This window comes from Triturus cristatus, chromosome 1_2 (genome assembly GCF_964204655.1).
Source record: "Triturus cristatus chromosome 1_2, aTriCri1.1, whole genome shotgun sequence".
Classification (NCBI taxonomy): Eukaryota; Metazoa; Chordata; class Amphibia; order Caudata; family Salamandridae; genus Triturus; species Triturus cristatus.
In genome coordinates, this window is record NC_140580.1 from 531,495,046 (window position 1) to 531,639,224 (window position 144,179).

Genomic DNA, 144,179 nt, shown 5'->3' on the forward strand with positions numbered 1-144,179 from the left:
AACCCCGCCCCCTTTTCTTCATTCTGTACCCTCCCCGCTCCCGCCTCCCAGCTGCTCCGCCCCCCCTCGCACTTGGCCATAAATGGCGACCGTGCGACGCAGGTGAGTGTGACCTAGTTTAGGACACCCCCTGCGCCGCACGGCCACCAGCTGCTGCGTGTGCCCCCCAACCACCTGCCTCTGTACTCCGGTTGCCGCCGCGAGACCACGCCCCCTGCCTCGAGCAGCGTGGTCTGTGCTCTCCTTCCTGCCTTGCGCCACTGTTTCTACTGAATTGTGTCTCCAATTGTACTTGCTGTATTTTGTAATTGTTTCCTTGTCCCCCTTTTGCCTGCTTGCCTGTTGTCCTTGTTCGCCCCGTCTCCTCCCTCCCCGCTCCCGCTTCCCACCACCGCCGCTAAACCCCGCCCCCTTTTCTTCATTCTGTACCCTCCCCGCTCCCGCCTCCCAGCTGCTCCGCCCCCCCTCGCACTTCGCCATAAATGGCGACCGTGCGACGCAGGTGAGTGTGACCTAGTTTAGGACACCCCCTGCGCCGCACGGCCACCAGCTGCTGCATGTGCCCCCCAACCACCTGCCTCAGTGCTCCGGTTGCCGCCGCGAGACCACGCCCCCTGCCTCGAGCAGCGTGGTCTGTGCTCTCCTTCCTGCCTTGCGCCACTGTTTCTACTGAATTGTGTCTCCAATTGTACTTGCTGTATTTTGTAATTGTTTCCCTGTCCCCCTTTTGCCTGCTTGCCTGTTGTCCTTGTTCGCCCCGTCTCCTCCCTCCCCGCTCCCGCTTCCTGCCACCGCCGCTAAACCCCGCCCCCTTTTCTTCATTCTGTACCCTCCCCGCTCCCGCCTCCCAGCTGCTCCGCCCCCCCTCGCACTTGGCCATAAATGGCGACCGTGCGACGCAGGTGAGTGTGACCTAGTTTAGGACACCCCCTGCGCCGCACGGCCACCAGCTGCTGCGTGTGCCCCCCAACCACCTGCCTCTGTGCTCCGGTTGCCGCCGCGAGACCACGCCCCCTGCCTCGAGCAGCGTGGTCTGTGCTCTCCTTCCTGCCTTGCGCCACTGTTTCTACTGAATTGTGTCTCCAATTGTACTTGCTGTATTTTGTAATTGTTTCCTTGTCCCCCTTTTGCCTGCTTGCCTGTTGTCCTTGTTCGCCCCGTCTCCTCCCTCCCCGCTCCCGCTTCCCGCCACCGCCGCTAAACCCCGCCCCCTTTTCTTCATTCTGTACCCTCCCCGCTCCCGCCTCCCAGCTGCTCCGCCCCCCCTCGCACTTCGCCATAAATGGCGACCGTGCGAACGCGCAGCGGTCACGCGCAGCGGGCGCGCCGATTGTGCGCCAAAGGCAAGCCCGTCTGCGCCCGTCCGCGCCTGGACCGCGCCCAGTGCCAGGACCCCTGGCCCTCGAGGACTCCTGCCCACCCGCTTGACGTACACCACCGCCACCCTCATCGCTCTCAACTCCGGCCGAATCCCAGGTTGCCACCGAGCCACCCCACGATGCACCCACGGAACCTTCAGCTGCCACGCCTGCAGGTTCACCTGCACTCAGACCTGCCCTACCCCAGCACCCGCCGAGCCGAACACCAGCAGCAATCACCTCAAGTGCATCCTGCTCAACACCCGCTCAGTCCACAGACACGCCATCGAACTCTGGAACCTCCTCGACACCACAGCTCCTGACTTCGCCTTCCTCACGGAAACATGGATGAACGCCTCTTCTGCGCCCGACATCGCCATCGCCATCCCAGAGGGATACAAGATCACCCGGAGGGACCGCTCCGCCAACCAGATGGGAGGAGGCATCGCCGTCATCCACAGGAACACCATCCGCATCACGACTGACACCGACGACACCCTGACAAGCGCCGAACACCTGCACTTCCAGATCCACACCGACCCGAAGACCACCCTCAGAGGCACCTTGATCTACCGACCCCCGGGACCACGCACCCAATTCAGCGAGGACATCGCCGACTTCATCAGCCCGCATGCCCTCCGCTCCGCCGACTACATCCTCCTGGGGGACCTCAACTTCCACCTGGAGAACAACAACGACCGCAACACCTCCACCCTGCTCGACAACCTCGCCAACCTCGGACTCAAGCAGCTGGTGAACACCCCCACCCACCTCGCCGGACACACACTCGACGCCATCTTCTCATCCAGCAAAGACATCACCTTCAGCCACGCCACAGGACTCCACTGGACGGACCACAGCTGCGTCCACTTCACCTTCAAAAGAACGACGATCCACCACCACCAGCAACAGGCTGCCCGAAGAAGCTGGAACAAGATCACAGCCGACCAGCTCGCCGCTTCCCTGAGCCAGCACCCTCCTGCCAGCTCAGCGAACCCCAGCCAGGCCGCCGACAACCTCACGAAGTGGATCAGCAACTGCGCGGACGAACTCGCCCCACTGAGGACCCCGCCCAGCAGACCCGGCAGCAAGAAGGCCCCATGGTTCACCGACGAACTCAAGAGCTCCAAGACGAATTGCCGAGCCCTCGAGAAAGCCTGGAGAAAGGAACCAACACTGGACAACATGACCACTCTCAAGCTTGCCACCCGGAAGCACCACCAACTGATCCGCGCCGCCAAGAAAACTGCATTCAAGGACCGGCTGGACAACAACGCACACAACTGCAAGGAACTCTTCAACATCGTGAAAGAGCTTTCCAACCCCAACGCCGGAAACAACGACATCACCCCATCGCAAGACCTCTGCAACTCCCTTGCCTCCTACTTCCACAACAAGATCGCGGACATACACAACAGCTTCAACATTCAACCGACGCACGCCACGACCACAGCAACGCCGCCCACCACCACCCTCCGCGCCTGGACTCCAACCACCACCAAAGACACCATCCGCATGATGAACTCCGTCCACTCCGGATCTCCGAGCGACCCCTGCCCTCACCACGTCTTCAACAAGGCCGACGCTGTCATCGCACCCCACCTGCGGGACATTATCAACACCTCCTTCAACACCGCCACCTTCCCTGAGAGCTGGAAGCACGCCGAACTCAGCGCTCTACTCAAGAAACCTACAGCGGACCCCACCGAACTCAAGAACTACCGCCCCATCTCACTCCTCCCGTTTCCTGCAAAAGTCATCGAGAAGACCGTCAACAGACAGCTTGCCGCCTTCCTCGAGACGAATGGATCCCTCGACCCCTCACAGTCGGGCTTCCGAGCCAACCACAGCACCGAGACCGCCCTCATCGCCGCCACCGACGACATCCGGGCCCTGATGGACAACGGAGAAACAGCGGCCCTCATCCTCCTAGACCTCTCCGCGGCATTCGACACTGTCTGCCACCGCACCCTTGTGCAGCGCCTCAGCATTGTCGGAATCCAGGAGAAGGCACTGGAATGGATCGTCTCCTTCCTCGACGGAAGAACACAGAGAGTCCGCCTACCACCGTACAAGTCAGAGGCCACCGAAGTCATCTGCGGCGTCCCTCAAGGATCCTCGCTGAGCCCCACCCTCTTCAACGTCTACATGAGCCCCCTCGCGGCCATCGCACGCCAGCACAACCTCAACATCATCTCCTACGCTGACGACACCCAGTTGATTCTCTCCCTGACCAACGACCCCGCCGCCGCCAGAGCCAACCTGCACGAAGGGATGAGAGATGTAGCCGAGTGGATGACGACCAGCCGCCTGAAACTGAACTCAGACAAGACGGAGGTCCTCATCTTGGGCCCCTCGCCCTCCGCCTGGGACGACTCTTGGTGGCCCCCCGCCCTGGGCACCGCACCCAAACCGACGGACCATGCACGCAACCTGGGCTTCATCCTGGACTCCTCCCTCTCCATGACCAGACAAGTCAACGCCGTCTCCTCGTCATGCTTCAACATCCTGCGCATGCTACGGAAGATCTTCTGGTGGATCCCCACGGAGACCAGGAAGACAGTCACCCAGGCCCTCGTCACCAGCCGACTGGACTACGGCAACGCCCTCTACGCCGGAACCACCGCCAAGCTCCAGAAGAGACTCCAGCGGATCCAGAACGCCTCAGCCAGACTCATCCTCGACATCCCACGAAACAGCCACATCTCTGGACACCTGAGGAACCTGCACTGGCTCCCCGTCAACAAAAGAATCACCTTCCGGCTCCTCACCCACGCACACAAAGCCCTACACGATCAAGGCCCGAGCTTCCTCAACAACCGAATCAACTTCTACGCTCCCAAACGCCACCTCCGATCAGCCAGCCACGCCCTCGCCGCCGTCCCCCGCATCCGAAGAGCGACTACAGGAGGAAGGTCCTTCTCCTACCTGGCCGCCAAGACCTGGAACTCCCTCCCGACTGACCTGCGCTTGACCCAAGACCATCTCTCCTTCAGGAAGAAGCTCAAGACCTGGCTGTTCGAGCAGTAGCGGCACCCCCCCCCCCCCCCAAGCGCCTTGAGACCCTACGGGTGAGTAGTGCGCTCTATAAATGTCACTGATTGATTGATTGATTGATTGTGTCATGCACCCACATTTCTGGTAGCCCAGGACAAAGATGTGGGATGAACACAGGACAACTCAGCAAGCATCACCAACAGAAACATATTAAGGGAACACAGTCTGTGTAGAAAAAGGGATGGACACACACAAACACACACACGCACACACACACATGCTCACACAACACACACCATGGGCCCAGGCAATGTCACGGAACAACAAACTTACTTGAGGGGACTCCACTCCTGTGGAAGCTCAGCTGTGCCAAACATAGTTCCAGCAGGTCTCAGTCATGTCAGCAGAACACTTGGTCAGTCAGCCATCAGTTACCACCCAATGAAGGCTCCGGTCACATCAGCCTGGGTACAGGAGTGTCCCTTAAGTCATCTGCACATACTCAATACATATGTCTAGTAAGTTGCACAGAGGACACAGTTGAGTCCTACACTAATGATGCCCACACCTGCATGTCCAGTGGAGATGGGCCCACAGTCAGGGAAATAGACAAATTGGACAATGGGAAGCACATCATATGTGCATGGGTGCAAGCCACAGATGTGACCATGCAAATGAAATATTAACATCCATGTGCAAAATTTGCTAATCATGACACACCAAGTTTGCTGTAAAGGATGACCTGGATACCGACCAGAATAGGATACATATCTCATGGACCACATGGAGTACATCACATCAACACCTCAGTATTCAACATTGAAAATCCAGCATTATAACAGCAAGGTCATGGTAAACATCATCAACATAATGTGCAGCTAAATCAAATTCACATGGATAACAACAAATGCTTTATTCAGCAAATTGGAAAATCAAATGTAAAGTCCATAAAAACAATGGCAATGGCCAGTCCATAGCAAAGTCCAAATAGGGTGTGAGTGACAACTGTCACACGTTGCTTGCCTGCACTGCTAAGGACAGGGGACATCCACTCGGAGGGGCATACATGGGAGTAGGCCAGGCACAGCAGGGACAGCATCGGGGCACAGCAGAAAGAGACAGTGAAGGGGTGGTGGGTGCAGGAGAGTCACTGGGAACTGCAATGGAGGTGTCTGACATAGTGGATTGTGTCACAACTGTGGGGCACAAGTCAGATGGGGTAGGTGCTGGCACAACTGCAGTGGGCAGGTAAGATGGAGTGGACTGGGTCCCCACTGCAGTGCCCAAGTCAGACGGGGTGGTCGTGAACTCCACTGCAGTGCCTAACTCCATGGGAGCGGAATGGGGTTCAGGTGAGGTCGGCAGGACAGAGGGGGGGGGCCACGGTCCCCACACCAGTGGCACAAACATGCTGACGGGGGGGGTGGGGGTGGAAGAGCAAGTGTTAGGGGGGAGGGCCTGAGCATTTTGGGGATGGTGTATCTGTGGGTGGGGGAACCTGGGGCAGGGTGTGGTGGGGGAACCTGTGGAGTGGTGGGATGGAGGATGGAGACTGTCGTGGAGCTGCGGGCAGGGGTGGGGTCTTGCTCTTCCGGGTCCGGGGGGACTTGCGGGTGGGGACCTCAGTCTGCCTGCACCTGGGGGAGGGTGTCTGGGTGTGAGGGGCACTCCCCTTTGTGTGTGGGGACTTCTTCTTCCCCTTGTATGCTGGATCTGCTGTATCGGGAGATGGGGTTGCAGGTGAGGCAAGGGAAGGGGTCTTGGAGGGAAAGGTATCGGAGGACTGTGCAGTGGTTGTGGATGCCTGTATGTGTGTTTGCAAACCATCCCCTGTGAGTGTGGTATCAGTCCCCTGAGGTTGCTTGCGTGCATGTTTAGACATTTGTTTGGGTGTTTGTCTACTGATCGTGTCTGTGGGTTTGGTGAATGTGCTGGTGTGTGTGTGCTTGGGACAGGTAGGGTGCTAGAAATTGTGGATGGGGCAGAGGTAGTTGGGGTGAGGGACTGTTGGAGGAGGGACACTGCTGCCATCAGGGAGGAGGCCATGGACTGATTGGTCCTCTGTAGGGCAGACTTGCCCGATGACCTGCCCTCCATGAACGACACCAGTTGTGTCAACAGACTGGTGTGTGCATGGAGGACACTCAGCATTGATGTCTGCCCTACATGGATCTGTCCAAGCAAGTCCACAGACTCCACACTCAGGGCAGCAGGGGACACAGGGGCAGGGGGTGCGGTGCCTGGCACAAAGGAGACATGCTCCCAAACACGGGAGCCTCCACGGACCTCTGGGATGGTAGCCGATGGGAGGGTGGTGATGGTGGTGTTGGTGGTGGCAGGGACAGCCTCACTAGCTGGGGTTTGGTGGCTGCTGACACCCGCCTCCACAAGGGAGTCATCCTCACAGCTGCTGTGGTCCTCAGCTGAGGTGGATGGTGCTGACTACTCCTCGGTGTGGCTCCACTCACCCTCTGTGCCACTGGGTCCCTCCAACTCCTCGCTTGCTGTCCCAGTCTGGCTCTGCGGCTCCTCCTGGTCCATGGCGCTGTGCCCTCCTGTGGCCGTGGATGTATCTGGATAGAATTATGAAAACCAGACCAACATTAGTCACCTGCACTGACCGCACGCACCACAGTGAGTACAGCACATCACAGGGCAAGCCCTGGCATCATCAGATGAACACTGCTCAAAGATGCTCACACTGTTTTGAATAAGCCAATTGTCAGTCTGATCATCAACCATGGCACTCATATCCCTCCAGGACTTGCACCCATATGTCTGTTGCATGTTGGATGTCAATACCCCAATGTGCAGACAAGCACCACCTACACAGTTGTTGGATATGCAAGTGAACATGTAGAGGTTTGTTACTATACACACTTCCCATTTCTTGCCACTGACTCAGTACAGGTGTCAAAAAGAAGGGATGGCCAGAGTTTCATTTCACATGCTTGTGATGCATACCAGCACCACACACAATTATGTCCTCATGTCCTGATAGTCAATGCCACAATGGCATGGAGCACATTTGACTCCACTGTAGGATCCCTCATAGCAAGTTCAATGCCATGGCACAGGCATGCCTGGAAAGTCAGTCATCACTGTCTCCTGTCACAGGGGCAGGGCATCCAGACAACAACAGTCTGCACTGTGTCACAATCATAGGTCATGGGTAAAGCAAACTCTGCAGCTGACAAGTGCACTTGTCCATCCCATGCAAACAACATATTCCGGACTCTGATGACCCAAGATCATAAAAATCAGACATGTGAGTGACTGCGAACACAACTCCCTGTACATGAGCACCTCACAGTCTGCTGTGAATGAAACACAGCTGCCTGAACTTCACAGTTGCATACACCATTGTGCACTGTCAAGTGATCACATACCTCTATATCACATAGGTCTCGTCTCCTATAGTCCCATCGCAGATGTCCTGCTGACCCTCAAACTCATGAACACCCAGTTGTCCTAAAAAGGAAGCCACACCACAATGACACAGAGGCAGACACCCGAGGGCACATTTCACTAAGCACAATCTGTAAGTTGATACACGGGAGTGGGAGTACAGAGTGTTTTAATGCCCTGGAGTAGGCATGACTGCCCAGGTCTACGTGAAAGTGTATAGCCCTGGACAGTAGACAGGTGGCTAAGCAAGTGTGACACACTTCATATACATACTCCTAAGGCCCCAAAATTGGAGTCACCTGCTGCATGGGTGTGTTTTAAATACCCCAGGTACATGTGACGAGGCAGACCAGCAATTGGAACACATATCAAAGGCACACACAGATCACATGTCAGATCTCAGGCATTGTGTAAATAATTGACCCACCCACGAAGCACACAACAGAGTCCCGGTAACAGATGCTGTCCGGAACCATAAGAATAGCTGACTGCAGGGACACAGGGCCCAAGTGAAACAAGTCAGACCGTAGGGGCCACACCTGTGGATCAGAAGAGGAGGGGGCATTACACAATTGAGGGACATGAGTCCTGGACTACAAGACCGACGTAATTTGGAAGTGTAACCAGGCCAAAAGACTGCAAATAGCATGTCAGACATAGTTCACAAATTAGGCATGGACTTACCCCCTCCTTGCTGCTGTCTGGCCTTCAGCTGCCCATTCAGGTCTGGGAAGACCACCGCCAGAATCCTGAGCATGTTGGGGGTCAGGGTCCAGTGTCTGCCCCTCCTGCGAGGAGGCGACAGCTTCAGCCAGAACGTTGCGATCCTTCGGATCCAGCCCCGAAAGTCCTGCCACCTCTTCTGGCAGTTGCTGATCCGGCGCTTGTAGACCCCCACTCATCTAACTGCCCGGGCGATGGTCAGCCTGATCTCCTGCTTCTGTTGGGCATCAACCTGTGAGGATGACAAAGTGAAAAGGCCATTACCACACATGCCACATATTTGTGCTGCACACAGTTGGATATACATGTAGTCATCACAAAGGTAAATGAGGTACACAGGTAGTGCACCCATAGAAATTGACAATTGTCCTGCATGTCTGACATGGTAAAATTGCCTGGGAAGTTAAAGCTTGCACAAATGCACTTTTGCTGCAGAACACCTGTTCATCACATGTACCTACACACTTTGGGGGTTGAAAGTACTCCATGAGTATGCACGCCATTGGTGTACACACTGCTAGTACTGCTAGTCAGACAACATGCACAATTAGGAAGGCAGTGGACTGCACACTCACCTGCTCCCCTGGTTTCCCATACAGCTTGCAGTACTGTGGAAGGAGCCCGTCCAGCAGGGCCTGGTTCTCCTCCTCTGTGAAGGCTGGGGCTCTCTCCAGAGTACGTGCCATAGCAGTAGCCAGAGGATGCAGAGACAGCAGCAGTGGTAGCAGAGATGTGGTCCTGTAGCATGTAGTGCAGGCAAGTGAGCTCTCTGGGGGCCAGCCTTATATCTGTGCTGCAGAGGCAGAATCTGTGCCATGTGTCCTAAGTGATAGGTTCAACACGGTTGCATCCTATGAATCAGGCCAATCCATGGAATTGTACGACTCGTACATGTCTTCCGCATCGTTCAAAATTTCACCTTCATGACACCCTAGGAATTGCAACATTGTTGTAGGCAGCCAACTGAATTTCCAGCGGACGACTCGTACAAGTTTTGAATCCGCGTCCGTCTCCATGTCAGTCCATAGCCAAGGAGTGCGGTCAACTAACTGTACGACGCGTAGTTTGAAAATCCACACGCACCCGTCTCCATACGATTCAATGGGCTATGCGTGTGCACGGCTCGGTCCATGCCTGCACGATACGTATGCATAAAAGTCACCCGCGTCGGGTAACATTGCAGTCAATGGCTAAGGCGTGCGCACGGCTCGGTCCATGCCTGCATGACGCGTATGCATGATAGTCACCCGCGTCGGTTAACATTGCAGTCAATGGCCAAGGTGTGCGCCCGGCTCGGTCCATAACTGTGCGATGCGTCTCTGTAGAAGTCACCCACGTCGGTTGACATTGGTGTGACTTGTTAACGGATTCCACACACAATTACTTGCCAGGGACTCAGGTGCACACCTACCACAGCATGTGCCACACTGTATCCCATGGCATGTAAGGCTGCATTACCTGTGTGTGTAGGGGGGGGCAACATTTGGTTTGTTGTGTGGCACTTTGGTGCAGCCACTCCCAGGCTATGCACGGGTTAATGGGGACAGAATCCTTTTGGTGTTGTGCACATTACCACTGTGATGTGCAACTGTGCAGTTATGAGCTTGAGTCATGGACACAGTTGCAGGTTGGATATGTGTATGACATGTCACATACACCCTGAGTCCTGGGTGGGATGGTATGTATGTCACAGCGAGATCCATAGCCACAATTCTGATGTACAACCACAGTCTGTGTGCATGTTGTCTCAGATGTGTCTGATTCCATGTGCCCAATGGGAGACAGTCTCCACATCCATGTGGTTTGTGCATCAACATCAACATTGATGTTGTGTGTGTGTCTCAGAGATATCCATGTATGGCCTGCAAAGACAACAGGGGCCACTACCTGTGGGACTCATGGTTGTGCCAGTGTCCATGTGGCAATACAGGGACCCTGGGTATCTGCCTGTCAAAGAGCTGTGATGCCTGGGAGACATCAGTCCTCACTTGTCACTGTGGTGTGTGTTTGGAACTTGACAGCAGTACATAGGTACTGCGAGACAGGTTAACGATTTGCCATTGCACTACATAGAACTTATGTAGACATGTTGACTTGAGATGTGAGATGATGGGCATGTATGTGACATGTGTCCATACCCAACAGCACACACCTCAGTTCATTGTGTATTGTCATGATGTATCATGTGATATTTTGCTTGGTCATAGCCACATGGATGGATGAATGGACAATCTTCCTTTGTTCATCTCTGTACTGCAGAGCACCAGCTGTCCATAGACCGTTCCCAGACCTTGAAACCATGGTGGAACGCAACTGCATCCGACGGTATCGCTTCACCAGGCCAGTGATTGAGGAGTTGGCGGAGTAGTTGGCACCACGTCTGCTACCTTGCCGGACATACCCTACAGCACTGACCCCAAAGGTGAAGGTGATGGCAGCCCTGCACTACTTTGCTACTGGTACCTTCCAGTACACTGTGGCTACTGCTGGTGGTATGTCGCAAACTATGTTCAGTTGTGTGCTTTGCGATGTCTTGGTGGGGATGTTGCATTTCCTTGACCTGTACATCAAGTTTCCTAGCCCAGGTCAACTCACTGACATAAAGGCTGCTTTTTATACACTGAGGAGGATGCAGAACGTCATCGGATCTATTGATGGTACACATGTGGCCCTGGAACCACCATGGGCACATGAGCAGACATACCGGAACAGGAAACATTTCCACTCCATCAATGCTATGGTGGTATGTCTAGCGGACATGTGTCTCACACATGTGTGTGCACGTTTCCCTGGTTCTGCGCACGATGCCTACATCATGAGGAGTAGTCGCATTGCGATGATGATGTCACAGATGCCAAACCAGCGTGCCTGGCTTGTCGGTGTGTACTGACAGTTTACCATTGTGTGTGTTTGGCAATGTTGTATTTCACCCTCTTTCAAAACTCAGCTAATGTGCAATTGTTTGTATGTAGGTGACTCCGGATACCCCAACATGCCGTAGTTGCTGACTCCCCTCAGGAACCCTGTGACACTAGCCGAGATGCGCTACAATGAGACACATGGTCGGACCAGGAGAGTGATCAAGCGGACATTTGGTCTCCTGAAAAGCAGCTTCCGCTGCCTTGGCAAGACAGGATGGGCCCTTCCATATGACCCTGCAAAGGTGTGCAAAATTTTCATTGTATGCTGCATGCTACACAACATGGCAGTGCGGAAGAAGTTGCCTCTCATCTAGGATGACGATGACCTACATCCGCCTCCTGTGGAGGATCATGGCCTGGGCCATGATGCCAGTGATGATGATGATGAGGGTGACGTCCGCACACAGCTCATCAACAACTTCTTCACCTGCATGTGAGTTTACAGGGTTATGTCAATGTATTGAGTTAGCCTGAATTATGTTGGTGCTGCTCTGTTGCTGTTTGAGTGTGTCTGTGTGCTACTTGACTGAATGCGTGCAGTGATGTGTCCTTTCAGGTAGTCTGTACTCCACAATAGTGTCGACATGCTAACTTGTTTCTGTGTAGGTTTCTTGTGACATGTATGGTGCATGTGTATTACATTTCTATCCTGTTCTGCTGTGCTTTTGACTGTGTCTTATGTCTGTCCTTCCCAGGGTACTTTGCCTGTTGTTTGGTCAACTCTGACCCCCAACACCCAGAATCCAATCCCAGGGTGGAAGTTGTCGATTCCCATCAAGTGATGTACCACACACCCCTGGACTTCAATTCTTTGACACTTGGTGACCGTGTGTCCACTGTCACGTAGAATTACCTTGCAACTGTTGTGGAATAAACATGTTGCTGATGTGTAATGAACCTGTGCTTCACTTTTTTATGTGCGTTATCTGTCTTCACACATCTGACTGACATTTGCTTACCTCACCTGTGGGCTTGTTACCACTGACTGTGGTTAGGTGTGGTGTCTGTGCATTCCACTGTATTTCTGGTCAACAACATTGTAGGCGATGAGTTACATGGCCAGTTGTGGTGCCCTAGTGGTGTGTCTCCCTCATATGTGTCACATCACCATGATTCACATAACGGTGATCACATTGCTGTAGTAGTTAGCATGCACTTTGTTCTTTAGCAGATCATCATCTCCATGACACATACCAAGTTGGAATCACAACAGAGGCAAGTAAAGTGTAATAGTGAGTTTATTTACAAATGTGTGAGGATAGTGCACAGGATGGTGGTTGCTGTTCATTGGGTTTGGAATCCAAAGTTCACAGATAAGTTGGAAGTGTTGGTAGTTGAAATGCCCTGAGTAACGTCCAGTCATCTGCTACATTAGACCAACATAAACCCTCCATGTCATGTTGGCGAGTTGGGTTATATACAACAAGGTGAACGGTTTGCACACAAAGAACATTTTCCAGAACCGGATTTGTGTCCCTGGGGGATGTGCATGGCCATCTGCGTCTCACTTGTCCTTCTTCGGACGACCCCTCATCTTCTTCTGGGGGGGATCCTCAGGTGCAGGCATCTGCGGTGCAGAGGACTCTCCACCAGAGTAATCCTCCCTCCCTATGGCATTTGCAGAACTCTCGGCAACAGATGTAGTGGGCACACAGGGAGGTTTGGACATATTGGTGCTTATCTGGCGGAGGCATGTCAGTATGTCCCTATGCACGGCAGTAAGTTCATCCCACCTTGCCTCCATGCGAGCATGATGGGCAGCCTGCTCCTGTTGAATGTCCTTGAGGATCCCCACTACCTGGCTGAATCCTCCGGTGCTATCCTGGTACGCATCTATGATGCGTGCCAGTTTGGGGTCATCATGCAGTCTAGACCCCTCTGCAAGCTGTGACCTCTGCCTACCACCTCTCCCACCACCCCTAGCCACACGGGCAGGACCTGCGGTGGCACGCACAAGTGACCCTGGGCCCCCTTGGGTGTTGTTACTGGTGGTGTTGTCCGTAGCTTCCTGGGTGGCCTGTGTCCCTGTGCTGTCGGAATTCTGTGTCCTTGGTCTGTCCATGTTGGCGAGGGTGCTCTGTCTGTTGCCAGATGTTGGAGGCGTGGGTGCAGGGGGTGCAGATGTTTGTACTGCTGGTGCTGCATGATGACTGACACCGGAGGTGCCAGGTTGTTCTTCGTCATCCGAAGAGGACAGAGACTGATCCACACCAGAGAGCTCAGGGTCCACCAGAGTCTGGGACAGGGACTCCTCTTCATTTGGTGCTGTGTCCCCAGCACCACCTGTGTTTGGAAGAGACATACAATGTAAGTTATGTTTCTACAGGCATCAATGGTTCACATACATGACATTTGCAACTGTACGTCAGGATGCATGCCTGTACATTGCATTGTCCAAAGTTGTCACGGACGGAGATTGATATTGTTGTAGTACATTGTCCAGCCAACATGAAGCATTTCAATGTGCATGTCGAAGTGTGTGCATGACCAGCTCATGTATAGATTTGACTGTACATGGCCATTGCTACTCAAGGGCCATCAAGTGGCTGACACAGGTGTCATCCCTGTCCACATTTGACCTTTAGCGAGGACATACGTGCAATTCCACTTAGGATATATTGCAAGATTGGGATATGTGTGGTAGCAGTTTTTGCTAGTCTTTGTGCGTCACATTGGTGTGTTGGTACAACATGGTCACAGTCCGGTATGCCTGAGATATCTTGGGAGAATCTGTTTTTTTTTGTGTTCCTAGTTCCCATCTCATTTCATACAAGTGCTGATGTCACCGTAGCTAATGATGCTGGTGCTTAGTTTTGTACGTGCAGACGTAATTTATCTTGTCAATGTTCTCCATGGTGATATGGATTGAGTACGCAGCTCTCTGGATTTTCCATGCTCATGACAGTGATAGCCAGTGTTGTGTGTGTTGGGGTTTTGCTGCTGTGAGTAGCATGTCTCCTCCAATGCAGTCCAGGTTGGACCTTGTGCCTACAGTGTCTGACAGTGAGTGGTGTGTTGTGTGAAGGATGCATATGTTGCAGAACGATGTAGGAGTGGAATGCAGCTCACAACAGCACCTAGTGTGAATGAGACCATGTTACAGTGTCAGCTATATTGGTGTGTCCATTCCATTCACTGTCAGGTGTCCCCTGTCAATGATGTGTATGTGAGTTCCTGTGTGTTTTGTGCTATGTACTATATATGGATCTCCACACTTGTCATCTGCAAGACACACCTTCACAGCCATGCCAGGGGGCACCCCTGGACACTGCTTGCCCAGACAGTGAGTTTAAACATACAGTTGCAATGGCTGTGAGTGCGAACGTGTTTGGGTTGGCCAGTGCATATGTGTGATTTGCAGCCACATCATTTATCAGGCCCATGTGTCAGCCATCTTGCCCGGGCATTTACTTGGTGAGTGACTGGTACCATGTGTGCAATGTGTTTTAGCAGAGAAGGTGTGTGTATGGCCAGCATCGGTGGTATTTGTCAGGACCTCCTTCTCCCCCAGGCCAGTTATCCCACCATGAAGCGTGCCACCATTGCAGTGGGGGCAGGTTAACTTTCAGGATGTAAGTCAGTGTTGTCCTGTTTGTTGGTGCCCAGTTCCCAGCAGGGCCTTGTGCTCCCCACAGCAGAGCCCAGTGTCAGACATCTTGTCAGTCCATTTCCACTCCCTGTGAGGGGAGCATGGTTCAGTGTGAGCTTGCTGGGCCATGTAGGTGGGTGAGGATTGTCTGTGACTGCAACGCCCATCATGCTCTTGGCTACACCCCCCTTCCCAGCATGCCCATACTGCCTTCCTTTTGACTCTGCTTCCCTGTGAGGGAGTGTGGCAGCAATGACAAGATGGCTGACAGTGCAGTCCTGGTGTTTGTTTGGCTACAAGTCCAAAAAGAGCCCCTGTGCTTCACACAGCAGAACCCAGTGTGGTGTATCTTTGGGTGATATTTCAATAGAGTGTGAGGCAATGCATTATCCCAGGTGAGTTGTGTGGAGTTTGAGTTGAGGGGTGTGTGTGACGAAACATGCTGGTAAGTATGGTCAGAGCTGTCAGTCCTCCTTCCCACCTAGCTAGACATCACACCATGAAACGTGCTTCCGTTGCAGGGTGTGCAAGTTGGCTTGCAGGATGTCAGGCAGTGGTGTCCTGCTTCTGATTGGAGCACAACCCCTACCAGGGCCTTGAGCTCCCAACAGAAGAACCCAGTGTCAGCCACCTTGTCAGTTATTTTCCACTCCCTGTGATGTGAGCATGGTTCAGAGAGGTCTTGATGGGCCAATTGGGAGGGGGAGCATTATCTGTGACTACAAACCCCATCATCCTTTTGGATACACTCATTTCACCAGCATACCCACTATTCCTTCCCGTCAGTAAGCTTCACTGTGAGGTAGTGTGTTTGTGGTGGCAAAATGTCTGACAGTGTTTGTTTAGATGTGTGCCACTGCCTTGCTCTATTTGTTGGTAGGTTTGTACATGTCATGACACAGTTACAAATCACTATGAGATGGCAGGTATTGTGTTTGTCTGACTAGCATACACATCTTGGGATGATTATCTATTGGTTACTGCAGCTTTGCTAACGGTGCATGGTTTCACTGTCCCCTTGACAGTGATGTGTGTGTATTGCCACACAATATTGAGTATATTGGTTGTGTACTCACCAGGATCTGGTATGTCTGATACACCATGGACGCTCTCTTGTGGTAGGATGTCCCGCACCTTCTCCTCCCAGGACCTGAAGTATACTGGTTTGGCAGGAGGGCCACCACTAGGTGCGCTGACTCAAGGCGTTATCCTTCTCTAGGAGCTTCTTGACCCTCCTGCGCACATCATACCACCTGTTCTGGATATCATCCTTTGTGCGCAACATTGGTGCTTGTGCGTTGACCTTGTCCACAATCCTCGCCCACATCTTTGTTTTCTGTGACATGGGGGTCCTTTGGACAAATGTACCAAACAAATGTGGCTCTACTCTGAGGATTTCATCTACCAGGACTTCTAACTCACTATCTGTGAACTTTGGATTCTTCTTTGGGGGCATGGTGATGGGTGGTGGTGGGAAGTGATGTGTGTGCGAGGGTGCAGGTAAGGGTGGGTGAGTGTCAGTTTTGCTGGATGTATGTGAGAGTGCTTTTGGAGAGGTGCTAATGGTGTGAAGGTTGTGTGATGGGTGAGTTGTGAGTGTGTCTGTGGTTGCTGTCTGATGGTGTTCTTTGCTGGCTGATCTCTTGAATTTGCAAAGGATCATGGTAATGATTTTTGGCCTTTATATAGGTGGAGTTGTGGGTGTGTCTGTGTTCCAAGTTAAAAAAAATATATATTTATTGACTTTGTCATTGCTTGTTTGGTCCTTTTTTTATTATTTCCTTTGTGCTTTTTAGGCATGAAGGAGACGTTCTTCTGACCAAGACGGACGCTGATGTTGGCTCGTACGGGCTTCTCTGAGTCTTTCACGCTGACTTTCTTCTGTGTTTCATACGCGTCGGTCACGGAGATCTCTATTGCTTCAGGTACCTGTCTTCTGTGCGCGTCGGTCATGCGGCTTGAACACCATGCGAGTCGGTCTGGTTTTACACGCATTGCATCGTACTGCGTGGGTCGGACATCGCAGGTACGCCTATGTCGGGTTCATTCCTGCCGCGTGTCGGTCGGTGCGAATCGCGTCCCGTTTCCGGGCGAATCACTGGTTTCCATACGGCACGGTCGTACGGCTGGTATTCCGTACGAGTCGGTTGTACATCACAGGCGTTGCATCGTACTACACGGGTCGTACGGCGCCTGTACGTGTCGGACGGACTCGGTTCCCGGTCCGTGTCGGTCGGTTCGATTTCCAATCGGAATCGACCCCAAAGTAGCGTAATAATAAAGTAGCATACAATGCATTCCACATGGAAAATCATGCAATGGTTTAAAAAAAAAATTGCAGCAAGTCAATATTAAGCCTACTGTGTCACGCCGCCAGTAAGAGATCCAATCCCGCTGGGCGTGGCCTAAAAAGTACAGGGTGGCAACCAGGAGGGGCTAGAAACGGTCCGGAACAATCAGCAAAGTCGGATCGGAATAATAAGTGACGACAACTTATACCAATCTAATTTGCAGGCGGAGCTGAGACACGGCTTCGGAATCCGTATTGATTCCAAGAAGCCATCGCATGGCGATGGCGGCGCATGTGCACTGCTAATGCCAGACGAGACCTAAAAAAAGTGAGGGGCTCTTTCCCATTGTTTGCAGCACAGATATAAATGATTAATACTGACAGAAGAAATGGTTGTCGCCTTATCAATATAAGCCGATATTTTGGGAGCCTGTTCAACAATACACATGGTAAGTATCCTTCACATTTCATTAGCTATACAATCGGTTATCTGTGCTGAAGTATAATCACTGTGAAGAATTGAGCACATACCTGCATCGTTTTCAACCTGCAAGCCTATTAGACCTGGAGAGTCTGAAAAGGAGTGATTATTTTTGGCACAAAATTTAAAGTGTGAAAAATCTTAACTGTTGAGGCATGGCAATGCCTCTGTTGAACAGTGATACTTGACCGCAGTACCTGCTTTTGAATGCAGCTTGAATGTCACATGCTTTAGTGTGTGCTTCGGAAAGTTTGCGCTTAAGAATTTTTCTTCGCAGTGAGGTTAATTGGGTAGCTTTTCTTGAACGAGGTGCAATACTCCCGGTGATCTATTCTTTAAACATACACACAGCCTGATCTACTGACGCTCCAAGTAACTTAACCTCATTGCATATTTGGCACTCAAGGAGGCCATTGTCTGTGATTATCCATGGATACTTTACTTTAAATAGAGCCCACTGATTGTGGTCCCAACACTCTGGCAAACTGGCATCCCTTTCAAAACTGGCGCAGGCATCTTGGTCTTTGGCTGTACCGTCTTTCAGTGGGGAAGGTGGGAATCGATTATTGGCTTGACATCATACCCTCTGGTGCAGGCACATCTTGCAGGGGGCGAAGTGGATTGTGCTAGGCTACTTTCCTAATCGGACCGCAATCGCTTGTTGGCATTTGCAAAGAAATCTATGATGCTGCATTTGTGTGTGCATATTTCTGTAGAAATCAGAAAGTATGGGGGTCAGCTATATTTGTTGCCCTGGTCACTCTTTTATATAGACATTCACTGTTGGTGGATGAGCAGAAAAGTTAAGAAAGATAAAGGTGTTTGGCAAAAATATTTTCACCATGACTGGGCCTAGGTGACCAACTTTTCATTTAGATAACTTTTGATTTCGCAAAACTTTTTTACTCAGTTGCCAAATTAATCCTCCACCCAGGTTTGTGATATTAAAACTAATCAAAAAGAAGTCCCAAAATGCCGTTTTGAAAAAGAAATCCCCTCTATTAGCATGAACTTGTCTGCAAAATAACATTGTTCATTTAGTCTTCCATTTATTGCAGAACATTAAATTAGGAGGGTTTGTGAAAGGTCATAAAAGGCCAAACAATTTATGGCAGAGTGTACTTGTGTTTTAACCTCTCCTGTGCACCACTGATGCTGACTTCACACTAGGGAATGAAGGCAAGGTTTCCTGTACAGCAGCAGATGGCCGTGGGCTTCAGGTGAACACCTAAGCAGAGAGTTCTGTTTAATTCGATGGTTTCCTGGATAATTTTACAAAAGAATACGAACAGTTTAGTTTACAATCCTATTTAGTGTCATGTGCAGGGAGTGCAGACACTAAATAGTATTTTTCTTTTGGGAAAGTGGCAACCCTACCCTCCACCCACACTCTAAATGCTCTTCTTTAGGAATCCCTGACCGTCCCGGTACCCACTGGTTCTCCACTCGAAGCTCTTTAATATTTTGCTAAGGAGGGCACAGCACACATTTCATAATTATGGTACATGTGTGGGGAGGGAGCTGAGATAGGATAGGGCACCAATAAGATTTATTTGAGCAGGGCAAGCTAGAGCAGTCCTTTAAAAACAGTTCCAAAACACTACAAACTCCCTTTCAGTGTAGCCAGATTTTTAGAACACGCCTTAGTCCAAAGTGAACCAAAAGGAGCTCCTTGTCAACAGTTTATCATTAACCTGAGAATAGTGCATAGAACCTTCTGCAAATACAGGTGAATAACGGAGGTGGGTTAGTGTGGAAATTGTGGGTGACAAAGTTGCTCCTTTAAGTGATTCTGTCACATTTTATACAGGGAGGCTCAGCACTGACTTAGAATGGTACCAACAAATATTTCTAGCTGAATGCCCTGAAAATAGCACAGTCATTTTTTAAATATCCCAGCATTTGGCAACCCATACAAATCAATGTTTTCTTGCAGGGCACATGTCCTTAAAAAAACACAACAACAAAAAAAAAGTGGAGAGACTAACCAAGAAAGGCAGTATGCAAATGACATTATGGAGCGTGCCATTACAGTGCGTGACATCCCTTGTGACATCACTGGATGTGGCATCACAACCCATGATCTCACAGGAAGTGGCATCAGATCATAAGACCTGACAGATGTTTAGCAGGTCTAGTATGAGTATGTGAGCGCATCACAACATTTAACAAATTAGATTTTGCATTGGGGTTGTCTCAAAATATTGACGCAACCCTGACACAAAATCTGGGCCTCAACATATATATATTCTTTTTTTAAACGCTGCCACAAAGTAATTGGCAAAAAGGAGAAACATGGCAGTAAATCTGTTCTGCTCAATTAGTTGCAATGTCTGTATTTATAAATATCTTTTATGGTTAAGGCACCTGCTGCAGAGTTCTTTGTGCCAGCTAAATCTCAGGGAATAATATTAAGATAACTCTGGATGATAACGTATTTAATGGCGGGATCTGTGTTCTGCCTAGTCCTAGTTTGAATCAAAGTAACATAGAGGTTTAATCAGTGCTTAGTGTATGTATCATAAATACCACAAGTACGACCCCATGAGGTTAAGATTGAAATAAGATGCACGATTCCTGATGTAAATTTTATTTTCAACGCGTGCACTTATTCAAATTAAAAACAACCTGCATGTGTGCAGACCACTTGATGATGGGCCGACATGTTTCATTGCCTATTCAATTTCTTGGCAATTTATTCAGGGCAGTGAGGTCGTCAATCACCTTACTGGACACTTATAGTGTTATACACAATGACTGTCAAATGCAAAGGAAAAGGAAATCACGTTACTCAACCAGAAACCTCCATCTTTAAATGGAACACACATCATTACGCCTTCCAAAAGCACTCATTACCATGTGGAACCCAAAGCCCCTCGTACCAGCTCTCCACTTGGTCACTTGAGGGATACTCCAACCGTGAGTCCCTCGTGAGTCCCTCTTCTAGGCGCATACACCTACTGTTGTATGGAATCTAAAAAGTGATTAAAAGACACATAGTTTGTCATCCGCAGTGCCTCACAGCCCCAACTTCGCAAATGTCGATCTTATTTATGTGCAAAGTCGGCTATTCGCACAAATCGGATACATCTAATATTCACAACTAGACAAATTCTATACTTATTCAGCTGACAACATTGTTCAGGCATGTCGAGTCTTGGCAACTTACAGGGTGCTGGTCTACCCCTGTGTGTCAACTAGCCTCCATTCCGGCAGTAACAACATACCCACAGTTCACTTGAATGCTCGCCATTTAAGAACCTACACCCACAGCCTTGGACTAACACTATCATTTGTGTGTGTAAACACAGCGGACTAAGTGGATTCCTTGGGACACTTTGCAGATACACTAGTTACACTACATCGAGTGGCCCCAGGTCCAATTATCTAATCCAAACCATGAAATTCACAAGTTACTCACCTACGCTATGGGCATTTCCCTAACAGCCTTACCGCCTACACGTCCGGGAGCGCTTCGTCTTATTATGCGATCCTCAAGTCACGTGATTTTTCAAAAACTAGAGTGGCCAAATTGGAATAGGTCATAAGAAGTGCCGCCCTAGCGTAATCCATCCGCAAAACTTCTTTAAAAGGACATTGTTAGACACAATTTTCACTGCTGTCAAACTATCTTAATATTGACGTAAAGGTGAAAAATGCCCGCATTCTGATACCAACTGTAACACACATATACCAAATCTTAATGAGACTGTTCCCATGCATAATAAAATATTCTTGAGCCCAGTGATGGTCCTAATACTTGTATCTTAATATGATCACAAATCCTAAGTACTGCTAATGCCCGTTACCATATTTCAGTACAGAATACATCGCCATTACTGGCTAGCCACATTGATGCAGTACTTATGTCCATGCTAGCTCAGTAGGCAGGAACAGCATCTCAGTGGCAATGGTTAAGTAGCATGAAACACACCTCTCGGATACCAAAGGACAATTCTGCACACTCATAAATGCTTCCATATACAGTGTATCAACCATTGATCTTGTTCCATTCTATAAGATCGTTCAATCCAATCTGATCAATCTTCTCTTGGAAAATCCAACGTGTCTCTCTTGCGGCCAAAACTCTGTCTATACTGTGTGCATTCCCTACCACGTTTTCCAACACCACCCATGTAAATGTATGGAGTACCTGCTTTTGTTCTTTGAAATGTTGTACCAATTTGGTGGTCAGTTTTCCTGCTTTGATAGTGCTCAGATGTTCCTGTACTCTAACTCTGATTTTTCGTGTAGTGAGCCCTATGTAATGCAACCCACATTGACATGTCAAACGATAAACAACATTCGTCGTGTTGCAATTACTGAATTGTGTCAGGTGCCATATTCTCCCCGACCTCAAGCAAACACTATTGGTCTTTGTAAGGTTGCACACTGAACAAGTACCACAAGGGTAATGTCCAGGTGGAAAGGTAATCTCCTTCTGATTAGGTCTAGCCCGAGTGTGTACCAGTTTGTCCTTAAGGTTACTTGCCCGTTTAAATGCAAATCTTGGAGGTGGCATTTTAAAATCAGTCGTAGATAGCAAGGCCCAATGCTTACGTGTGGCCTGTCGAATTTTGGTGGCTATTGGGTCGTAAGTCATCACGACCTGCAGACAATCCTTTCTGGTTCCTAGGTTTTTCTCTAAAAGTGCACTACGGGGGGTATTCAGTGCTCTTTTTCTGGCCTGGTTCACTATCTTTCGGGGATAATTCCTCTGTGTCAATTTTTCACAAAGCCCTTCAAATTGTTCGATGTATAACGCCGTGGTGGAGCAGTTCCTGCGGTACTGCAAGAACTGCCCGACCGGGAGGTTATCTCGTAACGCCCTGGGGTGATACGACTGATAATGTAGGAGGGAATTACCGTCAGTCAACTTCTGGTGTACCGCAGTGCACAGTGTGTTATTCTCCACACAAAATTTCAAGATCAAGATAAACAGCCTTCTGGCTACTATACGACCAAGTAAACCGTAAGCTGTTGTCTAGACTGTTTATCCAATTCAGGAAATCAAGTAAAGACTTCCTCCGTGCCAGACCAGATACTTAGTACGTCGTCTATATACCGCTTCCAGAGGCGAAGATTTCTCTGGAAGAGATTAGACTGATGGTAAATACAATTCTCCTCAAACTGGCCTACATAGATGCAGGCCGGGCTGGGCACAAATGTTGTGTCCATAGATGTCCCTGTTTGTAAATAGAGGTTGTTTTAGTAACTAAAGTAGTTACGGGTCAAAGCCAGTTCGATACATTGTAATACAAACGATTGTGGAATATCATAAAACCACTCCTGCTCCCCCAGAGCTCGCGCTGCTGCCACCAACGTGGCATCTTGGGGAATGCAGGTATATAATGACTCGATGTCAATCGTTACCAGAAGTTCACGTGTGGAGTCAAACTGAGTATCCTCCAGTATGTTTAATATATCCATAGTGTTCTGGACAAAGGACCGTTGTTTCACCACCGACTCTCTAAGAAGAAAATCGTCGAATTGCGATAACGGTTCCAAGACTGATTGAATTCCGGACACGATCGGTTGGCCGGGGGGAGGACGCTGAGGCTTGTGTATTTTTGGCAGGATGTAAAATGCCGGGGTATAGTGGATCAAAAAGAGGTACACCGTGTAAAGATTCCTGGCAAAACCCAAATAATTCAGAGGCACAAATTACACCCCAAATGCTCTCTTTTGTGGTAGTGTGGGCGAGCAGTTAGACATGTCAAGGGTAGTGCTAAGCATTTATTACACACACAAAGGCAGTAAATGAGACATACACTCCAAGAAGTTTGACAACAATTTCTAAAAATAACATGTACTTATATATGAATTTAGATACCAAGATCATCAGAATTGAGTAAGTACTTTTCGAGATGAATTTTAACAGTTTTCAAAAACTGGACAGTGCAATTTCTGAATAGGTAATGTTAGCCTATGAAGGAAAAAAATGCAATTGAATTTTGTTTTGCGCTTACTATCCCTGATGAGGCGTCAAATCGCTTTTCGTTAAGTAGCACGCTACTCCGGAACCCAAAAAGGATAAGTGCTGAATTAGTATAGGGAACTTACTACATTGATTTGAGCGGTGGACATGTGAGTCTGTTAGTTGGATTGAAAAGGATAGTGGAGGGACTGAAGAGGGAAGGGTCTCGAAAGGTTTTTTTTGGAGGTCATAGCAGTAGGAGGAGGTTTGGGATGAGTAAAGGGGAGGTGGAAGGGAGAAGAGTCGGGGGAAGGGTTTAGAAAGGCTTGTATATTAAGAGGTTTGAGATAATGCAAGAAGGGGTAGAGGAGGGAAGAGTCTATAAAGGGTTATTTTGGGGATCGTTGAAATAGAATGGGGTTTAGGATGAGCCGTAGAGCGGAGATAGAGGATATATTGAGAGAACTAAAGGTTGAGAAATACGGTAATGCATTGGAGAGAGTAGTAGATTGAGGTTTGGGATGAGTCGGGGAGTTGAGGTAGAGGATATGTTGAGAGAGGTGTGAGGTGAGATATAGGGTAGTGCATTGAAGATGCTGAAGTAAGAGTAAAGTAATAAATATGAAGATATAGATGTACATGGGTAATATGTCTAGATTTAAGTCGTATTAAATAAACTCAGACTTAAGTGTTGCTGTACTTCCGCTAATTTCTTTGTTTTTATCATATATGAGAATATCTTTTTTTGAATCCAATATGGAAGCAACTGTAGATAAATAGTTATGATAAAGATGTACTTATTTATACAGTGACCTATATACATGTTAAACATAGAATAATATGACCATAAGTAATATGCACATTTGTTAAGCAGAACAAATATCTACATATTTAAAACAATTATTATTATTATACATAGGAATACACATATGTAGGTACACATATATAGTCTAAATTAATGCTTATATACACAGGAATATGCTATATATTTATGTTTGAGTATGGTAGTTAAGTCGTGAAGAGCCAACTCTTGGATAGCCTTCTGCAGATAAGGTAATTATGCGTGGATCTTGTATTTGGGGGTTAAAAGTTCCATAGTTTGGTTGTTTGAGCAGAGAAGGTTGTGCCACCATGGTTTTTTGTCTTGCATTGTGGGATTTTAAGGCGAGGTGCCAACCTAGAGCGGAGGCTCCTTTGTTGAATGTATTTGGTGATTTTATTCCTGATGAAGAGTGGTTGTGCTCCATGTATCACTTTGTGGGTGATACAAAACAACTTGAATGTGGGTCTACTGGCAACCAGTAACCAATGTAGGCCCTTCAAGGCAGGGGATATGTGGTCTTGTGTCTTTACATGTAGGAGTAGTCTGGTAGCAGAGTTCTGAATCCGTTGTAGTCTTTTCATAGTTGTTAAAGTTGATCCGTGGTAGAGGATATTGGCATAATCAAGTTTATATAGTACAAGAGAGATAGTAGCCTGAACCTTATGTGCAAATCCCAGGTGGGGGAAGATGCATCACAGAATTTTTATAGTAATAAAGCATGATCTTGCTAGTTTGTCCTCTTGGGCATTTATTGATAGCTTGGAGTCCATGGTAATTCCGAGGTTTCTTACTTCCTTAGATACTTTAGGCGGTGTTCCCAGATTATCAGGCCAGGCGATGAGTGGGTCATAATTTTTCGAATCCCCATATGTGAGTATTTCCGTTCTATAAGCATTCAATTTGAGATGGCTCCATGTCATCCACTGATCAATGGCTCTGAGGCAACTGAAAATTTGTGAGTCTCCAGTGTCGTTGGGACTTTCCAGTTTAAGGAGTATTTGTGTGTCATTTGCATAGTTATAGTATGTGACGTGAAATTCATTGATCTGTGCCATTAATTACGTCATGCAGATGTTGAAAAACATAGGTAAGATGATACAGCTTTGGGGACCCTCGCTTTTGTGAAGTACAGTTTGGATGAGAAAGGGGGGGTATGGATAACATTAGTTCTGTTTTGCAGGTAGGGTGTGATCCAGTCGAGAACAGTCCCCTTTATGCCAGCTTCTTAGAGTCTTTGTTATTAGAGTGTCATGGTCAACAGACACAAAGGCAGCGGAGAGGTCCAAGAGAAGTAGTGCAGCAACCCTGTTCCAGTCAACTATGTTCTTAAGGTCATCCCTGATGGCAATGAGGGCAGATTCTGTGCCTCTTCCTGCATGGAATCCTGTTTGGAAGTCTGAAAGTATGGAATTATCTTCAATGAATTGTGACATCTGGGTGAATGCTACTCTTTCTATCAGTTTGCCCAGGAAAGGTCCGTTTGTAATTGGTCTGTAGTTGACTGGGTTAAGCGGGTCCCGGTTTGTTTTATTTAGCAATGGGCATAAGTATGACTTTTTTTAGATCTTCTGAAATACTCATAGTTAAAGAATTATTGATGATTCTTCTTAATGGTGTGGCAGCAGAGGTAGTTAGAAGAATTTTCTTGAAGGTTTGTAGTGATCACAGGTCAGAAGGGCTGCCGGCACGCCTGTTTGCTTTGACCATGTCCACAAATTTACTGTGTGATATTTGCTGGAAGGAATGCAGAGGCTGGATTAGTCTACTCTTAGAGGGTTGTTTTGAAAAAGGGTTGGTGCTGGTGGTTTTTCTTTGTTTTACATAGGAGTCCAATGTACTACTTTGGTCCTGTAATGATTTGCCAGTTTCTCTGTGAAATCTTGAGTAATGGGATGAGCTCCATCTAAGATATTTAATTTACGAAATTAGGTGAGAATTTTATAGAATTCTTTATTTGCACATTTAGCATTTTGAATTCTGTCTGAATAGTAAATTTTCTTTGCTTTTTAATTTCTGACTTGTATAATCAGCTCCATTTTCTGTAGGTGAAGTTTGCCTTGATTGGTGTTTGGTTTGAGCCAGGTGTGTTGCAGCTTTAGCTGTTATATCTCTTTTAGCTCTGTATTGCTCCATGGTGCCTGTTTTCTTTTGTTCTGTTGTGTTGTTATTAGTGGTATTAGGATATCAAAAGCTTCCTGTAGCCACTCATAGTTTTTGAATGGAATTTATTGTGGCTAGATCTGTATTGGATGTTACTTGTGTTTCTAAGTGTTCAAAATTGGGTTTGTTCCACTGTCGATAAGTGGGTGCATATAAGGTGGTTTTAGGTGTGTTGCTTTGTGTTCTTTTATGTTGGACAGCAAGCAAATGGTAGTCTGACCATGTGACTGGAGTAATTATTTGAAAGATAACTAGTTCTGGATTTGCAAAAATGACATCTAGGATATGTCCAGCGACGTGTGTGGATTTGTGGATGATCTGATGTAGGTTCAGTCTGTCTAGGCCAATGATGATTGTTTTTGAATGGAGCATATTGGGTTTGTCAAACCAAATTTTTAGGCCGCCAAGAATGCATAGGTTGGAGTGTAGTGTTATAAGGTTTGAAACTGTATCTAGAAGTGTCTCTCGGAATGTTGAATTGCTAGGTGGAGGTCTGTATAGGAGTAGGAAGTTACAGGAGAAAGATGGTGTAGAGTTACATCAGGTAAAGAGGGCCTCACAACCTTGTCTGGAGACGTTGTCAGCTTTAGAGATCTTTAATGTTTGCTTGAATACAACAGCTAGGCCACCTCCTCTTTTGCCTACATGAATTTGTGTGATAGTTTGATATCCCAGAGGAATGGCTTTATGCAACAGTGGAGCCATGTCATCTCCCAACCATGATTCATTTATGAAGAGTAAGTCAGGTTATGTGTCTGTGAGAAGGTCCTAGACATGATGCTTGTTTAGAGTGATCAAGCATTTACTAGTAGGCAATTTAGAGAATGTGTTTTGGTGATGGTGTGAGTTTGTTTTGTACAAGATCGAGCAGTGTTTTGTGGACTTATAGCAGGTATGTCCTTAGTGCTGGTATTAGCTGTATGAGGATAGCAATAGTGTGGCTGTTCTGTATTGTATTTCTCATCCAGCAGGCTAAGAAAGCGTTTTGATGGGTCTGCTTGTGTAGGTGTTGGAGATGGTGGTTGAGAGTGAGTTGGTCAGCTATGTTATTTTTATAGAGTAGACTTGTTGTGCAGTAGACATGGAGATGCTAAGTTGTGCAGAGTGGTATGCTGCTTATTTTGTTTGCATCTGTTTAGAGTGGGAGGTGGATGAGTTAGGGGTGGTGGTGCAGCATGTGGGTTATGTTGTAAGGTTCTAAATTGTACAATGGTTGCGAGGCAGTTTAAAGAGAATTGGTGTGTTGCTGCATGTGTTAGGTGTTGGGGAAGAGAGAAAGCTTGGCACTGAGTTAGTTTAAGGTGTGTATTTGTGTAGTCAGGAAGGTGGGAGTGGGTGTATGTTTCTAGTTTGTGACGGAAAGTATTATGAGCTGTTGTGTGTGAGAATATGTTGTGCTGGTGTGTTATGTTTTGTTTTTGAGAAATAGTGAGTAGGTGATCTTTTTGTATGTCAAGTATTGTTATTGAGTGGATGCTGAAAGGTAAAGGGGTGGTGATGTGTTTTGAAAAATAGTGTATGTGGTGTGTGAGAGGGGATTAACAAGAGTTAAGAGTGGTTGTGTTAGATTTCATTGCTAAAAGATGTAAGATGTGTGGTGCAGTGGAGTGTAAGGGTTGTGTGGTTGTGTTTTTTGGTAAAAAGAAGAGGAGGGTGCTGGTGGATGAAAAGATGGAAGGCTGTGAGCATTGGTTTATTACTGATAGAAAGGGGTCTGTTAGGAGTAATTAGAACAGGGAAAGTGTGTCTGGATGGGATATAGGTACGTATTGTGTGGATTTGGGTTGTGTTGGAGATGAGTGGATTGCAGGTGGTATAGGACAGAGTGGTGTTTTGTATGTCAGTGAAGATGCTAATGCGTGGTAGTTGGGGTAGAAGGGTGTATAGGTGTGGTTTGTGGGGGTTTGTAGTTGGTGTTGAGACATTGAAATGTATGTAGGGTTTGTTTGTAGTAAATGAGTAGAGTACATTTGCTGTGAGTGTGTTGATATTGTTGTGGATGAGTTAAGTTGGGTGCTGGTGAATGGGGAAAATGGGTAGCATTTCTGGCCCTAGGCTCGATTAGTACTGAGCAGGCACCTGCCCTTATCCTCGATGCCCTTGTCCCAGACCCCCGGGCTGAGACGTCCTTGTCCCAGACCCCCGGGCTGAGACGTCCTTGTCCCAGACCCCCGGGCTGAGACGCCCTTGTCCCAGACCCCCGGGCTGAGACGCCCTTGTCCCAGACCTCGGGCTGAGACGCCCTTGTCCCAGACCCCCGGGCTGAGACGCCCTTGTACCAGACCCGCGGGCTGAGACGCCCTTGTCCCCGACGCCCCGGGCTGAGACGCCCTTGTCCCCGACGCCCCGGGCTGAGACGCCCTTGTCCCCGACGCCCCGGGCTGAGACGCCCTTGTCCCCGACGCCCCGGGCTGAGACGCCCTTGTCCCCGACGCCCCGGGCTGAGACGCCCTAGTCCCCGACGCCCCGGTCTGAGACGCCCTGGCCCCCGACGCCCTGGCCCCCGATGCCCCGGGCTGAGACGCCCATGTCCCCGACGCCCCGGGCTGAGACGCCCATGTCCCCGACGCCCTGGGCTGAGAAGCCCATGTCCCCGACGCCCCGGGCTGAGGCGCCCATGTCCCCAACGCCCCGGGCTGAGGCGCCCATGTCCCCGATGCCCCGGGCTGTGACGCCCTTGTCCCCGACACCCTTGTCCCCGACACCCTTGTCCCCGACGCCCTTGTCCCCGACACCCTTGTCCCCGACACCCTTGTCCCCGACGCCCTTGTCCCCGACACCCTTGTCCCCGACGCCCTTGTCCCCGAAGCCCTTGTCCCCGACGCCCTTGTCCTCGACGCCCTTGTCCTCGACGCCCTTGTCCTCGACGCCCTTAGCCCTAGTAATCAGGTGACCCCTTCGTTCCAATGGGAACCATAACCAATCGCACCACTAACCCCCAAGACCAATAGGAGAACCGGCCTTACAGCCAATCACAGCGTAGTTCTAGCAGCCAATCATAACACTAACCCTAAGCCCTACGTCCAACTGAACCCTTGACTCATCAGTCAATCACTAAACCTAAGCCCAATAGAAACACTAGATAAAGCAGCCAATCAGAGCACAGAAGTAATGTCCAATAGCAAACTTATGTAAGGAGCCTGTGACGTCAAGCACAGGCTCATGGCCAGGGGGCAGGGAAAGCTGCTCCTGAAGACAGAATCTCCTTTGACACAGACAGGCTCAATCCATACTTTTCAGGTCCTGTTCTAGCCTGCAGGTAATGCCCAAATCGAAATCAACTGAAAATACTGCTTTTCGCGCAGTTAAGCAAATTACTTTTCTAGCCAAAAACAAGTGCTACATACATTTTTCAAACACCGTTTAAACCATAAAGCAGATTAAGCAGTCCCTTAAACACACTCTGCTTAGCCACTGATTGTGTAGTTTGCCTTTTTTTTTACTTTTAAAGACACAAAAGGAGGTGGAGTGGGGGGAGGGCTGCTGGCCGACACACAGTGTAGGGAAAACTAGGAGAGAAATTTAACAGTCATGGGTAGAAAAAACAGCAGTTTCAAAAGTACAGATTGCACAGAAACCAAGAGTTCAATTTAAACAGTCACAGATAGAAAAAACACAGCAAGTTTAAAGTATTAAGAATACACAGCACAAGTCTATGTTCATATCACCTTTTCTGTTCGCTCACTGGGCTGTTTAGGGCTCAGAGAGGCTGAGCTATAAGATGGAGGTGGCTGTCTTGGGATTGGCTACACAGACCTTATGGTCCTGCAGGTGTTGGAGAAGGAGGGCTTGGGGTTGCTTGGGAGCAAGATGGCAAATCAGGTAGGCACACGCTGAAGGCCAGGGGCAGGGAGAGCTGCTCCTGAAGTCAGAATCTCCTTGAATGCAGACAAGCTCAATCCACACTTTTCAGGTCCTGTTTTAGCCTGCAGGTAAGGCCTAAATCTTAAACCACTGAAAATACTGCTTTTCGCGCACTTAAACAAATCACTTTTTCTAGCCAAAAACAACACATTTACTTAGCCTCTGAGGGTGTAGTTTTAGTTTTTATCTTTTAAAGACAGAAGGGGGGAGGTACTGGGGGGCTGCCCTTGCTGGCCTAAGCACAGTGCAGGGAAAACTAGAAGACAAATTCAACAGTCATGGGTAGAAAAACCATCAGTTTTAAAAGTACAGATTGCACAGAATTCAAGAGATCATTTTAAGCAGTCATGGATAGAAAATTCACGGCAGTTTTAAAATAAGAATACGTAGTACAAGTCTATACTCTTACCACATTTTTTCTTGTTTGCTCACTGGTCTGTTTAGGAACAAGGGTCCCTAAGTAAATGGATAAGAAACAATGCTCTGGAGAAGAGAATAATGTCCAGGAATTATCCAATTGGACGTATAGTAGGCATTTTATTCCAAATTAAACTATAAAATATAGAACATCAAAGCCGCTGGGGTAATCCTCACCAAATGTTAAAACCATGAGACAATCAGGCAAAGAACATTTGGTGAACATCAACAATGTACACAATAAAGGTAACTTTTTCTTGGAACGGAACACTACTGCACACAAAAGTAATATATGCATATTTATAGGGTCAGAGTGTTTTTAGGTTGAAATTACATTCCAATAATAATGCAGGATCATCATCAGGATAAAGAAATACATGCCTGATTACATAATTTATATGCAGAAAATATAAATAAATTAAGACCTGTACAAGAAAGAAAGGAAGGAAAAATAAAGGGGAAAAAAGAAAATAGAATGTAACAATAGTCAGCATGATTCTTGCGATCTTGCTGATTATGGTGGTGATAGTGCACCATAATCAGTGAAATAACATGCAGATGTGAGGTGTATGGGTGGTGAACTGCCATACGTAATTGCATGTTGGGGAGAGTAATTCCCTGGAACTAGAGCGTGCCAGGAGTGAAGTGTCATCTCACTATCCATCATGCAGAAAAATAGGTAATTCAGGAAAGCGGTTCTCTGGACCAAACCTGTGTCCAAATGAAGGTCGTCATAAAATCAGTGACATCCTTCAATTAGTTAACACATGCAGTAAATTGAAACGAACTCATAACATTGGGGGGGCTTACAAAATATCGCATCTGCTTAGAACTCAGTAGTTGGCTAGGTAAAACAGGAAAATTACCAGATGCATCTTTCTAAAATAGCAATAAAATTGAATTTGGGGATGACCAATACAGGTGGAGAGTGCACAGAAGGGTACGGAACGAAATGCTGGTACTAAAATGATTCCAAAAAAACATCCAAGCAACCATCCACGATAAGGGGGAGGCAATCAAAAAATCTCAAAGGGCCATAATATAAGATCAAAAGTTAGGCATTCCGTTCAATCCAAAAATAAGGATCTATATGGTAGGGAACAAGAGTTAGGAATTGGTAGTCCATCTAGTACACAATGATCATGTCCACTGGGAATTAATGCAACTTACCACCAATATCCAGTGTAACGTAGCCAGGAAGGACCCAACCGCAAAAGTGTGATGAGCGTTAGAGCATGCATAGCCAAACAAATGAAGAAAGGACTTTTACAAGGAGTGTGCTAGTAGACAAAAATGTGTTGGCCAAATGGGAACGGCACTAAAGTCTGTGTTCGTAAAGACAAACCAGCATAATGCACATGTAAGCAACCACACAGAGATCTGTCAAGGTCAGGTAAATAAAGGGTATTAAATAGGAGTGTGGAGGAAAGTACCTCTGGTCAGGGAGCAAGGTATTGTTCAGTACATAAGCAATAGACCATACCTAATATCTGAAAGATTGTAGAGTCCCCGGACAGGAAGACATACATAATATCTGAGAGAAGGTTCAAACAACCGGGCGAAGAACATATTACACTCATAAAAGTAGGCCACTATTTATGTGAAAAACTGCACATGTTATCAGGCTCAAACTTGAAAAAGGAAATTTACATTATATTCATGGTGAAAGGAGGTGTTAGGTCAAAGCTGACCAGTCTTCCATTCTGTTGAATCCCCTATGGAAGCTGTCCGTTTTTGAGGATTCACTTGAGTTCCATTTTATTCAGAAATGTAGTGATGTCACCTCCACATTCAGGTATATCATGACTTCGATCACCTACCAACGGATGTAATTTTCAGTGTGCCCCAATTTATTGAAATATTTCAACCATTGACACATTGGTGACTTTGCATCTCAGACAGCTTCTATGTTGGCAAATCCTTATTCTTACCTTCTGAGTGGCTTGGCCAATATATATCAAATTACAGAGAGAGGTAGGTGATTGCATAGATTACATTTGAAGTATTACAGTTGGAGAAATGTTTGAGCCCAATGCGTACAGTATTGTATACAAATTCTTTAGATTCAATTGTGTAGTCACACACACACAACAATCACTGCATTTGTGATAACCCAACAATGGTGTTGACCCCCAGAAATTATGTAGGGTGCGATGAGTTCTAGATGATGGTTGGCATGCTCCGACCAAATGATCTTTAATGTGGAAAGCAAATAGAGGGCTTTCCAAGGACAGGTCCCCTGTGTTCATGGTGTGCGAATGACTAACAACTAATTTCTTTATAGAGTTGGAAATGGGTGACAATGTGGTCACACAGACTATTTTGTGTGTGTTTTTCTTGGGTTTAGGGGAGAGCAGTGCCTCATGAAGATTGTACCATTCCTTTTTTAAGGACCTGGTGATTAGTTTCCCAGGATATCCCCTGGCCTAAGATTTTGATTTTAATGTCTCTGCTTAGTTGAAAAAGTCACTTGTAAAAAAAACTGTTTCTTCGAATCATCAAAAATTGACAATATGGTAGAGAATCCCAAGGGCTCATGGGTGGTGGCTGGCATATGCCAGAAGTGTTACATTCTGTGGTTTTGCGAAAGAGGACCCTCAACATTTCTAATCATTGGATCTAAAAAGGAGATTTACTATGTGCTAAATTGAAAGGTGAATTCAAGTCCATTGCAGTTGTCATTGAGCCATGTTATGAATCTAATCAAGTCAGTTGCATCACTCTTCCAGATTAAAAAAATATCGGCGATGTATCTTCAATATTTTTATTTTCTCGTGAAAGGGGTCGGTATCAGGGAGTATGATGGTGCTTTTGATACTATCCATAAAGAGAGTGGTAAAGTTGGGCAGATAAACGGCCCAATGGAAGCACCCTTTATTTGCTGATAATATTATCCATCAAATTGAAAAAAAATGTTTTTTAATGACAGCTGTAATAATTCAAGAATAAAGTCAGTTGTTATAGGTTGGGGGTGATCTCCTCTTTCTAGGGTTTGTCTGATGACCTTAATCTCCTCACTTTGGGGAGATGTTTGTGTATAAGGATTTGATATCCATAGTACATAGGAGGCAGCAAGTATTGTCAAATAGCATCTGTTCGATTTGATTTATCATGCCTGTGGTGTCCTTGACATAGCATCTGGTGCTAGGAACAAAGTCTTTAATGAAAAAGTCAATATATCAGCCAATGGGTTTAAATATTGACCCACAACCGGATACAATAGACATCCGGGGGGTCCAGTCTGATCCTAGTGCATCTTCAGTAAGGTGTTTTCTATCAATGCTCTGGGGTTCTTGGTGTTCAAAAAGAGTTCTTCATTCTTAGAAACGTATCCGGCTTCCAAATGTTTTTGGATAATTGAGTAAATTACCATCTGTAATTCCTTTGTGGGGTTCCCTGTGAGCCTGATGTAATGTCACTAGTCAGATAGTGGTCCCATGATTTCATTCTTATACACATCAGTATTTTGTAGCACAATACCACCACCTTTGTCAGCAGGTTTCACAATTATTTCAGTTCAGTGAGTGATTTCTTTTCTGCTAAAGGTATGTTATATGGAATAAAAACCTTTTGTTGTTCCAAATTACAAGTATCTTTTAACACCAATTTTCAAAGGTTTGGACCTCAGGTGGTATAGATGAGTTAGGAGGTGAGAATGTTGAAGGAGGTCGAAGATTAGTACGTGTATTGGTAGGAGTAGATGGATTGTCCTAAAAAAAGGCATGTGGTCTGACTACGTGAAAAATCTGAAATTGTCAGTTTGACAGACTTCTGCGGAGTATTGATATTTCAGTAGATTACATGTTTTGTGCTGACAGGTTAAAAATGGGAATAGTTTGTACAGCGTGCACATTTTGTAAGGTGGAATCTGAACAGGTGCCTATAGCATAATCATTTATTGGTTGCCCCATTGGTTATATTTTTTCCATGTCTGGCTTCACCTGCCATATTGAATTTCCTTGGACTTGACCTCTCCCTTTACCCCGTTTGGGGAGGTCTGGTTTGGCCTCCTCTAATAAATTGGGGTTGTGGGCTATATTGGTCCAGCTTGTGCCCTCACCGGGGTGCAAGCTGTCAGAAGATTTGGTGAGGAATCAGAGTGTGATTAAATTCCTTTGTTTATTGAATCTGCCCCATAGACGCTCAAAATTGTGTAATTCCCTGTTATTATATATATTTCATCACTTTATTATTTTTTTGTCTTGTTCTAGTAGTTTGAACTCTGCTATTGTTTTCCCAATCTTTTCTAATAGGCTTTTGGCATCCGTTACACTAGATTCAAAAATCTGTTTCTCTAGATCTATTATCTCATCTAATAACTTTTTTTGGGTGTTCGATAGCTATATCTATGCCAAGCACCATCCAGTGCCTGGAACATGTAGTACCAATATAGCTGAAACCCTGTTTGTATTTTCTGTTGTCTATAAGCACCCCAGGAATATCCCTAAGCTGAAGGCCTCTGGATTTAGGCTCTGACTTTAAATATTAGGTCAACATCAGAATCATCAGCTGTAATTTGGTATATTTTTTTCCTACATTTCTCAAGTTGGACTCCAGGGCTAGTACTTGCTAGTTGAGCTGATTATGCAGTCAGTAAAAAGAGAGGGTCCGTCTAATACTTGAGTAATGTATTTATCTGTATTTATGAGAGTGTGATCAGACCTACTCAGAAGTAATTGACCTGTAGGAAAGAGGAGATAGGGGGAATGGAAGGGGTTTATGGAAACCTAGTCAAGAGTTGGTAGGGGGAGTTTAAAGAAATCCCTTTGCAATCCAACGATTGCACATCTGTGTTAAATGTAGACTACCCTTGGTCTTTATTGATAGTTGGGTTTCCTTTGTGTTTACTTATACCACTAGGCTGTTTAGGGCACAGAGAGGCTGGGCTACAAGATTTGAGCACTTACCAGTGACTTACAAGACTGTTCTTCAGGAGTATTGCGCAAGGTCCAAGGCCACACTAACAGGTCACCTCAGGGGGGCTCTGTGGTATCCAGGTGCAGAGATGTGTCATGCCGTCAGGTGCCTTTACTTTAATGGTAGAACGGCCCGGATACAAAGAGGCTGCGAGTTGGGACTGGGGGAGCAGTCCAGGGGAACCCACAGGAGGACTGGACCCTTGAGATCCCCAGGCACACAGAGACACCCTGAAATAAAGAAGATGAATTGGCGTAGCGATGATGAGAGTATTTATTAGGGCTAGTACAGAAAACCATCCCAGCAGGCACAGCCAAGGCACACAAACAGTAACTGTCACTGAGGGAACACTCAGGACAGGACCATCGTCAACATTCCAGATGACATCTAGTTCTGCCAGCATCACATGAATGAATGAATGAATATAAGCTTTGTAAAGCGCGAACTTAGCCCAGGGGCATCAAGGTGCTGTGGAAAGGGCTCAGGATACAGAGGTGCTCATAAATAAAAGGCCTACAGATTTGAAATCGTGATGAGCCAGGTCTTCAAGGACTTACAGAACAGAGAATGGGTTTCCAGAGCCGTGATTGAAAGAGGAAGGGAGTTCCAAAGTTTTTCCGCAGCCAGCAAGAAAGCCTTACCCCCCCCCCCCCCCCCCCCCATCTGGCTTTCCTAAACCTAGTGACTATCAGAAGGTTCTTGCTAGCAGATCTTAGCTGCTTCGCAGGGACATATCTCCGAAATAGTTTTTTAATGCCTTCTAACCCCAAATTATAGAAGGCCTTGTGTACCAAGCACAGGGCTTTGAATACAATTCTCCGGCCCAGCGGAAGCCGGTGCAGATTGCTGATAGTGGCTGCGACAGAGTGATATTTGGGAAGGCCCATAACCAGCCTGGCGGCAGCATTCTACACTAAATGAAGTTGATGCACGAGCCCCTTATTTATCCCCACCTAAAGGGCATTACAGTAGTCTAATCTAGACAACACAAGGGCCACACCTGCCTGTTTCCGCAAGGAAAAGGAGAGTAATTGAGAGATCTTTCTCAGGGTCCATATAATCCAAAAACAGGTAGAAACTGTTCTATTTATTTGTGGGCCCAAGGAAAAGGAGGTGTCAACTATGATGCCTAGATTTTTGACACTAGGACCATGGCGCGCCTGCTTCGCGCATCCGCTTTGAATCCAGCCCAGCATGCTGTAAAATAGGCTGGGCTGGGAACAACTAGAGCGCTTCCCAGCACCTGCAGCAGGAAGTGGGAGGGAGGAACGAAGAATGAAATACTCACTATCCTCCACACAATCGGCAAACCGTTGTGGACCGAGGAAGTAGTATTGCCCTCACAAGCCCCAGAGCAAATGGTAAGTGCCCCAAAAAGATGAGTGTCCAAAGTAAATGCAACGCACACTAAAAGAAATAGACAAGTTTTAAAAATTCACACAATCAAACTTCGTTTAAAAATATTCAGGCAGGGTAAAAAGCATAGCCAACGCAGCAGCACAACAGCGTGGCACCTCTGACCGAAGTGATCCACATCACCACACCTCCCCCCTTTTAATAAAAAAATTCTAAATGAAGAAACGAGGGAAGGGATACAGAAAAGAAAGAAGGGTGCACAGGCGCAATGTAGAAAACAAACATGCCCAAACATGCCCAAGAAACCTTAACGAAGCTCTGAAAGAGAAATACAGTCAAGTAATCTGCTGGGTCTAACATGGACCTTGCAATCAAACATAATCATATAATCTGCTTGGTCTAACATGGACCCTGGTGCTTTTCCTGACACCATACCCCCCTCCCCCCGAAGAACCTCTTTAGGAGCTCTGACTGTTTTAGAAGGAAAACATGGATCTTTAGCAACATGCAAAGAGCTCCACCAATTCCCATTGGAGAATTTTACCTCATTCTTGCGAATTTCCACAATTTGTTGAGAATCCAAAAACTTAGAAAGACCTTTTCTAACAGACAGGATTTTTAATTCTAATCTAATCCCCGACAAGAATTCTATGGGTTTCTTTCTTGAGACTAGGTTCACAACTCTTAAGACAGGCTTCAGCTGATTTCTTATTAGCAGATTCCCACACACATTTCATATCCCAGCCCTGGTGGAAAGTCTTTACCATCCAAAATGAGTAAATGTGTAAAGTATTTTTTTATTCCCCTCATAAATTCATAGGGACTAAAATTGGTGACAACATGGGGCATGGTGCGGTATGACCAAACAAGATCTTTCACAACTTGAAAAACACACAACTTGGACCCACTCTACAACGACTCTGTTGAAACTTTCTGCTTTGCCGTTTCTTTGTGGGTGGTACAGTGGAGTCCTAGTATGCTTGATACCACAGGAGCGCATAAACAAATTAATCTCTTGCAAGACGAATTGGACGCCGTTGTCTGTTAGAATCTCCTCAGGATAACCTTCCCTAAGGAAAATTTTGTTCAAACAATCGATAACACTTTTTGAGTTAGGGATATTGATTGGCTCTACCGAAACTCATCTGGACAGATGATCAATAAGAACTAGAAAATATCTCATGTTGGCAGGTAGAACATGAAAGGGCCCAAGAAAATCCATTCCTAACCTCTGCCAAGCTCTTTCATGCGGGAACACCAGAGACTCAACCTCACCTTGCAGAACTAAAACCTTGTCACTGGCACTACAACGCTTACATTGTTTGACCAATTCATCAATTTGGGAATACATTATAGGCCAGTTCTAACCTTTCTCTTGTTGATGGTCGAACCAAGATGACCTGAATGTGCAGCCAAAACGATCTTCTAACAGTAACACACAGGGGGTACAAGCTTATTGCCTCTGACTATTTTTCCGCCCTCAACTGATAGCTCCTCGCTGACCTTCCAGAACATCTGTAGTTCATGTGAAAGACACTTCTCCTTGGACCAATCTTTCTTGATCAAAGACAGGATCTTTCTAAGCACAACATCCTTGTCCACTTCGAATACCCAATCCTCCTCAGCAAAAGATAAGCTGTTCTGACTAATACATGCTACAAAACACTCACCAACTTCAGTCTCCCAGTTTTGTTCCTCCGTGTCAACAATGGGAAGCCTAGACAAGCAATCCGTTCTAAAATTCCTTCCCCCTGGAATGTACTCTACACTAAAAGTGTATTCTAAAAGTTTGGCAGAGAACCTGGCTAAACAGGCAGTGGTACGCTTTATTTTCTTGCCAGATATGATGTCAACTAGAGGACGATGGTCGGTCCTAAGCACAAAAGATCTTCCCCAGAAATGTGGCTTAAATTTCTCAGCACTCCACACACAGGCCAGAAGCTCTTTTTCTATAACGGAGTACTTCCGTTCCACAGGACGCAGAGTCCTGGAGGCAAAACCCACTGTGTGCTCTCTATCTTCAGCATACTGAGACAGGACAGCTCCCAGACCATACTCGCAGGCATCTACTGTGACAACAGTTTGTCTTCCTTCCACAAAAGCTTGCAAAGCCGGGGCCTTAACAATATGATCCTTGATGAATTGAAAACCCTTTTCACACACTCCTGACCATGATTAGGTTGCCCCTTTTTCAGCAGAGCCCTGAAGCATTCAGTAGTTTTGCCCAAATCTTTCATGAACTTGGCAGAAAACTCACATAGCCCAAGGAACGACATGAGCTGTTCCTTGTTTTGGGGAGCAGGTGCTTCCACAATACCTTTGATCAAACCTGGTCTGGGTGTTATGCCATGCTCCGAGATAACGTTACCTAAAATATTCTATTTCCTTCACCTTGAAAGTGCATTTGCTCTTTTGTAGAGTAACTCCTCTATCCTCTAGAATGCTGAAAACTTGATCAATGACTGAATCGTGTTCAGCCTCAGCCTTCTCAAAAATAAGAATGTCATCTTGGAAGATGACAACCTAGTGAATTTCGTGAAACATTTCGGTCATGAGCCTCTGAAAAACTGCGGCCGCCGAAGCCAAGCCGAAGGGTAGACAGCAAAATTGGAAAACACCATCAGGAGTAACAAAGGCTGTGAGGTGTCGGGACTGAGGATGCAGTTCGACCTGATGATAGGCAGCCTTGAGATCCAGTTTGGTGTACCACGAAGATGATCCAACTCTGGTGATCAAATCTTCAATGCGGGGAAGGGGAAAACCACCAGCCCAGATGGCTTCGTTGAGGCTCCTCAAATCGACACAAATCCTCAAGTCCCCAGACCTCTTTTTAGCCAGAACAATGGGCGAAAGCCAGAGAGTAGCTTCGACAATTATACCTTGATCACACAGTTTTTAAATGTTTGGATAAATCAGCCCTAATGCTGAGGGGAACATTACATAACTTATGCTTGACAGGCTTGACATTTTCTTTGACCTTGATAAAATGTTGAAAGTTAGTAATTTTGCCCAGACGTTCATCGAACACCTTCCCAAACTTTACTCCCATTTATTAGCCATCTCAGTAGAGGACAAAGAATAGAAATCCTTGGCAGATTTCACATGATCTAAGGCAGACTGTTTATCAATAAAGACAGGTTTGGCTAGACCTGGTTTGATGGTTAAGCCAAATTCAGCCTGATGAATAACCCTGGGCGTAGTTCGCGAAGTAGCACTTCGCGAAGCTACGCAAAGTGCAGTTCGCACTACGCGAGCTACGCGCAGCACTTCGCGAACTGCGTACTACCTTGTTCGCACTATGCCAGATGTCGTTTTCAATGATTGCACAGTGCGGACAAGCAAGCGGCACCGTGCAATCATTGAAAATGGCATCTTGCACAGTGCGAGCTGTAGTTTTCTGCTGCTCGAGTAGATTTTTACTCGAGCGGCAGCTTTCTCAACGCGAACGGGTAGTTTCTCATCGCGAGCGGTCGCGAGCATTCGCGACCACTCGCAATGAGAAACCTGACCTCCTCGCGTTGGGAATCTCGCCGGGAGGTTTATTTTCCATGCTCGCGATCGCCAACTTGATGTTGCTGATCGCGAACAAGGAAAAAGTCTCGCCGGGATGTCATTTTGCTTGCTCACGGTCGCCAACTTGACGTTGAGGACCGCGAGCAAGTAAAAAATGACCGCAGCACTACGCTACGCGTGTTCGCACTGTGCTACGTGCAGTTCGCGTAGTGCGAAGTAGCGCGAACTTCGCAAACTATGCGAGCGTAGCGTAGTGCTTTGCCCAGGCTTATTGATGAAGTAGACCAAGGACAATAATCACCCTTCTTGCCACGTACACTTTTCCGTTGATGGCTTCCCCTAGGACACTAATGGTGGCCCAGAAATAGCCTAATAATTCAATTCTGCTACCTTCAAAGGCCGAAGGTGAGTACGTCAGGTGGTAACAAGCTCTTCTTTGACCAAAACTTAAGATATTTGTCTTGTGACATGATAATAATACGTGCTCCAGTGTCTACAAGAAGTTGAATACGAGTGGTTTCAATGGTGACGTCAACCTCAGGATCAGGAATGGGAGGTGTGGTTTGTTTCTTATTAGTCTTTCACCCCACTACATATTCTTGGTTTGTGATGTCATCGTCATCATGGCGATCAGGCTCATTCAAGACACACCTTATGTTTTTACTCCTAGCCCCCACACAAACTCTAGCAAATATCCAATTTTTCCGATGTAGTTGCCAAGCAACCACCACACTGGCTGCAAACAATGGAAATACACTCAAGAATCAAGATGGCCGCCACGTGAGCGTGATGCGTAATGGTGTTGCGTAGAGAGTCAGCACTTCATCAGCATGAACGAAGCAGAATATTCTGTGGAGTGCGCAGCAGGCACGAAGCAGCCGATGAAGATTCCAGGGAACGCCTGCAGTTACAAGACGATGCGCGAGCGTATTTCAAGCCGGTAAGTCATAGCAAAAGAAATATGAAGAAACCAGCATCGGTGCCTGCTTCCAACGTGTCCTTATGCTTGGTTTCTTCAGTAATGTACAACAAGCACCAATCACGAAGAGGTAATAAATGGGCAGAGAAAGACACCGTTTCAAGCAAGGCAGACAAAAAAAATTGGACGCTCTCTGTACCCTCCCCGGAAAATGCACGTGGCCAAGCAATAAAAGGAAATGGTACTCCTAGTTTGCCCTGAAAGTGGAAGTCAAAAGACACAAACCAGTACATGGTGAGGTGTCTCCTCAGTCCAATTCCGTGGCCTAGGTTGCATGATCAAAGTGGCATTGTATCCCGTCTTCTGTCGCCACGGTTTACCCTGAAAGTGGAAGTCGAAAGACACAAACCAGTACCTGGCGAGGTGTGTGCTCAGTCGCGGCTGGAGGACTATGCTGCTTTAGATATATTCTCCTGTTAGGGTGTACCGTTGTGGTGGTTTGAGGGGCTGGACCACTATTGTGCGCCACAGGGGCTCCTTACATTATCCATGGGTAGCCACCCTGTATGATTCACAAGACGGCGCAATGTGCCTAAGTCAGCTGTGGGACTGGAATGTGCATGAGTCCAATTGTGGGCATGTGTACAGGCTACTATCGCTACTGGTGCCGGACATGCGGGGAGGGGAGGGCAGGGTGGGGTACCGTTTTTTCTTTATATTTTAGTTGGGTTATTGGCAATGTATTTTGCATTGATAGATTTGAGTACTCAGGGTAGGCTGTAATTGGACACTGGATGAGGGACCAAAAGCTGGAAGCATTCACACTGGTTTGCAATAGGAGATTCAATTTCAAAGGTTAAATTACTCACATGATGCTTCAACACTGTAACTGTGTATTCTACTATGCTGTCTGAGACTGTATGTCATTATGCCACGTATGATTATGATATCGTATCATGTTTTGTTGTTTATTTGAATGGTTGTGTAAAATCAATAAAAAACAGATTTTAAAAAAAAATAAAAAAAAGGTGTGTGCTCAGTCCAATTCCATGGCATAGGTTGTATGATCAAAGTGTCATCGTATCCAGTCTTCTGTCGCCACTGAAATGAAGAAGATGAATCAGCTTAGCGATGATGAGAGTATTTATTAGGGGTAGTACAAAGAGCTGTCCCAGCTGGCACAGCCAAGGCACACAAACAGTAACTGTCACTGAGGGAACACTCAGGACAGGACCATCGTCAACACTCCAGATGACATCATCTAGTTCTGCCAGCATCACATCACCACACACCCTTTATCCACTTCTCCTCAGGCTGGAGGGTTTGGGTGCAGTGGTATCTTTTGGCGTCGGATCTGGTGCTGGAGTCTCTGGCGGTTGGAGGGAGATTGCATAAAGAGGCTCAGGCGGCGACTGGAAGTCCAGTCTGGCCCACCCCAAGGATGGGCTTGACTCTTGTGAGTCTGGGGACCCCGTTATCACCATCACCTCCCTTGTACTGGGGCTCTGGAGCATGGGTGCATACGTGCTCTGAGGCGTCTGATGGCGGCAGTAACAGACTCATTCTTTGTTTCAGCTGCAGAGGTGCAAACAGGACAGATGAGCCATTCTGAATGTGGGTTTCACTGTCCCTTAAGTCCCTCAACGTGTTGGTCCATCTTCCTCAGCATTGGTGTCCAGTCTGTGCACATCAAGCCTTGGCTGCTGCAAGAGGTTGAATACCCCAGGTATTGGTACTGTGCATCTCCAGTCGGTCCTGGCATCCCCATACTTGGAGGGAGGATGTATCTGATCTGTAGGAGCACTGCTACCTCATCCTGGGTGGCTGCTGTATTGGTAGACATAAGCGGCAGGTCGGTGTACCGGGTCTTATTTCTTTGGTGCCTGCAGCTGCAGGTGAGTAGATCCTCTACTCCAAGGGAGTTACTCTAGGTTTCTTGGAGTCTGTACAGTGGCAGGACGAGTCAGAAGCCCCAAGAGGGTCAGGTTCAGAAGGCAGGGTTGGCGCCAAGTCAGTCATACTACTGTTCTCGGGTCAGCAGTGTTCTCAGTCCACTTCTTTTGTCTCTTCCAAAACTCTGAAGTCCTGGTATCAGGGGTCCCCAAAATACTCAATTTAGGGGCGTTAAGGGGAGTGAGAGGTAGTAGCCAATGGGCTCTTTACCCCTAGGGTCACTCACCCCCTAGATGACTACTTTCTTTGAGGAGTGGGCATCACCCTGTCCCAGAATTTCCAATTCCACCGCACACAAGATGGTGGAATCCTAAATGTTGTGTTCACTTCAGACTTGGTCATGCTACAGGTGTGCCCAGCCTGGCAGTGAAACATACCTCTTGCATAGCTAATTTTCCCGCCTGTCCTGTAGCCAGATGGGCAATTGGTTGGCATCCCCACCTGTGAGGGGACCAGATTTGCATACCGTAGGCCCCTGTATTGGAATGCTAATTCGCAGGTCATCCTGTGGGAGGGGGTGTAAACATCCTCTGCCCGAGCAGGCTTTGTTTCTGACCTCCTGAGAGCAAAGGCCCTCACCCATGGGGGCCAGAAACTCACTTGTGGCAGCAAGCTGGCTAACACCAGTCCCTCAGCACACTAGGAGTTGGTTGGTTTTCAGGGGGCACCTCTAAGGTGCCCTCTGGGTGCTTGAATTAATAAATCCATCAGTGAAATCAGTGTAGGTTTATTGATACAAGATTCTTGATACCAAACACCATCTGTTTCATTGAAGCCATTATGTAGCTGGGGAACTCTTTTGACAAGTGGCCAGTACATACCTTAGGATGGGTTTCCTGCTCACTTGCAATATCTAGTAATAGTACTAGACATCATAGGGGTATATCTGCTCAGGCCGATATGTCCTCACAAAAATATAATGCACCCTGCCTTAGGGCTCAATGGCCTGCTGTATTGGTGATGCACATATATGAGATGCTGTGACTTTGGCATGACACACAGGAGTGTGCCATGTCATGTTTTCACTCATGGTTTGCACATGTCGCAGAGCCTAAAAAGACAGTCTGTGTAGAATTGGTATGTAAGTCCCTTAGGGTTGCATAGGATATGCTGCAGCCCTTTGGGACCCACCTTTGTACCCCTTGCCCTAGGTACCTGCGGTATAATTTACTAGGGACTTACAGTGGTGCTAAAGTCCTTTGGTAATTGTAGCACAATTAGACAACACTTTGTTTAGGGACGGAGCACTGGCACTGAGGTCTGGTTAGCAGGCCTCAGTGCACTATCAGAGACAAAAATCAGCATCAAGTAGCTAAAAAGGAGGCAAAAGTGTGGGGGGGTAACTGCAACAAAAGCCTAGTTCTGTACAATCATTTATATTGATGTACACACATGATTTATTGTGAATTTTTAACCTGTACTTGCAATGCAAAGCACTCCAACACTAAAGCACTATAAAAGAAATAAAACCAAAATAGTGATATTTTATATTGGTATTTGTGTAAATTCTGGGGAGACCAACACATCGGGCATTCTTATACTGTATGCATATATTTTATGTACAGGGCCTGAACAAAGTCAAAACCATTTCTCTGTTAAGTACCTGTGAAGGGATAAAATCTGAGCCTTTGTTTTCCCTCCATTGTATCTAGGTGTGAGGCCTCCTATAGTTACCATCCAGGATACTCCAACATAAAAAGGCCTGATTGTCCCTTAACTTCAGCTTTTGCTATGGGTGAAGCGGGAATCTGATATGTACTTTCCCCTCCTGCATGTTGCTGCTCAGAACAAAAGCAGACAATGTGCTGTTGGAGCTTTGCAAGGCTATCCTAAAGCTCATCTGCCTCGTGTACTGATTTTATGTTATACATCTTGTTGTGATGCATAACTTTTAAAAGTGCAGAGAATTTTAGCTGAGCAACCGCACCAAGTTTCTTAAAGTCGTCCAGCTTCCTGCCCAGCTCCCATTGCCTGTCCAAGGTGACACGGGCTAAGTCAGAGCGGATTTCATAGGCGAAATCTCTGGGTTTCAGAGACTTTTGCTTTAAGGCGCTGTTAAGAATCTTTCCCTTCAAGGAAAACATGAGGAAGTTTATGAGGATCTTCCTGGGCTTAGTCCGATTAGGATGTATCCTGAAGGGGTCCCTGTGGACCCTCTGTATGTATTTCTTTAAGTCCTCCTCAGAATTTTCCATCTGGACTGATTCCTTCATGAGAGGTACAACGAAGGACTTGAGGTCTTCCCACTCCCTTCCTTCCCGAACTTTCAAGAGACGCAAATTGTATCTCCGTGAGTTGTTTTCCAACATCTCGAGCCTGTCCCGGATAATCACTATCTCTCTTTTGAGCATTGTAATGTCTGTTCTATCGGCTCCCAAGTCAACCCTGAGTTATCCCACTGAATTTTCCAAAACCACTGTCCTGGAATTTAGGGGATCGATTTTCTTATCTAACGACTCATAGAAAAGCCGGATCTCCCCTTGGTTAGCCTCAGAGACAGAGAAGCCCTTCCTGATATCTACCGAGAGAGAAGAGAAAAGGGCCTCCAAAGAGGCCACTGAGGACCCCCAATTCTCTGCTCCTCTGAGACTATGCCCCGCTCTGCGCTGTCCTTATCCACCGTGTTTTGAGAGGACGGGATTTCCACTCCCAGGGAAGTGCTATTTATATCCTGAGACTTCTTTTGGGGCGGCCCAGAAGTTGCTGATACAGCCTCAGGTGGAGTTTGTGTAGCCAGGAGGGGGCTGTCAGCAGCCTCCATCATCTCCAAAGAGGAACTTAACTCCAACTGTCCTTTTGAACACCTCCTTAGGCCCTCCCCTTGTCTAACTACGTACAACACTAATGGTTGCACTTTAAAGTACGACCGTAGAGAAGGCGTTATCTTAGTTCTCTAGCCCACTGGGTTGCTTTTAGCTCTGCCTGCTTTAATGCTCCTGCCCTTAACCTCGCAATGCTGTCAGCAACTGTAGCTGGGGTGGCACCCACCTTCTCCTGAATTATGCTGTGGCTCATAGCAGATTTTCCATCCCGGGACTGTTTTGTGTTAGTGTTTTTCCCATCAGGCTTAACTTTTGCTGACCCCTGCACTCCACCGCCATGTTTCTTGCCTCTCCTAATACCTTTTGCTGTAGGCACTGTGGGCGCTGTTTGTTGCATGGTAAATACTAGAATTGTCAACCCACTCCTGACCCACCAGTGCCTGCTTCAATTTTTTTTTGCTGTGACTGTGGCTGTATGGAGAAAAGCACTAGCTTACCGCCCTCAGTAGTCAGCTTTGTACTGGTGAAAACCAGAGTTGGATGGCCGCCCCCTTCTTGCCCCCCCTGCACTTGTATTTGCTCCGGTCTTTGCGGCTACAGGAGGAATGGCCAAAGCCCTTTGTCCTCAGGAGGCAAAGGTGTGCTCGACTGCTTTGAGAGAACAGACCTCTCGAATGTGGAAGAAAGTCATCCAGGGCTGCCTCTGCTGGTAGCAGCCCGGAGGAGCTCGCGAGCCGCTGCTCTGCGGCCCCTCCTCAGCTCCAGGGCGGCAGCAGACCAACGCGGCAAGTCGGTAAACATACCCACGCACATCCCCCTAAAAGAAAGAAGAAATCAGTCCTTGGCCTGCGCTTTAAGGGAAGAAAGAAGCAAGTAAAACCAGTGGAGACTGCTGACAATGGATGTGGGAAAAGAGTCGCGGGTCTCAGCCTCGTCTACACATCAGGTGCAGGACGTAGGAGCCTCCGGCAGCAAGCGGCGGCTCAGCTAGCAGCCGCCATGTTCCCTAGGTTTGTTTCAAATGCGGCATGAATTGCATGCAATGCTTGTTGCATATGTCATGTGTTGTATTGGATAGCCTTGGCAAAGTCACTAAATAATAGACCAGTTATTGAGCATTACATATATCACTTGTGTAAGGTTCCCCGGGGTTCTTGGGGAGGGTCTGTACCTACTTGGGGCCTTCAATCCCCTGTGAGATTAGACACCAGAGATATAAACAAGTCATACTGGATTATTGTTAATACAAGCTTGTGGGACTACATCTAGAGAAGCAGATTTGGGGGAGGGTGGAGACAGGATCTTAGCCCCCCGCCTTGTTGTAGTATTTAGGGATGGTAGGTTGCCCCGGTGAGCAGAATCTGGACTATCAGTCCAGGTAAATGGGGGTAGGGTTCTCCGGTGGGGTTCAGGGGGACAGGTCGTGAGAGGAAGTGGGGGGGAGCACAGGGTGTGGAACATTGTGTTAATAATCAAAAAATGTTCTCATTCGCGTTTTAGTTTTTAGTCACGATTGGTCTGGGATCGGCTCTCTGGGAGACTTAGAACACTCAAGGTTTTGGCATTTAAACCTCCATAAGTAGTATTCAGTTTCTATCCTGGAACTTTAATGGCCTGCGAGTAAAAACCAGGAGGGCTAAAGTTCTGCAGTATTTAAAAAGACTCTCCTGTGCAGATCATTATCCTGCAGGAAACCCATCTCTTAAAAGAAGAACTGTCTGGAATTTTTTTAAATTTTAAATAGGTGGAACACCTAATTAGTTTTAGTCAAAGTGCTAACATCAGGGGTGTAGCTATTCTGATTAAAAAGCAAGCAAACGCTCGTATTTTAAAATCAACGGTGGCCATGTGGCAGGTGGGTCTTCACAAAATTGTCTATTCAAGGCTTCTTGCTGACATTGGTGGGCTATTATGGCCCCAACCAAGATGACTCCTCTTCTCTGAAAACAATTTTTTTAATCTTTTGGAATTTCCAGACCCAGTAATTATGGCTGGGGACTTCAATATAGATTTTAGCCCCAAGCTGGATAAGTCCCCTAGCAGTAGAGCTAACGTGTTGTCCAAGTCTCAGACATATTTCCAAATGATGATGACACAGACCAGACTTTGTGACATCTGGAGAGATAGGTTGGGTTCCCAGCTAGGAGTCTCTTCTTACAACAGCAAGTATGGCCATAAGTCTAGGATCGACTATATTTTGGTTAGCCATAACCTCAGCGGCATAGTCAAGGACATTGGCTATCTGACTCCCCATCTATCAGATCATGCAGCAGTATGGATGGACTTAGTTTAGGCAGAGAAAGTACAACCGAGGGTGTGGACCTTTGATCGTTCTTTACTCCTTGATGAATCTGAAGCTAAGTATCTATTTCACGAAACAGAGTGTTTCCTGAACACGAATATTAGTTCGGCTGAGATCTTGGTGGTGTGGGATGCATAGAAGGCTTTCTTGAGAGGCATGGTCACAAACAGGGCGTCGTATAAAAATAGACATACAGGGAGGAGGTAGCCCATATGGAGTCCGAGATGAAGTTAGTAGAGCTGAGCCTTAACAGGGAGACTGTCCTGGCAAAGCGTCAAGAACAGCTGGTGAAATTAGGCAGTCTAAAGGATCAGTTGGATACCATTATCCAGACGAGGATCACACAAAGATGGGAGGCTAGTAAGCTTGCCCATTTTGAGTATGGAGAAGGGACTGGCAAACTTCTAGCGTGGAAAGTCAAGTCTGATAGGACACGAAACCTGATAAAACAAATCGACAGCGAGGACAAGACAATTGTGGTATCAACAGACGAAGAGATTGGGGATGCTTTTTTCGCTTTCTTTCAGGATCTATATGAAGAAGATAGTGTAGTAGATAGAATCAGTGCCAGGCGGGGGGGTTAAGGGGATGTGAGCTTGCCTCCCTAGCTCCACCCAGCGAGAAGATCTGGAGCTAGATATATCATACCAAGAGGTCAGGAAGGCTATTTCTGCCTGTAAGGGAGGAAAGGCTATAGGGCCAGACGGGCTCCCAGCAGAACTGTATAGATCCTTGGGGGATAATCCCGACCATGAATACACTCTTTAACAAGATACTAACTGAGGGTGCTAGGCTCCCGGATTCATGGGGAGAAGCCACTATTTAATTGATCTTGAAAGCAGGAAAAAATCCGGCAAACTGTGGGTCTTATAGACCCATTTCACTGCTGAATGCAGTTTACAAAATCTTTGCAAGGATCCTGGCAGATAGGCTGGGGGCAGTGGCGGAGGATCTTCTTCATCCCGATCAGAAGGGTTTCTTGAGAGGCAGGAACCTAGCCAATCTTACCTATGATTTCATTGGGGCAATAGACTTGGCTTCTACTTTTTCACTTCCTCTTGCAGCCATTACATTACATTGGATGCCACCAAGGCCTTTGACAGGGTAAAATGGGTATGTCTCTCGGCAGTAATGGAAGAATTTAATTTTGGTGAGAAATTCTGTCTAGTTATTCAGCTTATATACCGTGATCCCTCGGCGAGACTCTTGGTAAATGGCAACTTGACCAACCCGTTTAAAATCACCACGGGCACTAGGCAGGGCTGCCCCGTCTCCCCGCTCCTTTTTGACTTGTACATTGAGCCTTTTGCTCAGCGCTTAAGAGAGGAGTCTGGTGTATTACCATTTAAGTTTGGGCATAGGAGAGGAAGGTAGCTCTGTATGCCGACGATGTTCTGATCCTCTCTTCTGAATTGGAGAGATCTTTTCCTCAGGTCATCAGGTTGGCACAAGACTTTGGGCAGGTTTCTGGCTATGAGGTTAATGCTGAAAAAACAGAAATCATGTAAAGGAACCTTCCGGAGTGTCAGCACCAGACCAAGAGTGATATAAGGCATCTGGGGGTCGGGATTGTTCAAAACATAGACAAGATTTCAGGGACTAACCTGGCAAACGTTTCTAGGGAATGCCAGAAATTAACGAAATCTTGGGCCTATCTTTTATTGACCATGCTGTGGACGATTAATCTGTGCAAAATGGTAATTTTACCAAAAATTACTTTTCTTTTCAACACTATTCCTTTACATTTTGAAAAGTTAGCGATAGATAAGCTTCAGCGAGCAATCAACTCATTTGTTTGGGCTTATAAAGCCACAAGTATAGCCTGAAAGAAGCTACGGCGTAGGAGGGAGAAAGGAGGTCTCACACTCCCCGATCTACTGTACTATACCTGGGCTTTTCGGCTGCCGCATTCGAGAATGTTGCTGAAAACCCCAGACCATACAGGGGTGGGAGGGGTCATGTTTTCTGCTATGCTAAAGGGTGTGGGGCTGACGCAGGAGACCAGCAGTTCTTCAAAAAGATCAGGTTGAAAGTTTTGCTGGGGATGGCTCGAGTATGGGCTAGAATTAAACAATGTACTGGTCTAAATTACTTTTCAAGTTGGGCTCCCCTGTGGGATTCTCCAGAGGTACCAGATTGCCTGAAAGATAGATTAGCTAAACACCTTAGAACAGCGGGATTAAAGGTGTGGAGGGATTTGGCGCTTGACGGCTCGCTTACATCATGGTCTTCACTCCACAATAGGTTAGAAGAGGGCATGTCTAGGTTCAAATATCTGCAGCTGCAGGGTTGGGCTCAGAACCTGAAAAAAACCATAGGCATAGGAAATACCCTTGAGGAGCAACTAGTGGTAAGACCGGTGGGAAAGAAAGAGGTTTCTTTCTTTCATTGGTCTATAGAGGAAGCTATTGACGGAGATTTTAAATTAGCTGAAGAACTGTGGGGGGCCTTCATGCCGGAAGAACAATGGGAAGATTTGTGGCAAACTTCCTTCAATATCCTGTTTGCTGCTGTAAAACCAGCCTGGCTTAGGAGGAATCACTATTTCACTACCCACAGGGCTTACTTATCTCCATTAAGACTATCCAAAATATTGAAGGGCCCCCCAGTCAGCTGCAAGAAATGTGATTTAGTAAATGCCTCTGATATTCATATGTTTAAAGAATGCCCAGCGATAACAGAATATTGGGGGGAAAGTAGAGGCAACTTTAGCTGATATCTTGGGATTCCCAGTTAAAATTTCTCTCGCCTTGATCATTTTTGGCATATCCAGCAAGGTAACGGGCCCTGCTAGGGTATTTCTTTTTTACGCAATCCTGCTGGCTAGGAGGGAAATCTGCAAGAGACGGGTAGAAGCTACACCCCCAACACATTCGGAAGGGCTGTCCTCTCTATATAAAACAACTAAGACGGATTTGGGTAGGTTGCAGAACAGCAGGAAGAAAGTACTATGGAATTGTTTTTTAAGCTTGTCTCAGCGCCAATTTTCGGGGGAGCATAATTTGGGGGGTTTGAATTTTTGTTATCACGTGCAAAATAATTTTGATCCTATGATTAGGCCTCCTTAAACTCTCTGTGTTGGGCCCCTTTCCCAGCTCCACTTTTTAACAGGCCAACATAAAACAGTCTCCGGCGATACTTAAACCGGACCTCTTCCTAAAAAGAGGGCCAGTGACATTTCTTGTTGTATGCCCGTAGGCGGGCGTTTCCTCCAGGTCCACCTCGATTGCCTACGTCGCCTTAAAACCGAGTAACGGTAATGACTCTCCATTTCTTTGTCAACTGAGGTCTGAGGTGAATGAGGATTAAAAAAAAAAAAGTGCTGCTGGTGCTGCTTGAAAGGTTCTGGGTGTCAGAAAATGACACCGGGACGAGTTTAGCATATATCTGTGGGGCCCACCATCTCGGCTGCGTCCACCCTCGGAAAAGATTGGGTAGACACTGTCTACCTGTGTGTACCCTCAACTAATGCCCTGATTTCCTCGCACAACTGGGAAAAAGTTACCCCAATCTGGCAACTCTGCCCCCTTCCCCTAGACTTACCCAGTGTTTGATAGCCCAATGGCAGCAGAGAAGGCAGAGGGGCTGGGGTGCTCGAATGCAAGCCACGGGGATGAATGACACAAGGGATGGGGCTCGGGCTGAGGCTGCGCAGCCTAAGGAGGATCAGCCAAGCAGGAACAAATAGGCCAGGCAGCAGGCAAGGCGAGGAATACAAGTAGAAAATAGTGGGTCGACTGCGTCTACCGCATCTGCCCACATGCACCCTCGATTCCAGCCTCAGACTACGGCTGAAAAGTAAATGTTTCAATCACAATGCCTCTGCCGGTAGCTAGTAGGAGGAGGCCCGGTTCTACAGGGTGAACCAGACCAACCCAAGAAAGATCCTGGCCCACCCAAGGCCAGTCAGAAGTGGAAATGCATGTCGACATACATGAGCCGACTTTCCCTCTGGTGCACAACCCAAAAGACTGTTGCAGCTTGAGTGTGACTGAGCAAGTCACAGAGTTTGGGCAGGCAGAGGAGACACAGCATGTGGTGCACCTCCACCAGTTCCATGCCTCAGGGAGTTGCTGCTAGTGCCAGCCTTCCTGTCTTGAAAACTATGCATTGACATACCAGGTTGAGGTTGGCTTTTTAATTGTAGTGAAATTCCATCCACTTATGAAATGGAGAGGGGGCCTTGCACAACTCAAGAGTGATGGAACTTCATTAAAAAACACTAATAACTGAAATCACTTTACATCTAAATAAATATATGACAACAAATGTGTATAAAGCATTACATTTTTGACAAGTTGCAGTAAACTCATTAACTTTATATCTTGCAGCAAAACTAGAGGTGAAAGAAGAGGAAGGATAAGCATAGGATGGAACGATAAAAGGACATGAGAGAATCGGTGGGAAGTAGAGACAAATGGAAAGACGGAGAGGGAAGAGGGAGAAAGAATTGAGGGAGAGGAGAGGAAAAGATTATAAAGAGGAGGGAATTAGTTCTGGATAAGCACATGGAGGGATGGAGAGATTGAGAAAGGAGAGAGGGGAAAGGCCAAGGAAAATATGAAGTCAGGAAAGACTGAGTGGAGAGAAGGGTAGAACATGAGATTGGTATAGAGAGGGCCAGGACTTCATTTGAAAAAGAATGAGTGCCAATGTCGAAGCTATGCTCAAAAGCCTACATCCAGTGCCATTAAAATACTTTGCACCTAATACCAAGGCTTGTAATCTTAAAACACCTCATGCCGCTTTATTCCATTACCAGACACTGCCTGCCCTTTCTTTTCCTCCTGCAGGTTCCGGCTGTCTCCCTTTATGGTGGTTTTTCCATCTTTCTCTTCCTCTGTCTTTACGATCTCTGTGTTTCCCTCTCCTGCACGCGGTAAAATATCTGAGGCTTGAAACACAAGTGCCGGTCCCCAAAAATAAGTGCAGATGTCACTCCTATTCCTCCGGGTAACCGCCAGCTCAAATTAAGCATTGCAGCGGGAAGGATAACAATAAAAAGTAAAGAGAAGGGCGATGGTAAACAAGGCTGGCAGGGCTAGGGTCGTCAGTCGCACCACAGGGGGCGGGGCCAGGATTGTGTGTGGAAAACCCTGTCCTATTCAGGACCCAGGTGTACTCCTCCCACCCATCTAGCTGCTGATCTCCCCATTCACCACTGGGTGACTCATCCTGACTCTGGGGAATCCCTAGCCCGTCACATGACATGACCAGCCAATCACGCAACAGACACACTGCACACAGAAGTGCCCACCTCTAGAAGTGGCACTTCCACACTAGGTACATGCACGCCGCACACATCATCGCGCAGAATTCACTCCCACGAGTCCGCACATACCAAACTTGGGCCTGCACACCCCACGCATCAGGAACTACTAGGGACACATACACTCCCCATGCATTCCTATGGGAGGGCAGGCCTATCTCACCACATGCACTCAGAGCACGCACGCACTTTACCCTGGGACACAGGGAAAGTGCGCAGAAACCAAAAAAAATTACCACACCAAGTCACCAATAAAAAGCCAAAAAGTCCAGGGGTGAACCTGCCAGAAGGGCCAAGTCCAACACCTGTGAAGTACTTGGTGTGGCTGTGTGTGTGCCCAGGAAGCTGTCTCAGCCCGGGCTGACACACACGACGGGGGGGCTGAAGCCCTTTGAGCCCAATGGGCGTTGCGCGCCTGTTGCCTATCCATGCTCGTCATTTGGGACCAGTTGGGGGTCGCAGCTGGGACCTGTAGCTTGCTCCCTGCTACTCCTGGTACTTCCTTTGAGACCCCTGGCCTTAGAGGAGGCAAATGCCTCCTTTAAGGACAGGGGTCACAAAGTAAGTTTCCATGAGTAGCAAGGAGCAAGCTACAGGTCACAGCTGCGACCCCTGACTACTCCCATATGATGTCCCTGTACAAATCGCTGGTGAGTTGCACTACTACTGCTGAACAAAGGCTAATGGAGGTACCAATGGATGAGTCGGACTAGCCTCAAGGGTCCTGTGACCTCAGTGACAGTCATTGTTGCTCTAGGGTGTGATGCTTCGTAGGCCTGCCCACAAGACCTGAGATAAACTTCAGTATGTATTGTGGTGGACAGGCCTTTAACCCACACTTTCCGCCTTTAGGGTCCACCTGTTGGTGCTAAGACACCAGGGCTTCTAAGGTTTAGTATGGGAATGTGCTCCCTCAAGAAAGTGGTCTTGTGGACTAGTCATGAGGGTTGAATTTGGTTCCCAAGTTCCAAGTTCAGCAGTTCTGGCCATAGTGCCACATCCTCTACCCCACTGAACACCATACTGACCCACTGAAAGAAACTCGCACTGCCTTCAACTGCAACCCAATTGTGCACCACTATAAACACCTATATGCGACTCAATTCAAATTATGCAGTAGATAAGAGTACTATGCTGCCTAAAAAAAAGTAGAAACATCCTGGAAAAAAACAACTACTCATACGGAATACAAGATTAAGTAAAGCATGTGAAATGTAAGCAGGAAACATGGTTACCTTAACACATTTACACTCATTATTCAGAAATCAATTATTATTTTTTTTTTGCCTGAAAAGTCAAGGACATGAATGACTACAGGGCCCGGATGGGACCCGTTGCAATGTCCATTGCTTATTTCTTTACTAAACGTAAGCGTTACACATTTTATAAAATAAAATAAAGAAAACGGCTGATAAGGATCACATTAAACATTTTCCACTCCATGCATCAGCGAGGTATTGCAGTAACTCCAGGAATGGTACACTTCCCCAACCGGGGAAGACAATGTTGTTCAAAGCTTCACTGGCAAACTCTTTAAAGTGGTGCTAATGTGTGCGGATGTGAATAACGTCATTGTGGGCTGTATGTGACAACTCTGCCTTGCTTCATTTAGTTATTTATTTTCATATTTTTAACTTTATTTTTCTCTTCTTTCTGGGGCTGCACTCCGGAATAGAAAAATGTCAGAAAAAGGCATTTCCAGCAAAAGTGTTTTTCTTTTTTGGATCCATTTCACAGGGGAAGGATTGAAAAGGAAAGAGGTTAAAAGCCGTTTCTTGAAGTCACCGTTTTCTGCAAGTGAGTGGGAGTGAGTCAGAAACAGAAAGAGGGGGGAAAAGGAGGAAGAGGAGAGGGGGCAGCTGCCAGGGGCCGAGCAGGAGAGGTGGACACTGTCCTTCTCGTCTCTGAGCAAGAAGGAAGAGCAGTTCTTTTGCTTCTCTGCTCACCCGCCCGTCCACCACGAGTCTTATCTACATGCCTTGGTGGGACGCATTTTTTTAAATACAAAAGTAGGGGAACGGATGTCATTCAATTAAAAAAGTAGGGGCACGACGTTCCCCGCCGGCCCTGCCAACTTAGACGACTGGTAATAACCAGTTGTTAAGCTGAACATACTCGACACCAACCCACCAGCAGTGCTGTTAGGGCGCACTTCAGAAGCGCGGTGACGGATCCGCGGCTCGTCACTTCCGAGAAGCAGTCAGAAGCGTGAACGCAGTTACCAGAGAAACGCCTTATTCCACGGCCAGCCGGCCAGGCCTCGGTCCCAGCTGCCGTTAGTAGCTGAGAGCCCACGATATTGTGTTCTGTCTCTCCCACTAAAGCTCATTTTGCCTGCCCTCTGATGGATGAGCGGACAGACGGATGGATGAACGGCTGATCGACGAGACCTGGGCTGTCGGAGAGCTCCGCTGGGAGCGGCAGTAATCTCGCATCCTTTGGAGCTCCGTCATGATGGATAGAGCGCGCTCAACTTTCTCCAAAGCACCATCGATCCGCGCGTTACCTCAGCAGCGGCCAGGATGGCAGCGATATTAAAAACACACAATCACGTTAAAATTCTGCGGATGTAAACCTCCTACAACAACAACAACAGGGAGAGTGTTTTGTGGCCACGGACTGTCTTATGCTATTCGATGAAACGAAGCAGAGGACGGGCAGCGGAAACCGCCCAGTCGACCGCATTGTAGCTGCACACCTGAAATAGTGAGAAGATCGAAATAGGATATTTAAAACTACAAAGCAAACAAAATGTCTGGCAGGATCATAGCACCCTTGAGGATATGTGCATTCTGCTGTTGAATAGAGTACATCATATAAACAAGCAGTCAATGCGGCCCTGTTTAGCGTTTCAATTGTTTTTCTTATCTTTATTAAAAAAATAACCACAGTTATAAGAAACAAATCTCTGTTTGAGAAAAATTAGCCTGTTTCTCACGCGCTTAAAACGACTGCTGAGAATAGAATTACTATTAATTCCCTTGCCGCAGCTTGTCCACCTATCATTCCTTCACCCGGAGAGGGCAGCTCGTCCACCTATCATCTATTCCTTCACCCGGAGAGGGCAGCTCGTCCACCTATCATCTATTCCTTCACCCGGAGAGGCAGCTTGCTCACCTATCACCCCTTCACCCAGAGAGGGCAGTTTGCCCACCTATCACCCTTCACCTAGAGAGGGCAGCTCGTCCACCTATCACCCCTTCACCCAGAGAGGGCAGCTCGCCCACCTATCACCCCTTCACCCAGAGAGGGCAGCTCGCCCACCTATCACTCCTTCACCCAGCGAGGACACCAGGATCAGAGAAGAGGGATTAAGAAAGGAAGAGACCTATCTAGAGTTTGGTGGGTGGAATACCATTTCAAAGCGTGCAGGATATCCCGCTCACAGTATTACAAGTGCCATAGGCTGTAATGCACTTGTAATGAGGCAGATGAGACATCTGCCATGTTTGTGATGGAACATCCTGTGTCAAGTTCTAAATAAGGCCTAATGTTTCATACAATTTTTCTTATTATAACATTTCCAAAGAATAAGTACCTCTTAAAGCTAATATTTCAGCCTGCCACCTTCTGATTCAAGATTCTGTAGATTAGCCCCAAAGCCTTGCCTAGTAATGCATCTATTAGAGCTTTCGATCTCATTCCCTGCAACCATGGATTCACTTTCTTTGAAGTAACTCTGGACTCTGCAAGAAAGCTTTCAGATCTATTTCCAAATTGATTTTTACATTATCATTTGGATTACATTCTCCCCATGGATCATTAAGGACGCTGGTCTCTTCTATGGTATCTTGTTTTGCTCATATATAAAAAGGTAGAGGTCTCATTTGCTCTCAGGAGAGCATGTTTTATTTTGTTATAAATACTTCTTTTTCCCCGCTAATCAATCCATACCTTTAAAAATCACTAGTTACAAAAACAGGTGATCCATCTCAGTACTGATATCCAAGCTTTGGAACTCCTTGCTTTTCCACCTGAGGAGTGATACATGAACTACACAAGCTTGAATACAGGACAGCCCCTAAGAACATTTTTTTTTAAAGTCTCACCACAGGCCATTTTAGCGCCCTGTAGGCACTCCTATTGTTTCTAATACTTAGTATGTAGTTAGTGGGCTTTGGGCCATCCACTTGTTTTTGCTTGGATGACTTTGTTGCTTTTATCTATCTTGATTCAAAGGTTTCCCTCGCTGATCCTGTTTTGGTTCCACCCAGGAGCATTCTTGTCTTGGAGTGCTTTTTGAATGAGTTGTTTCTTTCCACTACATTCTTCAGGGAACTTGTTTTTGAAGCTCACCAGGGGAGGGCATGTGTTTCCTTCCTCTCCTAATTCGTTTTCCCAGATGCTGTTCTGGTGCAAGCCATGCTTGCTGCTCACTCCCTATATCTCTCCAACATGTTTTATTTTTTATTTATTTTATTAACTTTAATTTTTTGGGGGTGTTGCATCCTTCTGCTGGATCAAGGACTAGGCCGGTGCAGAGGGCTGCTGTACCGTCCACTTCTTTTTTTATTTAGTTTTTTTGCATTTTACAAGCAGTCTTTTTTTGTTTTTGTTTTTACATTTTGATTCAGCGCAAACCTTGTTGTCAGCCATGTTAGAAAGGTTACTTAACCACCACCACATGCATCCTGACCCATGCACATCCGTAGCCATCTTCAAATGGGTTTTCTTTTATAGAAAATCCATTTCAAGATTACTGGCCATGGATTCACACACACCTGGATGCAAACTGCCATTGGCAAAAAACACTGGTAACGCTAGCAGCTCAGCCTTTTAGAGCCAAGATCTATTGGCTTTGCCTTTGCTTGATTTACCAACATCTCAACATCTAGGGTTTCATGTGAGCACCACCTATGTCAGTGTGGAGCATTGGGGATACAAGGGCGATGGTGGGAGACGACGCAAGGTGCGGTGCCCACAGGTCAAGGTGCAAGCAGCAGCTCGGTGACGCATCTGGCGGCGGTGGTGAGACCAGGTTTGCGTTGTGAAGTGGGCAATGCTCCGGCGGTGCCTTCAGGTCATGGAGTCAATAGTTGCGTTGTTGACAATTTTCTTCTGTTGCAGCACAAAACGCACAGTTTCCAGTGCTGTTGGCAGGTGAACCTGAAATCCTTGATGTCCCTGAGATTTCCAAAAGTAGGCCGGCTCTATTTCAAGCCCTTGGAGAAACTCAGGAATTAAGTTGTAAAAAGTTCAGTCCAGTTCTTTCACTGTCCAAGACAGAAGCGGCCGCTGCAGGCCAGCATGGCAAAGCACACAGCAAAGTGGTAGTTCCTCCTGACATTTACCCCAGCTCATCTTCTGGCAGGTTCCTTAGACCAAATGAGTTCTACATTTCTGGGGTCATGGCCCCAGTGTTTACTCAAACCCAGGTTGGCCCATCAGGATATGCAGAGCACACCTCACAATTTAAAAACTATTTTCCTAAAAGATGTTATTAAATCCTGAGTTCAGAGAGCCCAAACTCCAAATCTCTAGCTCTTCCCAATTGAAGGTTACGCATGTAAAATGTTACAAGGCAGCTCCAATAATAGCCTTTGGAAAAGTTAGTCCTTGCAATGGTGAAAACCAAAATACACAGTATATTACTATCAGGACACTGCACCCTGCCCAAGGAGGTATCTTGGGCATGCTTTAGGGGTGACTTATATGTAAGAAAAGGGTAGGTTATGGCCTGGCAAGTGGGTGCACTTGCCAGGTCGTCATGGCAGTGAAAATTATGTGCAGACACTGGAGTGGCCAGTCTGAGACACCTTTGAAAGGCTATTTGTGTGTGTGCCACAATCAGTGCTGCAGGCCCTCTAGTAGCATTTGATTTACAGGCCATGGGCACACACAGTGCACTGTACTAGAGACTTATTAGTAAATCAAATATGCCAAACATGAAAAAAAACAATCATAACACAATGTACAGTAGGAGCACTGACACTTTAACACCGACTAGCAGTGAAAAGGTGCAGAGAGACACTAAACCAGCAGAAATTAAGTCCAGCATACCATCAAAAACAGGAGATCAGAAAGCAAAAAGAGAGGGAAAACACACCAAAAAATGTCAGGTCTAACACTGTACCACTGTCATTTTTAGGGAGGTGTTCCCTTTCACTTTCCATCGTAAAATTTGATTAATGCATTCCCTTAACAGAAGTACAGCTGTCAATTTCTCTAGCCAGTCACTGTCCACCTACTGGAGATGATTTACTCACATGGGAACTTTTGCTTTGGTAAATCCATTTACCAGTACAAATGTGCGTGAATCACTAAAGTCGTTTTTAACTCATAAAAAGGATATTTGTGTGCAAGTAAGGCTTTACACATGCCTATAACTTTGTGGATTGAGACCTATGTGGCTAGTGAGAATTTCAGATATCCCTCTTTCGCAAGTTTGTCTCATTGTCAATATTTTGCTAGATGTGTACAGAACACGTTGATCCATCAGCTCTGGCAAGAATTCTCTAACACATCCAATTCACTGGCCAGAAAGTACTTGAAGTCCTCACTTGCTACTACCGGGCTAGTCGACCTATGGGAAACTCAAATTACTCACTTGCTCTTTAAGCAAGCAGTAAAAAAAGTAATAAAAAAAATCTCCCTTGTCGAAGACAAAGCCGCCTTTGCCCGCAGGTGACACGCCTGGATGACTCTGAGTGGTTACAAATCACTTGGGCCACAGTCATACTTCAATCTGGGGTACTCCAGGAAGACCAAACAACAATTCTTAAAATACAGGCTTGGAATTCTGCCAGCTATCACGCACCTTCCACCTTGGCAGAGGAAGAAATGTGGAAAAACATGCAGATTATGTGGGAACGGCACTGAAGACATGGAACATGTAATCTGGTCCTGTACCGGACTAAAGGAGGAAAGGGTAGGATTACTTAAAGCCCACTTTAATGAACAAGAGATGTGAACCTGGAGACAGGCTGTGATTGCATGCTTTGACTCCAAGGACCCGCAGCTAAATGGGAAGCTAGTGAAATTTCTGTCACTAGTAGAATCAAAGCAAGGGAGAGCAGCACCATGCGTAAATGCAAGAACCACAAAAGGAAACTTTAATCTACATAATTGGATACTTAGAGCACAGACCTTTGAACCTCTACACAAGAAGTTGAACAATGGCGCCTTTTCATCAGAGACTTTTAAGTTTTTAGAATTACACTTCTTTTGTCTTATTGTGTACGAAGTCTTTGTAACGTGTATTTTTGTAATGGTTTTAATTAATCAAAAACAATATTTTTTTTGTACTTTACAAAAATATTTTGCTATATGTGCACAGTTTGATTAACACTTGAAGTCTGCCATCTTGTCATTTTCTCCAGCTGCTACAGAATACTGCTTGATACCATGGATTATAACTACATGGTGAACATACCTAGCTCTGACTTTAAGATGAATCTGAATGAGGATCTGTGTATACAAATCAATGCAAATGAAGTTTACTCTACTAATAATAATTTGTTTTTATATAGTGGCTTACACTCAACTTCTGCAATTTTAAGCACTGTAACTACACATTACCAATAGAATACTGCTCATTTTCCTTTTGTAAAAAAAGAGTCTGTGTTGTCTTCATTGTGGCACATGAATAATGCTAAAAGTATCCAGATTGTCATAAAATGTTCCCTTCTACTGTTGCTTATGTCCATTGGCCATATACGTCGCTTACTATGGTTCACCTTAATCCAGGGTTGGGAACATAGGGGTTCTCAGTTTGTGGATGTCAGATACCTGCCCATCTCTCATTGTGTCATGTCTGCATTAACACAAGTATTTTTTATTGTAGACCTTTCCAACATTATAGAACATTTTTGCTCCCCTGAACCAAAACATTTAGATTGCTGGCTAAAAATACCATTCTATAAGTACTAGCTGTTAGAACAGACAAACGGTATTACATTTTGTTTACACTGTAAGCACGTATGGAAAGTTAATTGAATACTTCCTCTGCCACCCTATCTGACTCACGGACTCAAGTTCTTATAAAAATATATACATGACATCATTTGATTAATTTTGTTTAAGCCTTGAGAATCTAAAAAAAAACGTTTGTAGATTAAGTATTGATTTTTTTATACCGTTAATATAAATGTATTAACACAATCAAGTACATGTATAAATTCATTAAGGAAAAATAATTTTATAAAATAAATCAGTTTGGAAAAAGATATATCCTAAACATTGTAAAACTAACCATGCAGACCCAAAATTCACTCTTTAAATATTATAAACTTGGAACAGCGAGTCAATTATAATATATGGGGTATTTGTTTACGCTGCTCCTAACCACACAAAAGATATCCTTTAGACTCTTCTTTTACAGCCTCTCAGTTTCAAATTGAACATGGTCTAGGAGTCCATACTTTTGGCCACATCACTTTTTGACATCATCAGGGTGTATCACATTTTTATTTCTACATGCATGTAACAGTATCTTGTGTTGATCAATTTACAGTACACAAACATGTTATCAATTTATGAATAATACATTTTGAAAATTACTCACACAAATTTCAAATCATCTTTATACAGATCCAGAAAATATTTTATAGATTTAACATAATGTATACTAAAATCAGATCACTGATGAGCAAATCATAGATGCCCCGTTCTTTCTCCATAACAGGTACATAACAATATTTAATACAATGAATTTAATACAGGAAATTTAGAATACATATTTACAACAATCCATTAATTTCCCGATCCCACATGCATATAATTTTACTGTATAGGAACATTTAAACCAGCAAATTATCTCGACTCTGACTCATCAGACCAAAATTCTCTAGGATTATTAAATTCCTTATATCTACACTTTCCTCATTTCGTAGAAATATTTTACCAAAGGTGGATTTATTTATTTTCTCTGTCTAATCTGTGCTCAATTATACAAGTTCTTAATTCTCTAGTCGTCATACCTATGTAGACCTTTCCGCATGGCACAACATAACCTAGATTACTCCTTTGGTTCTACAGTTAGTAAAATACCTAGGGGATTCGAATACTTTCTGATATTTGAAAACTTTTGTTTCAATGGCAAATTCACATATTCTACAATTCCCACATTTATGATTACCTCTCAGTTTTGGAAATTCACTAATTACTGTAATCGTTTAAATTTGGTGCTTGCCCCCTGCGTAGCTACATACTAGGTAATCTCTAATCAATCTCCCTCTCTTGAGATACCAGCATCTTTCTCATATTCCTCTTTTGTACCACAATTTCTCACTTACCTGAGAAATGTGTCCGTAAGGTAGTTTTGTTTTCAAACTGAACTTGTGGTCACTCGTATAGTGTAACAATGTGTTGCGATCTGATGTTTTAGTTAAAAGGGTAGTTTTTAATGTTCCCTCCTCATGAAATGCATAGGTCCAGGAATTCAATTCTCTCCCTGTCACTTTTCATGGTAAACGTAAGCTTCTCATCCGAACTCTTAAGCACGTTTTAAAACTTTCCAAGGCCTTTTGTGTGCCTTTCCAAATAAGTAGGATGCCATCTACAACCTGGATCCAGTGATGGATCTGGTTGTAAAAAGACAGACTGTTATCAAAAATATACCTCTCTTCGAAGTAAGCGACTTATAAATTCAGTATACCGGGAGCGAAAATCTTTCTCCCTTGCTAGTCCCTTGTCTAGGTTTATAGATAAAATTTTTGTAATTTGAAGATAAAATCTGTAGGTGTGCTTCGAACATTACTCCTGGAGTTCAAGAATCTCTCCATCACTTCCAATGACTTCCCTTGTAGAATATTACTATATAAAGCTTCTATGTTGCAGGTGACCAAAATAGCCTTTCTAATCTCAATATTGTATTCCTTCCATCTTATTAATTACTATTGTACAGCCATGTATGTAGGAGCGCTTTATCATCATAAAGGTCTAATGACATAAATCACTGAAGTCTAGTGTATACGTCAAAGGAAAAATGTATTGCTAAATCACAGGGGGACCACAAAAGAGATTTAAACATAGTAGTGGTCAGGCCCAATAGTACTAATTTTAATCTTAACTGGATTCTTTTTAACTGTTCTTTTGTTGCTGATATTTTTCGTTGAATATGCTGCTGTTTGTCTGCACTTTTATGGATATGTATTTGTATCCGAATAAAGTTTATATTGATTGATTGATTGAATAGTACTAATCCATAAGGACTATAAATTGTATATGAAATATGTTGTTAGCTTTATTTACTCAATTTCAGTGAGAATACATTTTGATTTTTCATCCTTTGAAAAATTGTCACAAATGCCGGACACACACGTGATGATTCTGTTCAAAATGTTTTTTTTTCATATATGCACTGTAATGCACCATGGAAACTGTTTAAAAAAAATTGTGTTTTAATTAATAATTTATTTTGTATTATCAAGAGTGCACATTTCACTCTTCAAAATACTTATTTCTAATTTAAAGTGTAATCTCCCAGTGGGATTCATAAGAACACTGTTTACCTTAAGTGCTTAGTACTGCTTTTTCCACATCTGAGGCCAGGGATCACAAAAGAGTACTAGAGGTGGTACGGGGTAAGTCAGGGGGAGGGGCACATATGCAACCCTGGCAACCCCTAAATGAAATCCATGAATGGGTAAGAACATGGAGCAATAGGTACGGAAATACCAAATTAATATGATATTGCCCCCCAAAAACTTGTAAATCCTGGTATTTTCATTCCATTGGATTTTACATAATAGCCAGTAATAGAAGTTTTAGGGTGGGGAAGTAACATGGATTTTAACAAGTCATGGATGTGGATTAGGCACTGAACCTCCACCCTTTCATAAATCAGGCATAATTTTTACAAGATTGCAAGGCAGGGCCATCACGTCAGGGAGTGGGTGAACAGGGAGGAGCTGTGCTTTTTCCCCAATTCCCTGCATTTTTCAGTAAAACGACACTAGTTTCAGTAGGCGCATTGAAGTATAATTTTGTGGACACTAAATGCCATTGCCATTGCGTACTCAATGCCTAGTCGCATTCTCTAGGGATACCAAAAAACAGATATTGAACATTTACTGATTAAGACAAAAATTCTTAATTACACATTACTCTATAGCAAGAAAACAATACATTTATAGTAGTAAAGTAGTAGAAAAAGTCAAAAAAGGCAGCTCGGGTAGCAGTGATTATGAGAAAAGACGTGCTTGGTGATCCACACAACACAATACAAAAATCAGACAGGGTGAAATAAGTCTTTAAAAACAAACAACAATCTTAATTTGTAGATATTGAAGATTTTTTTCATAAGTTAATTAAAACCATTGCATTACAATAAAATAACATTTAAAAGCACCATAGTATTGACGCTTGGCCTTATATCAAACTTAAAAAGTAGCTAAATGACTTCTGAAATATGTGCGGTAAAGCTACACGTTGTTCATTCGACTGTGCCCCGTAGGCTAGGGCTTCAATTTTGTTGTCCATCACTGCTCCCTCTTTGAAACCATCTCCCTTAAGCAGACGGAGCTTTGCCTGTGGGCACTAACTCTGCAAAGGTTCAGTGGCTATGTGCCAGGACTTAAATTTCATGTTTACAGTTGTGCATTCCAGGAGAACCGGCCCCTGTAGAAAGTTGGTCCCCATCTTACTCAGCCGTTTGCTGGTTACTGCATTCTTTCCTTGCCCTTTAGCGCCATGTGTATTGTCCTTGATCCTGATTCTCTGGTAAAGTGCTTGCGTTTTGCGACTTTGTGAGATTTAAAAGCAGTCCTTAATTAGATAGGATTGCTCTTCATTTGTATCTAGAATTCTGCAAATAACAAAACAGACTTCGAGTAAATCAATGTTGGTTTATATGGCAAATGTTGACAGCGTTTTGGCCCCTGGTAATACACCATTTATCAGGACCCGGATTTAGCAGGAAGGCCCGAGATGAGAACTGGAAGAAAAAGTAAAGGATATGAGACAGAGAGCCACAAGTGTCACTTATAGCTGGTACTGAGGAAAACAAACATGCTCAGAGGATTGGGACCAGTGGCCTTTATTATGAGAGAAAATTAAATGGAAAAGTACTATATGGAAAGAAAACAGTAAATGTTTGTGGAAATTTGAGGCACATTGAGAAATAGGTACTTATAGAGAAGAGCACAGCATATCAAGGACAAAAGATGAACATGTTAGGACTTTAAATGAGCCAGATGACAGTGTAGAAGACTAAATTAGTGTAGCGGCTCACCCAGTTTTTAGTGTATTGCCTTGAGAACAATATGTAGTTTCTGTGATCAAGTATCATAAAACCTGAAGTTGTGCCTAAATATGACTGTCACTGTACATGGAGTCTAGGCACCCATGTGAAAGTTTCTGAAACTGTGCTTGCTTAAAGGTGGGCATGCTACAGAGGAAAGAATGCACGTGTTTAATCAATTAATAATGTAAGAGATTGTAGTGCTGCCAAATCAAGCAATTATTGCAATGCAGATGAACTGTGGGGAAAAAATCCAACAGACACGTTTACGTTGGATGAACAATCTGTAAAGGAAAAATAATTGTGTTGTGTTAAAAGAACTTCTGACAATATACCATCGAATGTCTCTCAATTGCCACTTATGGTGCGAGGTTATGGTGTGTACAGACTATCCAGAAAGTTGAAAAGGCTTTCCTGAGGAGGTTGCTGGCAATTCCAGCTAGCACTTCAACTTATTTTCCATGCTGAATTTGGGATAGGTTATATTTCTGATCGTATTAATTTGCACCCTCTCATGCCATGACTAGCATTAGAGACTAAGCAGGAAACCTGTTTGCATTGGATGATTTTACTCGATTGTTTAAAATTCAATATGGTCGCAAAAACCCCTTGGTTGGCATACATAAAGTGTGCTCTTGTATGGTCATGTCCGGACTCTATAGCAATCCTGAGGCCATTTCATTTTCTAAGAAGAATATTGTAAAGGATTTCTTGAAACAGTGTCTGATTATTTAATGATCATTACGACACCAGGTATGGAACCATACCTTACTTGGGCTGTAAATGCACAGCATTGATACTTAGTTACTTACTCATCTTAGGTTGACGACTGTTAATTTCCTGGTTGCCTTCCTGGAGCCAGGAATTTTTCGCTAACCTTCCACCAAGCCCATGTAATTTCTGTTTGTGCTAGTCCACCAGGCACTTTATTTTTTGTTGTTGTAATTTTTATAGTGTATTCTTGATTTCAATTCTGCGATCTGCCAAATTTTGTCAATGTAGGCCAGTCATGCTGCACTTAAGTTTTTTGTGTTATATTCCACCTCTCTGGCTAAAAGTGTATTTAATGTTCGATTAAACTCAGATGCATCCTATGAAGGGGTGAACATCACATGTACTGGTATTACTTTTGAATGTGTCCATTGTATGCTCCAGCTTTACTAATTGAGGTGTTTTATCTGTGAATTGCTTTTTTGTGCTAGTGCATTGTGTAATCCTATTTCTTAATTATATTGATTATTTAAATGGTCCACAAATTGCATTGACCTGTGGATTTTTTTAATTGCATCTTTTGAGGTCATTTATTTTAACCAAGTAACAAATGTTTGAATTGGATTGGCTGCCTGACATTATTCTTGAATGCCTCAAATGAACGGTCCCCAGTCTCTGTAAATTATACCCTTGCTTGGCTCTTATCAAATTAGCCATCTTCAAACCCTTCCCAGGTGTTTATGTTCTGCAACTGGCTTGTGGATTTAAATGTGATGTGTGGGCATCTGTAAGGCTTTCTGCAGGTGGCAATGGGACATTTTAAATTGCGTGAGGAAATCTAGTAGCCCAGTTCGAAATGTTGCTAACGAGATATTAACATGAATTGAAGACCTAATATATGAATAACATAGTGTTAAACCAAGCCTTAGAATGACATTGGCATATAAACATGTATAGATGTCCTGAATGCACAGATTCTGCCCTTATGTTGTCTGAACCTTAACAGGATAATCCTACAAATGTGACCTTTATTCCTGTCAAAAACCAAGTAAATATTCAGATCTGATGCAGCATCGAATTTCCATAGGTGATTTGCACAACCTTGAAGGTATTTATTTAGTTTTCTACTTTCTCAAGTATGATTTTGCATTCTATAGGGCGCATAGGCTATCAGTTCTCTTGGGAAGCAGTTAACTAAGATTAGAAATATGATTAGACTTAATTGTCAAACTCAGCAAGCAATAACCATAACCATAACTTTTGTTGTGTAACACAATTTAAAATTATCTAGTTGGCGGAACGTAATTGAATTATGTACATTAACAACACCTGTCAATGACCATCAAGTTCAGTGGGTTTGGCAGCGACGTAAGGGAGGCGCTTCCTGTAAGAGCATAGTTCAGACCAGATTGCAAGTTGCCCTACGAATCTTGTCAGAATGTAGGTGTGACTAAAGCATTGGATAACTACTATGTGGTGTTTGATTAAATGCATCCATTATAAGTTTGTTCTTGAGAGAAAATTGTGTATCAATTATATTTAAAATTGCTGTCTTACAGACCCTGCATTCATTTATAGGTCTCGCCTAGGCAGCACATGCGCTGTCTCTTTAAGACATACTGTATTCAAGTATGGACTTTAATCCCTGCCCATTTTCACACCCATCTTTTCAATTGGCTCTTGTCACAAAAATGGAGGCTATTGGTGTGTTAAGCTTAGTAGTCCCTCCTTAGTGCCTCCTTTTCTCATGTTGTAACCTCCCATGAGGACTGCCCCTCTCACATGTGTTACTCAGTATGTTTTATTTACAATCTGTGAGCACTATTTTCTTACATGACTTTCTCCTACCTGCTGTTGCAGTCAGGACATGCTTTTCCGCAACTTAATGACTTATTTTGTTTTTGCAGTGCAGCACGCCGTGCTTGGACTTAAACAATGGCGTCCGCACGCCTATTCTTTTGTTGAGTGCAGATCGCCCAACTCTTTTTTTAGCAACATTGTATTTTTTTCTCCCAGTGCTTCATTTTTTTAGCAAAGGTGGGCACGCGTGATATTTTTTAAATGTGCGGCTCACCCAACTTGCACTTTTTCATTTATAAAACACGTTTTTTAGGCAGCGTGGCACAGTTTAGCGACAGCGATCACATTCCTTTCTTTTCGTGAAGGCCAGGCACCCAGACAAGCATTTTGCGTCACTTTTTTCAGCTAAAAGAGGAAGGACGTAGAGATTTGTGTTGTCTTTGGCCCTAGTGGCCATAAAAACAAGCCTTGCTTGAAACCTAGCAGCAAAAACAACCATGCGCTGAGAACGAGCTGAGAATGGTGATGTTACGTGCAATTATGTCACTTGCATACTGCTTAACTTGGTTAGTTCCCCCACTTCTTTTTTAGGACATGTGCCCTGCCTACAGCTGTGTCTACCAGACCTAAAAACAAACTTCCAGGCGAGCACGCATGCTGAAACTTACTGGCCTGCAGATGAGTTCTTGGAAATAAGTTTCAATCCTTGAACTGAATAGCATTTATTGCAAACAAACCGCTACCCTGCCCTTTTCTAAATGTGCTAGCGGTTTCATGGTTCTGGAAGTCCCTGGCATGCTCCCCGCAGCCAACTGGCCCTTGTCTTGTGACTGAACACCCACCACTGAAGTCCTTATACCATTAATATTCATCATTTGTGGCGTTTGCCTAGCACTTTAAATCTCACCCTTCGCAGATCTATCACACAAGGTAAATGAATACTCTCAAACAGCATGATTATGATATTCACAATGTCACCCACAGAATGATTAAAGGCAAAGCTGTCCGCTGGGGTTTAAACCTATGATCTTAAAAATACCTGCATATCTCAGCAGCAAGTGCTTCTACTACCTAGCTTACTAGGTGACCAAGCCCTCACACACCTTATAAACATCCTCATTGCTTGTAACATCCTGTCTCGCGGTAGCCCCTCTCTGACCCACATATCCCCTCAACACTCATACTGAAGCACCACGCAGCATCTTCAATCCCTTGTTCACCCCTCTGTTAAACCTCACATCAATTCGTCCCCTCCTACCTATCCTTTAAACACTCTGCTGTACCCTCCAATTTATAGCCCTTCTACCATTCATCACTCCTAACACTCGTGCCACAGCGACTAAGAATCCTGCCACCTCTGTTACCCTCACACATCAATGCTTTCATAGGTCTGCCTCTGAACCCCTTCCTAAACCAGCTATCTCTCGTTGTACCTTTTCTAACCTTCATACCACCTCTATTAACCCTCATACTATCACCATATCTATTATTTATATCATAACTTTCTAACTCCCAAGTAACAATGACTTCGGGATAGGGGCATAGTTTAGTGCATCATTGTTTCATTAGGGTACTTGCATTATGATTATAGAGAAAATGGCCTATAATAAACACGTGGCAATGAAACTTACTGTATTAGTAATCTGAGGAATATTGGAATATTCATTGTACGCTTAAGACATACATTGGGTGGCATATGGTATATCGCTCTGTTTCTCTTGCAATGTCAATATAAATATACTTAAACATAAATTAACTTTTAAATGACAAACAGCAACTTCCAACTGTTGTTTCACCTGGTCTAATCCTCAGACCAATTTACCCAACTCCATACTACCTCTGGTCATTCTCATATCATTAACGCCCCCTCAGAATATTAACCCACAATCTTCTAACTGCCTCGTCACTTCTCTGGCTCTTCTTTGTCCCTTTTTCTGCTCCTTATACCGGCTCTTTTAACATCCGTACCACTGAGTCTTAAACGTATCACCCTTTTCACCCTTTCTTCCAACCTTCAAAGCAATAACACTTCCAGCCTCCGTGTTATCTCTTCCCAATCTTGGGCTGAAATGTTCTCAGTCAAGAAGCATCTAGAGGCTGTATTGTGCACGACACCAGACAATAACAAGCATTTGCAATCCAAAAGGCCTTGCATTACTGAAAGTTTGAGCTTTTTTCCCCCTGCTATTTCATAGAGTGCATATGTGGACCCGAAGGTATCAAAGCTCTTTGCATGGTCACCAGTTGCATTACAGACAGATGCATTCAATTTTAGGCATGGGGAGATTAGGTGGTTTGCCCAGAATCACAAGATGCTTGAGCCTCCCAGCAGACTTGAAACTGGTTTCCCAGCATCAAAGTCGGCTGCTCTAGCTGTTAAGCCATGGCGTTGCAAATAATACTTGTTCGATTTTTTTTAATTAAAAAATATCCCAGCAGTAGCATAAGTAAGGGCGCAGTACCTTATATGGCTAATAGAAGTTCCTTTATAACTCCAGAGGGACAATTAGTAACAGCCTGTGGTACTGCACCCTTTTCTTGCTTCCTGGATTTTATTTTATTACATAAGCTAATGCTGGGATATATTTTAACAAAAAAAAACTAACAAACATTATCATTTGCAATGCCACTAGCTCAAACTTTTAGTAATGTGAGACCGATTGCATTGCAAATGCTTGTTATTAGTTTGTATGTGTAAAAGAAATAAATGCTACATTTATGGTTTGATTATGATTCTCCCTCCATCCTTCTCCTTATGTTTGCTTCTAGATAAGGAGGGTAAGAAGCTTTATTCACAAAGTTTTGCTTGTCAAACCTCTGACTATCAAGTGTACAGTGAACAAATCTTACTTTGGATGCACATGGAAAAATCCAGTCAGGGGTGAAAGGCACTTTTCATTCCTAGTCATTTGCGGACACTCGATCTTCTGCTCCAATGGCCCATGTTTCATACTCTTAAATCACTAGCTTAAGAAATAAACTCTGTCCAAATATTGCTACTATTTGAAGTTGGCATCCAAGGGCCTACATAAAGCTACTATTCATTTTTCCAAACTCGGTCCATTTAGCCAACACTATATATACCATGAGAAGAGGGCAATACTATATCGACACTAGAGTGAGGGAGGGATGTCAAAACGTACTAGGGAAACAAAAATGCTCAGGGAGAATAGGAAAAAGAACCATTATTAGGGGACACCACGCATGGGGCTAGTATTGGAAGCAAGCTTTAACAAAGCCATCAGTTGTGTCCTCCATTTTACTCAATGAAACAAAGTATAGTCCATGTAGTTTGAAGAAACATCATGAGCTGCAGCAATGTGTGGCTGTAAACATGGCAAAAGGTGGGTTGTGAGACACGCATGTTAAATTTCTTAAAATTAATTGATTATGCTCTATATGCTATACTGCCTCTGTGAGAAATTGGGTTGTTGGTTGAGGGAGTGTGAGCCCTTCTCAAACTACCACAAAACTTGTCATGGTAAACGCCAAAAGTCACTAAATTAACCTGAGCCTAACCCACTGGTACCTCATCACAAAAGTCATTAGGCATAACTTTAAGTGCAGTATAAATACTTTACATATTGCCTCTAACAGCAATACAGTCAATACACCATACAAGAAAAGTCCCATACCAATTTTGAAAAACAGCTTAAAATGTATTAAATTATTTTACACCAAATTGACAAAAATCCAATCATTACAATTGGAGATATGCAATTTCAAATATTTAAAAATAGTGCCTACAAGCACAAAGCATCATTCACGGTTATCTGGTTGTGTGAGAAGTTCAGGTCAAAAGGGATAGATCCTGGGTCAGATACAGGGACCAGATTAGTCCAGGTGGAAAGATTACCTTCTAAACTCCAGCATGAAGAGTCCTGTTTATGCTGGAGAAGACTGCGAGGAGCAGGGAGACCGTTGCGGATGGTAGTCCATATAGCGTGTAGATCCTGTTGTGTTTTGCGTACAGTTGTTGCTGGAACTTTACATTACCGCCGGCTGTCTATGCTGTAGCGCAAATTGTCTGGTTCATCAGAGTTTCTCGTTGGTGTCAAGATCTTTGCACTAATGGGCTCATTTGCAGTCATTTTCTTCTCGGAGGAACTCAACTGATCCAAGGTTAGAGGACCTGGGAGTCACGTCCTGGGGTCAATCCGTCACTCCAGCAGACCCCAGCAGGGCTCAGACCAGTTCTGTTGCAGGTCCAGGCAGTTAAAGTGCATCAGGTTAGCTGGGCAGTTGCAGAAAGACCTCTGGAACTTGTTGTGTCATTGTAGCTCAGAACAGGACGCCAGCTAACTAGCTCTTGGAGTCACTCGGGTAGCCTAGATGAAGGGAGCAGGTCCAGTCTTCCTTTACAGACAGCAGGGTAGGGCTCAAGCAGAAAGGCAGTCCTCGGGCAGTAGCGCAGTCCATCATCTGTAGTATCCACAGGTCCAAAAGTGTACTGAAGACAAGGTCTGATGGTCCTAATTTTATACCTGGTGGCCCCTTTGAAGTCAGACATTTCTGGAGTTTTCCTCTTACAGTAGTGTCTGGAATTTCCCACCTTTCTGCCCTGGCCCCAGTCTGTCTGGGGTACAATAGGCAGTGTAAAATTACTCGTAAGAGTGTTGGGCCAGTGCCTTTGAAGTGCAAATGTGGTAGGGGACAACTCTGCCTACCCCATCAGCCCGGATGGACCATCCTGCCGACACCCAGATCTTCATTTTGATACTGTCTGGGAGGAATATACAAAGGCCGACTGCTTCTAGTCATGCAACCGAGGATACAGAATGCCAAATTTCTAGTTTTCAGAAGTTTCTTAAAATCCGACTTTACCATTAAAGAAGATTTTAAATTACAATTTCTCAGACATCAAACATGATATTGATACCTGCTCCCAAACAAAAGTTATCACTAATTAAATGTAATAAGGTAACCTTGTGTTCTCCTATGGAAGAGATGGGCCTTGCAATAGGAAAACTTAAAAATACATGTCTCGCTTTATGAATGCAACACAGCCTGACTTTTGAGCTGTTTGGGTCTACCCTAAGGGTGCCTTATATGTATTGAAAAGGAAAACGTAGGTCTGACAAAGGGTTTATTTTGCCAAGTCAAAATGGCAATTTAAAACTGCTTACACAGGCTGCAGTGGGAGGCCTCAGACATGTTTGAAGGGCTACTTAAGTGGGTGGCACAATAAGGGCTGCAGGCCCACTAGTAGCATATATTTTACCATCCCTGGGTTTATTGTACATGGGTTTAATAGAGACGTACAAGTAAATTAAATAGGCCAATTGGGTGTGAGCCAATTTTAACATGTTTATATAAGTGAGCACAAGCACTTTAAGCACTGGTTAGCAGTTGTAAATTGCACAGTCCAAGGGTCAACAAAAACAAATTCAGAAAATCTTTTAGATTGCTTTGTGGTGTAGAAGTGTAGAACACCGCTGATATTGCAGGTGTAATGTGCATAATGAGAGGATTACTGGGGAATGCTAGAACAGTGTAGGAGTTCCGGTGCCCAGATGCATGGGCTGTTTGGGTCAGCTGACTTTAGAGTACACTTTGTAAAGATCAGAGGTGTGAAGGTGTATCAGATACCAAATGTGGCAGAAGCTTCAAAGCATGGCTATGCAGAATACACAGGTGTTCTCCCTATCTCTCTATGACGGAAGAGCTGGCCCTAGGCCTGTTCAAATGTCTTTTTATACTTCTACAGACCTTCCCTAAAGGCAGAGGTCTTCAAACATTTTGATGCCGAGACCCCTCTGTCAAGATTTTTTAGGCGCACGGACCCCCTCCTCACAAAACTTTCTAGAACTTGGTACTCCTCCTCATTGACAACTATCCACAACCGTAAATGCCCCCAATTCCCATTGCAAATCATTTTTATAGTGGGTAAATATTAAACAGTGTTTATCACACCAAAGGTCAGTGAGCGTGGAATAATTGTCAAAGGTGTGGCTAAAAACAAAGGGCCTAATTTAGGAGGAATTGGCATAGGGCAACGCCGCAAGTCTTCTCGCTGCGCTGGCCTACGCCAATGTGAAAGGGTGGGAATGCACCTTATTTATGAAATGTGGTGCATTACTGTCCTTTCCCCCTGCGCTGATGCACAAATTGCTGCCTAGCGCCAATGTAGGCAGGATTGTTTTTGTACGGGAAGGGGCACCTTCCTGCACAGAAACAATCCAGAGAGGCGGTTTCCTCTTTCTATGTGAGCTGCAGAATGCAACACACATGGAAAGAGGAAAAAACGAGGCGAAATGAAAACATTCTACTCGTTACGCCTGCTGTTGGGAGGTGTAAGGTTTTGGCGCTGCTCCAGGTTTACATGATTTGTAAATCTGGAGCAGCGTCAATCCATGGCTATTGCAAGGGAACACCCACCACAATGCCCATGGAACAACTACATGACAGAGTAAGGCAAGGCAGCGACTTGCGCTGCTTTGAGTTACTTTATATGTATGAGGCCATGTAAAGCCACGCAGGGTTACTTTTTGTTGCCTCAGATATGATTAAAGACACTTGTGCCATCGTAGCTTAAAAAAAAAGACGCTCCGGCGGTGGAAGCCTCTCACAAATCAGCCCCAAAATATTTTGTTCTTTTTTTTTTGTCTTTCACCATCAGGTAGCTACATATAAAATAATGGGTAGCTTAAATAGAAAAAAAAATGTAATAAGTTGTTACTCAATAGGAAATGCACTGTAGTAAATTATGAAACCTTTATTAGTTATTGCACTGCAGAGGTCTGTGTGCAACCTGAGAGCCACAGAATTAAATTTGGTTGGCGTAGTGGAGAATAGTGACTTGTGTATTTTTAGTGCTTTGTGGTCACAGCCTGGGACAGAAAGCACTGTGAATGTGTAAGTCATCATTTTATTTTTGCATTACACACATTATAAGATACACTGCTACAAACTGTGCAAATAGTTTTAGGATCAAATGAAGCTTTAAAAATGTAACTTTTAGTAATACCGGCGCATAAGTGATGCATTTATTTTTTTTGCATAACTTTCCCTAAAACACCTCCACAAGGGTACTAAGCGCTGTGTAAATTATGATTAAAAGCATGCACTTCACAGACCAGTTGTTAACTCTCCCTAATACCACTCAAAACAAAACTAAATCTTTGATATCACAAACCAATTTAAGCCAGACTCACTCCCAAGCACCCTTTACATTTTCAGATTAACTCATAGCACACAATTGCAGTTCATTCAGGCAACCTGGCGTGAAGGATTGTTTTACCTGTCTGCCCAGCCTCTTCATTTCACAGCAGAGAAATGAACTTTAAATTGAATTAAATTTAAATTAACTCCATTAACTTAAGCTGAAGCATTTTAACCACCGGAATGAAGCGTCACGGTTTTCACAAGGAAGAGCACATGTTTTAAACTCCAGGCAGAAGTGAGGCCTCGAAATGTGCGACTCTCTTCCCACGACCCCCTTGGGGGTTGTGCCCCACAGATTGAAGACCTCTGCCTAAAGGTAATACTTACCTGGGAACCACAAAAAAGTCATCCAGTGCATGCTTTGTCCCTTTCCTGATTCCATGTGATTTTGCTGCAGAATCCTAAATTGACACGTGTCAACCAACCATCTGTTGGTTCCTGGAGGAGGGTGCTGGATCCTCTGTGGTCCCCACCAATGAGCCACAGAGCAGTCTGGTGCAGCTTGTCTGCATCCCAGAAAACCTGCCTGGTGCTTGCCAAATGGCCCATGCTCCCATAACATGTGCCTGTCTGGAATGAGCGAGTTGACTATGTCAGCACTTGGACCAACTGGTTTGTTTGCAACCTGCTGAGAATGTGGGCTATTGGTGATTGAGCTGTAGTCCCTGCTTCTGTTTTCTCTCCAGTATGTGCTGAGGTGAGTTAGACATAGCTGGACTTGAGGCCTTCCCTTGAATGTGGTATGTTTTTAGCTGCTTATTCTTATGCTTGCAGCTGGACATTTGATGGGCTTGCCATGTAAAAGAAGCTGACTTGCTGCTCCACTCTTGTGCAGCCAATATGTCTGGGGACATTTTCTGAGGAGCTGGCTTCTGTAAGCTTGGCTTCTCCATAGTGTAACTTCCAGCACCGCTTGGAAGCGTATGTTCATAGTGGAGTGAGCCCTCTGCTTTGATAGCGCTGTGCCCTGCATTGGAATCGTGGCAGCAGAGAGAATCCTGTTAATTTTTGGCTCTGTATCTCCTAAGTGTTGTTTAGTTTACAAAAGACATGTTCTAACGATGGGTGCTGCAATCACTTGCACTTTTTCTTTAGCACAGCAGCCCATAAACAGTGGAGCTTGAAAGTGAGTGGCTGTTCCCTGGCACTGGTTTTGGCGTTGATGACTTGGGATGCTTTCCCTTGTCTGACACTGCTGAGACACTGGACTACTTGTTTTTGTGGTTGAGGTCCTTCTTCTTTTTAATGACAATTGTAGCTGCTTTTTATTTTGGCTGTCCTACCCTCCCCCCCCCTTTTTATTTATCATATTGGAGGTGGCCATTCTGCTACTTTGGTGTGCTCGGACCACTTAGTCACAATAGAAAGAGAAGTAGAATTTTCCTTGTTTGCATTTAAATATAAAAATGGCCAATCACATCAAGATATGTTTTCAAGAAGAAAAGCAGTAGGACTGCCTTAATTGCTGTGGTATCTTTATCACAGTACATGGGTGTAATCTTGTTTTTAAGATAATTAAAAAACCTGTCAAATCACCATAGAATATTAGCATAATAATACATTGAAGTGCCATGACACTGTTAGAATTAGGGATTACCAGTGCTAAAAAAGATCTCAACCCTCATGCTACTTAAACCACATTTCTAGAGGCAAGTGTGCTAATTTCTTTAACCTGCTTGCTGGTCCACAACTTGTTGGGATCCTTTACGGCATTAATTTGTCTTCTCAGCTTCAATCAGGGCGACATATCCTACTACCCATGAACTCCCTGCTGAGGTCCAGGTTTACCTCTAGGTTCCACTGATTTCTCACAATTTTCCCTTATTCTTTTCTTCACTTCATTAGTTAATTAACTTACCTGCCCCGGCTGCTCTTCGACCTTCTCTAACACATCTTGCTCATGAAAAATTGCCATTATCGATCTCTTTCTCTTTCTAAACACCTGACCAAAGCAGGACCCAACTGTCGAAATATACTAAACTCATAAAACATAAAATGAGGGTAACCTCAAAAGTGATATTTTAATTTTCTTCTCTAGTAATGCAGGATAGCTGATTTCAGTGTGAAATTCTGAATGCCTACCACTGTCAACATATCGTACAGGCAGATCCCAGCAGTCTCGCCATCTACATATTTGACACCAATCTGCCTGTCTCCACCTTCAACTGCTGATTTTCATCCCTCCTGGTTATCAATCCATAAGTCTTTCCACATCTCCACTCCCACAGCCTCTCTTGTGGTTATCTCCCCTCCCACAGCCTCTCTTGTGGTTATCTCCCCTCCCACAGCCTCTCTTGTGGTTATCTCCCCGTTCGCATCTTACAGCTACTCACATTCAAATGACAATGATGGCTTTAAATCCTCAAGCGCCATTACTAATCACTACCAGTCTTCAGTCTCTGATTCCAACTCCTGCTCATCCTCTTCACCTGAACTGTCTAGACTGCTCACTCCCCTCAATTTCTCGCTGACCAGATTTCAACACACTCTGGGTAATCTTAATCAATCTCCTCCTTCCTCTCCCCTTTTCCCTTGCACTCAAACTCTACTACTTTCTTTCTCCTACCCATTTCATTCCTTAACACCTCTTTTGGCAGATCCTTCTTAGCTTCTTGCTCTAACCCTTCCCCTTACCATTCATGTCCTACTCCTTGCACTGACCCAACACTTCTTGTCATGATGTCAGAAATACTCCTAATCACGCTAATTTTCTACCAAACAAACCTACCATGAATCCCACTGAGTGGATAGTCAGTCAATCAATCTACCCCTCTCCAAGGGGTTCTTCAGCTTTTGCATCAGCTTGCCAAATCCAGCCTGCCTGCCATTATGCATGGTCTGGAACCTCCTCCTATTACATCCAAACCCCATTCATATTACTCTACGCACAAGACTAATATGGCTTAATGAATGATGAAAATCAATTTACTCACACTTGCAGTCAAGCAAAGTTCCCATTCTATTGTCAAAATGCGTCTCGAACAGCAATAATCAACATAACAGCTTGGATAGTAAGAACAAAACCAAGTGGATACCACAGAGCAACTGGAACTCTTCCACTGAGAACAAGAACCTGTCTTTGTGGTAGGGAAATGCAGGACCTTGTAAAAAGTTGGGAAAGCCAATTTGGGTCTTTTTAACCTAGCTCCTCACATATCCATATAGACTTCCCAATCCCTAACCTCAGACATCCTCGTTCTTCTCTGCCACCTTAAAAGATAGGATAGACTACCATTATCCAAGTACCTACTGAGCAGCTAGCAACTCCCTTCTCTAAAACCATCTACTCCTCCTTTCTGTGTCTATTGTATAACTGCTGCTTAGCAGTTAAGCACTGTATGGTGATCTTCACCACTATCAACCACAACTTTGACATACATATACTTACAGAAACTAGCTTTAAATACCCTTCACATAATGTTGTCGACCATTGGCTGTTCTTTAATCCTTTGTCTGTTCCAACATTCCACGTTATTGGACAGCCCTCTGCCAGCGTTGGTATTAGTAGACTGCAGTCTCAGTGGAATGGAGAGACCCTTGTAGTGGATGAGAACAATGGCTGGTGGGGTGTCAAATGGCCGACAAGTCCGTCAATATAAACCTGCTCAAAAGGAACTAATCAACAACCTGTAGATTCTACTACAAAATACTCTCCTCAAACCACACAAGCCATTTGCCACTCACAACAAGCAGCAGAGCTCCTACCTGAAATCTTTCAACAGTGGCTTATAGACTATAGAAACCAACCCAGATTCTCCGAAAATAAGCTAACTGATAGTGGAGTAGGCTAATTAAGGTTCAGCTTTAGTTGTTTGGAGCTCAAGCCCCAAAAAACATCAGTGACCCAGAGAAGAGCCAGAATTGTAGATAAGGGAAACTAGGGGGTGCCTACCCCAAAAATGCATCCTCACAGCAAATATTTGGTGCGAAGAAGCATTTTAACAAAGCACTGACATCCAACGCCTCATCTGCAGTGAAATAGAGTAATGTGTATATAAAAGCCCTGCATGAACAATGCAAAGTGGCCTGTTCCTGGTAACCAAAATGGAATAGCAGTGTCGCTCAACTGTAGCACACCATACCTCTACCAACAACAGACTGTGTGGAAGTGACACCTTTGCCTACTGATGCCTAAAATTGCTTGAGAGTCTTTAGCAAAAATACACTGTGTAAGAACAGTGGGGTAGTTTGCCCCTGCACGGTGTATCTTGCCAACAGTGCAAAAGGATGTGGGCTGAGCCACAGTGGATTAGCAACCCTAGATGTCTTTGCATCACACCTTCATACTGCCTAACTGATATTCTTTCTAGATTGGGTGTAATATTTTTAAATTGACATGAAATACTTGTTTTTAATGGAGCAGAAGCATTGGGATGTACTTCCTTTTTTTGTAATACACTTTGGGATCTGAGTGTGCTGTGTGCCCACAATAAACTCCCTTCACTATATCTACCACTGACTGTCAAGTGCTTTAGGAATTGGACTTGGCACAGTTTTGTGAAGACATTATAGGATTGACGCTGGGATAAAAGAGCCTAAAATCCCTAGCCTCCATGTCTGTACCCACCCTCCAGTAGCCCAAGTCTGCCCTTTAGACCTTCAAATGTAGTATCACAATGGGCAGCATATTAAGCTGTGATCTATATGAAGTGTTAACAATCAACACACACAAGCTTGATGGAAAAAAGAAAAAATGTTTGTCATGTCCAAGCAACTTATAACACTATATCAACACCACAATACACAAAAAAACAGAACAAATGAGAAAAGTAGATTTTTCTGAAAAGCAATTATGGACCATATGCATCAAACTTAGGAACTGCGATTTCTAAATTGCGATTTTTAAGAAATCGCAATTTAGGAATCGCAATTCCTTATGCATTCCTTATTGCCATTCATTCCTATAGGCCCATAGGAATCAATGGCAATTGTATGCGCAAATTGTGCATGCAATTTCAAGGGTGCCAAAAGGATACCCTGATGCACCCCTGAAAGTGCAATTAAAAAACTTGTTGCACACACAAATGCTATATTCAACAAATAGAGAAAAAGGGTTAAAGGGAATACTCCCAGTCGCCTTGGGATAAGAGCAATAAACAATTAAAGGAGTATTCCGCGAAGAAAGAAGGAATCAACGAGATACGGAGAGGGTGAAAAAAAGGAAAAGTTATTCCTTTTTTAGAAGACCCCTCACTCACCAACCTAGTTGGTGACATGCTTCATCATTGGAGTCCCACCGAGTAGCCGAATGCCACCCTGGTGTGCTTCAACACCTGATTACAGTGGAGCGGGTTTTTATTCACAACAATAGTGCAAGTGAGTGAGAAAGTGAGTTAAAAATGTCTTTAATGTTCTCCCTAAAGTTTAATATGGAGCAATAAGACAAGATTAAAAACAAGGTGTGATTCCTAGACAGGTTAAATTGACCTAAGGTATCTATGTGTAAATAAAGTGGTGGTCGTGGTGGTCTACATGTTTCAACCTTTCAAGGATATTACTAGGTTTTCTTCAGGACCTATGCAAAGACCCGATAGGTATGCACACGCTAGGGTGCACCCGTCCCTGGGTCACACATGATCCATGCCGTGTACTTACGGAATGATAACCTTTCAGCCATCTGTGAAAGGTAAACAATCTGGAAGACAAAGAAACAATCACACACAGCTCTAATTATTACTGTGTGCTGGTCAGTTCATTCCTCTAATTCGTGTCTTCATTGTGAAGTTTATAACGCGGTATGTATAGTGTTACACACACACACCATGCACGATGTACAATTTGTGTGCTGTGAATTCACATAACAGTGATTATTATTCAGAGACAAACCGGAGTGCCAATCCACCCCTATTCGTGGTGTCATACCCACATAAAGCATATTTCCAAGTGGGTGTCACAACGCTCACCAAAATTGAGCATGCTCTGCGGTCGGAGCTATTAAAATACACGTGTACAGTTTGTGCCAATGTGAATAGACTGACAAATATATAGGAGGGGAACCAGGAATTAAGCTTACTAGAGACTAACTTCTGTCTCGCCTAATGGAGACCGTGGGGTTGGGGCGCTGCTTATAGTCACACGCTGTAAGCGTAAAACATAGTAACATTGCAGTTTAAGTCACATACCTTATCTTTGAAATTGCGGCCAAGCGGAGCCCACCTGCGTTTGGTTCATACTTAATTTGTCAAACCATACCACCTGCCTTCAAATCGAGGGAGACACCCTGCAGGGGGACCCGAGGATCCCACGGTGCAAGTACCGGCAGTTTTTAAGCTGGATTGGAATCTGTGCACTTCCTGGAACGTAATGCTTGATGTAGTCACGTGATCGCATGCTGACGTAAAAGGGGCGTGGCTAAGGAAGGGTCAATTTCACCACATTGTACAGAGGAAACAGCCTCAAACCTCCGGTATGATCTTGGCACAAGCTGTCAGAAATGACAAGGATGTTTAGAATAGGTGTATCAATTGTGTACTAACCTGAAAAAATGCTATAAGAGGAGGATTGTTAGAGACAAGTCAGTCTCATTCCATGTCCTGGGAGATGCCATGCTCAGGATTAGTGTCTCCCTGCATGGGAGGATTGGAAAAGATATGTAAAAACATTCTAGCAAATCAACAGTGGCAGAAAAACGGGCATGGAAAGGTCCTTTAAAACAGAGGTAGGCAAAATTGACAATTTACCTCTACTTCAAAGAGTTCCATGGGATACTGTCATTTAGCCCATTTTTATGTGTAGACAGTCTATAAACCCAGCTTTCTTTTTCAAATAGGTGCTGTTGAGTCTGTTCTCTGGTTCTGACTAGTTCTATTGTCCATCTCATGTCATTTGTAGTGTGGTTTGCCTGGAGGAAATGCTCAGTGAGTTTAGTTGTCCCTTTTTTGCACCTGATTGTGCTGCGATGCTCACATATCCTTTGTTTTACTTTCCTACCAGTCATTCCTACATATTGTAGGCCGCATGGGCATGTTATGAGATAGACAACGTTCATGCTGTTGCAGTTAGTGTGCGCCCTTTGTGTCCAAACCTTTCCAGGTTCCAGGTTTTAGTTGCAGTTGTTAGATGGCACACACTGCAATTGCCACAGGGAAAGTGCCCCATGATGTTTGGTAGGCCTCATGCGTTCAATACAGTGGTTGTATTATCATGTTCCCTTCTTCTGGGGCGGGTGATTACAAGTGTGTTCTTTAGACTCCTTGCCCTTTTGAAGGAGAATAGAGGTTTTTCCCAGTGTAGATTCCCTGTCTGGAGAATCCTCCAGTGTTTGTTGATAGAACGTGTCACCTGGTTGGAGACCGTACTATGTAGTAACACATGTCAATGGTATGTCTTTAGCTGTGGTAGTTTTCTCTTCTAGAAGGGCTTCCCGAGATTGGTTCCTTGCACGTTTCTGGCAAGTGTTCAGTATTCTTGCTGGGTATCCCCTTTCAGATAGTTTCATGGATAGGTTGGCTGCTTGGGCTCGATAGTCCGAAGTTTTGCTACAGTTACACCTCCATCTGAGATACTGTTCATAGGGGAGATTTTCCCTCAAGGCCCTAGGGTGAAAACTCTCGAACCTAAGGAGATTGTTCTTGGCAGTTGGTTTGTTATATGTTCTTGTCTCCAGCCTCCCATCTTCCTTAGTGATTACGATGGCTAAGAACACCATGGTGTTGGTGTCCATCGAGTGGGTAAACCTCAGGTTTCTGTCGCAAGTATTAATCCATGTAATGAAGTCCATTAAGATGTTACATGGTCCTTGCCAGTTGGGAAGGACATCATCAATGTATCTCTTCCAAAACACAATGTGTGAAGAGAAAGGGTTGGCATCCCCTAATATATATTTCTTCTCAAAATCGAAGAAGTAGAGCCCTGCCAAACTGGGGGCGAAGGTGCTTCCCATGGAAGTCCCGCCGGTTTAAAGGTACGCATCTCCCTCAAATTCAAAATAGTTCCTTTTGAGGGCTAGGGTGGCGCACTCCAGAATGAAATGTATCGGTGTTTTATACGTCCAATCTGTCTCATTTAGAGCATTCCTGAGGACTTCCAAAGTATCATCCTGAGGAAGACTGGTATAAAGGCTTTCGATTTCAAAGCTAACCAGTATCGTTGGCTCATCCACAGTGATATCCCTTAGGAGATTGAGTAAGCTCTTGGTGTCTTGTAACTAGGTTTCTGTGTTCTGTACCAGGGTTTTCAGGAAAAAAATCACAAAAACGTGATAGGGGTTCAAGAAGAGACCCTATTCCAGACACGATGGGTCAGCCCGGACGAGGGTTTTTGTTTTTGGACATTTTGGGCAGTGTATAGAAATCGAGGACATGTCCTCTCCAATTTGTGAGAAAATCAGCTTCCTGTTTTGAAATGTGACAGCTGGCCTCAGCGGAATCCACCAGAGATTGTATTTCTTATTTCAACTCCTGTGTGGGATTAGTTGCCAAGGGGACGTAATTTCTCCTGTCAGTTAGTAGCCGATGGCATTCTGTTTGGTACACTACCTTGTCCTGCACAACCACTCCACCCCCTTTATCTGCCTGTTTCACGACAATACTGTCAAAGTTCCTCAGATTTTCCAGAGCCAAATTTTCTTCCTTGCTAATATTGAAGAATGGTTGTTTTGCCTCCATTTTTTCACTGTCATTATAGACTGCTTGTTCAAATGTTATCACCTCCACAGGGATTGTGTGGGGTGGTGGTACAAAAGTGGATTTCAAACGCAAGCCCATCTCACATTGATCCTGGGTGTGTGCCCTATCCCCTTGTTTTTCAAAAAAAGCTTTCTGCTTTAGTTTCCGAAAGAAACTGGCAAGTTCACAATAGAGACTGAATTTATCCAGTCTAGTCCTTGGAACAAAACCTAGCCCTTTATTTAGGACCTTTTCTTCTATTGTAGTGAGAGGTCTGGAGGACAGGTTGGTGACTAAATCCTGCGGTTGCTTGTCCCCGCCTGTGGGTCCCATGTTCTGCACCTTGTGTTGTTCCCCACTGGGTTCTCCTCCTCTTCTGCCCCTGCCTAAAAAAGGCGGCCTAAATGTGTTCTATGGGAATAGAGGTTGTGGAAATGGTGGTTGCCACCCATACATTAGATATTGCTGGTGCGGGTTGTAGGGGCCTTGAAACCCACCCATCATTGGGGCGTTGAAGTTGGGCCATGTGTTTTGGGATCTATTTTTCCCTCTCTATCTGAATCTCCTGCTACCTGTGCTTGAGCCACTACTGACCGAGGACTCATCGCATGAAAGATCTGAATTCCTGTCTGTTTTTGCAGGGGTGTGTGAAATCCGGGTCAGAATAGGGATATGGTTTTACATAAGAGAAACGTTTGAGGTCTTTTTGACATTTTTGGACCTTCTGTTGGGTTAAGTTATCTTTGTATTCGTTAATTTCTGTGTTCAACTCATCCAGTTTCCTTTTGTATCCTGAGATGGTGGTTTCAATATGATTTTCTGTGAGTTGTATCTCTACTAGCATGGTTTCGGATAGTCTCACAGCTATCTTTATTATTAGTACAATCCAGTCGCGGGTGCAGTGCCACGCGATCTGGGCCTTTTTGAGGCTTCCTGATCAGCCTTCTCTTTTCAAGTCCCCTGTTGTGAATAGATTCTTGAAAGGCATTGATCTTCCAGAAAGACCCGTGGTGCAGTTGTGACAAGTAAGCCCTTAGGTGCAGTGTTGTTCCTAAGGTACTCAGTTAGTATAGTGCCTTGTAGTATTGTCCTAATCCTGTTCTTTTTCATTTCTGTCAGCTTGTCCCAATCTGTGGTTTGTTATATTGTTTGTGCTATGCTGGCATCAGCAAAAAGGGATGGACCTGCCAAAATGGCATCCACTTCCTCATTCGAAAAGGATAGACCTTGGTTCTCCCCCATGTCTGTCAATCAAGAAAATGCTCCTACAAGATCAGCTCTCGCAGCTGTGCACTGCCTAGACTATATTCAACAAATCGAGAGAACGGGTTAAAGGGAATACTCCCAGTCCCCTTGGGATAAGAGCAATAAACACTTATAGGAGTATACCCCGAAGAAAGAAGGAATCAACGAGATACGGAGAGAGTGACCTATGCAAGGACCTGAGCGGTAATGCACACGCTAAGGTGCACACGTCCCTGGGTCACACATGAACCATGCCGTGTACTTACGGAATGATAACCTTTCAGCCTTCTGTAAAAGGTAAACAATCTGGAAGACAAATAAACAATCACACACAGCTCTAATTATTACAGTGTGCTGGTCAGTTCATTCCTCTCGTTCATGTCTTCATTGTGAAGTTTATATCGTGGTATGTGTAGTGTTACACACACACCATGCACGACCTACAATTTGTGCGCTTTGAATTCACATAACAGTGATTATTATTCAGAGACGAACCGGAGTGCCAATCCACCCCTATTCATGGTGTCATACCCACATAAATCATATTTCCAAGTGGGTGTCACAACGCTCACCAAAAAGTGAGCATTCTCAAGGGCATGTTTGTGTGCAACATAGAACTTTGAAAAATGCACTTTTGTGCATTTTTCAAAGTTTTTGCAAATTACCATCAACTTTAAGTTAATGGTAATTTGCGTTTCTTAAAAGCAAAATCACAATTTTTTTTTGCTGCATTGCATTTAGGGAATCGCAATTTGCGATTCCCTAAATGCAATTGCAATTTAAGTAATCGCAAATTTTGTGATTACTTAAATAGCGATTTTTGCATTTGGGATGATGCATCCCAAATGCAAAAATTGCGGTCGCAAAGGGGCAGAATCTGGAAATCTGCCCCTTTGTGACCGCAAAAAACAATGATGCAAGTGACCCTAGATTCCTTAAACCTGGCTCCATATACTAAATGTGGAAGATACCTAAGAAGTAGGTGGCCTTACGCATAGCAGCACTTTGGTAACACCTACTTCAGCAAATGCAAGGAGCATAATAGGCCATTGTCACCATGCCCCAAAACATTCTTTTAGTAGAACAAACACGTATCATAGAAATATGGTAAAAAACAGAATATTACACACATGATAGGTTTATAAACCCACTACCATTTCAACTATTTATTCTAAACTCAGCTTAAGTTACTCTAAGATGCCCAATCTACAGTTGCAGTAAATGATAGCAAGGCTGTCACCTAGGCTCTGAATTAACATGTACTTCAGAACAAATTTGCATTAACACAATATCTCTAAACACCATATCACATAGAATGCATGTCATTCTACAGTAAAGGAATATTGTAAGACAGGAATTCAGTCACAAGACTTTACTGTGTATCAATAGCCCACTCAGTAAAACTTAGATACGTTTCTTAAAATTAAAATTCGGCTCCTATGTTCCGTCAGTGGGGTGAGGAAAATTAGTTACAAGGTGTCTAGCCCTACAAACTTCAATAAAGGACCAATGTTCAATAGAAGAGAATTGGAACTTGAGTAAAAACTATAATTTCCAAAAAGTCACACTGTGTATTTGATTTCTTTTTCTCAGGGTAAAGCACCACGATCAGTCATGTACCTCATCAGCATTGTCCTCTCTGCCTGAGGATACAAGATCCCAGGCCTTCAGTGGGAGATGCACTCCTGCTGACATGGATCTTAACGACCCATTAGGTTTGGCTGACCAGCTCACTAGCCCTCCCTAGCTCTCCCTGACCACACAAGATCTAGAACATACAGCAGTCTTGTCCTTTTTACCAATATTTGAGGACCCACAAATTCCATGTGATCCAAATCTCTCAACAACTGTAGCCACCCCTGTCTGGGCTCCCCTAACAACAGCCATAACATCTGCTTTGCAGTAATACTGCTACAACTGTGACCAGCCAGTCAAATTCACAGCCTGTTTTAGAAAGGGCTGGGGCAAAGTCTGCTGCTGACCAGGAGGCTCACAATGTGCCGTGGGGGGTAGGAGGCTCAAATGTTGCCGCCATGGGTAGAGACCTGATAAATGCAACTGTTTGGCAGGAGTAGCAGTTGGGCCAGGTTATTGAACTGATAAAGGCCCAGAACTATATCCTGGGGTGCTACCTTAGTGTGAACATTCTACATTCTGGGGTGGTGCACGATGACTTTAAAACTCTGATTGCAGAGTACCTGATTTAGCTGCTGCTTTCGTTGGTCAAGCACAATCTGCTGCCAGCTCTGTCCCTGAAACATCTAGAGCTGGCAGAACAATGGAAAGTGGGACACTGCTGACCAGAGCCACCTGTCATCACCCCATTCACTTCACAATTAGGATGTTTCAGCTGCAATTAGGAGGGGACGTTCATCTGGTCCAGTCCCCATCCTTAGCTCCTACTGATTAAGAAGACTTAGAAAAGGAAAACAACAAAATACTGTAAACATCCTTCCAAGGTTTCCACTATGGCTCACATTGAACTGATATGGTTTGCAGGGACAAGAACCAGCTTAGTATGCATATATTGCCCCCCTTTATTAAGACTCTCCCCAGTAAATGGGGCATGATCTGTATACATTATAAAGTATCTACCTTCTAGGTAATACCTTCATTTTTTCACAGCCCCCTAAATGGCTAAACATCCTTTTTCTATCATTGAGTAGTTTTGATCCTGTGAGGACAAATTCCTACTAATGAAGCAGATACGTTTTTTTTGTTTGTTGCTTACTAGGGAAAGAAACGCTCCAAATTTGCCATCTGAAGGATCGGTTTGTAAGATAAATTGTTTTCTAAAGTCTGGAGATTTTAACAGCTTTTGATGAGATGATGGCTTTAAGAGTTTCAAATCCTAATTGGTTGTTGTTAATCCCTATGGTTGGAACTTTGTTTTCTTCTTTTTTTTTTTTAAAAGAAAACAGTTAAAGGGGCTGAGATATGTGAATAGTCGTGATGTTGAATGTGTTGAATGCTTCTATACCTCAAAAAGTAACCTAAATATTTTACAGCGTTTACTATTTTGGATTTATGTGAAGGCCAGTGGCTTTTAAAGCAGACAACATAATGAATAAGTGTGTAAGTGGTAATTTCCATGTTTCACTAAAAACTGTCATCTAAATAAGTAAAGGAGAATGATTGGTAAGGTTCTTATTTCGGATTCATGAGGTTCTGAAATGAGTACTTTGAAATGGAATAAACATTGGGGTTAGACAAATGCTGTTTTCTTTGTCTTCTGCACTAATGGGATTTGCCAGTATCCCTAAATCAAGTCAATGGCCGCAATATATTTGGTCTCCTAAATGCTCAATTCATCTATGTGGTGCAGTGGCTAACTATCAACCTTAGAAATGTTATTGACTGTCCTGAAAACAATTCAGAATCTTATTGAACCATCAGGCCAGGAAATCAATACAATTGTGGAATACAAATTCCTCCAACAAGATTCTAGGATACCCTATTGAGGAGACTAATGGGATGGTATGAGTTCGGATCGAGCTCTGATTTTATCTTTTTTTGAAGAAACTGAGCACTATGACTCAGTAAAGGAGCTAGAAACAATACACTTCTGAAAAATCTGATTAAATAGATGAAACAAAAAAGGTGACAATTGCTGATAAAAAACCTTCTTTATTTCTTCAGATAGCCTATCTTTCCCACAGGCTTTAGCATTGAGAAGTAACTTGATTATTAGTTGTACTTCTGCTAATATATTCGTGTTATAATTGAGTCTGCCTGCGTAGAAGTCAAGGTTGGAACTTTAAAACCCCCTGACCATTCCTCAGTTGTCTCGGGGAACTACCTTGGGAATCAGTGAATATTTTGGCATAGTGTTGATCAAACGTCTAAGCCACTTCTGACAGGTGTATTTGAGTAGTTTTACTCAAAGGGTCATATATAGCTTTAATACTGTTGATTGATATTAGCTCTGTGCTTTGCAGACTACGCAAGATACTTGCCTACAAATTCACTTTCCGCATATCTTTGCTGGAGGTATGATGAATGATGGGAAATTTCTTTCGTAATAAAAAAATTCACTGAATTCTTTAACTTCTCCTAACTCTGTCTGCATATTTCTATTAGGGGCCAAACTTTCATTGCTTTGTCCACTATCCCACTTAAATTAGTATGTTGTACTCTCTCCTCCTGTCTACGAGTAGCCGAATAGGCAATAACTTGACATCTAAAATTAGCTTTTATCGCTTCCCAAATGGCAAAATCTGAAGCAGAATCTATGTTAAAATGTAAGAATTCCTCCAGATTGCTCGCCATTTGAGAGTCACAGAAAATACACTATCATCCTGTGGCTTGCACTATTTGCCCCTCGAACTCGCCCTGGAAGCCACAAGCTGCGCCTGTGACTACACAGACTGCCTCCGTAGCAACAGTGGAGTCTTCCAAGCCAGGATAGCCTAATGCTTCTATCCTGAGAGTGTGTCTCTAAGTGCTAAGCTGTCACCCCTCCTCTCCTTTAAATTCACTTGAACAGACAAAATCGCCTTCCAGGCCCACCTATTGCTGTGAATATACTTTATGCTGCAATTGCTGTCTTCCCTTAACTCACTGAGTGTTGTGATTCATTGTCTGCAGCTTCGTTGTCGTAGCACGCATAATGATTGGTACTCCATCACCCTGGGAGACTGACAGCTGGGTAGCTGGATGAGATCACAAAGGCTGTGGAAGGAGAGCAGGGCGAGAAAGCCACTCTGTGGCGGTGTGTTGCAGCAAGCAACCACAAGTCCCGATATTCTTTGGAAGGGACAGAAAACAGCTCTGAAGTCCCAGTGCTAATTCAATTATATCATTACGGCGATTTACTATTCTCGGCAGCAGCAGTCGTCCGCCGAACGGCGTGGCATTGCTGACCACCATCTTCAAAGCCTCGAGATCCCTCAGACATCTCAGTCGCAGAGATTGACCGGAGCTCCGTACATAAGTTGTTTACTAATATCGTGGCTAATAGGGTCGCAGCAGTTAGTGCCATTATTGGCAACACACCCCACCCACACAACCACAGAGCATGCATGCTAAATAAATAAATACACAACAACTTTTGTTTGGGGAAAATATTGCTGCAGGTTTATTCCATACAAACGTATGCAATATGATGGGTTATCTTACGGGCGATCCAAGGGCAGGCAGCTGTAACCAACCTATGCTGCCCTGCCCGCCTGATGAGCGAAGCACTGTGGAGAACCCAATCAGTGCTACACCTTATGGGGTGGTCGTCTTTCCGGATCACGTGACACATTGGTCCCTTATTACTCATGCCCCTTTCAGGGCGGAGTGTAGCAAGGCAAGCCCCCGGTTGTTCAGGCCCACAACTGCCCGAAGGAATAACGGAATGCGGACGCGGTTTTCCAGGAACCTGCCATGAGGCTCCTGGGATTTGGCTCTGGCACCACTATTGTGCTCCTGCAGAGGTACCCTTCTGTACCTATTTGCTTCCAGATCGCCCTGTAACTCTGCCACAGCTCTGGAGGCAGCCCCCGTCGCCACCAGAGCCCCCCACCAAGACAGCTATACTCTCACCTGCAACCTCTCATCCTGCAAATCTAAAAGGAAGAGATCCATCCCTACTGGTGACAAATGAACCCCATCTTTATCAAAGTACCCCTTCACATTAGCTTGAATCATCTCATGTCTGATGAAACCCAGACCCCTCTGGTCTGTGAACTTACGCATTGAACTATTAACTGTCTTCCGGGAAAGTTCAACAGCCTCCTCTGACTTAGCCCCGTGCCAAACTCTGCGGGGAATGATCTCAGACCACCAGACCTCACATTTACCCATGTATTTACTGATCTCCCCTAAGTTTGCTTTCATGGCTTGTAAGAGTGACCTCCTCCCCATTGCAATGAGGTAGTTGCTCCCTAGGTGTATTACTAAGAAATTGGGGGAACTCACCCTTGGCCAATCTCGGTTCTAATCTGTTCATGAGGCTGTTCCATCTCATTCCAGGGAAACCCACCCAAACAAACTGTGTTTGTGAAAATCCCCGCATCCAATTCCGGTGTGCAGCCCACTGTGCCACCCTGGCGATGAATTAGTGTCCGATCACTCTTACTTGGAATCCTGGTAAAATAAAGGACACCATTTTTACACTCTGCTTTTTAATGTTCATTGTATTCACGCATAATTTGTCATTAGTACACTCAAAGTCACTGCACACCATATTTACTATATACAAAATTGCCTTCAAGGGCGGATGTAACGCATGTAGCAGTGAGACTCCCAACGTCCCACCTTTTTTATACCCTCTGGTTCCATGCCTGCCTTAAACGCAGCTGTGGCCGCCCCGATCCTAAAGGAGTGACTTGAGTATTTTTTGTCAGGATGGGCAAGACCCAACTGTGCCAGGCAAACCCTCATTATGCGTTCTATCTGAAATCTGGTCAGGGGCCCCTGGTCAGCATGAATCAAGAAGTAGCCAGGGACATTGGGGTACACCGCCATATACTCCTTTACCTTGGCGACTGGGTAGTATCTCTGATCCCCTAGGGGCCTTAGTACCACATCGGCCCCCCGCCCTGTCTGATCCGTTTTGGACTTTCTGATATGAATAGACAGGGTACCGTCCAAGATGAGGTCCTGTCTCCTTAAGGCGTCGCTGGACCTATCTGTCTTGGACCAGGCTGTGGAAATGTGGATTTTCCTGGTCAGTTATGTCCCCTATCTTGGACCCCAACGGTTCTATATGCATGTTACAAGTACATGTATGTTCCCTCCAGTTCCAGTTTCTAAGACGCAAACATATGTGTGTCTACCGTCAACATGTTCTCTGTCAGATCCGCCATCTATGGGCTGGATATTCGATTCCTAAGTATAAAAGGCCACCGACTTTATATGGCTAAGTTACTCCATTTTTACAGTTCAGGCGAGTAGGCCCGATTCTGTCCTCAAAGCCTTTCCCTGCTCTCTGTCTCTGACAGCTTCAGCTTGAGCTCGCATCTGTATCCATGAACTTTGTCCTACTCCCTGTGCAGCTAACGGTGCCTGCCTCGGCCAGTTTTCGCCTGTCTGCCAAGAAGTTGTATTTCACCTTCGAATTATCTATTTTGCTCTTCAGCCGATGCATTCCTGCCTAGTAGTTTAAGTAAACATTCCTCCAGTTACCAAGCAAAAGGCCAGGCTTCTCTGTCTTCATGCAAGTGATTCATAGCCCTGTTGCTATGGAAAGTTTTCTGCCCCTCGCATCTCATATAGACACTTAGACGCTTGTACGCGCACACAGTCAGTATAGAATAGATTCTGTCCGAGAGTTCTTCCTTGTGGATAACATAGTTCTCTAAACATAGGATATTAGATATGATTTGGGATTAGGTTGACTTGACCCCAGACTTCTCGTCTCCACATGTAGAGCTAAATGTCAAGTCCCCTTCACCCCCTAGTTACACGTCAATTACACGTCATGCTGCCGCGCGCGCATCTATGCCAAGTATTATCTTATAGATCCACCTATGTCTGATAATGCAAGCCAATCATGTTTCTTTTATTCCTTATTACGCCTAGTTTCGATTATGTCACTGTCACGTCATTTTTCTTATCAAATGTTACGCCTTTTACATTCGTTTCATTGTAATGTACTTATTATAAAAATACATGTCTGTTAATAAATTATTGTACTTCACTTCCTGAACCCTCGTGGTGACGGAACCTGAAGGCCGCCACTCGAGTCGGCCATTTTGAATGGAATAAAGCCCATTAGAGAACCTCTTATACCACGGATTCTGCCTCTTGTTATTTTGAGCTATTTTACTTTATTTTAAGACTCCGTACGAAATTCAGTCAGGTAATATTTATTTTATTTACCACATAATGGCGCCCGAATAGGGACACTTTCTCATCTCACGCGCCGGCGGTGCGTTGCAGGCCCGGTCTCCTGCCACAGCTGGACGGACCATAAACGCGTACCAGCAGGATTTCCTGTAAGCTCCCTCCGGTCAAGCGGGGGCGACTGAGGCTGCGATCAACCCAGACGAGGCGGTGAGAAGTGCGAAGTATCCCGACCAGAGCCTAGCTGAGAGAGCAAGATCCGAGGTATACAGAGGCCCACCAGGTTTTCCGAAATCCCGATGTGCAGAGGGTCCGATGTCCACAGTCGTCGAGTCCTGTCCATTCTCTGAGGCCTTCCGTTTCAAGGAGCTACTCGGTGAGTACCATCGCCGGGGAGGCGTGTTGACGTGCACATAGGTTGTGCCGGTCAAGACGGATTTGGGTACACAAATCCGGTCTGCACTGTTTAGCAGTGTATATGTACTGTTTAGCAGTATATCAAGTATTCCGAAGTATTCAGTTATTGTCAAGAATTCAGCGTGGTGATTAGTTAAGCAGACTGTCATCATTGTCGACCATTATTAAATGTTTAATGTTTAATGTTTAAAGTATTCAGAAAATGTCTTGCATATTGTGGTATGAATGACTGTTCATTGTTCACTGTTCATTATTGTGTTTCTCGTATTAAGTAAGTTCAAGAGTAAGTATCAGATCAGTTGTTAATATGCCGCTCTTCTCGAAGTTAAGACAGATTACCACCAGAAAAGGGGTGCTTGAAGAAGCAGTTCCTATTCCTCCTAGAGACACTCCAGGACATTTCATGTACCATAAACATGGCTTGGATGCCATATTGTTTCTTGATCTATGGGTAGATTATACCAAGGGATTACCGGAAAGTCAAAGGTGGCCCGCAACGGGAACCTGGGATGCAGAGTGCATCATGAAAGTGGAGGAAGAGTTATGGAAAAGAAAGGTCAGACAGTCACAGAAAGACGCTATCGAGTTATGGCGTAAAGAATCTCATAGACGAACAGAAAAAGCACGTAGACAAGAAGAGAGGAGTAAAGAAAGTTCAAATAAAGTTCAAGAAAATCTATTAACTGAGGAAGGTATCCGAGTGAAATCAGAACAAGTAAATAGACAAAGAAATGCTCTTATGAATGGTATGTATCCCCTTCTAGCCGAAGGACTGCCTAAGGCTGCTCCAGAGATGCCAAAAGATTTGCCACCCCCATTATTTCCAATTAAGGTACATCCAAAAGGGCATCCCAGAACCGCAGAAGACGTTTTCCTTTCCTCATATCTAGATGACGCAGCCCCCGAGTATGCTAACGCCACACCACATAGACCGTCTGGCGGAGGGGTTCAACGTCAGGATCAGGTATCTGTCCCCGTGCAACAGCAAGTCCCGACACAAACGTCGGCAAGCACATCTATTTCCGCATCTGTCTCCGCAGTCGACTCTACAGGGGTAACAACACCCATAGTTGCTGTGTCACGTTCAACGAACCCATTCACACCCGACGCCCCAGATGGGGCCACGGGAGGTGCTAGCAGTACTTTTACACCACCTAGAATAAATAAACTTGTCTTTCAAGAGTCAGCACATTCACGTACACCTAAGTTCGTAAGTGAACGTGCGCTTAAGGAACTCCTTGTAAATTGTAGATATGACCCGGTGGTTGGTAAAGAGGATGAAATGGTCCTGGCATCATTACGTATTAGGCGAGCCGCAGAGTATTTAGCAAGGTTACCAGGGATGACTACGCATCTGGATAACATATATCATTTTGTTCAAACAGGACGAGATCCAGGATGTATTAACAGAGCTATGGAATTCCAGAAAGTAGAAATACAGGGGGAACTGTTACGTTTCCTCATAAACTGTGTGATCAGAAATCAAGATCGTCCGGGGGTAGACATGAACGTAATGCTTACTCTTACAAGATGGAGTCAGAATATATCAGAAGGGAGACACGATAAGCAAAATTGTATAATAGCCATGTGCCGAAAAATCCGTAAAGAAATAGAACGTATTCATGAAGAGAGATTGGGAACAGACGAGTTTGAGCAAGATGAAGTGTCCGAATCAGAGAATTCCGCAAGACAGTCAGAAACCATAGCCTATGTAGGCAGAGGAAGATCCTGTGAAAATACTAGATGTTTTTCTGATCCCATACATTCTGTATGTCCAAATAATAGCAGAACGTATCCAACGCCTGTAATAAATCTGAAGTCTCCTGAACATTCGTTTCAAGCCGCAGATAAAATACTACGAGAACGAAGGGGTTACCACCTCCTCGATTCCATGGATGAGCAAGAATTAGCCAGATCAGCCGTTCACTGGATCGTTAGTCCTGAAAAATATGGTGATGAGACCGTAGCACAAACGTTTCTCAATCTCAGTACAGATGAACAACGTTTAGCTGGAATCTATATGATTCAGCAACTCCTCATATTATATAAGAGCCAACATGCTGATCCTGGTCCTTTACCTGATATATTAATGGAACTACTCACGAACAGATGGAGAGGTTCTAGTAACAAGTTAATTAAAGAGATATTAGTGTCACGTAAACAGTATGTCCTTTTTGTAAGTCCGGATTCTCTCTCGCTGCCCCATAGAGAAAGAACGCCGTACTATATGGATAGACAAAATCCTTTACGAGAAGTGCACCCAATAAAAGGCGAAGACAATGAGTTTCACCGTGTATTTGTTTACACACCTATATCAAAAATGGAATTATTAGAAATGAAGAAAGTAGTACCTAGCCATGATAAAGACCCAGCGGGTTTCCACCGAGAAATTAAAGACATGTTACTGATGGGAGAATATACCTTTCCTGATATTATGACGATATTAAAGGTGCTTTTGCCTGCTGGCATTTATGAAAAACTGAAAGAAAAAGAGTGGGAAGTGGGAGACCAAAAGATAGACTGGACAGCATTAGCAGAGGAAGAAAGGGGCCGAACTGCAGGTTCGGGGCTCGGGGATAAAGTTAAACTGTTACCAGGTTTACTAGTACAGGTACTGCCACGTTTATTAACTACAAAAAAGGAAGATTGGGGTGCAATCACAGCCTGCAAACAAAAGCAAGATGAAGACACAAGCGATTATTATGCTCGATTTGAAAAATGTTTTGGTATAAATAGTGGTATAAAAGCAAGTAGTGACTCATATCCACATTTATTTGTGACAAAATTAGTGGAAAATGCATTACCTCCAGTAAAAAATAGAATATTGAAATTCGAGAGTACCTGGCAAAGTAACACTCCGTCGCAAATGCTACAAATGTTACAGTATCATCACAATAGAATTAGGGATGAACAAGAACACGAGCATAGACGCATGAAGGATACAAAAATGAAAATGCTAGTTTCTCAGACAGTACCAGCAGATGGTCACAAAAAGGGTGTGACACATTCTGGTGATTCTGCAGTTCCTGTAAAAGGAACCTGCAATTACTGTAAACAACTGGGCCATCATGTACACGATTGTCCAGTCCTGAAACGTAATATAGCTACAGGCATTACAAAGGAGAGACCACGATTAGTTAGACAAGATCAGAATGAACAAGGAGCTATGCAGCATGGACAGTCCATGCCAGCCTCACAGCAACCCATACAGTTTGTGCCAGCTGCACCACCGTTGCCTGCTGCTGCCACACAAACCGCAACACGACAACTGTATCAGACTGCACAGTATGAATACCCTGAATACCAGCGTTACGCATGAACCAGCCTAGAGAGGGAAGTTGACTTACCACTTATCGAGATTCCTGTAGATCAAGAAGGACCTTATGTACATAGTGAATTATTAGGTCAAGATAGAAAATTCTTACTCGATACAGGGGCAAGTCGAACAACTATAAAACGTAGCGAAGTTCCAGGGGCACCCCTCTCAGGCTCTCAAAATGTTTCCCTTGGTTTTTCAGGAAAACCTATTGTTAATGAAGTATCAAAGCCTCTACCACTTACAATAGGACCTTTGACACGAACTACAGATTTATTGCTTACTAAATCATGCCCAGAAAATTTGCTAGGAATTAAAACTCTGAAAGCACTAGGAGCCATAATATGTTGTTCTCCGGAAGGAGTAAGGTTGTTTTTACGTGATTTTAAAGGTCACTATGTGTCTAGAGACATGGATCCCCGACTACAGACTTTACCAGTACATCTATGGGCACAAGGCCCTACGGATGTTGGCTGCATGAACATTACACCCTATCGAGTCACACTGAAAGCAGGAGTGGTACTACCACGAATGCGACAATACAAGTTACCGCATGATGCTGTAGTGGCTTTGCTGAAAATCATTGATGAGCTAATTGCCCAGGGAGTAGTTGTAGAAACAGACTCCAATGTATGTAATTCACCGATAATTCCGATTCTTAAACGAACTGATCCTACTGCTCCACCAGAGTACCGATTGGTTATTGATTTGCGTGAACTAAACAAGTGTATTGTACCACAATTCCCTGTGGTCCCTGATATATCATCATTATTGACAGCAATTGATTCCGAAGCAACATTCTTTACTGTAATTGATCTCAAGAACGCCTTTTTCAGCGTCCCAATAGATCCGGAAAGCCAATACTTGTTCGGATTCAGTTTAAATGGGCGCAGCTTTAAATTCTCACGCGCTCCTCAAGGATTTACAGAAAGCCCCAGCATCTACAGCCAAGCACTGAAACGAGAACTTGACAGTATCCACATGCCAGTCAATACTGCACTGCTTCAATATGTCGATGATCTGCTGATCACCGCGAGAAGCGAGCCAGAATGTGAAAAAGCTTCTCTGACAGTTTTACATTTCCTAGCCGACAAGGGGCACAAGGTGTCCCCTTCTAAGCTGCAATTCTGTGTTCAGCGAGTTATTTATCTTGGTCACTCGCTGTCCAAGGAGGGAAGGCAGCTTACACCAGATCGCATCCAGTTAATTGCTAACATGTCAATACCCCAGACACAAAAGGAGGTGCGGGCTTTCATAGGCCTCACTTCATATTGTAGACAGTGGATCCCTCAGTACGCATTTCTAGCAAAACCACTCATTCAGTTAACCACACAGGAGGCAGCCACATCGACTGTTCTCCCTTGGACTCAGGAACATACACAAGCTTTTGAAAGCCTAAAGGAAGCTTTATGTCAAGCACCTGTTTTAGCAACACCATGTTATAGCAAACATTTTACACTCTTTGTTACAGAACGCGAAGGTACTGCCTTATCAGTACTCACTCAGGATCAAGCAGGATCACGCAAGCCATGTGCTTATTTTTCCAGTACATTAGATCCCGTAGCTCAGGCTTTGCCTGCATGCCTGAAATCAGTGGCAGCGACAGCTTTAGCAATCAGACAAAGCGATGCCATAGTTTTAGGACACCCATTGACAGTACAAGTACCACATGCAGTAGAGGTTCTTGTGAACCGAACACAAACACAACACTTGACCATAGCAAGACTTACTGGTTATGAACTGACATTGTTTCAACCACACATAGAGATCCGACGGTGTAATACATTGAATCCTGCTACACTATTACCTGTAATTGGAACAGACCCACTAGCTCATGATTGTGTTGAAATCATTGAAATAAAGACGAAACCTAGACAAGATTTGACAGACGTTCCATTGTTAGATCCAGACCTGACGTTGTATGTAGACGGATCGTGCATGAGAACAAATACAGGAGATTTAGTGGCCGCGTATGCAGTCACAACAGACACTGAAGTTATTGAGACAAATTGTATAGATACTTTGTCAGCCCAAGCAGCAGAACTTATTGCTCTAACAAAAGCCTGTATTCAAGCCACAAATAAGAAAGTTAATGTATACACTGATTCACGTTATGCATTCGGAGTTGTACACGACTTCGGCGTGCTGTGGCGAGAGAGAGGTTATTTAACTTCCCATGGTGCCCACATTCAGCACGGACCCCTCATTCATGCCTTGTTAGACGCAATACATCTACCCACTGCTATATCAATTATGAAATGTAAAGCACACACGAAGGTTACTGATACCATTTCTCAAGGCAATGACTTAGCTGACAGGACAGCTAAACAGACTGCTCAGAATCGCACATTAGACATGACAAAGCCAATAGTTCAGACACCAACACAGTGTATGACAATTAAGGATCCCGCACTTGACGTAATTGACATACAGACACATGCCACAGCAGAAGAAATAAAGAAGTGGACTGAACTAGGAGGGATCCAGACAGATCAAGGATGGATGACGAAGGAGAAATCTGTATGGTTTCTCCCTGATTCCATGGTTCAAGCCATTATAGCTACAGTTCACAGTCCAGCACATTTAGGAGAGAAGGCTATGCTAGACAGCATTCAGCACATTTGGTTCAACAAACATTTACGAGCAGCAGCTAAACAAAAAGTTCGTACCTGTATGATATGTTGTCAGTTTAATCCAGGAAAGAGTGTTCCCGTAGAGCAGGGTGGATTTCAGCCTCCTGACCATCCTTTTGAAGTCCTCCAGATGGATTATATTCAGATGGAACGTTGTCGAGGATTCAAATATGTCCTCGTAGTTGTCTGCGCTCTCTCCCGTTGGACAGAGGCGTATCCCGTATCAGATTACACTGCCCCGACTACTGCCAAGCAGCTAGTTCGAGAATTCTTCCCACGGTACGGTTTACCACGTGTTGTATATTCAGATAACGGCCAGCCTTTCTCATCCGAATTAATGAAACATGTCTCACTTTTGTTGGGATATCAGTGGAAATTCCACTGTGTCCGACACCCCGAGGCAGCAGGTCTCGTGGAACGACATAATCAACTTTTGAAAATCAGACTGTCCAAAATATGTAGAGAGAAAGGTGTCGACTGGATAGTAGCATTACCAGTTGCACTCTTTTACATGAGAATGGTAGCACACTCTCGAACAGGGCTATCCCCGTATGAGGTGATCTTTGGTAGACCACCGAATATGTGGGGGACGCCTATACCCCGTAAAATAACTGATGTTGACTGTAATATGCTGACAGATTACCTGGCTTCCTTGATGTCTGCACTACAATCTTCTCGTTCACAGGTGGTCGCAGCTTTTCCTGACAACACTGAGGTGAAACCCCATGACGTGGTCCCCGGGGACTTTGTCCTGGTTCGGAATTTTGATAGGAAAAGCCAATTGGATCCTAGGTGGAAGTTGCCTAAGCAGGTCCTGCTGACGACCAGAACAGCTGTGAAGATCGAAGGACGGAAAGGATGGGTGCATTCCACCCATATAAAAAAATTTCATGGACTACCTTCAGATATAGACACTGTGCCCTGCACTCCCTCACAGACTGATTCAAAACTTCCTTTTGTTGAAAAAAATGACTCTCAGTGCTATAAACAGAAACTCAGGTCCAGATCTAAACTGTCGGACGATTTGATTGTTTAAGTCCTCTCCAAGGTGAAGCGGTTGAATCTGTCCCGACATGTATCCCTTAGGTCTGAATGATGTAGAGTCCAGAATCATAATGAAACGACATGCTTATTGTAAATTACTGCGTAACCACTGTATTGTGACTTTATTAATTTTGTTTTCCTTGAGTTTTTTAATAGTTATTGCAAGTATATTGTTGCATATGTATTATCCTGTTTCTAAACGTGTTCTCAATATAACTGATGAACATTCTTTTAGTGACCTACCGCCACATGAGTTGTCCTATAGACTTGCGCTGCGCAATAACACATTCATTAGTATGTTACATCATTCCCATCAGACTAGTAATGCGACCAATTGTTGGGTGTGTGGCAGACTTCCTCCCTATCAGAATAACAAAGGAGTTCTGCCATTCTTTCCACATCCGTTCACACACAATGGCTCCTGTGGAGCATGGTTTAGTTTATTAAATTCCATAGACCCAGACACAGCAGTTTATCAACAACATTGGATATGGGGAAATCTGAATCTAGTTTTATTCAAAGTCTGTCACCCTAATAAGGAGGGTCACCCCAGTAGAACAGGAACTGATTTAGAAAATGAAGTATATAAATTAGGTAATTTTACGCCTAATCTTATGATTTTGAATGTCAAATCCGAAGTTGAACTAATTCTGCCCACTATGTCAGTATTTCCAGTTAAGGGTGAATTATGTGTGAGAAAAGTTGGTTCCATACATATGGGCCATAGCCAATGCGTTACTACAGTAGAATATAGTGATCAAGGCAAATCTTCATTTAGAGCTTCTCGCCATTCTTACTTTATATGTGGTCAGACGGCATATATGCGTCTGCCTCTAGATTGGGATGGTACCTGTTATATAGCATTCCTTCTGCCACCTGTTTTCCTAGCTCCTCCTGATTATTATCGAAATGTTCATTCAGTACACAATAGAGAGCGAAGAGATCTCCCAGTCGTCGATTATACTGAGACGGCATGGGACAAGTATGTAGATTTCAATAAAGGTATCTTTCCCTATATAGGTACAATATCAAATAGTAAGCTGATACGCAGACTCACCAAGACTCTTGAAGCCGTAGTAAACGAGACTATAGCCGCCCTAGGCAATCTGACAGAGGAACAATCAGTGATGAGAATTGTTGTTCTCCAGAATCGTCTTGTCCTTGACGTCATCCTGGCCGATAGGGGCGGAGCTTGCAGGGTCATCGGATCCAGCTGCTGCATTTTCATACCAGAAAATTCGCCATCTGTATATAAAGCTATAACACGCCTTCATAAGATTGTAAGCCAGATACACGAAACTCCAGGCACTTGGACGTGGTCCGGGTGGTTTTGGAATGTGATATCAGCCTGGGGATGGAGAGTTCTATCTTTCCTAGGTATTGGCCTTCTTATGCTTTTCAGTTGTTGTCTATGCCTGCAATGTGGACCAGCGATTTGTGGTCTGTGTGCCACATCGTGTATTCCACATCAAGGTTTTGGCTCAAGATCCCGGAAGAAGAAAGAAGAAGAAATGATGCTCCATGAGCAAATCGATGGAATGATGAAGATTGATGTCTCGTGAAGGGCAAGAAGGGGACAAGGAGGGAATGTGGAAATGTGGATTTTCCTGGTCAGTTATGTCCCCTATCTTGGACCCCAACGGTTCTATATGCATGTTACAAGTACATGTATGTTCCCTCCAGTTCCAGTTTCTAAGACGCAAACATATGTGTGTCTACCGTCAACATGTTCTCTGTCAGATCCGCCATCTATGGGCTGGATATTCGATTCCTAAGTATAAAAGGCCACCGACTTTATATGGCTAAGTTACTCCATTTTTACAGTTCAGGCGAGTAGGCCCGATTCTGTCCTCAAAGCCTTTCCCTGCTCTCTGTCTCTGACAGCTTCAGCTTGAGCTCGCATCTGTATCCATGAACTTTGTCCTACTCCCTGTGCAGCTAACGGTGCCTGCCTCGGCCAGTTTTCGCCTGTCTGCCAAGAAGTTGTATTTCACCTTCGAATTATCTATTTTGCTCTTCAGCCGATGCATTCCTGCCTAGTAGTTTAAGTAAACATTCCTCCAGTTACCAAGCAAAAGGCCAGGCTTCTCTGTCTTCATGCAAGTGATTCATAGCCCTGTTGCTATGGAAAGTTTTCTGCCCCTCGCATCTCATATAGACACTTAGACGCTTGTACGCGCACACAGTCAGTATAGAATAGATTCTGTCCGAGAGTTCTTCCTTGTGGATAACATAGTTCTCTAAACATAGGATATTAGATATGATTTGGGATTAGGTTGACTTGACCCCAGACTTCTCGTCTCCACATGTAGAGCTAAATGTCAAGTCCCCTTCACCCCCTAGTTACACGTCAATTACACGTCATGCTGCCGCGCGCGCATCTATGCCAAGTATTATCTTATAGATCCACCTATGTCTGATAATGCAAGCCAATCATGTTTCTTTTATTCCTTATTACGCCTAGTTTCGATTATGTCACTGTCACGTCATTTTTCTTATCAAATGTTACGCCTTTTACATTCGTTTCATTGTAATGTACTTATTATAAAAATACATGTCTGTTAATAAATTATTGTACTTCACTTCCTGAACCCTCGTGGTGACGGAACCTGAAGGCCGCCACTCGAGTCGGCCATTTTGAATGGAATAAAGCCCATTAGAGAACCTCTTATACCACGGATTCTGCCTCTTGTTATTTTGAGCTATTTTACTTTATTTTAAGACTCCGTACGAAATTCAGTCAGGTAATATTTATTTTATTTACCACAAGGCAACCAGCTCACTGATTCGGAAAGCTCCAAAGAATGCCATACAAAATGCTGTCAAGAAGAGTCTGGCCTCAAACTGTGAATAGGTTACCTGCTTAATTACATTCAACATGCCCTGGAGTGTGGGGAAGTCAATGGGCGCCCTGCTGTCCGGAACCCTGACCTCCTCCCTGGCCCAACCTTTGAGGGCCGCCCTGATGAGAAAGGACTTGGTAGGGTCCTGACCTCACCTAGTTTGGCATCAAGGCTTATTACTGCCAAATGACCACATACCCAGGAATGGCTCCTCCCCTGTTACTTTGCCCACACTACAAATGCCTGCACTCTGTGTTCCAAGGGAAGCGCGACATGGCCCTGATACTCTGAAACTTTCAAAAAATTGGTCAGGTGGGCTCTGTATTTCTTCATGGTTCCTGGTGCCAGAGAGCGTTCTCCCATTGCTCTCAATTGCTGCTCCACTGCAGAATGCGCCAGAGGTGTGCCGGCAAGGGGGTCATCTCCGCTCTCGCTCACGGCCAGGCCTCCCGGAAATGGAGCCACTGAAAATGAGAGAGAGCTCGTCAGCTGCTACATTCTTGACCCGCTCAATATGCCTCACCCTAAACTCGACATTGCAGCGCAAGAAGGCCCTGACTAACTCCCTTAGCAAGCACAGCACCAAAGGGCACCTGGCAGTCTGCCCATTGATTGCATGCACTACCGCCATGTTATCAGACCAGAATTTGACCTTTCTGGCTGATAGTGTTTTGGGCCATAAATGCAGAGCAATTACGATGGAGAAAAGTTCTAGGACAGTAATGTTTGCCGTGATGTTACGCTTGCGCCAGCCGTTGGGTCACTTCTGTGCACACCATTCGGTACCCATTATTGCGCCGGAGCCCTCTCTGCCTGATGCGTCTGTAAAAAGGCAGAGCTCCGCACTGTCTGCCCAGGCTGCCCTCCAGATGACAATGGCATTGAATAGCACGAGGAACTCATGCCACATTGCCAAATCTTCTTTCAAACCTTTCCCCAGCTTGACTAGGTGATGCTTCTTGCTTACTTTTGCCGTTGCCCTTGCTAGCCTTCTGGTGAACACCCTACCCGCCGGGATCACTCTACCTGCAACGTTTAGCTTTCTCAAGAGGCACTGGATGGCACCCAGGGTAGCCTAGTCCTTACCTAGCAATGCCTGAATGTCTTGATGCAGATCCTACACCTTCTCAGCAGGGAGCCTGAACCTGCCCTTAATTGTGTTCAGCTCAATGCCCAAAAATGTGAGAACCTGCGCCGGACCTTCCGTCTTACCAGGCGCCAACGGGACCCGCAGGTGCCCTGCCAGTTCCTGAAAACACTGCAACCCCTTGCTACAATCCTGTGAACCTGCGCCCCCAATAAACAGAAAGTCGTCTAGGTAGTGGGTCACTCCCTTCACATCAAATGCACAGGTGAGCGCCCACTGGAGAAAAGAGCTAAAAGCTTCAAAGTAGGCGCAGGACACAGCCCCATGGGCATGTATCTGTCAAAGAAGAATTTTCCTTCCCACTTGAACCCCAGGAGGTGTTGGCTCTCCGGATGGACGGGCAGCAGGCGGAATGTTGACTCAATGTCTGCTTTCGCCAGCCATGCCCCTCTGCCTGCTCTCCTAACCTTGTCAACTGCCATATCAAAGGAGCAGTAAGAGACCAAACACGTCTCCTCCTCCAACCAGTGGTTAACTGAGTTGCCTTCCGGATAAGACAAGTGATGGATCAACCGAAAGGGCCCATGGTCTTTCTTGGGGACCACCCCCAGTGGGGAGATCAAGAAATTCTTTAGAGGCGGCTGATCAAAGGGGCCTGCAACCCTGCCCAGTGCCGATTCCTTCTGAGCTTTTTCTCTTACTACTTCAGGAAGCTCTATTGCTGACTTTAGGTTCTCTGCATCCCTGTCCACTTGGGGGCCTAGGTATGGTATTTTAAAGCCCTCCACAAAGCCTTCTGCTAGGAGCATTCTGTCCTTGGGGTTCGGGTAGTCTCGGAGCAGGGGGAGAAGGTTGGAAATGACGATGGGAGTGGGACCCTTGACCTTAAACTCCTTGGTGGCTGACATCACCTGGGAAGATGGGCAAGGGGGGGCCATGTGTGCCGGAAGGGGGTGAATTCAGGGGAGTCTAGATGCCACCAGCGGACTAACTGCCCTGCCGGCTGGCAGAGCTCAATTCTTCATGAATCTCAAGCTGGTACTTCAATTTCTCAAATGCAAGGAGGTCTAAGAAGCAATAGCAACCCCCAAACATCTCCCCGCATGAAGATGGCAACACTCAGGAGACAGTCGAATGAACAGGCGTGATGGACGTTAAAATAGTGCATAACCCCCTGAAAGGATCAGTCGAACTGAACTGCGTAAGCCAGATAATGTTGAGAGGACGCTGGGGCTCAGGAACCGGCGATCCTACTTCAATCCCACTTTTATGCCTTGCTTCTCCCCACCATGTGGGACGGAGGAGACACGAGGCGGCATCAGGGTTGTGGGAAACCACACTAGGGGACCCGTTAGGATATGGCCCTGTGAACCTGGTAAGATTGTTCTGATCTCCGTGAATTGAACTGTAAAGGGGATATGGCCACCAGGGCGGGCACGGTTAGAGGGATGAGTACATTGTGAAAGGAAATATAGAGATGGCCGAAAACAAATTATAAATGTATGGACACAGTGAACTTGAGAACATCTTGCTATAATGGTGTCAATTGCTTAGCCAGGCATGGGGTAGGGCAGGAGACGGGCAACATCCACCCTCATGTGTTATACAACTTGTTTTATTAGCACCTTGTTACATGGGTCATGTAATATGCAGGGAAGGGAGGGGGGTGGGAATATGTTCAGACAGGCAAAGTTTAATGGCAATTGGCATTGGAGGGTTGTATTTTGGGCTGTGTTTAAGTTGTAATTTGCAAAAACAAGTGAAATGTGCTATTCATCTAGAGATACTAGCGGATTGCAAACAACTGTGCACATATGCAAGATATGAGTAATGGTAAAAGACATAGCAAAGCCAGCCCGCAAATATGATTGATGACATGGAATGTGAGAGGACTCAATGACCATAGGAAAGTCAGGAAAGTGGTAGCATACTTGAAGAGACATGCTGTGCACATCACTATATTACAAGAGACACAACTAGCACACAACAGTAGTATGCTGTCATAGCAGCAGCTACATGGACGTTTCTCTGCAGCAGGATTCACATTGCATGCCTGTGGGGTACTAATATGGGTAAACTGCAACTCAAAGATCCAATAAAAGGAAGTCACATTCGATGCTGGTGGTAGATATGTGGTGGCAATCTGCTTCCTAGTGCATCATGTAGTAGTACTAGTGGGGGTATATGGGCCCAGTTTTGACGACCCACAGTTTCCTAGCATTGGGGATGCACCTGATGCGGTGGAACCATTTGCCTCAGATCTGGGGAGGAGATTTTAATTGCATACTGAACCCCGAGCTTGACTGCTCAAGAGGCCCCCTCAGACGGCCTTCTTGCGCAGCACATGCTCTTTGCGAAACTGTGGCCCTCTTGGGACTGGTGGACCTGTGGAGGCACCACAACCCGCATGAACCAGGATTCACACACTGCTCAGCTACGCACAACATGCACACTCGCATAGATTATTGGTTTGTATGCAGAAGCCTTGCGACCCAGACTGTGACTGTATGCCCGTACCGTGCACATACTTCGATCACTCACTGATAGTGCTTGATTTAGAACACCTTGGCTACAGGGTTGCGGCATTCGCATGGCACTTTCACCCTAACTCCTTACTAAAACCATTATTCAAAACAGAAATAGCCACATCAATAGAAAGAATTCTTCGCAACAAATGTGAGGTCAGTAGACAAGCATTCCACAGTGTGGGAAACATTCAAAGTCTATGTTAAAGGAGTGGTAATCTCCAAACATTCGGGTGTGCTGAAGTCAATACAAGGGAGGCTCTCGCTTTTGGAAAAAGAACTAGGGGTATTAGAATTAGATCATCAAAAAACAGGGGACTGCAACCTATTAGGGGAAAATCCAAGTGAGCAGAATCTCATGACACTGTCAACAGTGAAGTGATGCACATGGGCAAATAGGCCACGGCCAGAAGATACGGTGAGGGGGAGCATCCGGGGCTACTCTGGCTGCCCTCATGTGCTCAAGACATGGAGCCTGGGGGGGGGGGGGTCGCTTAACTTCTGGCAGATGACGGCAGTATACTGCAAGACAAGGGCAATATCACAGATGCATTTCACAAATAATACTCTGATCTGTATCGCTCACGTGTACCGCCAATTGGAGGGAAACATGATTGATTATTTAGCATACATAGTTATGCAATAGCTCATGGCTGAGCATAGGGAGCACTTGATGGCTCCACTACACGCATCTGAAGTGCGACCAGCCATCATGAGTATGCAGTCTGGGAAGGCACCAGGGGTAGATGGACTAACAATGGCCTCTACAAGGCGTGTCAGGATCTTTTAAACCCCAACCTGGTTATACTATTTGAAGAGATGACACAAACAGGTGTCACACGTCCATCGATGCTTGAGGCCAGGTAAGCCTCCGAATGCTTGTTCCTCATACAGATCACTTTCCCTGCTAAATGTCAATGCCAAACTATATGGTAAAATATTGGCGAACAGGTTGTCTCCCCTTGTGCCCATACTGGTACAACCGGAACAGTCCAGCTTTATTCCTGGGCACAGTATCATGTAAAATCTTCACAATATTTTTGGTACAGTACAGCAAATAGATCCGGAAGTGAAGGCCGTGGCAATATTTCTAGACACTGAAAAAGCATTCAATTCAGTCAAATGGGAGTTTCTCTATGCGGTTCTCCGCTGGATGGGAGTGGGGGAAATGTTTTTTAAACTGGTTGGACTGCTATATACCAGCCCAATGGCATGGGTCAAAATAGGGAAGACAGTCACCGCACTCTTTAACATCTCTCGAGGCACCAGACAGGGATGCCCTCTGTCTCGCTTGTTATTTGCCTTGGTGGTGGAGCTATAAGGGAATATCACAGTCGCAGGGGCATCCGCTTTCCGGACTACAGACTCACCATATCCGCATATGCAGACGATATGCTAATATATGTCAGAAACCCCGAATATAATCTCTCCCCCATTCTGCGAGAAGTGGTACAATTTGGAGGTTTATCAGGAGTTTGCGTCAATTGGGAAAAATCCATAATATTTCCCACTACCCCAGCCACGAGACAGGTCTACCTTGAATTTCCCCTGGTATGGACCTCAGAACCGGGCAGATATCTGGGTATCCGAATACACATAGACCCCTCAACAGTTGTTCTTGAAAATTACAGGCCGTGAAAGCAAAGCTTGAGAAAGACATAGATCACTGTAATAAACTACCACTGTCCTTAAATGGGACGCATTGCTATTATGAAAATGGTAATCCTTCCAAGATTTCTATTCCTATTCCAAAACATCCCTGTATTATTAACACGCATATTTTTACTACACTACGATCTCTCATGATTAAGCTTGCATGGGCCGCTAGACAACAACTGGTGAAGTGGGAGACACCAACATGGGTGGACTAAACTCACCAGATCCAGAGCTATATTATAAAGTTACCCAAAGCTCATTTGCGCATTACTGGCTGCATGGGCTGGCAGACTTACCATACCTATATATAGAGAGAGATGTGGTTGCCCCCACTGCACTTCCTCAAACACTATTCTCTACTCCCAAGAGGCGTCACAGGGTCTTTGATACATTGAGCACCGCATCACAAGCCTGGTGGGATCTCTTAGAGAGACAAGCAGGAGTGATGCTGTATTCGCCGCAAATGTTAGTGGAGTGGTGCTCATGGTTCACATTGGGGAGGGAGAAAGGGGTGACACAGGTCCTCGGGACACTAGGGATTACCAAGATGAGAGACTTATTTGATGAAGGAGCAGTGAAAAACAGGGATGGACTAAGAACTGAATCGATACACCCCAAGGCCATCACCGGATTCCAATACTTTAGAGTCAGACACACTCTGTGTTCCCTATTGGGAGATGACATGCCTGAGCCCACAGACATGCCAGCATTAACATACTTGATAACAGAAATGTTGCTCGCAAAATTAATCACATGACTATACGCCTACAGCCAGGAGGTCCGTAGACCCTCTATGGACAAAGCGAGGCTTAGAATGGCAGAGAGAGATATAATCATAAACATTACGGACGACTGTTGGAAATACTGTTGCAACATGATCAGAGAAGTCTCACAAAACGGAAGACACAGGCTAATGAGGTTCAATTACATAAATAGAGTATTACAACCCTGAGAGATTACATAGGTACGGGTTGCTGGACACTGTAGCATGCCACAGATGCCCGGAACAGAATGCAGGATTCATGCACGTGGCATAGCACTGCCCCAGAATATACCCTTTTGGCAGAAGATCAAGACAGAAATTGGGAACGTAATAGGCACAACACTTAAAATGGATCCTGTCCTAGCGTTAGGTTATAATAAACAGATAGGAAAGGCAGACCGCAAATTGATATCTATTTGTATGTTGCTGGCAAAACGTCGAGTAGAGATGAGATGGGCAAGAGGCCCTACCCTACTTTAGAAGCATGGCATAGTGACATGATCTATTGTAACACCTACTCAGAGGCATACAATGAACTTCTCCCACTACGTAATAGACCAAAAACATCTGCGGGCATACCAGGCATTATTAGTGGGCAAAGAAACATGAAATCCAGAGGGAGGTAGAGACTCCCCCCCACCCCCCCATGCAGTGCACACAGGACATGGTGAAACAAAGTCCCCTTCAGGGCCTGCATGCTAAGCAAATAATTAAGGAGACATTACTGTACAGATCTCAAATGATATAAGTAAGAAAAGCAGTTGGTAAATCAAAAATGTGTAGTATGTTACTTGTGGGTTATGTGTAATGGAATGGGATTGTCAGACATCGTGCTATTGCACAAAAATGAAAGGATGTAACTGGAAGACCTATGACGTTTGCTGTATGTCTCAACAAAGGAATAAGCACATAACATGTACAAATGGAGTTGCAATATAATCTGACCAAATATGTACTTTCTGCATTTCACTAATAAAAAATAAAAAAGTATATGATTAAGTCAAATCACAGTTCACAAAAAAGGCTTTCTTTCACATTTGGAATATTTTATGTCTATTAAAGCAGTGAACTGAGAAGTACTTATTAAAAGTGATAGTTTTTAAGCATGAACTTAGAACCTTTCTCCCCCACCTCCACCCTGGTGAAAGCGCCAGTAGTGAATTACGAGGCAAAACAGTTGTCACGTGGATGTGGCCGGGATTCTTGTACATAATAGAACATTATAGTCTTTTAAATAAAACACAGTATATTTTTGCACAGCTTATATTTGTAACCCGGGATTTTGAAGGTGCTTAAATTTACTATAGTGAAGGAGGATCAATAAAATAAAATCTTTGCCTAAGATCGATCAGTTTGGTAAAGCAGGGGTTCATTGTTTAATGCAAGTTTTCTAGTTTTACTTTGTACAAATCAGCCACTAAACAGATGTCTTTTTGTGTCTCCTTTGTAAAACAAATATTAGTGCTTTGTTTTACCTCTTTGTACATGAAGGTAGATGAGCAATGGTGCAGACAGAAGCCATTTAAAAGCTGGGCTCCAGGTCCCAACAGAACCTCGAGCGGAGCCAGGCTTCAGGCTCGATCTTTCAGTGGCTCACCCCCCTCTAGGTGCAAATTACGCAGGCAAAAACTAGAAGAATGCTCAACAGTGTGGAGTTGCCCGTGGATGAGGGCACTGCAGTGCAATGGGGGCCTACTAGTGGGGTGCCACGTGGGGATTACAGCAGGGCTAAGGAATACACATGAGACAGGTGTACTGGTCTGGGCCGGAAGGTCCCGAGCGACCTCCGCCCCTTTATTTATAGTCTCTCTGGCCACACCTGGCCAGAGAGTGATACATAGTGTGTGTGTGCTTCCTGGGGTCGTCAGCTCACGCAACAACTAGACCGCTACAAACAGGTGGAATCATTTTATCCCACGTTTGCAAACAGGAGTTTGCTTCTGAATCATAATTTGCCTGGTAAGGTAAATGGGCCCTTCTTACCTGTGGGAAAGTGTGCATATCACAAGCCTCACAATATACCAACACGAGGATCTCAACGATGCGGGAAATTCCAAATATCCAAATCATACAATGGAAGTCAGGATTCTCAGAGGAGTCTGTGTATTTCTGAATAAATGTACACAGCATATGTCTTTTGACTTTGTTCACCCTGTCCTGTTTAAAAATAGTTAGTCATGCACAAGTGAAACTCTTTGACGCCTGCTTCTCATTTAATGAACAGAAGACATTGCACCGGCTGTGTTACCTCGCTCGATCCCAGGAGCCTCTCGCACCCCTGCAGCAACTCCAGGAGAGCCACCTCCACCACTACACGCCAGAGGCTATGGTCCGTACCGCTCCTCTGTTTTGTTGTGTCTGCTTCATTCTAAGTGTCATTTACGGTCTTGTTCTGTAAAATGGGTCTTTATTCAAAAGCCGTGGAACAAAGCAAAATAACAACGAAGGGTTGTGGGAAACGAGAATAAGCAATTTGAAAGAACGCTGGCGGCAGCGCCAAAGGAGCAACAATATGCAGGCACTGGTAGGACGTGATAGGGTGGGAGAGAGGCAGGTAGGGGATGGAACAAATGGAGAGGGGGTGCGTGAAGGATGATAGCAGCAACAGGGAAGGAGGGTGCTAAAATACACTAAAATACTGCACTGAAGATGAACCTGGAAGGGATACTGTGTAAAAATAAAATAAAGTCCCTAGGCAGAAGGGAAAACAGCGGAAGCAGACAAGTGCTGTGAAAGTTCTCCAGAGCCAACAAAGTACATACAGTAGATCATCCTGTAGCAAAAGGGCTGTAGGCTCGACCTAACTAGATTGCTGTGCTGGCCTTGTTTGAATCTTGGACATTCTACACTTACCGGTTGGACGAATCTCTAGTTATTTCACAGATTAGGTGAATTCTTTCAGACCAACCATTTTATTAAATGGCAAATGCTAAACCGCGAAAATCCATCTGTTGGTCCATCACTTTTTTTAGTTATACTCAAATACAGCATTTATGCTCAAGTAATTTGGTAGAGGAAAATGAGGTAGTGGAGTTATGTTGAGCAATTTTGATTTCACGGCTCAATGGGACCGGCAATTGGTACAGAATTCTACTTCAATACTCTGGACCCAAGTTAATATTGAACAATATCAGTAAAATAACCGATGTTACAGGTTGAGACATTACCAAGGCTCACTGGAATTACTATAATCTGCTCAGTAGGAAAGCCATTTGTTCGGCCAACTTTAAGCACATGGCTTTCTTCTGCAAAGGGATGCTCTACTATACCCCTTCGTTTTAGATTTAGATCTCAGCCGTGCGATTGGCTACATATGATATTTATTTGCCCTAGATTGTGTTGGCGCTGGACCGGACTTTTTAAGGAAATAAGCAATCGGGTAGCGTGAGTGATACCACCTGATTCGCTGGGGGCCCTTTTTGGCACCCTCTCATATATTAATCTTTAAACAAAATGAATTCAGATTCTCTTCATAGCCACATTAGTAGTGAAGTCTTTATTATTAGCAAATTGGAAGTCAACAAATGGTCCTATTGTTTCTCACTGGCATAATAAAATATGCGCGGTCAAAAACCATGAGAATCTGTGTGCGAAAAGAATGGTTGCTATTAAGCGCTTTAACAAAATCTGGCAGAACTGGAAAAGAGGCGTGATAGGTGGAACTATGGGGTCATGATCTTCCTCAGCCAAACTTAGAGATAGAAAATACATTTTAACTGGGATAATTCCATTCACAAGTAATGTCAGTTCATGTATTAACAATCTTTTATAGGCTCTAACATTTACAAATTTGTAAATTGATGAATGATTATTCTAAAATGTCATTAGGAATCATAAAACATTTCCTGTGTTACATTTTTCAGATAAATAAAAAAAAAAAGATTCTAGGGCTTACAAAACCAACATCTTTTCTACCTTGTCATATACCGTTTCTTTGAGCATCTGGTATTCTATTTGGAGGTTTTACAATTTACTGGTGATCCATTTGCATGTGATGGAAAATTCAAATGAGTTTGCGTAGGAAATTCTGAATACAGTTTCCTGAAATTTACTTAACTGACTTGATTTTTCTTTTTGGGATTCTCTTGATTGTACCTCTATTTCAACACGAGAGTACTCACAACTCCATGTTCCTAAATTTGAGAACACAAAGGCAGTTGATTCTTCAGTAACACTTTATTACGAGATATATATGGGGAAAATTGCTGTGTTCATTTTTCCAGCTACTTGTACTTTGTAAACAACGTTTTTCATTTTTTCTGTCAGCTGACATGGTCCTTGCCGTTCTGGCCAAAGTTTTAGGTCACTGATGGGCAATAATATCAAAATCCAATCGCCCAGCAGTAACTCTCTCTCATTTTTTAGGTCTCGCCTGACCCAGCGCATGCGCTGGTCTGGCGAGACTTTTTGTGAGGGCTCACAAAAGTGCTACCACTGTAGCCTAGAGCTACAGTGCATGTACGCGGGCGCGCGCGCCTCACTTTCGCGGCTGCACGGCCGCTCTGATGTTTGATCGCGATTGGTGTTCTCCGTGAGCCAGTTTTTTTTCTCCTGTTTATTACTTCTATGTAGTAATGGTGGCACCCGTGCGCCGCCATTACTACAGAGCTGTAATAAACAGAAACAAGCATTGGCATAGCCAATAGGTCTCGCTTTTGGGACCTTAAAAGTATTTAGTTATGCAACTGTTGCATGGCTAAACACTTGTAAGGTCCCAAAAGCGAGACCTATTGGCTATGCCAATGCTTGTTTAATTTATTTTAAACTATAGTGAGTGTGTTACTGCTGTTGGGCTTACTCCAAATTACTCATGTTTCCTAGTTTTGCCTGGCTCATTTTAATTGCGACATACTCTAGGTTTTATAATCTTCAGAAGTTTCTTCCAAGTATTCTTTAGTCCTTTTCAATTGAGCTGGTGGCTTTCTTCCAAACAGTACTTCAAAAGGAGAACATTATGGGATAGCTAGATTTAGATTCCAAATTACTAACTGGTCTTGGGACAACAGCTTAACCCATTCCTGACCCTCTTGACTCCACATTTACTTATGAGTTTGCTTAAGTGTCCCATTATAACGCTCCATCAAACCATCTATGTGGAGATGGTAGACTGACATGTGAAGTGGGTTGATTCCCAACTGCTCACACACTTGCATTATGAGTTTTGAGGAAAGGGTGGGTACCCTGGACAGTGAAGACTTCCATAGGAAAGCCCAAGCAGGATAAAATGTCAATAACAGCAATAGCTATAACCTTAGTATTCACTTCTCGTAGTAGGCACAGCTTCAAGGTAGCTTGTAGAATAGTCTGTTATTAACCCATGGCAGAAGCAATCTGCTTTCAATTAGCTATTTTAATCCTACATACTTAAAATGGGTGTCTAGAATAGGCATTTTCTGAAGAGGAACTTTTGGAGGATTATAGATATTCTTGTTTTGGATTACAGGATATTTCTTACAATAGATTTTTATTTAAGAAAAAAAGCCAGGTCAGTAAAAATGGTATAGAATACTTTGGGTAACTTTCTTGAAAGCCAAAGTGACAGCTAGTAAATGGGATTGGACTTAAAACAGCACCTGTTCCCTAAACGGTTATGGAACCAAAAGTTGGAGACCCTGACCTGCTTTTCCTACTTGTTAGATTAACTCCTTATTTGTAATGAAAGGTTGGGCCTATCTTATGAAGAGACCGGTATTTCATCTTTTTCAATACAAGCTTTTTCACCAATGGATTTCTCTACTAGGAACGCGGCCACAGGGTACCCATTTTCATTCCCATGTACACACCTTATGACTGTTTTTCTTTTGTGGGAGAATCTAATGCAGAAGAACTATACTCCCTCTTCCCACAGATTGTCTGCAGCCTGAATCCAATAACGTGATAACTTCCTGTTTGTTCACCTAAAAGGGAAACATAGGAGGGGGATTCAGGTTCGCACATATAGTATATTGGTTTTTGCACCCATCCTACTTTCATGGCCATCCCCTCGGGTATTTCCTTCATGCAAAATCTGGCAATATGACCTTACTTCCCACAATTGAAACATTAAGGCCTGAGGGCCAGAATCTCCTTTAGGTTTTAGGTTAGTCTCATGCTGTGGTGGTAAGGAGCTCCTGCAAGCTATGTCGCTGATAGTTCTGCCCCTTTTATGCACCATTTTGGGTAGGTGATATAAAGCGGGACAGTGTCCAGTCCTTTAGTAAAAGATGCCAGTCTCTTGATAGGATTTTGTATATAGTGTTGCTATCATGACTATAGAGTTGAAAACTTTTTTAGTAGGATGGCCCTTGATTTTTTTTCTAGATCTGGGTTTTGCCTTGCACAATCGCTTTCCTCGAGTATCCTCTTTGTAGAAACCTGTTCACGAAGGTATCCAGCTCAGTTTTACAAATCTTCAATTCACTACAATTTTTACCTGTGTCATTTCCCCAAGTGGTATTGCTGACATTTGTGCTCATGGGTGTGAGCTAGAAGAATTAAGTAATGCAATACATGCAGTTGATTTACGGTAAATCCTGATCTGTACTTTGTCCGCATGTATGTAGATTTCAGTGTCCACGGTGTTCATGTGTCAGTTGTATGTTGTAGTCATTGTTATTGAGGTAGGTATATTGTTCATGTAGCAGATGTTCCGAATCCGTCCAAATCAGCAGAATATCATCTATATATCTTCCCCAAAACAGAACATGCTTAGTCATATTATTGGAGCCATTAAGCCACAGGTGCCTGGACTCATCTAGGCCCATATAGAAGTTAGTATAAGAAGGTGAAAAGCGTGAAACCATGGCTACCCCAGGGCCAGTCTATACCATTGTCCTTCATGGGTAAAGACATTGTTGTCTAACACAAACTCAATCATTCTCAGGATCATATCTGTTTGTGCCATATAGGAAGCAGATCTGATTGACAAAGTCTGGTACAGCTTCTAATCCTTTCTATTTGGATATATATGTGTATAGTGGGTTACGTCTAGTGTGTCCCATATTAGTTCTGGTGACCACTAGATGTCCTCTAGTTTGTTTAGCACACCCTTAGTGTCTTTGCAGAAATGACAGGAGATTATTTAGAAGAGTTCGTAGTAGGAATGTGTCAATTTACTCCAACAATCTCTCCGTTGGTGGCCCTATCCCTACAATGATCTGTCTTTCCAGTGGAATTTCTTACTTGTGAATTTAGGCAGGACGTGTAGGCATGGTACTGTGGGACTTGAACTGAAGATGTATATATAGTCTAAATCTGTAATGAGACACAGCTCTTGCCAGTTACTTAGGAGATCTCCCAAACATGATGTTATATGTTAGAAGAAACAGAAGATCTGTGCACACGTTTCAAGAGTCAGCAGTACAATTTAACTGTAAGTAATGAACAAGGAAAACAAATAAAACAGTGCTCTGATGAAGTATGTTCTTTTTTGTAGATTTAATCGGTGATCAAATGCCCAGCCAACACGTGTTTCGTCAGGGTGTAAACCCAGTGACTTCTTCAGGGCTAATGGACAAGTAGGGCAGGAATAAAAGATCACTCCGCCGGTGTTAATTCCGTCCCGGCTGAAAGGGAAAAAAATCCCAGATGGAGCAGCGTGTGGAGATGGGTCAGTACCACAGTTCCAGTACGTGTTGTCCCAGTGTGGGGTGAGCCTAGTGAGTACGCCGTAACGAGGGAAAGCAGCTGAAGAACATACTTCATCGGAGCACTGTTTTATTTGTTTTCCTTGTTCATTACTTACAGTTAAATTGTACTGCTGACTCTTGAAACGTGTGCACAGATCTTCTGTTTCTCTGTACTAGACTTCGGTCTGCTCAGGGGGTTTAGGGTTATCCCCCCATCTGTGGCACCGTATTGAATTTTTTTCAAATCAACGTTCACACGCAGAGGCGCCATCGCATACCGCACTACGTGAAACCCCATGCGAGATTATGATGTTATAAGTGTCATGGATTACCTGTTAGTTTCTCATAGGCCACGTTGTTAGCCAGTTGTCTATCAATTTCACCCACATATTCCTTCCTGTTCATGATCATGATGTTTTCCCCTTTGTCCGCCTCCTTGATTACTACAGACTGATCTGAACCAAGGTCTCAAAGTGTTTTCCTTTCCTATGATGTTTTGTGGTGTCTGTATCTACCTATTTGTAGTCATGTGCTCTATATCATAAAAGCTCTATTCACCAGTTTGTGAAAGACATCAATGTAGTTTTCCACTGGAACAACTGGCATAAATGTTGATCTTGGTCTCATGTTGCTTTCCAGCGTCATGTCCTGTGAAATATCTACAATTCGTAATATTTGTTGCAAGCGTGGTGTGATTTCGTTGGTATGTCTTCTAAGGACAAAACAAAGTTGAACATCCTGTATGTCTTTGATTGTTTGGTCACTGGACACCACACTTGCTCTGGGAACGGAAATTGGAATGTTCCTTTCCAGAAAGAACTCAATACGTTCAATTGTCTGAATATGTTACATATGCCTCGGTGGACGTAAAGTTAGAGTTAGTGGCATTGAAAGTTAGCATAGAAGGTAAGCACCACATTTTAAGTGCACTGAATTCTGTGCATTCCATTTTTGTACATCCACCTCTTCCAGATAGGTTCCTGGTGTTTGTAGTAACAGGGACAATGAGATGTATTTGGTTATAAAGAAGTTGTGGATAATGTTTGGAAATGTATGCTCTTTCCTCCAACACCGGTATTCAGGACCAAGCACCATGTTTTTGTCGAAGGACATTTTACTCGAAATATGGTTGGAGTGTTGAGCTGTACCATCAGTACACCAACAATATCCATATCTATATGTAGATGTTGCCGAAAAAAATGTTAGTACTCTTCAATACTCTCAAATATCCAAATTGAATGCCAAATCATCAATTAAAACCCAACCCCTCAAAAATTTAATTCTGTTAATCTCACCCAAAACAAACCCACCATTACCTTCTTGGATAGAGTCATGTACTCTTTTTGATTGTAACCCATCTATTGTGGACAAGGCCAAATCCCTTATTATTACCCTACATAACAAACGTGACTAACAAACATGTCTCCTTTGCCATGGTAACTGTGAGAAGTTGGCCTGGCATATGCTGTCCACTAGTTATAGGGGACACCTTGCACCAGTCCAATGCAACTCTTAAAGTGATAGGTTAAAAGACAACCTTTAAAGAAAGCTATCCTAGTGGTAGCTGTGGAGAGCAGCCTTCAGGCTAAATCTTGAAGGACTGTTTAGCTTATTGTTCTACCATGGATAACCTCTTGAATGACCAAATGAAAGAGTAGTCCACACAGGTATATATTCAAAATATATGTATTTATTCTAAGAACAAATCCCACTAGTCTCTTGTGAGGCTGGAGGTAAAGATACAATTCAATAAAGCATTTATAACAACAATAAATAGCACTGGAATCACAGGGCCCCAGGGGGGGGACCAAACCATATATTAAAAAAGTGGTATAAGAACCACGACAGTTCTGCAGACAGTGCCTAGGGCACTTAGGATCGCTGGCCCCTTACGAAACCACCCAAGGTAGTGAGGAAGGGGACCCACGGGAAGCGTGTGCAGTGTTTAAACTACAGACGGGATCCCTATTAAACCCTAGGGGAAATGTCGTGGTTGGAAATTACAAGAATCTGGACACTTCTAGCAGGAGTTCAAGTTCAGGAGTTTAGAGTTAAGCTCTTGGAGGGCCCACACCCACGATAGTACCGAGTTACCACTGTTTCCTGCCCCAGGGAAGCCGGGTGCATAGGTCGTTTTTGGTGTCGGGTCGATGTCTTGTTTTCAATGGAAAAACATGAAGAACTGCTGCTGGCGTGAAGCGTTGTCGATGTTGTGCAGATTGAAGATGTAGATCTTGAAGGTAAGGACCTGAAAGCAGAGGGGACAGAGTGTGGGTCACTAGCCAGGGGCCTTTGGAGAAAGAGCCCTTCAATGTCGGGTGTTTTCAGGTGGAAGACGGGTAGCTTGGATCAGCAGCCACGGAGTCCAGGAGGCTTCAAGGAAGGCCAGCTGCTGGAGGGCAACTGTCCCACAAAGGATGAGGGCCGCTGCGGTGTTAGTGTCCGGATTGGATCCACTAAGCTTTGGCAACTGCACCCCACGCAAGGATCAAGAAACAGCTACGGTGCAGACCCACGAGGTCTGAGCAAGGTCTCCAGCAAGGAGACTGTAGAGCAGGCCTGGAGCAACCAGGGGAGCTCTTGGAAGTGAAGATTGACCTCCGCTAGTGCCCACCAGTCGAGAGACAAGGGACCACGGGAGGCAGCAATTTGGAGTGCGTAAAGATGAGCCCACGGGTCGCCAGAGCGGGCTGGAGCGTCGTCCTTTGGCACAGGTGATGCTGAGACATTGACTCAATGATGGGCCAAAGCACAACTTCCCCACTCGTTGGGTTCATGTGCTGTACAAGAGGTGGCTTGTGTCCTGGGGTATTGGGTATCTCGGCACCCATGGGGTCCACAGTGCTCAGATTTGCTGTGCACACTCACTAGCCTCTGGGATGCTTGGGAACCCACCTCAGGGTAGGCAGAAGTCTTCATTGTCCGTAGGAGCAGCAGAGTTCCAACCGGGTCACTTGCAGTGTTTCAGGTGCCTGCCAAGCAGAGGGGTAACTCCTTTACCCCAAGGGAGATTTCTTCATTCATCTGAGCGGCAGCTTGTCGAAGTTTCAAGTCTTTGAAGCAAAGTTCTCGTCCAAGATTAATCTCTGGCTCTGGGGACCCTGCACCCACCTTTATCCAGGGATTAGGGGAGTGTCTAAGTCAGAGCCCACCAATGGGAGTTCAGGCGGGAAAGGGTGGCTACACCCTCTCCCCTTTATGTGTTTCCCGCCTGGGCAGGGGAGAGGATGCCCCTGAACCGGTTTGAGGCGGTGTATGCAGAAGTAGGCACTGGAGAAGCCTACGTGCACGTTTGAAAGACATCCTAAGGTGCACCCACCCAGTTTCAATCCACATAGTCTGTCTGGGGAGGTGGGGACACCTCCCTGCAACAAAATCCCTATTGTCCAGCTGCCGTGGCTGGAGTTCTGCCCAGCAACAGGCAGCCAGAATCGTGTGGGTGGCAGGTAGCATCCATTTTGTACTACGTGTGCTCTTTTAAATTGGTGTCTAAAATCTGCCGCTTTTACCATATCACCCCTCTAGCAGGGGGGAATCATGCCCTCACTCCCATGGCTGGATTGGGGGTATGATTCCACGATGTATGACACCAAACATGACATGGTTCTTTGCAGCCACTCAAGTTATCACGCTATCGCGATTACTTATAATGCGGTTAAGAGTATATGGTATGGCTGCACTACAAACAACCTCGCAATAGTTTTAACGAAGGCTGCAGAGGGGCCCTACTCAGGTAGGGGTTCCCCCTCACACATATCTCAGCACCCTGACTTGTAGGATTAGCAAGGCCTGCCTTAGGGTTGACCTATGAGGATATATGTGTTGTATGTAAGTGGGATACAGGATACCTATATCCCTGTAAGGGGTGCAAGCACCACCTTACCCAGACTACAGTAGTGGTCTGGTAGTGTCAGTTTGTATGGCTGTCCCAGGGGTGGCACAATAAGTGCTGTAGCCCCTGGTAGGCCTCTGAGGGACCCATGCCCTGGGTACCTAGGGTACCATCTACAAGGGGATCACATGGTGTCCTCAGTATCCAATTGGTATGTACCTATAGTACTCACATCAGGTTAGAGAGGAAGCAGATAGGCTGGGGTCCTGGATAGCAGGGCCACAGCCTGGCTAGAGTCAAAAAACATCAGCAAAAAGTTGGGGACAACTATGCAGTCGATGCCACTCTCCTACATAACCCCCCCCCCCCAACGCAGGGACATTAAACTAACCTTGACCAGTTGAGTCTTCATGTTCTAAGTGGAAATATCTGGAGAGGCCATCTGCACTGGCATGGTTGCTCCCAGGTCTATGTTCCACTGTATAGTCCATCCCCTGTAGGGAAATGAACCACCTGAGTAGTTTGGGGGTTTCACCCTTCATCTGTTTTAGCCATAGGAGGGGTTTATGGTCGGTTTGAACAATGAAGTGAGTGCCAAACAAGTATGTCCTCAGCTTCTTCAAGGCCCAGACCACAGCAAAGGCCTCCCTCTTTATAGCTGACCAACGTTTCTCTCTGGTGGTCAACCTTCTGCTAATAAAAGCTACTGGTTGATCCTGGCCCTCTTCATTCAGTTGTGATAATACAGCACCTACCCCCACCTCAGATGCATCAGTTTGAACTATGAATTCTTTGGAGTAGTTGGGGCTTTGGAGCACTGGAGCAGAGCACATGGCCTATTTTAGGTCATCAAAAGTTTTCTGACAGCTGACAGTCCACTGAACCTTTTTGGGCATCCTCTTAGAGGTTAAGTCATTTAAGGGGGTCACAATTGATCCATATCCCTTTACAAATCTTCTGTAGTAACCAGTCAGGCCTAAGAAAGCTCGGATCAGAGTCTGGGTGGTTGGAGCAACCCAGTCTATGATGGTCTGGATTTTGCTCTGTAGTGGTTGAACCTGGCCTCCACCTACAAGGTGGCCCAGGTACACAACCTGACTCTGCCCTATCTGGCACTTGGTAGCCTTGATAGTGAGTCCTGCCTTTTGCAGGGCTTCTAAAACTTTCCGCGGGTGGATCAGGTGATCCTCCCAGGTGGAGCTGAAGACAGCAATATCATCTAGATATGCTGCACTAAAGTCATCCAGGCCTGTGAGGACTTGGTTCACCAACCTTTGAAAAGTGGCAGGTGCATTTTTCAAACCAAAGGGCATTACAATAAATTGATAGTGCACACCAGGGGTTGAAAATGCTGTTTTGGCTTTTGCAGATTCAGCTAACCTTATCTGCCAGTAGCCAGCTGTCAGATCAAATGTGCGCAGATATTTGGCTGAGGCCAATTTATCTATGAGCTCATCTGCTCTGGGAATGGGATGTGCATCAGTCCTAGTGACTGCATTGAGTCCTCTGTAGTCTACACAGAACCTCATCTCTTTCTTGCCACCCTGGGTGTGAGGCTTGGGTACCAGGACTACGGGGCTAGCCCAAGGGCTATCTGATGGCTCAATAACTCCCAATTCCAACATCTTTTGGACTTCTGTCCTTATGCAGTCCCTGACATGGTCAGGTTGCCTGTAGATCTTATTCTTCAGAGGCAGACTGTCCCCAGTGTCCACTTCATGAGTGCACCAGGTGGTCTGACTTGGAGTCAGTGAAAACATATGTCTGAATGACTGGAGAACTTGTCTGAAGTCAGACTGTTGCTGGGCAGTGAGACTGCCTGCCAAGGTTACACCATCTACCGACCCATCATTAGGGTTGTGAGAGAGCAGGTCGGGGAGAGGGTCACTCTCCTCCTCCTGTCCCTCATCAGTTGCCATGAGCAAGCCCATGTCAGCCCTGTCCAAATATGGTTTCAGTCTGTTTATGTGAAGTACCCTGTGGGGACTTCTGGGAGTGCCAAGGTCCACCAAGTAGGTGACCTCTCCCTTCTGTTCCAATATGGTATGGGGTCCACTCCATTTGTCTTGGAGGGCTGCTGGGGCCACTGGCTCAAACACTCATACCTTGTGTCCTGGCTGGTACACCACCAGTACAGCCTTTTGGTCATGCCAGGCTTTTTGTAATTCCTGACTTGCCTCAAGGTTTTTTGTTGCCTTCTTCATGTACTCGGCCATCCTGGAGCGGAGACCAAATACATAGTCCACAATATCCTGTTTAGGGGGTTTTCGAGGTAACTCCCATCCCTCCTTCACTAGACAGAGTGGCCCTCTAACAGGGTGGCCCTCTAACAGGGTGGCCAAACAAAAGTTCAAAAGGGCTGTAACCAACCCCCTTCTGTGGCACCTCCCTGTATGCAAAAAGAAGGCAGGGCAGAAGAACATCCCATTTTCGCCTGAGCTTTTCTGGGAGTCCTTTGATCATACCCTTTAGGGTCTTGTTAAATCTTTCAACAAGTCCATTGCATTGAGGATGATAAGGGGTAGTGAACCTGTAGTTAACACCACACTCCTTCCATATTGCCTTGAGGTAACTACTCATAAAGTTGGTACCGCTGTCAGACAATACCTCCTTAGGGAACCCTACCCTGGAAAAGATTCCCAGGAGGGCTCTTGCCACCACAGGTGCTGTGATGGTTCTAAGGGGAATAGCTTCTGGGTACCTGGTATTTGAATTTGTATTTGTATTTTGTTCTTATAGAGCGCTACTGTCACCCAACGGGTATCCTGGTGCTTAGACTGAGATGGTAAAGAGACTTTTAACCAGCCAAGTAACCACAGACAAACCAAAGGGAAATGCAGAGGCCGGCCAGGAAGTGCAGAATTAAGAGATCAAAGGCTTCTCCCTAGGGAAAAGCCAGGTTTTCAGGCTGTGCCTAAAATCCATCAAAGAGTTAGCCTGTCTAATATTCAGAGGAAGATCATTCCAGCACCGCGATGCCACTGTACTAAAGGCCCTGCCCCCCATCCTGGCCTTCTTAACCCTGCCAGTAGTTAGCAGAGAAGCAATTGAAGAGCGTAGAGTCCTTTGAGGCTTATACCAGGACAGTTTCTCCTGCAGGGAGATTGGGCCGAGGCCGTGTGCCGCTCTGTAAACAATGCATAGGGCTTTAAACCTAACCCTTTCCCTTATAGGAAGCCAATGGAGCTCTTGTAACGCTAGCGTGGTTGAGGAGCCGCGTTTCTTATTCAGCGCCAATTTGGCTGCCATAGACTGGACCCTCTGCAAGCTCTGAAAGATGTAAAGAGGAGCTCCCAGGTACAGAGAGTTGCAGTAGTCCAGCCTGCTCAGGATGATACTGCGTACCACCAGAGGTCTTTTCTCCTCTGGCAGAAGAGGTAGAATCTGTCGCAGGGCTTTCAGGAGAGCACAGCAAACCCCCACTGTTTTTTAGCTTGAGAGGCCATTTGAAGATTATCGTCAAACATAACCCCCAGATTCCGCACTGTTGTCACAGGGACAATGGGTTCCGCCTCTGGGGCCAGTCTGAGGTCAAAAGGCATATCTCGTACTCCTGCAGAGGAACAGTAGATCACCTCTGTCTTTCCTCCATTAAACTGCAGGGTGTTAGCCCTAACCCAGTCCGAAGTCTGGCGCATACATATCTGGAAGTTATCCATAGTCAGAGCACCCTTCCCCTCCAATGAGAACACCAGTTGGGTGTCGTCTGCATAATTGACCAAGTCGACCCCATGCGACTTGATAATAGAGATTAATGGCTGCAGGTAAATATTAAAGAGGATGGGGCTAATGGCCGAACCCTGAGGGACCCCATGCTCCACCAAGGTCCTGCTGGAGGTGAGGGGAGACAGAGTGACCACCTGTTGTCTCCCTGTAAGATAGGATTGCATCCACCTCATGGCACGTCCCTTGACTCCCAGAAGCTCCAATCTGTTCAACAGAATTCGATGGTTAACCGTGTTGAATGCGGCTGACATATCTAAGAGGACCAATACTGATGAAAGGCCTCTGTCAGCCCGCATCCGCAGATTGTCTAGCACGGTGACCAGAGCTGTCTCCGTTCCATGACCTGGCCGGAAGCCAAACTGGCTCTTATCCAGGAGATGGAACTCTTCAAGATACCCTGAGAGAGACCTACTCACTACCTTTTCAAGAATTTTCATAGGAAAAGGCAGCAGGGAGATAGGTCTAAAACTAGTGGGATCTCCTGGGTCCAGAGATGGCTTCTTTAGTAAGGGAGTAACCACTGCCAGCTTCCATGCTTCAGGCACCACCCCTTCCTCCAAGGATTGGCAGCATATCTGCCACATCCGAGGAAGCAGTGCCTGTGCATGCTCTTTCCAGATCTTGTAAGGTACGGGGTCTAGCGGAGACCCTGACCTCACGTTCTGTGCACAGCTGTTAAACAGCTCGTCTGTAAGGGGTGTAAAGTGCTCCAAAGAGGTTACCACCCCTGGTTCTTCCGCAGACCTATGACCATGAATGTTTTGGGGGGAAGAGTCACACAAAGTAAGCCCCCCTACTGGTGGCATGATCCACTACCACCAGTATAAACCTGTGCCCAGATGCTGTTGCTTGGTCAAGGGGACCAACAATGTCAATCCCTACCCGCTCAAAGGGAACCCCCACCCCAGGTAATGGTATCAGGGGGGCCTTTGTGGACTTACCTGCCTTGCCACTGGCCTGGCAGGTAACACAAGAGCTACAAAAACTCTTGCAGTCCTCACTCATTTGAGGGCAATGAAAGTGAGGGACAATTCTGTCCCAAGTCTTATTTTGGCCTAGGTGTCGTGTTAAGGGAATATCATGGGCTAGTGTGGGCAGGAAACCCCTAAACTTCTGAGGTATGACCAACCTCCTGGCTGCACCAGGCTTGGGGTCTCGACCCTCAGAGTAAAGGAGCCCATCATCCCAATATACCTTATGGGTTCCACCAGCATTCCCAGCAGCCTCAGTAGCAGCCTGCTGTCTGAGGGGTTCAAGAGTGGGGCAGCTTTGCTGCTCCAGGCTCAAGTCTGCCCTAGAAGGTCCCCCTGTCCCCAAGAACTCAACCTGATCAGGTTCAAGTTCCTCTGAGACAGTTCCTTCCTCAGGGGTCAGATCTTCTTCTGCTACAAGAGTCTCTTCAGACTGATCCTGGGGGGAAGACACTGCCTTTCCCCTGCTACTCCTCCTCTTGGGAGGTCCTTGGTCCATTTGTTCAGGATCCAAGGCCTGTTCAGTTTCTGTCAGCTTAGCTTTTGACCATGTCAGGGCAAACACTTCTGCAGGGATACCCAGCATTGCTGCATGGGTAGTTAGCTCCACCTCAGCCCATGCTGAGGTCTCCAAATCATTTCCTAGCAAACATTCTACTGGTAGGTCTGCACTTACCACAACCTTCTTTAGGCCAGTTACCCCTCCCCAAGAGAAGTTCACAACTGCCAGAGCATGGTTAGTACTGACATTGCTCGCATTGGTCACTTGGTAAGTTTCCCCAAGTATAATTTGGCTAGGGTCCACAAGGTCCTTAGTCACCATGGTGACACTAGCCCCTGTGTCCCTGTATGCTAGAGACTCCCTTCCATTTATCCTAGGCTGTTGTTTGTATTTGCCCAGACCACTGGGACTCACAAATATGGACAGGTCCCCATCACAAACTAGCACAGCCTGAGTAGGTGTTCTGACTAGGCCAGAGTCCTCTCCAGATCCCAGGGTCAACCCTACTATACCCATATTCTGTGTACCACCACCTATAGCTGCACTAGGGGGAACAGATGCCTTAGGGGCAGGTGGAGTGGTAGTTGTGGAGTCTTTGGCCTTGTTACAGTCTGAAGTCCAATGGGTTTTCTGCTTACAGTTTTTACACCATGGCTTCCTTGGCTGCTTAGCTTTGTTAGATTGGGAATTTTCAGATGCTGCTTTTTGGGGGCCTGTTGAAGACTGCTGGTCTTTTCCCTTTTCCCCACCCTTCTCAGAGTTTTTGGCATCTTCCTTTTTAGTTGCACCCCCAAGGGCTGGACCTTTTGATTGATCCTGGTTCTGACCCATTTGTCTGCCTTCTTTCCCAATTCTTGGGGAGAGGTCAGATCTGAGTTCACCAGGTGCTGATGCAATAGCTGATTCTGACAGTTATTAAGGATCTGCTCCCTCATGATGAGATTGTATAATCCTTGGTAATCATTTACTTTACTGCCATTTAACCAACCCTCCAGAGCCTTGGTAGCACAATCTACAAAGTCTACCCAATCTTGATTCTGTGCTTTCTGGGTATCTCTGAACTTTAACCTGTATTGATCAGTGGTTAGACCAAACCCATCTATTAAAGCACTCCTCAAGATATAATAATCATCAGCATCCTCTTCTCTAACAGAGAGGAGCTTGTCTCTTCCTTTGTCAGCAAAGGAGAGCCATAAGATTGCAGCCCACTGCTCTACTGGGACCCTCTGAACCTTACAGACCCTTTCAAGTGCAGTGATCCACTTATGGATGTCATCCCCTGTCTGATAGGGGGGCACAATCTTATGCAGGTTCCTATTGTCAGGAGCTCTCTCTCTAAATCTAGGGGTATTATTACTGCCACCAGGGGTCTCTAGACCCCACTTTCTTGAAGCTTTCTGAAGCTCCAGAGACTCCCTGTCTAATGCTAGCTGTTCTCTCCTGAGCTGAAGCTTGGCTTGCTCAAACTGGATCAGTCTGCACTTCCTCTCTTCAGAAGACTCTCTTCTCTGAGAAGAGGCCGAGGTCCTGTTGGATCTCCCAGAATGGGCAGACCCCCTTGAGGGTGATCTGTTCCTCCTGTATGGATCCACCACTCTCCCATTAGGGATGGAGGGGGTACCCCTTGGACCCCACCTCCATGTTCTGAGTGGTCTGGTTCTTCCAGGTCGAGTTCATTGTCCTCTTCCTGGTCCTCATCAGAGTCCACCACCTGGGTGTCCTCTTCTGTGGGATGCCCACCCAACCTGTCTACCCCATCAGACACTAGAGTCTGCTTGAAGTCTGCAATGAGCAGAATTTCTCTGAGACGTTGTGTGTTGGCACCTTTGGTTGTCTTCAAATGTCTAGCAGTGCACATCTCCCTAAGCTCAGCAAAAGTGAGATTGTCATACCTGTCGACTGGGACCTTTTGGGGTCCTTCCAGAGCCTTATGGGCTCCTGATCCTAAAGACATTTCTAGTGTAGTGGATTGTTTCATCTACCTACACTAGGTGTGGCCTCTGGAACCCTTTCTTGAGTTGTAGTCAAGGTGTGTTAAGCCCTCTACACACAACTCCTAAGTTCAGTAGAACTTATTGTATTCTATGCTGAATTTATATGTACCTCTAGTACCAAAGTGGCTTTCACTTTTGAAATTCAATGTGTTATCTGGTGAAACAATGGCAAGCTTAAATCCAACCGCTGCACACCAATGTGAGAAGTTGGCCTGGCATATGTGTCCACTAGTTATAGGGGACACCTTGCACCAGTCCAATGCGACTCTTAAGGTGATAGGTTAAAAGACAACCTTTAAAGAAAGCTATCCTAGTGGTAGCTGTGGAGAGCAGCCTTCAGGCTAAATCTTGAAGGACTGTTTAGCTTATTGTTCTACCATGGATAACCTCTTGAATGACCAAATGAAAGAGTAGTCCACACAGGTATATATTCAAAATATATGTATTTATTCTAAGAACAAATCCCACTAGTCTCTTGTGAGGCTGGAGGTAAAGATACAATTCAATAAAGCATTTATAACAACAATAAATAGCACTGGAATCACAGGGCCCCAGGGGGGGGACCAAACCATATATTAAAAAAGTGGTATAAGAACCACGACAGTTCTGCAGACAGTGCCTAGGGCACTTAGGATCGCTGGCCCCTTACGAAACCACCCAAGGTAGTGAGGAAGCGTGTGCAGTGTTTAAACTACAGTCGGGATCCCTATTAAACCCTAGGGGAAATGTCGCGGGTGGAAATTACAAGAATCTGGACACTTCTAGCAGGAGTTCAAGTTCAGGAGTTTAGAGTTAAGCTCTTGGAGGGCCCACACTCACGATAGTACCGAGGTACCACTGTTACCTGCCCCAGGGAAGCCGGGTGCATAGGTCGTTTTTGGGGTCGGGTCGATGTCTCGTTTTCAATGGAAAAACGTGAAGAACTGCTGCTGGCGTGAAGCGTCGTCGATGTCGTGCAGATTGAAGATGTAGATCTTGAAGGTAAGGACCTGAAAGCAGAGGGGACAGAGTCTGGGTCACTAGCCAGTGACTAGGGGCCTTTGGAGAAAGAGCCCTTCAATGTCGGGTGTTTTCAGGTGGAAGACGGGTAGCTTGTATCAGCAGCCACGGAGTCTAGGAGGCTTCAAGGAAGGCCAGCTGCTGGAAGGCGACTGTCCCACAAAGGATGAGGGCCGCAGCGGTGTTAGTGTCCGGATTGGATCCACTAAGCCTTGGCAACCGCAACCCACGCAAGGATCAAGAAACCGCTACGGTGTAGACCCACGAGGTCTGAGCAAGGTCTCCAGCAAGGAGACTGTAGAACAGGCCTGGAGCAACCAGGGGAGCTCTTGGAAGTGAAGATTGACCTCAGCTAGGGCCCACCAGTCGCGAGACAAGGGACCGCGGGAGGCATCAATTTGCAGTACGTAAAGATGAGCCCACGGGTCGCCGGAGCGGGATGGAGTGTCGTCCTTTGGCACAGGTAATGCTGAGAGGTTGGCTCAATGATGGGCAAAAACACAACTTCAAAGGCAGAGGAGTGGAGTGACCCAAACCTACATGACGCACTACAAAAGATTATAGTAGTCTATATATGTGATTTAATATTCTTGTAAATTGGTTAAAGCATCAAGGTGCATGAATTCTTTTCTTTTTACAAATTGTCAAACAATAATAACAATGAAGGATGAAAACTCAAACATCAGTTAATCAAAATCATGATGAAATGAGGAATAACAGGCGTATTCAGTCCTTCAAGGTTTTGACCTCGTAAACAACATAAACAATGTTTTTTCGTTACAAAGAAAATTCCCAATGCATTTCGGGTTGATGAAACCCTTCTTCAGGGGATACACATTGTAGAGGGGAAGTCGATGTCAAAATGGTCCACCATTTTGAGAACTACAACAAAACAAAAAGTCTCATTGACTACATATGAAAAAATTACAAAGTCATCCATAGGATTTGCACTCGTGAGGGCTGGCTGTAAGGGAGTACTAAGTGACTCTTGAAGAGAAAGAATCTACTTTTAGAGAAGTCACCCAAACGTGCCGAGACCATGCGGAGTGACACAGTAAAAGCGGAACCAGTAACGAGTGCGAAACCAACAACGAAAAGAGAAGAAATGAAAAATAAGAGTGTTTGGTGAAACGAATATACTGATAAATTCAGTGCTATAAATTAAGTGTTGCTAACTGTTGTTTAATACTCACAACGGAGTCAATCACAAGCAAATATCGCAATGGAATTCGCCGCTTTCAAAGAGAGACAGGTATCTGTATTGGCAAGAATTATATATGTGTGAATGATCTCTCCAAGTCCTCACAATGTGTGTTAGTATCATCCTAAGACATGAGCAAGACTGTGTAAGGGTGGGCATATGAAACATTGTGGACATTTGCCTTAACCCGGGATAAAGAAAGAGGATCTAGTAACTGACCCTTCATGTCTGAGTGTCAACATGTTTTGCACATGCAAAATGCCCATTAGGCTCAGGTTCTTTCATCAGCACGGAAAGTCCTGGTGATGTGTAATCGTTGCTATGTATTCATTTAGTGCGTAATATGGAGGATAGTTACAAAGTGCACCAAAAATGTCCATCTAGTTCCAGTATCTTCATTCGCCCACACTGTACTTTTGTGAAGATGTAGCAAGGCAGATTGAAATGAGTGGCCTTAAATTGTTATACTTTTCCTCTTTGTTCAGTTTGATCTTACAAAGGACTTATACTGATGAGAATCCCTTGCTGTTATCTGCTTATCTCATTCTTCACTCTTACATGCTCCAAAAATATATTGTGATGACAGCATTTATAAATAGGGCGTTATAATGCAACTGCTACCATTTTAGTTTTCTTGGCTCTCAGGTGATCATTTTTGGTTCTGGAAGGGTGATAAGGCAAGGTTAGTCTGTCTCTAACTAAAAACATCTGTGCATTCCTTGAGATTCTGGATGAGAACACTGCACTCCGAGTCATTGCTGCACTTTAGTAAATCATGAAAATCACTGTAGTATGGTGAATTCTGCTAGTGGTCGCCTCTACAACCCACGATATGATGTTCAATTATGTTATGGACCAAGAACCCTCAGCTATGTATAAACGGTTCCTCCCTGGAGAAAGCAGCCTACCTTGAACAGATCCTAGGACAGATCTATCAGTCTTGGATGGTAATCATGAAGCCACAGAAAATGGAGTTCTTTCTCATCTTCCCTCTTGTTGCTGCATTTCAATGCAATAAAAGCTTTAGGTAATGCAAGGCTTGTAGTCAAGCATATTGTGAATCGAGCTATAAGTGTCTTGGCTACATCCAATGCAAAAATCTGAAACTGCACACCCACGTAAACACATTAGCCAGAGGGGCACAATGCCAAATTGGATTCCTCCATGAAATACTATTCCTTATTAAAAATCAGGAGGAATCCAGTCAGTGCTCAAATCCCTAGCCCTTTTAAGGTTTGATTATGGTAACTCTTTGCCAAGTGACATTCCCATAATACACCCGGCCAATCGAAATTTCCAGACTGTCCGAACACAGCATTCCATTTCTGGCCACCCTCATATTGCTTTCTATCAAATCCATAAGTTTCTTGACACTACCCTCTGTAGGTAGTCAATGCATCTTTATTTCGAGAAAATGCCATAAAAAGCATGTAACAAAATTCAATATAAAGACAGTAATGATCATTAAAATACATAAAATATGACATTAAATAATATCTCTAAAATTCTGAAAAATTATGATTCTCATTTAAAACAATGCCTTGACTAAAATGTACAAGATCATCGCGGTTTCTAATCTGGATCACACTTCTAATAAAATGTAGTCCTCTGTAGCTAACTAAACTCCACCCTCATACGACCAACTTCCTAGACTGACAACGATTTTCTCTTGGTGTTCACCCAAAGTCTCTAACACCATTCCCTCTGCTTCCTTGAGGTTTAAAACAAAATAACTGCCAGCTTCTTCAACATCACTTCCAAGTATGACTTGAAATTAAGATAAATTTCATTGGCTGGTAAGACTGGATGCAACCGGAGAAAAACCTGAAACTTTTTTTGTCAGACATTAAGTGTATATTATATACCTATGTATGTTGTATTGTATCACTGTATCATTTGGTGCCTGTCACTTACAAACCAGTAATCAGTCTAGTACTACAATTGCTTTCACTTTAGTGGGCAGCTGTTGCTCTGTTGTTTTAGGAATGAATGCAGCCCAATAACTAATCTTGGCTAATGTCTGACTGTCTGTTATCCCACTGGACTGTGATTTTATGAAGAATCCCGCTACCAAGCTGTTTAGAAGACCCAATTGAGCAAGAAAGTATTTTTTTTCTTGGATTAGAGCATGCATCTGATGATATGTTTTCATGGTTCATTTAACAAGTCTAACTTGGTTGAGTTATGGTAATTTTCAATAGTCTTTTCTTGGCATAACTATGAATTTATTTTCCTGTTATTTTTCTCTCATATAACCTGTTAAAAATATTCGATTCTACATAATGAATGCGGTGATGAGCAAAGCTAAAGCACACCCATGTATCTGATTTACAAAGTTGGTAAGCCTTGCATAAATGTATTGAATATATTATATCTATGGAAAAATTAGAACAATTAGAAACAGTGTTTCACCTGTTGTATTATTTATGGGAATTTGTTTGTTAGTTTATGGGTTTACAATGTTTTATGTGCCTTCAAAATGGATGCTGTCCATCAAGGCTTTATAAATCGATGTTACTAGTAGCTTATGTGGAAGTAGGGGGGCTAACTTCCAAATTTTCCCTGTGGGTGCTGCGAACTAAGATACTAACTTTGACCATTGTGACATCACCCTAAGTGGTGATAGGGCATGGTGTCATGGGTAGGTAAATGGCACTGAGGAGGCAACTGGACAAGTAGAAAAGGAGTTCTTAAATCCTTAAGGCAAAAATAAAGATCACACAACATAACTGCTCAGAAGCAAGTCACAGAAGCTGCTTATATCCCCGCTTCTAGAATTCCACAACTTATTGGCACCTCGCAGTTCCTACATCAAATTACTCAAGTTTGTACATGTGCTTACACACGTTTCTGTTTTAATTGTTTTTTCTTTTAAATGCAGACTATTTTTGAACTGAAAGCTGCTGAAAAAATGAATCTAAAATTATTCAAAATGGAACCCTTCTGAATGTCAAATTGGTTTCTCATGCACATGAGAAAGAAGTACTGTACAGTGCCATGTTTGAGCAATAAACAAAAACCTCCGTTTGGCAGTACTCAGAACAGAACTAGCAACCACCAAAAGCCTTCTTCAGTGGATTTTAAGTGAAACACGACTCACTAGCCCTCCAAGTGCATTCCGGTCAATGTAGTCCGTCCTTGCAAAGTTGCAGTTCTTCCGGTGAGGCAAAGCTTTGACTATAAAATACCTTGAAACAGTACTGGCTTCCTTTTCTTTTTTTTACAGCAGCACTTGCAGTGATAGGTCTTTTAGGCCCATGCATATAATGACAAAAGTTAAACCATAATTCACAGACTGGTAAGTCTTATTGGCTAAAGTGTCTTTACTGTCTCTAGAAGTTGTACATGACATGAACCTAAAACTAATAGGGCAGTGGAGCGGTGCATATGGAGTGGGTATTTGTGAGACAGTGGATATATAAATACCAATGGGAAGGAGTGGCTAAGTTTGAGAGTAACTTATTGTGAAGTTATACCTTAGTCCACTAGGCAGTTACTAATTTTCCCTTTCAGAAAACAAATGACCAAAATCTTATGTGCATCAAAACTGCCAAGTGAGCAAAATCAAATGTGTAGCTGAACCCACAAATGTGAAGCTGAATCTCCAAAGAAAACACAGGATAAAAGCTTCTAGGCAAACTCACAAAAAAAGAAATCTCGTTCATTGAAGACTATAATAATGTAAATACCTATATGCTTTTAACTTCAATGGAAAGGATACATTGAGCAAATCCTTCTGCTACTATGAAAATAACTTATATGAAATGCTAAAGAATGTTTAGAAGTCACCAAAATGCAATGTGGATCTTCTGATAACAGTTTGTGTGCTGACAACTTTCCTCTTGAACATGTTCCTGTGTCACTGTCAGATTCTTGCCACTTGACTAACATGTTCACCCATAGGGGGTACTTTTTCAAACACCACATTGAATTGTCCAAGCCACTCCTAATAAACATGGAAGCTAAAGCATAAGAGGACAAGATTTGCCCAGGTTCACGCTATTTTTTCAAGTGGTACAGCTGGGATTCAAAACACATGCTTTCTGATGAAGACTGCAACTTAGATAGTTATATCCTTGGCTACATGTCCTAAGACTGCCATGTGCCCAGCCACAGGCCTACCAGCAACCACCAAATGAGAGCCTGCCCCAAAAAGTGTTAAACAAATCATAGCCCAATACACACAAAAAGCACAGTCATTTTGAAGCAAAGCATTTGAGCATCATCACAAGTCCTTAATGTCGTGTAGACATGGGAAAAAGAGCTAAATTGTGTAATAAAACGTCAAATCTGGTTACACTGACCTCATCCTGCATTCCTTCTGCGTTCAGGGAGCCTTACCTCCAGGTCACAGCCTCCAGTCATTTGGCAAGATTCTTCATGCAGCACAAATTAGTTGTTCACCCAAGATTATATGTTCCCACCCCACTCACCTTCTGCCATGACTAAATGTACAGACTCAGAGGGAAAATAAATACATGGGATGTGTTATCTCTTGCAGGCCTATGACAGGGTACTGCCGTCCTGGAGGAGCTTTACTGTTTAATTGAGTAACCAGCAATGAATTTGTGCATTGTTAGCCTTCTTTATCAAAACAGGGTCAGAGACCCTGTCACGTCATCACCAGGGCAGGACGAGTACTTTGAGTCCCCATTAAGTCACCCCACTGTGCGGTGATGAGCCATACACATGCACACCTATGAATCTCATTTGCAAAGTTGGTAAGCCTTGCAAAAATTACCTAAACATAGTCTAGCAATGGAAAAAATAGAATAATTGGAAACTATGTTTATATCTGTTTTATTTACAGCATTGGTTGTTATTTTACGATGTTGCAAGCTTATGTGTGCCTTTAGGATGGATGCTGTCTAGCAAAGCTGTCAGTTTATAAGTATACATTTCTACTAGCTCACGCGGAAGACCGCTCCATGTAGTCATTGAGCAGGAAAGTCCTAGATGAAAATCACCCATGTATCTGATTTACAAAGTTGGTAAGCCTTGCATAAATGTATTGAATATATTATATCTATGGAAAAATTAGAACAATTAGAAACAGTGTTTCACCTGTTGTATTATTTATGGGAATTTGTTTGTTAGTTTATGGGTTTACAATGTTTTATGTGCCTTCAAAATGGATGCTGTCCATCAAGGCTTTATAAATCGATGTTACTAGTAGCTTATGTGGAAGTAGGGGGGCTAACTTCCAAATTTTCCCTGTGGGTGCTGCGAACTAAGATACTAACTTTGACCATTGTGACATCACCCTAAGTGGTGATAGGGCATGGTGTCATGGGTAGGTAAATGGCACTGAGGAGGCAACTGGACAAGTAGAAAAGGAGTTCTTAAATCCTTAAGGCAAAAATAAAGATCACACAACATAACTGCTCAGAAGCAAGTCACAGAAGCTGCTTATATCCCCGCTTCTACAATTCCACAACTTATTGGCACCTCGCAGTTCCTACATCAAATTACTCAAGTTTGTACATGTGCTTTCAAATTGGGCAGTTTGGGACTTTGTGAGGAATGTTTGTCGCTGGCTACACCCTTGATACAATGTCAATCAAGAGAAGGTGGGGGGGACCAGGAGCCAATTAGGTATCCAGTGGCCGTGCTCCATGCGCTAAACGTGAAGTCAAAGACTGGGGACACTGTTCCTGAGAAGTAGTGCAGAATGTCACTCACTCAATAAGGACAGAGAGGGAAGCAATAGAAGGAGGATAGGGATTCTAGGTCTAGAACCCACTGCTAAGAGGGAAGAACAGATTGTCTCTTGTATCCCTCACACACCACGAAGGATGTCATGATTCATCATTGGAGAGTTGCTCCTCGTCGGGCCGGCGCTGCAGTGACGTACGGGTCCCCCAAAGGGTCACTTTGTCGGAGATCTTTTGAGAACTGTCGTCTGGTGCATGAGGGCGTATTGGGTGAGTTCCTATGTGAAAGGTGGAAAAGTGCGTGCAAAGAATAAAACTGCCTAAAGGTAACCAGAGCATAGGGCATCATTATCAGAGGGTTGGAAGTCCTCCTTGGTATAAGGGTAGATTTTTTCCATGTCGAATCTCTTAATGTCCTTCTGCAGCTTAGAGACTTCTGTTGCAGAAGGTAGTCCCAGTGGTCGGACATCTCGGCGTTGATCTCTGCCAGGCGGGTTTTAACCCCTTCGGTGCTCATGACGGAATGGTTCCGTCATGACCCACGGTTGAGCTGTGCTCATGACGGAACCATTCCGTCATGACCACGCCCGCGCAAGATTCCGTCAGCACAGCGGCGGAATCTGCGCAGCATCGAAGGGGTTAAAGGCTGATATGCTGATCCCTGTTTTCAGATCATTTTCCACTATGTTGATCTTTATAGTCTGGCGGTCCTGTTGATCAAGATGATCCAGTCGCGGGTGCATTTCCATGCGATCTGGCTCCATTCGTGCCTAAAGATCAGATCGTCCAAAAAAGATCCTAGGTGCGGTCCATACTAACAAGCCATTGGGAGCTGCGTTTGCTCTCAGGTACTCTGTCACCACAGACCCATGTAACGCAATCTTGACTTGTAGTTTTGATGCAGCGCGGAAACCTGGGTATCGGAAATCAAGACGAAACCCCTTACCTAATATCCTCCTTTTGTCAGACCAAATATCACATTAACACATTCACTCCTACAATCATTGGTGGGGCCCATAACACCAACATTCACACTTCACTTCTCATTGGTCTGCACTTATAGGAGAGATGAATGTGCCAAGCGCTGACATGAAAGGAATACCTTATAATCCTATAGGAAGAAAATTATTTACACATCTGTACATTAAACCTTATCTCTACCCATCGTAAACCTTAACATTAAGATACTCCTCCCACGTGATCAATGGATCATTTAGTTGGATTGATAGGGTGATTTAGTCTGGTTAAATACACTCAATATCCTGATCTATCCTCTCTTAATAAACAACCAAAACACATTTGCTTGTTAATCAATATTTTGTTTATCTAATTATTGCAAGAATTTAGTTTCATCTAGTGAATTTATTAATCATTACACAAATCACAGAACACCATATTTACCTATCTGGCTATTGGTCGTCCTCTAAGTCATCAAATTTGGTCATCAATCAGTCACAATTCGAAAGTCCTTCATGCAACACGCTACAGTCCCATGAATGATCAAGGACCAGAGCCGTGCAAGCATCTATCAGTGCCCATAGATTTAGGAAGTCCTCAGTTGATCAAAGAAATGGGCAGCAATTCAGTCTGTCAAAGATTCAGGAACACAGCGTCACCGCCGTCTCCGTCAGCAAATAAATTATAAGGAAGCAGCAGCCACCCTCTCTATTCTACTGTCATTTTATAATGAAAGTAAGGTCTATAAGATACATTTTACAAAATTTGGGCTTCATCCATTGGTTGGTTAGGATCATCCGGTGAGGTTTCACACAGTTCATGAGGTTAGGTCATCTTTCTTGATGGTTCCGGTTTTTATAAACGTCCTTTGTCAAAATACTTGGCAGACCTCCCGTTGCGACCTTGCTTGGGTACGAGAGCGGGTTCATGTCGAGGCCACTGGTACATGTTGAAACACATGCGCACTTCGTCCAAAGCCTCGTGGAATGGCAGCCATCACGTCGAGTTAGTTTGGCGGCCATCTTTGTTGTTAGGCCCAAAGGACAACTTAAGCGAAACAAACACAAAAGAATAATTAATACATAGAAATAATGAATATAGTGTTGAACCCTCACTAATTGTAATTATCTAGCATATAGCGACATTCAAAGCGTTCGTATTCACCCATTGATGTCATCTGGTGCAACATTACGAAAACATCACGAAAGCAACATATACCATGCAGTATCCTATTTTCTACAGTTAGTATGCGTACATAGGTTAATAGAAATTATTCAGCCATGCAAATGCTAATCCCACGTGTATTTTGATTATTAGTAATGTCGATTAGTCTTCATGCAAACACATTAATATTATAATTATTAGATTATTCTAATTAGCATAGGCATGCAAATTAAGGGGGGGGTATACAGAATTTTGTACTACCTGCTCCATCAATCCCCCCTTTGGTGATTTTATCACCACACCATTTAATTTTGTATACCTTTTTCCCATGGAGATAAAAATGAGTTCTTGCTTTTTCTCTTTTTGTTTTCACATCTCGGTCTCCCCAATTTCTTCTCATCTGGCTGTCTTATACATATTTTCTTTTACCTCCTCTAATTCTATTTCTTCAAATTCCCTCTCTTGTTTCTTATCTTTTCTTAAATTTTCTCTTTTGAACTTTTTCTGAATTTTCTTCCTTTTATGACAAAGACATCCTAATCTTAATATTAATACTAAGAGAATCACACATGTTAATGGAAATAAGATTTTACCTAGGAAGGTACTACCTAAATGTACTAAGAAATCTTTAATGGAAGATATTTTCTTACCAATCTTTTCCCAAACACCTTCAACCTCCAGTGGTGCAATTTCGTCATGCAAATCAGTAATATTTTTAATATAAATTTTCAAATCTTTACTTTTGTCTGGTATGTAGGTACAACAATGTTGGACTTTCAAAATTCCACAGACTCCACCCTCTTTTGCCAATAATATATCAAGGGCAAGTCGATTTTGCATCACCATGGCACGCATGGCAACCATTTCAGTATTTACCAATAAAAGTCCTCCAGCGGTGCTTGTTGACAAGCGATCTACTACTGTTGATAGTTTTCTAATCTTATTTGCATTCAGAGATATTCCTACTGCCGGTATCAATGCTCCAAAGATGTCACCTAGAATTTCTGACCAAGATTCTCTCTTTCTACGTGCTAAATAACTACCTAAATTATGTACACCATCTTCTCCTCTTTCCATATGAAAGATCTTTGGGAAAACCAGGCCTACATAGCATGTGCCATACCAATGGTCTGGCAAACGATATTATGCCTTACTCCCGCAGATAAAGTATAATCCTGGGAAAACTGGATCATTTCCACCTTTAAATCCCCATCCACCCATGATTCGGTATGTATCATAGCATTCACTATTACCTACAAAGTAATTATCATATGCAGTCTGATTTCTTCTAATACAAAATTTCCCTTTCTGAGGCAAATCTAAAGCCATAGTTGAACTAGCTTCTCCTTTTAGGTATTTTCCCATCTCTACATCCCAAACGGTCCTCTCTAATTTTGCTTCTGATGTTCCTCTTTACATTTTCAATCTCCTTTCTTCAACCATATTCAAAAAAGTATTTTCTTCTTTTTTTAAACTGCAAGCCAAATTATTTCTAAATATATATTCTAAGGTTAATTCTTTAGTTTCTAAGAAAAATTCCCTTGCACCTTTGCAGGTTTTACCCTATTTAATTTGTTAATCGACGGAACTTAAGAAAATATATTATCTACATCTGAGAAATAATATTCTAACTTCCCTGTTTGATAAAATAAACTAGCTATTACACTACATGTTATTCCATAAGTTACAGGAAGGTGGTGATAAGTCACTCCCTCCGAAACAGATGCAGGTAACCGCATACAAACGTAGCAGTCCCTTACATTCTCTTTACATATTCATACAGTAATTTCGAAAATACATTGTTAGAAAAATCAGTTATAGACCTGTCTTTATGCAAATAATGTTTATCTATTCTATTCGGATCTATCCTTTGAATCTTCTTTATATTAGTCTTATTTTCACAATGTCCTCCTATTGTGTCTAAGTTGACCTTAAATGTAATCATCAAGGCTAGTATACTCCATAGAAGCATTGGTAATCCTGTACAACAACAACACATTTTACACCATCGCTTCAAAAATATACATCTACCATCTGTGTTTGCCATTTCGTGAAATGAATGGTGACTTTTGACTTAGCCTCTTCTACTTCACAACTAGTTTATCTAACCCAAGGCTCTAAGCACCTACTTGGTTCTACCAGTTTTTATCTTTTTCCGTATTTATTGTCTTTCCATTAGCAGCATTCTTATCTTATTCAGTTTGGCATGTCATCGTTCTTCACTTTTCCTTCGTTGTCTAAATATAGAATTTCCTGAACATCCGTCTCTTCTCCAATATCGGATAAGATAACTCTCAGGATTTCCGATTCCTCGTCTTCCTCAACCACTTCTGGTATAGTCACCTCTGGATTTTCTTGGCTATCTGCCTCTTTTTTAATTTCAGGCAGGGCCACATATGTCCATTCCGGCGACATACTTCTGGTTAGGCTTCCTTGTTCTTTTGCTTTCCTCAATTACAACTGTTTCTTCGTCTTTTGATTTTTCTAGACTCGTTATTTCATTCACCTGTTCAGCTCTTGGTGATTTTACTCGTGTCAGTCGGTATCTCAACCTCTTTATTTTATTCGGCCAAACTTCATCCTTTGCTGATCTTTTCAGTTTATTTCCTTTATCATTCCTTTCAGTCCTCCAAGCTCTCTTTCTTAAGACTCTACCTTCTGGTACTTCGTCTTCTCTTTCTTCCGACTCTGTTTCAACTTGCTTTTTCCTTCCAACCTCTTTTCTTTCTTTTGCTCCTTTTGTTTTCCCTACTTCTGTCCCTCCTCGGGTTTCTTGCACACAATCTTCCTGCTGGCTACTTGTCCCTTTCTCTAACTGGATATTAGAATTCCCTACACCTCCTTGGGGGTCTTCCGCAAGAATCTTTCCCTCTCTCTCTGTATCTGGCACCTGTCCATCTAATTTTGTTCTTTCCGGTGGAATTTCTCTCAATTTTTCATCTGGAACTTCTTTATCAACAATTTCTTTAATTGTCTTTTCGCTGTCTTTTTCTTTTCTCGAATGTAAAGTTGCTAGTTCAGTCTCTGAGTCTGAGCTGGTATCAGAAATTTGTAATCTTCTTTTCAATGAAATACTTTTTGGGACGACTGTTAGATCTATCTCCAATTCCCCCATTTTAGGGTTTTCTTTTGTTCTTGTCTCTTCCTCATCTGATTCAGTACTTGATTCCGTTTCATCAAAATATTCCTTTTCTGTGCTATCCACTGGATTTGGGATTCTCAATGTGTGACTTGCATGAATCCAGTTTTTGATTCCAGCACACTTTACAGCTGTTGTTGTAGTCAAATTCACTTGTCGTGGTTTTCCCCACCTTGGAACCAAACAGTTTATTCTTCTGTATACTTTTATTCTTACCCAGTCCCCTGGGCTCAGGTCATGAGCTTGCTTCTTTTCAAGGGTGGTGACATCTGCTCCAACCTGATGAAACACAGAATGAACTGCATCAGCCAGGCTTTTACAGTAATCCAATACCATGTCATCAGTTATAGGCAACAGCTTGTTGACTGGTATGAACACATAGCGCATTGCTCTTCCCATGATAATTTCGTGGGGGCTCAACCCTGTGGTTCTGTCTGGAATTGATCTAATTGTCATGTCATGAGTACTATAGGCAAGACATCAGGCCATTTCATACCCGTAGCGAAACACATTTACCCTAACCTGTTTTTGATAGTACCATTCATTTGTTCCACCACACCAGAAGCCTCTGGGCGATAGGCACAATGTAGTTTTTGTTGTACATTCAATGCTTCACAAATCAGTTTTATGATCTCATTATGGAAATGTCCGCCTCGATCTGATTCAATTGTTACTGGGAACCCGAATCTGGGAATAAATTCCCTCAAAATCAATTTTCCCACTGCGATTCCATCACTTCTTCACGTTGGGTAAGCTTCTACCCATCTCGAAAACAAACAGATCATAACTAGAACATACCTCAACCTGTTACAAGGAGGCATTTCAATGAAATCTACTTGCATTATGGTAAAAGGTCCTCCTTCTCGACCTATTGTTCCTAGACTCACCACTGTCTTTCTTCCTGGGTTGTATTGCTGACATATAAGACATCTCTGACAAAGACTTTCTGCTACAAGCCTAAATTTTGCATTGTACCAGGTCTGTTTAAACTACCTTATCATGGCATCTCTCCCTATGTGTCCCTGTCCATGATACATCCGTGCCATGGCAGACATCATGCTATCAGGCATAACTGGTCTTCCATCCCGATAGACCCATACATGATCCTTCTCTCTTGGTGCACATCCTGCTTTTACCCACTGCTTCATTTCCTCATCTCCTGCTTCTTCCTGCACTTGTCTCACTTCCTCCCAGGTACCCACAAGGTTAGTAAATAGTAAGGTGCAAGAAGTCACTTCTTTCTCCTTTCCCCTATTGATTGAATTCTGATCTCGTGCACAGTATTGAGCCATATCATTGGTGTATTTGTTGCCTACGGTGATGTAATGCCGTAGCTGTGTTGTGCAGCACACTTCACAGCAGCCAATTGCTTAGGCAGCTGTATCACCTCAAGCAATTTTCCAACCACTTCAGGATTCTTAATGGGCGTTCCACTTGATGTCAGAAATCCTCTCTGTAGCCACATTTGGCCGAAGTCATGCACTACACCAAAACCATACTGACTGTCAGTGATCAGTCATTCTCACAACTTTCCCAATCTTACATGCTCTAGTCAAAGCAACAAGTTCAGCTACTTGGGCTGATTTCACTCCTTTCAGATAGGATGCTTCCATTACTGCTGCAACCGTGCATACTGCATATGCTGCACTCAACATTCCATCATCTGTTCTCAAGCAAGAACCATCTACAAACATCACAAAATCACTTTCTGGCAATGGTACATCTTTTATATCCGGACGTGGCTTGGTACAGAAATCCAGTACATCCAGACAATCATGATCTGCTTCATCTGACCTCCACTTTCTCAGCATCAGGCAATAATGTTGAAGGATTCACATTCAAACACCTCTCAAGGCTCACATTCGTTGCACCTAATATGACTTTCTCATATTTAGTCAGCCGACTATGTGTCATGTATTGAGTGCGACCCCTTGTTAAAAGGATTGCCACATCATGAGGTACAAACACTTTCACAGGATATCCCATCACAATTCCTTCACTCTGTTCCAGGCTTCGACATGTAGCAGCCACTGCTTTCAAGCACCCAGGTAAAGCTACAGCTACTATTAATGTACTTCTTTCTTACAAAATTGCAATTTTTATGGTGACACTTTAAGTCCTTCATCAGCCAGATGATTTAACAAGGTTATAGTGTCCGTTATACAAGCTTCACGAGTCTTCGACGCCACAAGAAGGTCGTCGATATACTGTACTAACACTGAATTCTCGGGCATTTCTAAACATTCCAATAATTTCTTCAATATCTGATTAAAGATTGAGGGACTTTCTGTATACCCCTGTGGAATTCGGCACCATGCCAAAATACGCTTGCCAAAACGAAACGCAAAAATCTGCTGGCTGTCATGGTGCAATGGGATGGAAAAGAAAGCATGGCATACATCAATTACAGTATACCATTCTGCTTCATGGGTAATCTGATACAGAATCACAGATGGATTTGGTACAATAGGACAACATGGCACAACAATTTTGTTTATCTTTCTCAAATCTTGCACTATCCTGAACTTTCCATTAGGTTTTTTAAGTCACATAATTGGGGAATTACATGGACTACTCATTATTTCCCTCAAAATGCCTTGTTTTATCATTTTCTCAATTATAGCGGTAACTCCTTCAACTATCTCAGGTGTCAGTTTATATTGCGGGATATTTGGATAACTTATTCCTTCCTTCACTGTTATTTTTACTGGGTCTACATTTCTCATTAGT